We start from the raw sequence: 143,231 nt of genomic DNA, 5'->3' as shown, positions 1-143,231 counted from the left end.
GTATCCCCTAAGTGCAAGAACTGAAAAAAACTCGGTGGTAGGATTTCAGACATTAGCGATAGGTCATGGGCGGGGGGCACGGGGTTTGCTGCGAGAGGAGTCTTCCTATTCACTATCAAATCGTGCTTTGCAGGGAGGGAATTACCCAGATTGCCTTAGGAATGGTCCTTTGTTCCCGTCACCTGGCCCATCTCTTCAGGCTTCTCAAACTCAGAAACCAGCCTCGCATGCATTCAAAAGGGGGTCCTCGTGCAATATAGGCTCATGCGTGTTTGAGGTCTGGTAAAATTTGCAGTGTTTTTCCCATTTGTTGAAATCGGTGTATCACTGACTCTACCTTTTCAGTCCGATGCTCTCAGTCTGAACAGATTTCAGGTGAGAAAGAGAAAAGAAGCAGAAAAGCAGCACCATCCTATAAGCACTATAGTAACATTTTAATTTGAAGTTGAGTGAGAATTTTAGAGGAGTGTTCAACATAGACAAAAGGTTTGAAGTTGAGTGAGAAAGGGCTAGAAAACACCTTATAAGAATATAAGAATATATACAACACCTTATAAGAATATATACAAATGTTCCCTTGAATCTGGGCAAATTCTTAGATTTTTAATGAATCTGATTATTAGTTGGGGCTCACCTGTGAAGGCTAACACAGCTGCGAACAGAAAAACCGGGGATGGCCTGAATATGTGTTAATGTGCCTGACCACTTAGTGATAGAAATGCTGAGGGATCGCTAATCAGTAATTTTGACAACCGCTCTGCTCCTGTGTTATGCAGGAGAAAAATGGGATTTTGCCAAAGGATGACTTATGCTGCAAGATCCCCGAATGGTATGTGAATGTGGAACTCCAGCAGGCAGGCCCCACGGTGGTGGGAGGCCCAGCACCTGGATGCGACAGCTGCTGGCCAGTCCCCGCCTGGAACGGCTGCTCAGTCTGTGTAGTTTGGGGTTTGGGTGGCATTTATGATCTGAGGCTTAGAAAAGTCAGAGAATGCTGTGAAAGACGCCCAGCAGCCTGGAGACCAGCTTTAACCACAGGCACTGCCGCTGCCCAGACGCTGTGCTCTGTGTTTTCTGGGGCCATTCTTTATTTATTTACTTTAAAAAATATTTTGATTTCTTTATTTGACAGACAGTGCGAGAGAGAGAGAGACAGCAAAAGCAGGAAGTAGAGGGAGTAGGAGAGAGAGAAGCAGGCTTCCTCCAGAGCGGGCAGCCCGATGCGGGACTTGATCCTAGGACCCTGGGATCATGACCTCAGCCGAAGGCAGACACTTAACCAGCTGAGCCACCCAGGCATCCCATCCTGGGGCCATTGTTGGTGTTTGGGCTGGGATGTTAGACCCAGTTAGCATGTGGCTGAGTGTGCATATATGGAACCTTGCTTGGAACCAAATTCGAGGTCCACTACTTGCTACTTGGGCAAGTTGTTCAAGTGTTCTCATGGAGATTTTCTTACCTGTATGGTGAGGTAATGATGATGCTGTGAGACTTCAAGGCATTCATATCACTGAAAATCACATAAAATATCACTCATCGTTCAGCACATCGTAGGCACTAAACAAGCATTCACTTTCCATTAATTTTATTATTTAGAGAAAAATCTCAGCTAGAAATTGTATTGGACTGTTAGTAAAAGCCTGTAAGTAACTGTGGTTTAAACAAAATATGTTATATTATTACTTTTGTTGTACAAGAGATGTCCAGAGGTATGAAGCCCCAAACTGGCATGAGGGACCCATACCAGTTACTCTGTCCATCTGCTCTGTGTCAGCATCTCTAGGCTGCTCATGGTCTAACACAGCTGCTAAAGATCCAGCCATCATGTGTGTGTTTAGGCAGGAAGCAGGAGGAAGTGGAGAAACACAAGAAGAGAGGAGCAATCCCCAGCTGCCTGTCCCTCTAGAAAGAATTTTTCTGTGCATTGTTCCCCCCACCAACAACATCTACTCACATTTCCTTAGCTAAAATAATGTCACGTAGCCATAGTTTTTTGTTTGTTTGTTTGTTTTCATAGTTTTAAATAGTGATCAAAAGTGTAGTTACGGGGCGCCTGGGTGGCTCAGTGGGTTAAGCCGCTGCCTTTGGCTCAGGTCATGATCCCAGGGTCCTGGGATCGAGTCCCGCATCGGGCTCTCTGCTCAGCCGGGAGCCTGCTTCCCTCTCTCTCTCTCTGCCTGCCTCTCTATCTGCTTGTGATCTCTCTCTGTCAAATAAATAAATAAAATCTTAAAAAAAAAAAGTGTAGTTACGGGGTGCCTGGGTGGCTCAATAGGTTAAAGCCTCTGCCTCTGGCTCAGGTCATGAGCCCAGAGTCCTGGGATCAAGCCCGCATCAGGCTCTCTGCTGAGCAGGGAGCCTGCCTCTCCACCCCCCCCGCCTGTCTCTCTGCCTGCCTCTCTGCCTACTTGTGATCTCTCTCTGTCAAATAAATAAATAAAAATCTTAATAAATAATAAATAAATAAATGTTTTAAAAAAACAGTGTAGTTACTCCAAATAAAATTAGAGTTGTGTTACTCAGGAAGACGAGGAGAGTGGTACTAGCTGGGTAGGAAAACAGTGGTTGCTTCCTAGTCATATCCAAGAAAGGAGATTGTCCTTACAGACAGGCTTGATTTGGTTACTTTTATGTGTCGAGCATTTGGGAGGTGATAAGTGGGTGAAAAGTATCTGTAGATACACAAAGGCCACTGATGAAGCTGTGATCAGGTTTTGAATTTAATATGGCACATTATGAATATGAACACCTTTATGAATTTCTTTGATCATTGATCTGATCTAATCTGTTTGGTAAGCTTTAAAAATAATATCTAAGAAGAATTCTTTTTTTTTTTTGAAGATTTTATTTATTTGTCACAGAGAGAGAGCACAAGCAGACAGAGGCAAAGAAAGAAGCAGTCTTCCCGCTGAGCAAGGAACACAATGCAGGGCTTGATCCCAGGACTCTGGGATCATGACCAGAGCCAAAGGCAGCCACCTAACTGACTGAGCCACCCAGGAGTCTCATTAGCTGAGAAGAATTCTTTTTTTTTTTTTTTAAGATTTTATTTATTTATTTGACAGGCAGAGATCACAAGTAAGCTGAGAGGTGGGCAGAGAGAGAGAGGAAGGCAAGCAGGCTCCCTGCTAAGCAGAGAGCCTGATGTGGGGCTTGATCGCAAGATCCTGGGATCATGACCTGAGCTGAAGGCGGAGGCTTTAACCCACTGAGCCACCCAGACACCCCAGCTGAGAAGAATTCTTGATTAACAGCTTTTAGCACAGCATCTCTCATTTTCTTTCTTTCAAGATTTAATTATTTGAGAGAGAGAGAGAACACGAGAGCAGGGTGGGGGACACCTCAGGGAGAAGCGGACTCCTCACTGAGCAGGGAGTCCAGTTCAGGGCCTGATCCTGGGACTCCAGGATCATGACCTGAGCCGAAGGACAATGCTTAACCAACTGAGCCACCCAGGTGACCCAATCTCTCGATTTTTTTTTTAAGATTTTATTTATTTTTTGAGAGAAAGAGAGAAAGCATGAGTAGGGGGAGAAGCAGAAGGAGAGAGAGAAGCTCAGAGGCCGACGTGAGGCTTGATCCCAGGACCTGAGATCACTACCTGAGCTGAAATCAAAAGTCAGATGCTCAACCAACTGTGCCTCCCAGGTGCTCCAATCTCTCACTTATTTTAAATAAAGTATGTATGAAATCAGGGCAGGGAGTGGTGTGGGGAAACTTAAAACCACCCCCCAAAACTAAGTCTAATGGACAGCATAAACCCAGAATTTTAGAGGAATCCTCAACATAGACAAATGAAGGTTAAGACATCCCTTCCCCTCATTCAGATCATGAAAATGAACATACATGAAAAACACAAGACTCTTCAGACCTCGCCACTGTTTACCTCTTGATTCAAAGACCCAACCACCATTCTGCTGGGGGGTCCTGTGAGATAACCAAGGTTGATTCTCCTCCTCTTCCCTTGTCATCTCTGTGCATCTACTTAAAGACCACAAGTTCCCGGAGTTAATTAGGCAGTAAGTAGTGAGATGGTGTGTGTGTGTGTGTTGTGTGCATGCATGCGTATGTATGTTGAGAAACCCTGGGGTCGGGGCTGGCCGTAGTACCTACATCCTGGGAGTTAAATCCCTAGAAGTAAAAAGCTCTTGAAGTTGGCTTTGAGAGAAAGAGCTCTGTCGGAACCAGTGAGAACCGTAGCTTTTCAAGAATCCAATCGGTTCAGAGTCTCAGGTGCAGGGTTTAAATGCATGAACACCTACTGGAATCAGAACTGGGCTGAATGTTACGTACTCCAACCTGCCCTTCAACTGTGGAACTGAGAATGGAGTTTGACCTTCATACAAATAGAAACAGAGCCAGGGGAAATCTACACACCTTATCTGTTGTCAGAATACTGAGTTTAAGTAGGTTTTACCATTTAAGAATGATTTAAATATGACTGAGAGGCAGTATGGCATCAATACTATGGAGCCAGACTGTCTGGGTTCAAATCCTGACTCCACCAACTCTAGCTCCATGACCTTGGGCAAGTTACCTAACTTCGGTGTCTCAGCATTCACATCTATAAAATGAAGTTAATAATTCTTTCTTCATTGTTGTTGTGAGGGTTACATGAGTCAATACATGAGAAGTGTTTTAGGACAGTACACAGTAGCACTCCATAAATGTGATCTATAGTATGGTGATGAGAATTATGATTAAAGAGGAAAAGAATTTAATACAGAACCTATAAATAAATGACAGAAACAAGAGAAATAAAATAGGTGGAGGATTCGGAGACCAAATATATCTTCAGAAAAATGTACTATAGGCTCCAAAAGAAAATTTCAGGAAGACCCTTGGTATCTTCAGTAGAGTAGAAGAGATGGTCTTTAGGAAACAGGACAGAAACCCATGAAGAGATAAGCAAATGAGATAACAAAATTTAAACATGTACAGGGAGCCAATGAAGAACAGAACTGATAATATAGGAACAAAACAAGAGAGAAGCTTGATGAACCCTCTGCCCTTTAGACTGAGACCTCCAGGGATGCTTGTACCCTATGAGTAGGTTGAATCAGAAATAAACAGGCCTTTAGAGCGACAGCAACTCAGGTTTAATTATTCTTCCTCCAAAATTGGATTTACATCATCCCAGGTTACTAGCGCTTCTAGGCACATGGCAGAAGTAACATAAATTCACTCTGAAAAAAGATAAAATTAAAGGTTTAGTTCACTAGGAAGGTACAACATACCAAATAACTATGAACCTAATAGTATTATATAATATTTTGAGCTGAGTAATAATAAAAATACTGTATGTTCATAGCTGTGGCTAAATGCAGATAAAGCTGTGCCTGGGGGGAAATATATACACATACATATAAATATATATATAAATATATAAATAATATATACTAAATAATATGTGTGTATTTACATAAATTTATTATTTATTAAATAGCATATAAGTATTAATAGGAAATTAATTTATTTAATATATAAAATATTATGTTAACATTATGTCTATATAAATAAGGGTAATATGGAAGAAATAAGCTAACAGTATCAAGATTTGTTATAAAACTATAGCAACTAAGATTTTGTGGTATTGACTCCAGAATGGCCAAATTTATCAATGGATTAGAATAGTAAAACAGATGTATGGGCTCTTGATTATGTCAAAGGTGACGAAATAGAGCAGTGGAAAAAAGAGTCTTTTCAATGAATGTGCTGGGATATTTGAATACCCACTTGGAAAAAGATTAATACTAATTTCTGCCTCACACATAAACAAAAATAAAATTCAGCTAAACTATTCTTTTAAACAAAGACAAAACAATAAAGTTCCTAGAAAATAGTATAAATGTAGTATAAATATATACTATATTTAATATTATATATTATATATATTATTCTTTTTTTTTTATTTGACAGAGAGAAATCACAACTAGGCAGAGAGGCAGGCAGAGGCTTTAACCCACTGAGCCACCCAGGCGCCCCTATATATATTATTCTTAATATATAATATATATTACGTGTAGCATATAATATCTATAATATTATATATATATAATAAATAAATAAAAATAAAGTAGTATAAATGTAGAAAATAGTATAAATTATAAATAAATAAATCATGATCTCGGGATATGGAAAGACTTCTTAGAAGATTAAAAAGCACTAACTAGGGGCACCTGAGTGGCTCAGTGGGTTAAGCCTCTGTCTTCAGCTCAGGTCATGATCTCAGGGTCCTGGGATGGAGGCTCACGTCGGGCTTTCTGCTCAGCAGGGGACCTGCTTCCCCCAACAGCTTATGCCTGCCTCTCTGCCTACTTGTGTTCTTTATCTGTCAAATAAACAAATAAAATATAAAAAAAAATAAGCACTAACTATAAGGAATCTATCATCCATCTATATATCTCTATATCTACTAATACATTAAAATAAAAAGTTCTGTTAATCAAAAATAATATTAAGAAAATAAAAAAGGAAGCCAAAGAAGGGGAATATATTTAATACATATGACTAACAAAGGGCTTTTTTATATATACATATATATATATTCATATGTAAAGGTCACCTATTAAGATTCATGTATAAAGATCCAGGGTTAGCAGGATCTTAGGATGTGTATATCTTCAATTTAGTAGATACTGATAAACCTTTCTAAACGGGTTTTCCAAAATGAGTAGCAAATGGAACCTTAAAGTGTAGTAGCTGGAGCAAAAGTTGTTAGTAACAGAAATACACTGAAAGGCTAAGCTTAGTTAGAAATTCTGAGGGGTGCCTGGGTGGTTCAGTGGGTTAAAGCCTCTGCCTTTGGCTCAGGTCATGATCCTTGGGTCCTGGGATTGAGCCCCGAATTGGGCTCTCTGCTCAGCAGGGAGCCTGCTTCCCTTCCTCTCTCTCTGCCTGCCTCTCTGCCTACCTGTGATCTCTGTCTGTCAAATAAATAAATGATAAATAAATAAATAAATAAAATCTTAAAAAAAAAAAGAAATTCTGAGATCAGGGGCAAGCAACTAGAGAAGACATGGAAAACACCAAAGAAATGATTGTGGCAGAATGTAAGATAGGAATGAGGGAACTAAATATAGTGAAATGGAAATAAAAGTTAAAAAGGATTAAAGAGAAAACAGTAAATGTAAGAAACAGTCAAAAGAGATACAGCAGAGGCATAACTGATTTCCCTAAAAAAGAAAATCAAAATAATGTGAAAGAAAAAGAAATTTAAATATAATAGAAGAAAAGTAGGTGGTTTCTTTTTTCTTTTTTCTTTTTTTTAAAGATTATTTATTTATTTATTTGACAGACAGAGATCACAAGTAGGAAGAGAGGCAGGGAGAGAGAGAGGAGGAAGCAGGCTCCTAGCTGAGCAGAGAGTCTGATGCGGGGCTCAATCCCAGGACCCTGGGATCATGACCTGAGCTGAAGGCAGAGGCTTTAACCCACTGAGCTACCCAGTCACCCCAAGTAGGTGGTTTCTTAAAAAGTTAAATGTACACTTGCCATATGACCCAGCAGTCCTATCCACTCTTAGATAATAATAATCAAGATAATAAAAACAACTGCACCCCAATATTTATAGCAGCCATGTCCACAATAGCCAAAGTATAGAAAGAGCCCAGATGTCTATCAACAGATGAATGGATAAAGAAGATGTGTATGCAATGGAATACTATGCAGCCATCAAAAGAAATGAAATCTTGCCATTTGTGACGACGTGGATGAAACTAGAGCATTACTAAGCATAATACTACTAATAGTATTAGTATAATACTAATTAGTATAATACTACTAATAATAAAGTAATAATATTACTAAGCATAATACTTAGCGAAATAAGTCAATCAGAGAAAGACAACTGTCATATGATCTCCCTGATATGAGGAAGTGGAGATGCAACGTGGGGGGTTTGGGGGGTAGGAAAAGAATAAATGAAACAAGATGGGATTGGGAGGGAGACAAACCATAAGTGACTCTTAATTTCATAAAACAAACTGAGGGTTGCTGGGGGGAGGGGGACTGGGAGAGGGGGGTGGGATTATGGACATTGGGGAGGGTATGTGCTATGGTAAGTGCTGTGAAGTGTATAAACCTGGCGATTCACAGACCTGTACACCTGGGGATAAAAATACATTATATGTTTATAAAAAAAAATCAAAAAAATTTAATAAAAAAAATAAGGATCTTAAAAAAAAGAAGGTGTGTGTGTGTGTGTGTGTGTGTATGTATATGAATATATGAAACAGAATATTACTCAGGCATTAAAAATGAAATCTTGCCATTTGCAATGATGTGCATGGAGCTAGAGGGTATTATGCTAAGCAAAATAAGTCAATCAGAGAAAGATAATTATCATATGATCTCACTTTTATGTGGAATTTAAGAAACAAGGCAGAGGATCATAGAGGAAGAGAGGAAAAAATAAAAGAAGATGAAACCAGAGAGGGAGACAAATCATAAGAGACTAGTAATTGGGAAACAAACTGAGGATTGCTGGAGGGGAGGGGTTGGGGGTGGGGTAACTGGGTGATGGACATTAAGGAGACACAGGATGTAATGAGCACCAGGTGTTGTATAAGACTGATGAATCACTGAACTCCACCTCTGAAACCAATAATACATTATATGTTAATTAATTGAATTTAAATTTTAAAAAAGATAAATAAAAACATATGTCCACATAAGGACTTGTATATGAATGTTCATAACAGATGTAAGAATTTTACAAAATGATTCTGTACTTCATTCAGAAGAATGGACTTAAAGATGGTCAATAAGATTTTCACAGTGATAGCGGAAAAACTTTCACTCTCAGCACTTTAAACATATTTTAAAACTACATTTTTTAAAAAAAGTACGATACTGTTGTAGAAATAGGCAGCGGATTAGCGGAACAAAATAGACAGCTTGTGTGTGTGTGTGTGTGTGTGTGTGTGTGTATATCTAATAAGGGTGACAAATCAGTGCAAAAAAGCACTGATTATTTAATACAAAGAACTAGAATAAATATTAATGCCATATACCTGAAGTTGACAAAACTTCTCCTGTAAGGGCCAGATAATAAATATTTTAGCCTTTGTGAGCTATATCATCTCTGTCACAACTACTTAACTGCCACTGTAGTGTGAAAGCAGGCAAAGGGACAATACATAAACAAATGGATGTGGCTGTGTCCCAATAAAACTTTATTTACAAAGATAGGCAGCTGGCTGGATTTAGCCTGAGGGCTGTAGTTTGTTGTCCTATGTCATATACAAATGTAAATAAAACCACAAACACACTAGAAGAAAGTTAAATGGATAACTTCATTATCTTGGGATGAAGAAGACTATCATAAGGCAAAAATAAAAACCAGAAAACAAAGGAAAAAATGATAATCTAATCATTTAATAAATAAAAACTTTTCCACATTAAAAAAACTTAACAAACATAAATATCAGATGAAAAACTGGAGAAACATTTGTATATAGAAAGAACTTTTACCAATCAATAAGGAAAAGGTCCAATAATTGAGTAGAAAACTGAACATAAGCATTTTGTAAAAGAAAAAGTATAATTGACTTCAAATTCATTCTAACACCTTGGAAACAACAGAACACAGAGAACTGTATGAAACATTTGAAATTAATACAACTAACAAATACGACTGCTTGCTTTTATTCAACTGGCACCTGATAGTAGAATTAAATTGACCAAGAGAGATCACCCAAAACAGATTTTACCTGACAAGATTAATTAACTTGGGGTAGGGTTGGGGTCAGGTTTAAGACGTGAAGCAAAGAAACAGAAATTATGCTTTGGGCTGAGAATTTAAACACTGTATGAAAGAGACATTTTCAATTAGGATTCTAACAAATAGCAAATGGAAATTTTCTGAAAGAGCTTGTCTTTCAGACAAGCTGGCTGCCTGAAGGGCTGTTCCTTCACTGAACCATCACGAACAAGTATGTTGTGGTGAGGGGACAGGTTTCAGGGATCCAGGTATCAATCTCTGCTCTAAATAATTTAAGAGTAAGAATGCATGAAAATTGCTTTTGAGAGGAGCTGCTAAAGAAGTAACAGTTGGAAATCTGATTGTCCTTAATTATGAACTGTCAGCTTTATGTCAATAGCATGCTCTAATCACTAGGAAGAGCCAGTGAACACACTGGAGGAGGAAAAGAAAGACCAAGGGGAAGAGGAAGAAGAAGAAAAGAGAAACTTTGATATGGGTCAAAGCCAAGGAAACTTTTGGGCCATGGTGGTAAAATCAAGAAAGGATTAAAAGCTTTTCCCCATTAGTTCCTTTTTCCTGTTGATATTTCTTTAGGTTCTTTCTTTTGAGACCTCCTGGCTCTTGGCCCTTTTCCTCTACAGCAGCCAGATTAATGAACAACTCTGCCCTGGAGTGAGCCTTGGTTGGCTTTGCTCTAGAATTTTAGAGAAAAACACTCCTTCTTGGGTCAAGATTAAGTTCAGATCAGGAGTAAGTTTGGGTCTGGAGTTAGCCTGGGCTTTGGGGTAAGGTGTCTGAAAGATTCATGCATGGCCTTGCTGAGCTCACAAAATTTAGGAAATCCAAGTGGGGATTTAGGGCCAGACTTCCCTTGTGAATCACATGTTTGCTTATTTTGTCAAGAATTTGTGAAAGAGTTGAGCAGTTGAACATAAATTTGGCGATTTGGTTATAGGAATCTCTCTCTCACTTTCTGTAGGGGAAGAGTTACACTATATGACCATAATTGTTTTAATAGTTCAAATGTTTCTGGCTGACGGTTGTCTTCGATATTGCCAAAAACAGATGCAGAGAATTATTTGAGAGAAAGAATTAAGAAAATGGATCCTCTTGAAGAAATAGAAGAAAGTCAATCCACACTTGACATTTGAGAACACGCAAGTGAGTCTAGATTGTAGAAAAATATCATAACCTATATGAAAATACTTGATACATGGGCAAATAATGCTGTCATGCATGACTTTCTTTGGGAAGCTGGTGGACATGGTGTATATGATGGAAAACAGCTCTGGAAGCACAGAGAAGGTGAGGACCTATTGGAGAGAGAAAATCTTATCTGCTCTGGGGAAGGCAGAGTGTACAGAAAAGAAGGGACATCCAAGGAGTTCCTGTAATTATTCTTTCTCTCCTGAATAATCAGTTTCTCTTTCTCTTTCCATCCAGCAATTCTCCCAATGTTATATGAGCATGCCATAGGGTATCTCTCATCTTAAAAACAAACAATAGCAAAATCCTGTTCTAGTCACTATCACATTGGTGCATTTCTCAAAGTACTTGCTACTTAAGTGTTCTTATGTATATCATTGTTTACATATTGTTTGCCTCCCTGCTTTAGGAAATAATGTTTATGAGGACAGGGATCTTGTCTTTCTTGTTCACTGCTGGATTGTCAGGGTCCTAGGATAGTATTTGGCACATAGCTGGGGCCCAATAAATATGTCTTGACTGAATGTAAGAAGTTAAGTGGCTTGGAGATATGGGATACAATTACCCAGGTAAAAATAGATTTTTTTCAAAGGTAATTATAGGTTCCAGGAACAGAAACAATGGGCTGAACTATGACCCTAAAAATAATAGGAAAAGCAATTCCATAATCTTGTTGGTCACAGACCAAGGGTGACGAACACACGGCATACCTGTTGCCACTTCGCATTCTTTTTTTTTTTTTTAAGATTTTATTTATTTATTTGACAGACAGAAATCACAAGTAGGCAGGGAGGCAGGCAGAGAGAGAGGAGGAAGCAGGCTCCCCGCGGAGCAGAGAGCCCGATGTGGGGCTCGATCCCAGAACCCTGAGATCATGACCTGAGCCGAAGGCAGAGGCTTTAACCCACTGAGCCACCCAGGCGTCCCGCCACTTCTCATTCTGCTTGCAAGTCAGACATTACTAATCTGTCACAACTCATTTACCTACAGAGAGTGTTTACTGCCTCTTGGATGATGAATCCACAGTACAAGGGGAAGATGAGATTTTGCATAGAAAGACAGGTTTGGGGGAAGACCTCATCAGTATGAAAGGTCAAGTTCTTCTATAAGTAATGGTGCCTCACCATCAACTCTAGAGTGTGAATAAGGAAAAGAAGGGATAGTTGCATGTCTTAACTTTTTTCCTTCCTAAACAAACCAAACAGCACCACACTTTAATTACCCCATATACCCTGATCAAGGGGACCCATTGGAGAGCTCAGGATCTGGCTAAGGACAGATGCCAAAACCAAACCAGGAAAACCTGCCTGGTGACATCCAAAAGCACAAGACAGAGGTATTCCCCACTGGCCATGACTAGCAGCTGTAACTCATCTTCTTGGAGAGCAGCTGGCTCCAGAAAAATACCTGGATAGAAGAGAGAGAATGAAAGGAAAGCAAGGGTGAGACGAAGAATGGGGCAAGTCTTACCCAGTTTGTGAATATTTTTATTTAGGGAAGGATACAAATGGGGAGGTGACAGCAGCTGGGATGTTTTCTTTTATTAAAGTGTGCGTGAAGGTGCCTGGGCGGCTCAGTGGGTTAAGCCTCTGCCTTCCACCCAGGTCATGATCTCGGGATCCTGGGATCAAGTCCCGCGTCGGGCTCTTTGCTTGGAGGGGAGCCTGCTTCCTCTTCTCTCTCTCTGCCTGCCTCTCTACCCACTTGTGATCTCTCTCTGCCAAATAAATAAATAAAATCTTTAAAAAAAAATGATGTGTGCATGAAACCAACACTTGAACTTTAGAATTGGGGCTTCCTACGACAAGCAAGAAGAGATAGCAAGTATTTATAAAATCTACAGTGGCCTACTGGGGATAAATGCCAAAAAGCAGAGCGTCTTTCCCATGGTTCTACCTCCTCTCTCTACCATACACCTGAAGCACTCCTCTATATTTCACAACAGGCACGTGAGTTACCTCCAGAACATGAGAACACTGTTCATGGTCATTGCGGGAACTCTTTGGCTAAGAGACAAGCTTCTGCCTGATAGAAGTGATCAAAAGGAATTTTGCAGAAATCTCGTCAAGATAGTTAACATGCCAAGAAAACAAATGAATAAGCAAAACCGTAGACAGTAGAAGCAAACTTATTCTGCTGTTTGCTTAGACTTCCTGCTATTGTCCCTGCTCCTGACCTCACAAAACACTGATGGGGCCCTCGAGATGACTTGCCAAGAGAGACTAGGCCAAAGGGCTTAGTTAGATCTTGCCTAGACACTGCCATATCCGCCAGCGGGCTGTTCTGTGAGTGAATCATCTGAGGCAGGACCACAGGAGACCAAGAGAATGGTCTGTATGTCTCCTCTGGGAGTGGCCCTGGATACACAAAGGAGTTGAAGGATAGAAGTAGAGTGAGTATCAGGAGAGACCTATTTGCTTCGGGGATTCTGTATGGGAGATGAATCACTCCTTGGATGTGCAATGGCCTGGGAAGAACATCTTCCAGTTGTGTCTTCTGGCCTGGATCATTTCCCCCTTGTCCTCCAGCCTCACCTGCTGGGCCTTCCCGTCCCCTTCTCATCATTCCTCTGTGCCCTTTCATACTTCAGGTGTCCTTATTCTTCAAGAAGCCATCCCCTGTCCCCAATTTCTTCTCCATCCATCACATCATCCTTTCCACTTCCAAACGGCTTGGGCTACATTGTCTATACTGGCCACCTCTTTTGAACATCCAGATTTCCACGCAATTTATAGACATCCCTGTCTTTCATCCTCTCAAAAACCCAACCTCAACGAGTTAGCTATTATTTACTTCATGTCAGGAAGCTCAGAGATGTTAAGTAGCTTCAGCATAGTCTAAACTCGTTAGAGTTGGGATTCAAATCTAGAAGTGTCTGCTCTTAACCTGTATTCTGGTATTTTCCAAAGTGTGTCATTTCGAAGACAAATATTCAGCCAGATTTAAATAGGAGCACTGTGAAGGAATTTGAAAAATGTATGCTTTGAAAATAAACATTATGTGTTTGGTCTTGTTATTTTGGAAAAAATCTGCCTCCAAAAATGATGCGTCATATCTTGTACAACCAGTATTTCCCGAGGGGGGTGCTGTTGGCCTTCAGTCAGAGGATGTACAGTGTAGCAGGTTGGCGCCTCTGGTCCCCTCCAGGTAAATGCCAATGAGGACTTTGGTCAATGCACAGCCAGTAGTGTCCGCCTAGGTCCACATGTCCCTTGAGGATAGAAATGTTACGGCCTCCAGTTGAAGATAACTAATCCTAAAGTATACTGATCATGAGGTCAAGGCCTCTGTCTTCTTGCTCATCCCCAGATCCCCAGCATCTGGCTCAGAGCAGGCCTTTAATAGGTGACAGGGTCATCGAATGCACAGATGTGTGACAATGGATGGGCAGCATTTAAACGTCATGTAGGATGTTATCTAATCCTAATCTAATAATCTCAGTCATGCCCATGATAGTATTCAGTGTTTATTATGCACTAGACACATGAGTAAAATCTTTGTCGTTTCTTGCATTTATGTTATCTATTTTATTTTATTTTAAAGATTTTATTTATTTATTTGAGAGTGAGAGGGAGAGAGCCCTAGCAGGGGGAGGGGCAGAGGGAGAGGAAGAAGTAGACTCCCTGCTGAGTGGTGAGCCCAATAGGGGACTCGACCCCAGGGTCATGACCTGAGATGAAAAGAGATGCCCAACTGACTGAGCCACCCCAGAGCCCCTTTAGCTGACTATTCGAATCCTAGCATGAGGTTTTCTGTCATGTGAGCTGTTGCTGCCCCATCCTTACACTCTAAATTACAATATTTTTTGATTTTTAAATGTTTGGGTCCAGCCACTTTGTTCAATCCTGCCTGTTGACACTTGCCAATCAGCAAAAAGCATCCAGTCCCTCTCACCCTCACGATCCCGTCTCATGAACAGTTCTGAGATCCCCACTGTCCTCTTGCTCTTCTCTTTATTCCTAACTATGGTGCTTCCCCTGCTTGCTTCCTCAGATAGTCCGCCTTCTCAAGCTCTTCTTCTCGAATCTAAAGACACAACCTGAATGGAAACACGGGTATGGCTTAATAGTGGCCACTCAGGGGCCCCTGTGTCTCCCATGGTTCATTTTCAATTTTGAATGACGACATCCACCCACCCATGGCTGGAGTTTCCTCTGGCCATTTCTTTGCCTCCCGAGATTCTATTCTCCTGGTCTTTTCCTCTTCTCACCCTCTTACAGGAATAGGCATCTCTGGAGGAACAGGTGGGAAGAGTTTGCAGTACTAGCTCTAGAACTAGCCCGTGGGGAGGCACAGGCTTCGGGAGAACGGATTCAGCCAGCGAGGCTATAGCCGAGCGGCAGGCTGTCGGACAAGCTAGACCTGCAGCCGTCATCCAGGCAGGCTCTGTGCCAAAAGGGAGTCTGACAGAAGCTGAGGCTTCGGGATTGAGGAGCTGAGATGAAGGAACTTGGAAACACAGACATAAAGCCAGCCAGATTCCTAACTAGCAGAATCTGGGAAGGCTTTCAGAAGGAGCTGGGACTGGATTTGGGGAGAAGGGTAGGATTTCCAGAGTGGAGAAGGGGTATGACAAGCCACTTCCTGCGATGCATGAGGTGAGGTCACACATCACTGAGGGGGCATTTCCATGCTCTGATTGGCTGTACTCACCTGTGGGCTAATAGGCCTGCCCCCAGGCCCGGATGCTGACTCACCATGGCAGCTAAGGTAACTTCTGCAGGGATGTCACCTTCGACCTGATTTACATTTTACGGGGGATATAATGGTTCCTGTTTGTTCTAAATAAATTGACCAAATCCAGTTCAGCAAGGGAGATGGCCCCAAGCACAAAGTTTCTCTTTAAAAATAGTTGAAAGCACATGTATGCATATAGTGTGTACAAAGTGATAAGAATATTATACTTTAAACGAAGAGAGATTATGTCTGCATTCCATGGCCAAGTGTTAAATAAGAGGGGGATTTATTAGTCTGGAGCCATAAAAGCTATTGCCTATGGGAAGCCTGAGATCAGAGGTCACAGACCTAAGGAAGATATAACATAAATAATGAAACAAGACAACTGTGATGCAATAGGAAATGGGGAGAGTACAGCTAACCCGAGAGCACACACCCCATTTGGAGGACAGATGTTATTTTCTTTCATGCTCTGGGTCTGTGCAAGGAGAGCTCACTGTGGTTAGATTTTCTAATTTTTTAACAGAAGCCAGAAATGCTGACTTTTTGTAAGAAATATCCCAATCTAAGGAATATTGTACAGGCTGTCTTCCGCCATGGACCACCAGTTTTCAGTCTCCTCCCTAGAGGCCACCTGCTTACAAAAGTCACTCATACCTGTCCTCGCTCATCCTGCAACGAAGAGTAGGTACTTATAGGAAAAAGTCCTGTCCCTAGTCTGACGTGAAAGACCCTTGCCTGTTTCTCCAGACTTATCCTTCCCTGTGCTCCCCTCATACTTTATGCTTCAGCCCTGCTGAGCTAACTGTAACTGTCTCATGTACAAGGAACAGAGGGCCTATGTTAGCCTTAATCTAAATCCTTGAGGAAAATGGAGTTTCAATGAGCTGAGACTGTGTGGTAATTCCAACATATGTTGACAACCTTGTTCTATATTCCTTCCATTAGGTTGGGGGTTTGAAAATAGGGTGGGCTTTTGTGACACATTCAATCAAGAGAGAATATGGGAGTAACCCTAGGGGACTTCTGAGGCTAGGTCATAAAAGGTGATTCCGCTTCCGGAAATCTCCCTCTGGACTCCTTCGGTGGCCATGTAGACAGCTGGCTGCCCTGGAGTTGCCATGCTGTGGGGAAGCCTAGACTAGCTTGTGGGAGAGACACCATGGTAAATGTTCTGAGGGGGATATAGAGAGAGCTAGCAGCTCCCTGCTGTTCTACCTCTACTTGACCTGACTATGACTGCTGGAGACGGTTTGAGCCAGAACCACTTAGCAGAGCCCTTCCCAGATTCCTGACTCACGGAAATTGTGAGATAAAACCATGATGATTACAATAAGTCACTAGGTTGGGGGCTGGGTGATTTGTTACATGGAAGAGACCTGGAAGAAGACGTTACATGGACTCACGGAAATTGTGAGATAAAACCATGATGATTACAATAAGTCACTAGGTTGGGGGCTGGGTGATTTGTTACATGGAAGAGACCTGGAAGAAGACGTTACATGGAAGAAGACGTTAGCCCGCAGTGCCCAGTCTCATGTGGTGTCTTACTTTTCTGAACTTCACTCTGTTCGCTTACCGGCCAGATACTTGCGATTCTTCCTTTTGAAATTGCAAAGGGAGCCAGGGTGATTGGATAATTTAATTAATATCACCTATAGTGATTACCTCACAGGGCACTTGGACTAGCCCGATCCTTTGTGTTGGGTGCGTACCTGTCCGATCTTGTTTAAGACCAGCTGTCACAGTTTAGGGGCTTGTGGGCCTGGCACTTTCAGTCTGAAGAGGACGTTGGAGTGGCAGGTGTCTGTGGACCTGTGTGGCATCTGGACCTTCCTATCTTGCTGTACTGTGCTCCATGCTTTAGAATCACCTGCTCCTAGGACCCCCTACTCATCTTTTGAGTCTCAGCTCAGCATTCCTTTCCCCATGAAGTTTGGCCATTCTCCTTGAGGCCCCCTCTATGTCTTTGAGTTCCTGCCCCATTTGAGAGAACTCCCAGCTTCCCTGTCCATCTCTCTCGTGAGGCTAATTGCTCCTGGAAGACTGGTCTCAGGACTTGTATATCTGAGTATCCCAGCACTGGCCTCTGTTGCTGGCTCATAGCAGGGGCTGGTTGAATCGTTGTCCAATGAATAGATGCATTTAGTTAAGAGAAGGGAAAAGAAGCCATAATATTAGCCACTCTTGAACTTGGAATGCTTTTGATGTCTGAATTGAGAGGCCAGGTTCTGTGTCAGTGCCCCTTGTGGCACTTAGACACTGGCTCATTGATTATTGTATTGTTACCTGCGGAAGGAACAGGTTGTGTCCTAAGCGTGTGGTCTGGAACTTGAAGCACATTCTCTTTCACAGAAAGGATGTTGCAAGTCAGTGGTTTTCAAGTTAAAAATAGAACAAGCAAAAAAGTCATGAAGCTCTCTGCAAAAGAAATTGTTCCTCATTGCCTCCCTTGCTCACCACACCCATTTCCCCTACCTGTCCCCAGCAGATCCTCAGGGGACTCCTAGAAGCCCAGATTTGAATCATGGATGAGTGTTGGGCCCTAGTCTATCCTAGGAAGCACAGTGAGTGCCCAAAATAAAGGGCTGAGGCCACTTAAACTGCCCCAAACTTGTTGGAGGGAGAGGGGCCTCTGAAGTCCCTACTCTGCAGGGTTGATGGGAACGTGGCCAGAGGTGGCAAAAGGGGTCTGTGGGAATGGGGATCATGAAATGGATTTCCCATTTCTTAATACTCACTTCAGGCGCATTCCTTTGTTTAGTTCTCACAACAGCTCTAGAAATTAGAAATTAGAAATTAGAAATGCTATTTCTAATCCCCATTCTAGAGATAAGGAAACTGAGCTCAGAGAAGTTATGGGACACACCAGGGTCCTGCAGCCTGTGAATGGCAAAACCAGGACTCACACCTCAAAAACACTCATTTGCACCACACCGTGAGGCTGAGGTAATGCAGCGTGGCCGGGTGGAGATGGATGGCTCCAGTATAACTGTCCCATCACATGGTGGGACAGACGGGGTTGCGGGAGGTGGCCCCAGAGGGTCAATGTGGTATGTAGCGCACAGCTCCCTGGGTGGCCGGTGGTGCTGAAAGCCTAGGAGGGGGACCCCCAAGGCATGATGAGGTTTTCTGTGCACTTAACACTTTCTGAGCAATACTTTCTTCACCTATAAAATAAGGAAAATGATAAAAATCTACCTTGGAGGATGTTGGGGATTAGAGATAACAGCATGTAAAATGCTTGTGGTGTTGACCGTGTGGCTTTGTCCTCAGGTTGCCAAAACAGGGCCCTTAGCCTGGGAGGACTTTTCTCTGAATTGTCCTATGCTCATGGGGTTGAGGCCTCTTGCCAAAGAGCCGGTTCTGGGTGCCAGTGGTGGGGGGGTCCCATCTCTCAGTGGTCCTGTGCGAAGGACTGTCTATAAGGCATTTCTGAGTGGTCATGGGGGAAAGACAATTCAACATCTGCTCTAGTGGGGGATGGCCAAGTGGTCAGATGTTCCTCAGGAAGGTCTGTAGTGTGGGTGGGGTGAAGCACGGTAATGTAGGCGTCAAAACTCTTGGGTACAAATCTTGGCTTTTTAAATGACTGTCTGTGTGCATCAGTGTCCTCATCTGTTCAAAGCAGATGATGATGATGGTGGTGGAGATGGTGATGGTGGTGATGACTGTGCTGATACTCTTCTCGGCTTGATGGAAGATTAAATGAAGCCATGTGTATAAAAAAAGAGCACAGTGGAACCATCCACAAATGTTAGATGGTGTTGTCATGCTTTTCCCCTTTGCGTTTTCTGTAGCAAGTGATAGAAGCATCAAGCCCTCTCACAAGAGTGCCCCTTGCTCTTTTCCTTCTGTTTCTTAGCTGAAACGTGGAGAGCCAGGCTCTCCCGGCAGAGAGCCTGGGAAGGGGGCTGGCAGTGAGAACCCACATTAAAGAAAGCATTATTTTAAATGTCTCTGGACCACTTATAAAAAGAACTTTGGGTCATATACCTAATTTCCTTCTAAATTCTAAAACAGAAAATGCTTTTCTGTAGTTGCCACTTACCATATCCAGTTTGTGCAGACTTCAGCTCTCTGAAGTAGTGGTCTGTCATCTATCCACTTAGAGTGGTCCTTTGTGCATTAGGAAAGAATGGATCTGATTTTATTTTCAGAATTTTTAAAAAGATTTGAGAAAGAGAGAGCGAGAGCGAGCACACAGAGGGAGAAGGAGAGGCAGACTCCCCGCTGAGCAGAGAGTCTGATGTGGGGCTTGATCCCAGGACCCCGAGATTTTGACCTGAGCCAAAGGGAGATGCTTAACCAACTGAGCCACCCAGCCGCCCCCAGGTTTTTTTTTTAAAGAGTAAGTATTTTTGATGATATTTGGAATTTTATACTTGTAAAGAATTTGAATAAGGTGGGAGAAATTTTCTCTAGCTCTTTGAAAGTGTCTGGAGTCGCCTTGAATTTCTCCCATACTAGTGCCAAGATAAGGGACGAGTTTCTAGGATTTTGCTGTTCTAACTGTGTTTTAGACTCTGGGTGAAAAGGAATCATATCCCAGTTCCTGGGAGGTTTGCAGGATAAAGGAATGGCCCCAGGGATGTTCTTCAGGTCATTTCAGGGCAATGACAGAAGTCGTGGGAGAAGAGAGTTAAGTAAAAGTCGTTTGGATGTTCAAGGGGGGAGAATGCTGCTTGCTCAAACACTGCTGGCCAAATCTGGCTTCAGTCCTACACAGGGCTCTAGACTCGATTGTTCAAAATAAGTAGTGGTAGTAGTAAAGTATGGAAGACTTTAGAAAAGCAACAATCACCAGCTTGCAGCCTGAGAGTTCAAAAACGACATATGTCAGCTTGACCTTTTCTGTTCCTTTATATTATATCTATAATAGAATATCTATTAAGGAAATAGACAAGAGCGTAATCATAATAGGCACTTGATCCATATCTGTTGACAGAACAAATGGAGGCTTCTGCAAGGCTTTTGAGAAGGTCTTTCTGACCTGGTTGATAAAGGGCTAGCACAACGCAGACCGGAGGCCTGGGCTATCGGCTGTGTTAGAATAACCCAGAAAATGCTCTTCATTCCAGCCTGGAGGCAGAGTTCTCATCTGGGTCATCACCCCCGAGAACGCTGTCCATGACACGGATGCAACAGAGAGAACAAGCTCTTTGCCTGGTGCCGGGCAGGGCAACATACGTGCTGGGGGATGGAATCCAGAGCGGCAGACCACGTGTGGCCATTTTTGAAACCTCCCCTGCCACCATCCCATCCCCAAATATAAGCAATACCTGCTCGCTGTGGGCGATTCGAAAAATAGAAGAAAGGCTAAGGAAGAATGAACGAGGATTCGTGCTCTCCTGATCTCCTTAAATATAACCACTGCTAACACGTCAGTGTGATTCTTTGCAGTGCTCGTTCAGTGCCTATAGAAATTGAATCTAGATGAGTTAATTCTATATCATATACATATATTTATATATAAATATACCCTATCACATCTGTGTTGGCTCTGCATGTGTTTATTTGCTGAATGGAAACATATATTAGCAGAAAATATTAACATACTATTTTACTAAGGTCCAGGTACCATTCTTAGGACTTTAAATTTATAAGGCTTTTTAACCCTCAAAACAATTCTATGAGGTGGTATTATTACCCCTATTTTACAGATGAAGAAACTGAGGTATAGAGAGTTTGAATAAGTTGCCTCAAATTATGCAAATACTAAGTGGTGGGGACAGGAATTTCTCTCTCTTCTGAAGTCTGTTTTGGTAGATTACACTCACTAAATGGTATTAGAATAATTGAATAGCCAATCTAGAAAAAAAATGAGGTTGAGTTTTACTTCACACTTTACCTTATAAATTCCAGTTGAGGGGCCCCCGGGGGACTCAGTGAGTTAAGATCATGATCCCAGGGTCGGGGGATCGAGGCCCGCATCGGGCTATCAGCTCAATGGGAAGCCTGCTTCTCTGTCTCCCACTCCCCCTGCTTGTATTCCCTCTCTCACTCTGTCTCTCTCTCTGTGTGTCAAATAAACAAAATCTTTTTAAAAAATTCCAGATGAGTCAAAGACTTAAATATAAAATTATTTTTTTTTTTAAGGATTTTATTTATTTAACAGAGAGAGCATGTACAATCAGGGGAGTGCCAGGCGCACAGAGAGGGAGAAGCAGACTCCCTGCTGAGCAAGGGGCCTGGGTGGGGGGTGCTGGATCCCAGAATCCTGGGATTATGACCTGAGCTGAAGGCAGACCCTTAACCAACTGAGCCACCCAGGCACCCTAGACCTGAATTTTTAGAAGCTCCCCCGGTGGTTAGAATGTAGCCAGGGCTGACCAAAAGAAAAATGTAGAGATTAAAAAAAAAAAAGAATCTGGGAAAAGAGAAACTTCAAAGTTCTGAAAGAAAACAACGATAAATTCAATAGTGGGGAGTTAGATACTGTTTAATGGGTAGGGCGTTTCAGTTTGGGAAGATGCAAAGTTCTGGAGCTAAATGGTCGCACAATGTGAATGAGCTTGATGCCATTGAGCTGTATACTTTAACATGGTTAAAATAACAAATTTTATACTATATATGTTTTACCACAATAAGTTTCATCACAAAAAAAATAGGCACAATTAAAATATAAACCATAAATTGAAAAAAATTAGGTACCTTATCATAAAAAGGGATTTACATATAAAGAGTTTCTGCAAATCAATAACAAAAAGAGCAACCCACTATAAAAATGGGTCAAAGATATGAATAGTTTACAAGAAAGAAAATATAAATGGTTCTTAAACACGTGAAAAAAAAGACTATTTTCACTAACTAAAAGAAAATAAAATTAAAACTATACTAAAATATAATTATCACTTAGACTGTAAAAGACAAAAAAAAAAAAAAAGGTTGGATAACTCAATTGTCAGGCCCTTAGGAAAAAGTCCCTCTGAATCCCTGGTGGGAATAAGACATAATATAAAGTAGTATATTTACTGTGATGGGCCTGTTTTGCCCTATCAGTTGAATTTCCCAGTGTTCATGCAATTTGATCCAGTAATTCCAAACCTAGGAATTTATTCTATAGAAATATTCATATGTAGGGGCATGTGGGTGGCTCAGTCAGTTTAAGTGATTGCCTTCAGCTCTGATCATGATCCCAGGGTTCTTGGATTGGGCCCTACATCAGGGTCCCTGCTCAGCAGGGAGTCTGCTTCTCCCTCTCCCTTACCCTCTCCACTCGCCTCGTGCTCTGTCTGTCTCTCTCAAATAAATAATTAAATCTTTAAAAAAAGAGAAATATTCACATGCAAAATGATGTATGTACAAGATTATTAATTGTAATATTATTTGAAATGGCAGAAGGCAGAGCCAAACATCTGTCAATAGACAACTTGTCACATTTTAATGTGTCCATTATGTGTACTTTGAAGTACTCTGTGGCATGTTCAAAAAAAATAAGGCCAATCTATATATGTTAATATGGAACGGCTGTCCCCGTGTGGAAACAGCTAGTGTCAAACCAGAGAAGGGGTATGAAGCAAACCTCTTTCTGGGCCGGGAAGACGCCGGTCGGAAAGGTGGCCTCCGGGAAGAGGACCGGCATAGAAAGAAGACATTTTTCACTGTGTGCTTTTTAAATATTGATTTAGAAAAAAGCCCTGTGAATATTTAACCTCTCCAGAAGAATTCCTTCGTCTTTACATAAAGTTTCTTTTTCCTGGGGAGGGAAAGAGCAGATGTAAAATGGCAACAGGAAGGGTCAGAGGGTCAAGGATTTGTTGTTGTCTGCCCTGTGTTTTCACACAGCCAGCAGGGGCTTGTCGTGTCCCTGTGACCGGGCTGACTGTGGCAGAAAGGAAAGGCTGCTGGGGCCAGTTATCAAAGAAGTGAACGCGGGATCAGGACGGAGACCCCAGTTTTGGGCAGGAGCAAACACACCTCCTTCTTTGGGGACTGATGCGGTAAAGGGAGGACTGGTCCCTGAGAGACGTAACCTGGGGCCTGGGGTGGAGTGACAGAGCTCCAGCCTCAGGGCCTCTATATTCTCTGGAAAATGGGAGATAAGTTATCTGCTGCTCCTCAGGGAGCAGATGGTGGCCCAGCCACGGGAGGACTGGACGGGAGGACAGGACGGTGCTTAAAATTTAAAGTAGCTATTATGGGGAAAGCTGCGGGCTCCAGAGGCCATCCGTGGTGGTGGTCTGCTCAGCTGAGTCTTCCCCGGCAATTTTCAGCAACCCCGGACCCTGGCCATAGGGCCTGCAGCAAGTGAAGGAGAGAGGGCGCCAGCAGACTAGGGCTAGTGGATGAGGTCTGAGGTCACGTGGGGAAAGGGGGAGCAGTTACTGCCTGTGTGTCTCCCCATTTCAAGGGACCCTCTTCCACCTCACCCCCAACTCCTCCCAGGCAGGAGTCCCAGCCCAGCCCAGGCCTGCTGGGGGGAAGGGTGGCTAATCAGGGGACACACCCACGGAGTATTTCCTAAATTATTCATTGACTCCGCAGAAACCAAAACAAACAAAAAAATCCAAGTCTTTATCACTTTCTTAAAGCCCAAAGACATCTTTTATCCCCAAAAGGTCTTCTCCAGCTTGTTTACCTACCTGGTTTACCGGACTTGTTTGCTGTTGTCAAATAGGAAAACTACTCTCGAAGGAAGATATTTAAGATACGTGTTTTTAAATACAGCCCAGGCTGTGATTATGGTGGCGAATCATTTATTTGCACAACTCCAAGTCTTTCCTACCCTTTTCTAAAAACATTTTCATCACAATGGCTCGAAACTCCATTCTTCGTGATTCTCTGCCATACACCTTTCTCCCAAAGTGTGTGTGTGTGTGTGTGTGTGTGTGTGTGTGTCTTGGGGGGTTGGGGAGGTGGTATGCAAATAAAATTCAACAGAAAGAGGGGTTCGCAGGCACCTGGGATAGGTAACATTTGGTGACTATCTCCTTAGAACTGGTGGCTGGCAGCCTGGGGTGTGGGGGGGCAGCTGACACTCAGTGTGAAGAGGGGAGGCTCTTAGAAGCAACTTGGAGACCAGCATGTGCCCCGCATACCTGGGGAGGGCCTTTTTCCCCTCTATGCTCCGCTGCTTGTCCCGCTCTGGCTTTTCTAACCTCAACGATCAGAAGAGCTTCCCGAAGCCTCGAAGAAACTCTCATTGGTTGGGTCACTTAGCCAACAGTGTTTAAGCACCTGCTGCATGCCGAGACCTGTGGCAGGAGGAGGAATGTGAAGGTGTCCAAGTTCTGGACCTCTCCCTGGACAGTCTGCTGACACGTGCCTTCAGCTCCTACGGGTTCCAGGTCCCATAAATGCCTTGTATATTATTATCTGAATACCAGAATTAAAAACTCACTTTTGAACCCTGAGCAAGCCAGGGACAGCCGTGCCCTCCAGGAACCTGGCAGAGTGCACGTGCCGGATAGCACGTAGCTGTCAGGGCAGGGATGGAGGCGTTGCTATGGAAACTGCCCAGGCAGCCTTTCCACTCACAACTTCTAGGTTCCCTTTTCAGCGCTGTTCATTCTAAGGAGACACACACATAGCTGTCTCCTCTTTTTTCTTATCTCTAGGAAGCTACAGAGTTGAGGAGGGGTTGTTGGCAAATGCAGTGGGGAGAGGCTGAGCAGAGCCCATAGGAAAACAGCTGGTGGGTGATGGAGCTCCCCGCACACCTGTGGGGCCGTGGCTCCTGCAGGTGTTCCCAGCTCTGCACCAAGACTGGTGGCTGGTGAAGCCCCTCGTAGCTGATTGCATTACACCACACCCACGGCCCGCCCCTCTCCCTGCCCCTGCAGGCTGCCAGAGATTTAGGAGCAAGACTGGGAAGAGCAGCGCTGCTCAATTCAGCCTTGCTCAGTTTCCCTGAAGCCAGGAGCAATGAATGGTTTGGATACTCTGAGGCAGTGCACTAGCGTGGAGAGAGCACTGGAATTGGAGTCAGCGGTCCTGGATTCTGGCCCTAATTCTGGCATGGTATGACTGTAGGCAAGTCATTTTTACCCTTCTGGGGCTTGTTTGCTTATCTGGAAAATGAGAGGACTGGAATAGAGCAAAGATTTCGAAGTGCTGCATCAGACTTATCTGAGTTCTTTATTTAAAAATGCAGATTTCGGGGCACCTGGGTGGCTTAGTCAGTTAAACATCTGCCTTCGGCTCAGGTCATGATCCCAGGGTCCTAGTCAGGCTCCCTGCTCAGCAGGGGGGTCTGTTCCTCCTTCTCCCTCTCCCTTCCCTTGCTCATGTTCTCTCTTGCTCGCTCTCTCAAATAAATGGGTAAAATCTTTTTTAAAAAAGTAATAAAAATGCAGATTTCTAAGCCCAATCCACCGATCCCTATTAAATATGCCTGAGGTGGGCCCCGGGAATCTATATTAGGGTGAATGTAAATTCATTTCCTTTGGAGAGTCTGTTGATGTCCTCGAGGTAGTTATCAGCACCTCGAAAGCAGCCACACCAGGACTGTGCATCACTGAATTAGATGTAAATGTCAAGTACACTCAGATATTGCAGGGACTATCCTAAGAGTATGTTATTCGATTAGCCCCAGGCCTTTATGGCAGTGACGCCACTTAACCTCATATGTAGTGCCTTTTAGTACAAAAAGGAAAATGACCTTCACTGAAACCCTCTTAGGAAGCGTAACTTGAAGGGTGTACTTTTTAGCATCAGGAATGAACAGGCATTCATACAGCCTCTCTTGGGTGACTGTCACCTACCAATTGTCACACCAATGCTGCAAGAGGTGTGGGGGAAGCAAAGGATAGGATTCCTAATGCTTTCCTGAAACTTTCCTTCCTTTGCTTTAGTAAATCCATTCCCTTGGTCTTTCCTGACTCTTCAATTTTTCATTCATTTTTCCGACAAACATGGATCGAATGCATGTATACAGCCAGACTCTGTTACGCACTGGGACAACAAAAAAGGACAGGGTTTTCGGCCAACTACAGTGTGGAGTCATGAGTGCTAGGAGGGTGCTCTAGGAGTACCTGGAGGGTGGTTCTCTACCGAGGTGGGCTCCTACATCTTCTTGTCTTTCTCCTGCTTCTACGTATGCGCATTTCCAAATCTCAGTTATATGCAGACAGAACAGCGTTTACTAGAAAAAGGTTGGAGCAAAACAAGGTTGGCCATGACAGCAGACTGGATGGATTGAGGAAAAGAAGGTTTCGTTGGCAGGAATAATCTCTGTTAGTGATGAGATGTTCAGACTAGCATTCAATCAGCATCAAGAAGATAGGAATAGCTCAGACAAGATGACTATCCTGGCAGGCAGGTGAAAATTAAACAAGTAGGTGTGTATTCTGTGAATTTGGCAGTGGTTGTGTGAACTCACCCTTAGGGTTCTGAGGCATAACGAGGCATACCCAGGCATAACTAGGCATAACTAGAGATATAACTAGAGGGATAACTAGTGCCTTGTCCAGACAGGGTGGGAGACTGGGCAGGGCACCCAGGCATGGACAAAGACGTGGGACACGATGGCGGGGGAGGAAAAGGGGAGGTGGGTAATGAGAAATTGCCTAAAGAAATTATATTTGTGTGGCCATCTGAAGAATGAGTAAGAATTAAACACAGGAAGAGAGGAGGAGAGCATTTTAAAAAGAGGAAGCAGGGGCGCCTGGGTGGCTCAGAGGGTTAAAGGCTCTGCTTTCGGCTCAGGTCGTGATCCCAGGGTCCTTGGATTGAGCCCCACATCATGTCCTCTGCTTAGCAGGGAGCCTGCTTCCTCCTCTCTCTCTGCCTGCCTCTCTGCCTACTTACGATCTCTGTCTGTCAAATAAATAAATAAAATCTTAAAAAAAAAAAAAAAAGAGGAAGCAGAATGCAAAGACCCTACAGAAAAAAGACTATCAATGCCTGCAGACTGAATAGAATCGACAGCTTCCCCTTCTGTGGAGAATGAATAAGATCGAAAAGTAGATTAGAAATATTTCCCCACTTATTTACCACTTTTTATGCTCTTTGTAACTTTCTGTAGATTTAAATTTTCATACAGTACCACATCCCTTCAGCCTGAAGGGCTTCCTTTAATGTTCCTCATATGTAATTTACTGATGATAAATGCAGTTTTCATTTACCTGAAATATCCTTATTTCACTTCCAGTTTTAAAAAATATTTTCACTGGATATAGATTTCTAGTTTAACAGGGTTTTTCTTTCAACATTTTATGGCTATCACCCTATTGTCTTCTGGTCTCTTGTTTCTGGTGAGAAATTAGTTGTCATTCTTACCACTGCTCCTCTGTATGTAATGGTTCACCCCTTTTTGTGGCTTTTAAGATTTTCCCTTTCTTTTATTTTCTAAATTTAAACGAGAATGTCATTTTCTTTGTATTTTTCCTACTCAGGTGTTGTTGAATCTCTTAGGTCTATAAATTGATATTTTCAATAATATTTGGAAACAATTTTGGTCCATATTTCTTAAAAGAACATCCCTTCTGTTCAATTCTCTCTCTTGTCTCTTTCTGGGATTCCAGCCTGTGTGTTACACTTTTTACTACTTCAAAAGTCATAAGGTTATTTTCATTTCTTTCAGTGTTTTTTCTCTCTGTGATTCAGTTTGGATGATGTTATTGATCTATTATTAGAGTCACCCATCTTTTCTTCTACATTGTCTAATCTACTCTTAATCTTATTCAATACATTTTTAAAAGATTGAAAATATTAGAATTTTTAGTTTTTTAATCCCCACTTGGTTATTTTTTAGCATTTTTGTAGCTCTCCTGAAACTTCCTATCCTTTCATCCATTGTATCACTCCAGAGAGGCTTTAACATATTTATCGTAGTTATTTAAAAATTTTATCTGCTAATTACAACATATGGATTGCTACTGTTTTCTCATTTTCTCTTGATTATGGGATATAGTTTCCTGCTTTTTCATAAGTCTAATAGTTTTTTTAATTGTACAGTCTGTATTGTGGATGTTACATTGTGGAGACTCTGAGTTTGGTTATTTTACTCCAGAAAGGGTTGAGTTTTGTTCTAGATGGCAGTTAAATTGCTAATGGATCACTTAGAGACTTCATTCAGGCTCTGTTATATAGCTAGGTTGTTTTTCTCTTAATCCTAGAATTTATCTTTTATTCTTTGACAGAGGAGGTAGCAGATACAAAACTGATAAGAACAGATACTACACGTGATCTTAGCCAAAAGGCCTAGAAGTGATAGCTTTTCGTCTTGGGATGGAATTCTTACTACCAAGATATGGCTCTTCTGGGGTTTCATTAGAAAACTAGGGTTCTCTAAATTGGTGGTATTAAACTTCAGACTTTTTCTCCTCAGTATCAGGCAGCTGTTGAAATCTTCCTATGGACTTTCAGTCTTTTAAGTTGTTGCTTTCTGCTGGATTTCTTGGATTCTTTCCCTGAACATGCCCAGTTCAGAGTTGTCCAAGGGTTTGAAGGGAATTTTTACACAGATTTTGGGATTCCTTCTCTGTGACTCCCTCCTTTCCAAGATTTCCCCCCTTAAATGTCCAGCTGCTTTGGTGGCCCTAAATTCTGACCTCTCACTTAGCTAAGTCGGACTGATGCTTTCTGTTTGAGCTCTGTTTCCATTCACCACAACACATCATTCTTAAGGAGAAGATTGGGTAAATACAAATCTAATCTAGTGTGTTATCCTTCTTTTAAAGGTCAAATCCCCTCCATTCTGTCCCAAACTGATCTACAGTGTCTTCAAACAGTTGTTTAATTTTTTTGGTCTAGGATCTTTAATTAGCAACAGGAGGATTAATCTAATATCCCATCATATCACTGGGATAGGGATTGATGGGAGGTGAGTTCATTCTTGGCATCTGACTTAAAAAGTTGTGAATCCAGGGACACCTGGGTGGCTCGGTCATTAAGCATCTGCCTTCAGCTCAGGTCATGATCTCAGAGTTCTGACATCGAGCCCCACATCGGGCTCCCTCATTGGCAGGGAGCCTGCTTCTCCCTTTCCCACTCCCCACATTTGTGTTCCTGCTCTTGCTGTGTCTCTCTTTGTCAAATAAATAAATAAAATCTTTTTTTAAAAAGTTGTGAATCCAAAGAAGAAATGATCAGAATGACTCAAATGTCTTATTTGGATCTAAGGGGAGTTTAAGAGCCAAATATGACCTTTTCATGGAGCCTAGAGTCAGCACTCAGGATTATGCCAGTAGAGACCAGTTAGAAGGCTGAGATTTAAAAAAAATATATATATTTTATTTATTTATTTGACAGAGAGAGAGCACAAGCGAGGAGAATGGCAGGCAGAAGGGGAGGGAGAAACAGACTCCCTGCCAAGCAGGGAGCCCGATGTGGGACTTGATTCCAGGACTCTGGGATCATCACCTGAGCTGAAGGCAGATGCTTAACCAATTGAGCCACCCAGGGGTCCTGAAGGCTGAGATTTTTATGCAGGCATGCCTTGAAGGCTCATTTTATAGCAGTGGCAATGGAAATAAGAGTGGAGTTGGAAGATTTAGCTGGACAAGGGGACAGACTTAGGGTCTGATTGAATAAGGAGGACAAAAGAGTAAGAAGAGGCAGAAACAACTCCTCAGTGTTGAACTTGGAGATAAAAGAATGGCACTGGTCTTAAGAAAGGTAAGGAAGTTGGATGGTTTATTATAGATGACAATACCTGCGAATAGTTCACCTGCAAGAGACATTGTTGGGGTTAATTAGCGTGGAGTGGTGGTTCTTTGAGGGAGAAGTTGTAGAGAGAGACAAATGGAGATCCAGGGACTGGTCCTTGGCAAACACTGGCATTTAGAGGATGAGAAGAGAGAGTGGAATCTTCAAGAGATCCAGGGGAGGGAATCAAGAGAAATGGAAGGAGATGAGAACCAGTTAAGAAGGGAAGTTTAAGACTAAAAAAAAAAAGAATACAAACTAAAGAAAAAGAATAAGGGAGCTTAGAAAGTGGTAAAAGCTCCGGAGCCCAAGTTGGAGTGAGGCAAGAAAGTGTATCATAAGCAAACTGGTAATCCGTGGTAACATGGTAAGGGTAGTTTCTGGAGACTAGTGAAGACCAAAGACATTATGGGAAGTTAAGGAGAAGTGAACTTAATTACTTAACGATGAAAAAGTTCTCTGCCTTTAATACAATTGGATTTAAAGACCAATCCCAGGTCAGGCCCTTAGTTGCCTTTGGTCTTCCCATAGGTGGTTGCAGCTGTTCCCAGCTGGTTTTTAGTGGCAGTTTCAGCCCTTTGAGGATTGAGCATCCAGAACAGGACTTGACTCTGAGGACAGAGGGATGAGGACACAAGATGAGCAGTCTACCTTTCTCTTGTTTGGAAGATAAATGCATCCCATCCCAGAATTTTAATTTGGGCTTTCCAAACATTTAGCGAAGATGTTAGATAACACCTAATTGTACACCTGTCGTCTTTAAAGCATTTGAACAAGTTTCTCCTAGGATCCAGATTGGCTGGAGATAAGGCAGAAGGGAACCTTTGTTCCTTAAGCACCATTTTCCTTTTTCCAATCTTGGCACCAGCTTTTGGACCTTGTCTCGGTGAGGGGGGTTGTTGGCCTAGAGCTGGATGTGAGCACGGCAGGCTCTGGGGGCTGATTAGTGAACCCCTCTTAAATAGACTAAAAAATGGATTAATTGTGGAGAGAAGATGGGGTAGACAAGGGTCAGGAGGAGGTGAGAATGCTCTCTGGGGTCTGGTTTGATGAATGAAGAGTCTGTTAAGCAAGATGGAGAATATGGGAGAAAAAATGTATTTGGGGAAGATTTTGACCTCAGTTCTGAACTGTTTGTTTAGAGTCCTATGAGATATCCAGGTGCTGTCCAATACTCAGCAAACTCTGTAAGTCTAGAGTTCAGAAGAGAGTTCAAGGGTGGGGGTAAAGAGTGAAGAGCAGGGGCGCCTGGGTGGCTCAGTGGGTTAAGCCTCTGCCTTCAGCTCAGGTCACGATCTCAGGGTCCTGGGATTGAGCCCCACATCGGGCTCTCTGCTTAGCAGGGAGCCTGCTTTCCCCTATATCTCTGCCTGCCTCTCTGCCTACCTGTGATCTCTTTCTAAAAAAAAAAAAAAAGAGTGAAGAGCAACTGGGGGTATGGGCCTTTGGGCTTGGCACCACTGGACGCTTGGTGGATTTGCTCTAGTCTTTCCAAAGTTCTTCCCACAGATTAAGGAATGCCCAAAGAGACCTAGGTGGAGAACTACTCAGAACAAAGCTTCCCAGCTGAGAATCAGGATACTTGGCTCAATTTCAGTTCAACTGTAACTCACTGGGTGAGGCAAAGAGCTTGTCATTTCTGGGACCGAGTTTTCTCAGTATGAACTGAGGGGCTGTCGTTCTCCTTCACTGGCCCCTGTGTTTCCATAACAGTGTCTTATAGTGGTCCTCCAGATGCGGTAGGTTAGGAGGAATGGGGGCAACTTGCCAAGATAGAGTCAGGCCTCAGAGTTTTAGAAGGAAACTTGGACGGCCTCTTTGAGGTCCATGTGGGGGACTAATCATTTTTACCAATTCACCAGGCCAGAGAAAACACCATGCTTCCCTCAGGTTGCTTCACCCTCACAGCCACCCCCACTCCCATTTTCAAATGAGAAGCTGAAGCCTTGAGAGGCGAGACACTTCCCTGAGCTCTTACAGCTTACAGAGCAAAGGAATCAGAACCCAAATCCGGGGCTCTCTCATTCCATATCAATGCCCACCAGCTATAGGTATGATTGAATGCGAGGCTAAGAAGGGCAGTGGGGCAAAGGGGGAATTTGAAATAAAAACTTTTCTTTTACTCTGAGTTCTGTAATCATGTTTTGATGTTGTACAAGTAAGTAGTGATAACAGAAACAAGATTTTAAAAAAGTCTTCTCAAAGAAGTTCTCTGTAAATACTTAAAAACCTTTCTTTAAAAAATTCCAGTCTTTTTTCAGTTACAGGAAAGGATCATTTGACTTAATTCCAGTGTAATGACAGCTTCCAACTTCCAGCCAATAGGGGTCCTGCCCCAATCCCTCTCCTCCCTCCTAGCCAAGCGCAAGACAGCACAGAAATTAGGATGAGTCTGAGCTGGTCCTGGGCAGGAAGGTGGTTAAGTGCCCCAGTGGTGGACTGTGGAGGCTGGCTAAAGCATGACAGGGACTGTGGAGGCTGGCTAAAGCATGACAGGGTGAGGTAGGTGTGTTTGGGGTATTATCATTAATCATGACAGATATTACTGAGTGGGAAACCAGGCAGGTCCTTGTAGAAACAAACGCAAGATTTAGCATGTAGTACACACTTAATAAATGGTAGTTATTATTACTATTTGCACATTATTGTTTTTCAAAGTATTCTGCAGCCTGGAAATCCCCGACAATGAAAAGGCCAATGGATATGAGACTGCAAATGGGTCTAGGATAGAAGGGACCCCATCCATGGTGGCAGGGTGGGGGAGGGGAAGGGAGGGTACCATCACTGCCATTTTGTGCCTCAGTTTCTTTATCTGAAAAAGAAGAGATGATTATAAAACTAAATCCTTCAGATAGTTGTGGTGAGGCTTAGGTGAGTTAGTCTCTGGAATGTGTCTAGAACATTCTCCGGCACCTAGGGAGAACTAGATGGTGATTTGCTACTATCGCTTTGAGAAGCATTTGTATTTTTTTTTAAGATTTTTTAAAAAATTTATTTGAGAGAGAGAGAGAGAGACAGAGAGAACCAGGAGGGTGAGTGGCAGAGGGAGAGGGAGATGCAGACTCGCTGCTGAGCAGGGAGCCCACAACAAGGCTCTATCCCAGGACTCTGGGATCCTGACCTGAGCCGAAGGCAGATGCTTAATTGACTGAGCCACCCAGGAACCTGAGAAGCATTTGTATTTTTTTAAAAAGGTTTTATTTATTTACTTGACAGAGAGAGAGAGATCACAAGTAGTCAGAGAGGCGGGCAGAGAGAGAGCAAGCTCCCTGCTGAGTAGAGAGTGGATGTGGGGCTCGATTCCAGGACCCTGAGACCATGACTGGAGCCGAAGGCAGAGGCTTAACCCACTGAGCCACCCAGGCGCCCCCGCATTTGTATTTTTAAAAGACTCCAAAAGCAGATGTATTTAAGATTGCCTATAGCCCCAAAGAATGAATCATTAATGACCGAATTCCAACATTTCTCAAAATCTATAAGAAAGGCAGTGTTATATTTAAGACCCTGTTCAGGATCTCTTTTGCTGGCTCTGACAGGAGATCTATAAATACTGCATCAACAGGGTGGTTTTTGGTCTGAAGCAGCAATCGAAATCACTAACCTCTGTCTCCTGAGAGAAGGACCTTGGGGGCTGGCCACACCACCTCTCTGGGGAGGAAGGAAGAAGGATGTGGCTCAAAGTGGCGCAGAGCCCACCCGCCTGTAATATAGCCTGCATCTTGCTGTTGGGCCAAGGCTTGAGAACTTTTCATGGCACCAGAAACTTGCACGAATAGAGATATTTCTTCCTCAGGTGGGAATCTAGAAATGAGGACAATTTCACTTACTAAGAATATCGTGGGCAGCCAATATCAGAAGTTAGGAGGTCTGGTAGAGAAGTGTTCTTTACTATAAACTCTACTTGCAGTGAAACATTTTCCATCATTTGTACTGGTCCGAGCTCAGTCAGGGAAGTTGAACACGAGAAACTTCATAGAGCAAGGAGCTTGGAGGAAGTAGACTGGTTCACGGTTGTGGGAGAGACTGGAAGAGCACAGGCCTGAGAAGGAGATCTGAAGGCTCACAGAACAGTCACTAACCAGCACTACCTAGTGCTGGTAGATGAGCTGAAACTTGCAGGGAAATCCAGAGGCTGGGCACACCTTGCCACTGGACTTACCCCGCCAAGGGGGCTGGTGTGGAAGTCTATGGAAGGTTGGGGGGTTCTGCATGGCATTGCTGAGCCGGTTTGAAGCAAGATGTCTGGTGGTGGGGGGTGGCATCACTACTGGTCCGTGGGGCTGGTGATAGGGGCGGAGAGCTGGACAAGAAGCTAGTTGAGGAGTGGAAGACTGCCTGTGCCTCTGTGGGCAGCTCTCCCCTCTTCGAAGAGAGGAGGTGATGGCTGCTGAGACCCATGACCGGATAGGCAGTCAAGGAGATTTTGTGAGACAGAGTTCCCAGCACAGCCAAGGCAATGACAGAACATCTGAGTACATTTGTCACCAAATATTATTCTTTATGGTTCCTTTTTCTTTCAGGCATTCAAATGTGTGAAAACCATTCTCAGCTTGTGGGCTCCAGCTATAGGAACGTAGGCAGCGGACTGGAACTGGCCCACGTGCCATAGTTTGCTGCCTCCTGCTTTCGAGGATCCTCCTCCATAAAGAGTAATTTTTATCACCGATTAAGAAAGCAGGAAGTGAAGGGTTTGAGGTGTGTTTGGAGACGACTGGCAGTAACTGCTGTATTACTACTATTATTACTATAACACACAAACTTCGACGTCTCAGTGGTTTACCACAAGGGTAGTTCTGCTACCACGCAATCCAAGCAGGTGTTCCTAGGGAGTGGGTGTCTCTCCTCCAAAGGGTGACCCAGGGACCTGAGCTCTAGCCTCCTGGTGGCTCCACTCCCCATCAGTGGATGTGGAAGACGAGGGGACTGTGTGATTGCTTCTCAACTGCATCAGCCCAGAGGGGGCACACATAGTGGGACCACATTTAGACATCAAGGGGGGTGTGGGGAGCACTGATAGAGACCGTAGGTGCTCTGTTGTGGAAGAGAGTCCAAGGGCGTTGGGTTCTCGACAGCCCCTGCCACATGGGTGGGCAAGAACTTGGGTGCGGATAGGAACGTTGATTAAGGATGACTCTGTGAACCCAACTGAGGACAGAGAGGACATTCTTCTATGAAAGTTAAAGCTACTAATCAGGCCATATGCCCGGCACACAGGGAGGGCCAAGATTTCCCTCGGAAAAGTACCCTGTGGATACCAAGTGGAAGTTTCATGTGTAGGTCGGGAAGGCCTCAATGTTCTTCACACAAAGGCAGGACTGTAAAATATTTTATGTGGAAGAGCTTTAAAGAATTTTGACTAATTGCCCGCCTGACATACCATTAAAAAACCATGCACTATAATATTAAGTAATGTAACCTCCTGTTGAAACTTCCAAAATATAATCATCTTAAAATATATTTCCAGGTGACTCAAGGATTTTCAACTCTGGCACTCTTTACACTTTGGGCCAGATAATTCTGTTGTGGGGGCTGTCCTGGGCATTCTGGTTGTTAGTAGCTTTCCTGGTCTCTCCATACTAGATGCCAGTGGCGTCCTCTACCCACCTTTGCAGTTGTGACAATGAAAAATGTCTCTGGACATTGCCAAGTGTCTCCTGGGCAAAACTGCCCTGGGATGAGAATCACTGAGTAACTGAATGAAAGAACTTACTGAGTATGACTATTGACAATGAGCCAGCTAAATGTAGGAACCAACATAAAGGACAATGTTGATCCTAGAAGGGTAGGTCTTGCTTCTGACAACAGTCGGGCTGATCTGTTAAGATCTCTCGGTAAAAGATGACACTTGTTCAGCAACATAGACAAGAATAGCTGCCTTCAATATGTTCCCTTTAATTCCCAGGAGCGGGATGCGGGGGCATTCAACTACACATTCCAAAGTGGTTTCAGGTCAATAATTTAAAGCAAATAAAATATAAGGTATGGGATTGGGGCTAAAATATGCTAAAATATGCCAGAAGTAACCTGCTTGAAACTATTCTCCAATCACTGAATTTGTTCTTACCAACTCTGAGCCTGGAGGTAGCTTGAAATCACAGGTTCCAAATATACGAAGGTCCCAGTGCTCTCGACCTTTACTGTTCTCTGGCTGCAACCTCAAACGCCACGATATGTTGACTAAAGGCAGAAAGCTGAATCCATTTCCGAGTGCATGCTCTACAGAAGGATGGAGAATGCACTCAGCCTCACAACTGAAAGGAACAAACAAAAATGGCTGGTTATCTTTGTCATTATTGTTACTGTCATTATTGTGATAGCAACAGGCAATTGCAGAGTGGCTTTGCTGAAAGCTATGCAAGCTGGACATGTAGAATCTCTCCCTCATCTTGTCCTGCTCTTGCCCTGGCTCGTGGAACTCCACCCCTTGGGCTTTTAAATGTTCCCTCATCTCTGTTGATTTGGCTTCAGGAGGTCCGAGGTGGGTCCAGGAACAGGTACTTTGTTAAGTGCCCCCACCACCAACTGGTTCTGACAGGGCCAACAGATTTGCAGTTCGTTGCCATGAGTTAGGCTTGCCTCACACCTCACCTGGCTCCAAATCCCGGCAGTTGCCAAAGGAGGTAAAAAGCAGGTGTTCTTTGAAGGCAGGACTTCCTGTCCACAGACGGGGAGGCTGGCATTTAGTAGTAACACGGGTTAAGACGGGACTTGCTGGAGTGAGGAGGGGACAGAAGGGACAAGCCCAGGAAAGGCAGAGCCTAGCAGGCAAAGTGAAAAATGCAGTTAGGGCCCAGGTCATCCAGCTCCTAATTGTGAACTCAAGGCACCAGCTCAGAACCAGACTCTGCGAGGGAGGAGTGGAACCTCATGGCGGGGAGTGGTAAGTTTACTTAAGGTAAACTTTTTCCTGTTGTCAAAACACCTGATAGGGTTGTTGCAGGGATTAAAGAGAGTTAATAAATGCGAGGATCTTAGAACTGTGCTTGACACACAGTCAACTCTTCATGTGTGTCTTTTGGATTAAAATCCTTTGCCCCGTTGGATCCCCTCTTTCCTCCTGGTGTCACTGGTTCCCATCACAAACTCTCTTCCAATTCTCTTTGTGGATTGCTTCCATCTTTCCCCCTGCTTCTCCTACCCCAGACCCTTCAGCCTTTGCTCGCACTGGGCACTGGGAAGACGCTGTCCCATCAGGCTCCTTCCAGCCTCCCACTGCTTTAGTGCGGATGGGGTGGAACCCGCTGCTGTTCTGAGACTAGTGGACTTCGTACTTGCTCTGGGGCCTTCTTGGGCATGCCGAGGAAAGCTCAGGTGGGAGTCTAAGGTGGGATGGGGGAAACCCATTCTGGAGAGACAATGATGAAAGGTGCGCTGAGCTGGAAATATAGCAGACACTTAGTCACTGCTGCAAGGAGGGACTTGGTCCTGGCTTGCCCCTGATCTGGACCCTTGTACCACAGTGTGGTCCTGGGATTGGCACCTGGGAGGTTGTCAGCAGAGCTGGAGCTCAGGCCCTGCTCAGACCTGTGGAATCAGAAACTCTGGGGTGGGGCCCAGGAGCCTGTTGGAACACACTCTCCAGTGATTCTGACGCTGCCTGTGTCTGAGCGCTTCTTAAACTGCAATGAGCTGTAGAGAGATGAGGAACCGTCCTTTGACCTCCTGATTCTTTTTTTTTTTTTTTTTTTAAGATTTTATTTATTTATTTGACAGATAGAGATCACAAGTAGGGAGAGAGGCAGGCAGAGAGAGAGAGAGGAGAAAGCAGGCTCCCTGCCAAGCAGAGAGCCCGATGCGGGGCTCGATCCCAGGACCCTGGGATCATGACCTGAGCGAAAGGCAGAGGCTTTAACCCACTGAGCCACCCAGGCGCCCCGACCTCCTGATTCTTAACTGATGCTTGCTGATAGCAAAATACAGAAAGCTCAGTCCGGGAAGTGAATGAGCTGCCGAACAAAAATTACTGTATTATTTATTCCTTTATTTAACAGATAGTTATTGGGTCGGGCATTGTTTTAGCGTGGTGGAAATAACTGAACAAAAGAGACAAGAATTCTTGCCCTGATAGAGCTACCATTCTTGCGGGGGGGGGGGGGGGCAATCTTAGTAATTAAGATGAGATATAAATTGTGTAGTATTTAAAAGGTGAAACATGCTAAGCAGAAAAGGAGAGCAGGGGTGGGAAACGGACAATGTAAGGGTGGGTGGGGGGAGGCAGCGAGAGCATTTGCCGGTTCAGACCAAGTGGCCAGAGAAGGCGGAAGCGCAAGGGAGCAGTGGAATGAAGTGCAGCAAGTGAGCAAGGAGCCCTGTGCACATCTAGTGGAAGGTCGGTTCTGGCAGCAGGTACCGCGCGTGCACACAAGAGCTACCAGCCGGGTGACCGTCGGCAGGGAGGACGCTGCGGGAAGCAGGTGGGGACAGCTTTTTTTTTTTTTTTTTTAAGATTTTATTTATTTATTTGACCGACAGAGATCACAAGTAGGCAGAGAGTCAGGCAGAGAGAGAGAGGAGGAAGCAGGCTTCCCGCTGAGCAGAGAGCCGGATGCGGGGCTCGATCCCAGGACCCTGAGATCATGACCTGAGCTGAAGGTAGCACCCAGGCGCCCCCCGGGTGAGGGACATCTTACAAGTAGAACAAGGAGAAGAGCTGATGGAGGTTGTGATCGCTGTCAGATCACCTGGGCCCAAATGGCCTTGGGAGTGCTCAGGGTTTGCTGATAATCATTTATCTTTGGCTCTAACTACCTTTGCCACCATTTTTCCCCCTATGACTCCAAAGCCTCTTCCCTGTCCCAAGCTCATCTCTTCTCCTTGGGCTGTGACAATATTAATGAGAGTTGTTTAAACCTATTGCACACTTCCTCAGTGCCACACCCTTACTATCCATCCACATCTTACAGATAAAGAAACAGGTTTCTTGTCCCACATCACCCAGTGAATGGGGGAGACGGCTTCTGGCCTCCAGCTCCAGGGTCCCCCAGGGCTGGATGGCGCCCACACTTCCCCACTACCCCTCACCATCTGGTCTTCTGTGACCACCTGTCCGGTGAGGAGGAAAATGGTGGGAAGGAGAGGAGGACTGGCAACAGGGCACAGAGGTGACAAGAAGAGAATGCCTTGAAGGTGAGGATTTTGAACTCCCTGCATTTTCTGTCCCAAGGTATTTGGCAGGACAGAGTGGGAGAGGGTACACATCTACTAGAGAAAAAGCTGCTAGAAATGGCAGACAGTTGACTGTTATTGTCAAGTGACCACTTCAGGAAATGGTCAACCATGCTGTGGTCACAACTGTGAGGCCGTGTCACCATGTGGGAACAGTAGATTCTGGAGCCAGAAGATCAGAATCTCAGTCTTAACTTGTGTTTTTTAAACCTTGAGCAGGGTTAAAATTGATGCCTGGGTGGTTCAGTTGGTTAAGGAGCTACCTTCAGCTCAGGTCATGTTCCCAGAGTCCTGGGCTCTAGCCCCACCTTAGGCTCTTTGCTCAGCAGGGAGTCTGCTTCTCCCTCTGCCTCTGACCCTCCTCCCTGCATGTCCTCCCCATCTCTGACAAATAAATAAATAAATAAATAAATAAATAAATAAAATGTCACTCAAGAACAATATATTATTGCAGAAGTTGACCAACCTTCATTAGAAGGTCAGTTGTGATGTGAGAGAATGTTGCGTGCTACTTTTACTGAGGCAATGGCGCGGCTGCTTTATCCTTGAGCGCTTACAAGTGGGTATTTGAGAGATTTATTTGCAAAGTTTGCTCCAGAGTAACTTGCTGGCAACTCAATTTTTCCTACCAGGCATACCCAAACATCCATGGCAGCTATCTCTGGAGAGCAGAATTAGAGTCGATTCTTACTTTATTTTTATATGGTTCTGCATTAAAAAAAAAATAAGGCACAGACATTTGAGTGAGGAGAGTTTGGGTAACCACAAGAGGCCGGGTGTGGTTGGAAGGTAGGGTGTGTGGGGAGGTCGCAGATGGGGCAGGAGAGATTCTGTTTGTGGGGTCATTTTTTCAAAGGCTCTATAATGCTCTGTCCCAGCTTAAAGCAGTCGGTCTCAGTGTGTGCTCCCAGACCAGCAGCGCTGGCCTCACTTAGAAACTTTCTAGAAATACGAATTCTGGGGCGCCTGGTTGGCTCAGTCAGTTAAGCATTTGCGTTGGGCTCAGATCATGATCTCAGGGTCCTGGGATCAAGCCCCGCATTGGGCTCCCTTCTCAGTAGGGAGTCTGCTTCTCCCTCTCCCTCTGCCCCTCCCTGCTGCTGTGTGTGGGCTCTCTCTCTCTGACAATTAAATAAAGTCTTAAAAAAAAGAAAAAGAAAAGCTCCATCACAAACATATTGCATCAAACTCTGGGGATAGAGCCCAGCTCTGTTTTAATAGAGCACCAGGTGATTTTGGTGCATGTTGAAGCCTGAAAACCCCTGGTGTAAAGTATTCCCAAGTTGGGACAAGGGTCTCTGGCCCCAGTGAGCTAGCAAAAAAGAACCAGTTGCCTTCATTTTCTATTAGCCTCTTGTGCGGGTCCCCTGGTTTGGCTCTTCCAGCTGTAGAGATGTCCTTTTCCTTTCCCTAACAGCAGTGAGGTGAGGACGTGCCTCTGAATCACTAGTTGGGGTTTTACTTACTGGCAGAGAAGCGTCTGGGAGGGACAGACTTCCAGTGCTTTCTCAAATGAGTTGCTTCTCTCTTTGAGTTAAAAAGATCCAGAAGTAATCCAAAAGAGGTCCTCAGAAGACGCTGGGTCCTCTAGTCCTGAGGTGTTACAATGTGTTCTCTGATGGTTCTCTAGACCATGTGGATGCTCCCTGATTGTTCCCATTATCCGAGGACAGAGCCTCCCACCTGACCTCCCACAGAACAAGGAGGTCAGAGGGACACTGAATCGCTGTGAATCCTTCAGGGACAGCCTAAAACTTCCGACTCTCAGATGCCTCACCTAGAAGCCATCTCCGCTTCATCTCTACGTACTCTGCTCCCCAAATACCTGGTATTATAACCATCTCTGTATGTCTTGTCTTCCTTAGAGTCTAACGTGCTTAGCAAATAGCAAAGAACTCAGTTAATAATAGTTACAGTTATTGTTGTTGTTATTATTATTCTGTATTAAACAGGAGAAGAGGGGAAGGGCACCCCAGGTAGAGAGAACAGTGGGGTCGGTGACATAATTTTGGGGTCCTGGAGCAAAGTGAGAATGTGAAGTGTGGCTAGGGAGCTGGGAAATCAGTCCCCCTTCCTGTCAGTTCACTGCTCCAACCCATATGTGATGGTGACCCCCAGGAGATTGCAGTCTCTACACAGGGACATGTTCGGATCCTGGATCAAAGGTGGGGGAGAGGCCCCCACTGAGTTACCTGCCAAAACACATCACCAGGGCACGGCCAGCCGAGGGGGCAGGGATGGCTGTGACCATGGCCGGCAGGGCTTAGGCCCAAACCTGACCCTCCCCACTCATACCCCTGGGCCCCAGCTCAGGCTGGAGGGCAATGGAGGACTGACTCAGTTGTCACCCAGGCAGAGGGTAGCAGATGTCGCAGAATGGGAAGGGAGATATTGGGCTGTAGGGGCAGGGAGCAGGTGGCCAAGAGGTGGGACCACATACGAGCAGAGGCTCTAAGTGCCTGGCATATCTGTCATTGCCCCACTGGACTTCACTTAGAAATTCAAAGAGACAATTGAGAATTTCAAGAGAGCCCTTACGGAGCATTCTACTCCAAGCACGGAGCCCTGTGAACGTGGAGACTTGTGTGACTGCGCTGGCGGCGTGCTGGTGAAGACAGTACTGGGGGGTAGAGTATGTAAAGACGTGGCATGTTAGGGGAACTGCAAAGTGACACATTGGAAGAAAAAAGTTTCTTTTTCAAAATTTTATTTAAATTCTAGTTAGTTAACATGAAGTGTAATATTGGTTTCAGGAGTACAATTTATATATACAACTCTCAGTGCTCATCATGACAAGTGTCCTCCATAATGCCCGTCACCCATTTAGCCCACCCCCCACCTCCCTCCACCAGCCCTCAGTTTGTTCTCTGTCCTTAAGAGTCTCCTATGGTTTGCTTCCCCATCTCTAAGAAAAGAGTGAGAGTTCATGCTGAGCTGAGGAGGAGCGGGAGGTAAGGATAGGCAGATATGAACATAATATTTAACAGGTAGGCAAAAGGAGAGCCATAAAACTTTCATTTTCAAGTTAAAATATATAGTAATGTAGAATTGATACAGAAAAATTTGAAGCATAGGACTATATAAGTTTCCCAGGGTTGCTGTTACAAATGACCACAAACTGGGTAGCCTAAAGCAATAGAAAATTATTCTCTGTACTTCAGGAAGCCAGAAATCCCAAATCAAGGTGTTGGCAGGTTTGGCTTTTTCTGGAGTCTCTGAGGAAAAAATAGACTGATGTGTCTCTCCGATGTTCCAATATGTAGGGTTTGCTGAAAGGAATTTTCAGGCAAGAAAGGTGATCTGCTGAGGGACAGTGGTGTGTTGGAATGGATCATCCTGGCTCCCAGGAAAAGACTATGCCCGTCTCATCTCAATTTCCTGTTCAGTATCCTCCTGTCAGTAGCTTGCAGTCAGCCGTGGTGGGAGTACTTATACCACAGTACCTCAGCGAAGGCTACAAATCTGGGCTTCTTTATTTATTTTTAGGAGAGCCAATTTACTAGCACACCTGTGGATTCTTACCTGGCAGAGGAGAGAGAAGAACATTCTAGGCAGAAATTATAAGAGACCAGGCAGGTAGGTATGGAGGCACTGGCGTGTTTGGGAACGCCAGCCAGAAGAGGCTGACTGTCCCAGAAGGAGCTGACTGGGCAGTGGTAGGCACTGAGGCTGGATGGAGGATGGGCAGCCGTGCTGGGATGGGCCTTGTGAGCCGTGTGAAGTACTGGGGATTGTGTTTTAGGAAGACGATAACTGGTAGCAAAGTTGTTGGTGGATGAGTGTGCAGTGGGACTGGTGGCAGGGAGACTGGTTAGGAGGCACCTATAAGAGGAGAGGGGACAACCATGACAGTCAACAGAGCATCACCAAGTCTCTCCTTGCATGGGTCAAGGCAAGTCCAGCAGCAAGATTTCTTTCTGGACTCGAGCCCAGCCAGTTCAACCAAGCCTCCGATGTCTCTTATACTCAGAGTTCAAGTCCCATTCCTACATGTCTCTGGAACCCTTCTTATGATAAACAAATCCCCTTATAGCCTGAATCTCTTTAAAAACAAACAAACAAACAAACAAACAAACAAAACCCTCCCTTGCTTGCCTGATACCTGATTCTTTCTGGAGAGCCTGGGATGTTCATTGACTAACTCCCATGGAGAGGGTGGAGGCAGGGTATCAGAATTCTCCTAGCATTTTGTTGCTCCTCCTCAAACATTTTCCTCCACCTTTCTAAAACTCTCCGCCCTTTGAGGCAGTACCAGCCTATATTGTCAGTGTGCTTTGTGGATCTTCTTCCTAGTCCTTGAGGTCCTAGGGACCCAGGTCACAGTGTTTTTACCCAAGTTCTGTGTCGTCCTGGAAAATTTTAACCATGCGGTTGATCCCCCCCTATATCTGGACTCTAAGTTCCCTGATCTTATTATGAGACTGACTCAGGACCTTCCTGATCTTATTATTGATTTAACTGATCTATGTTAAATTTTCTATCTTACGGAGAATATACTGTATTTTCTGGCATTCCTGGGATATTTACCAGGAAGCAGAAGTTACCACTGTTCTCCAAACTCTTTCCTAATATACCACTCTTCCAGTCTCCTTTTTTTCAGAAGCCAACTACTTACCTATTTATTTATTTTTATTTAAAAGAATGTTTTTAACAAATCTCTACACCTAAAGTGGGGCTTGAACTCATGATCCCAAGATCAAGAGTCACATTCTCTGCTGACTGAGCCAGGCAGATGCTCCAGAAACCAACTCGTTTGAGGACCATGCCATTTGACTCTGCCCCTTCTTCTTGTCATGGACATGGGTGGTCCCAGGGTTCCACACTCAGAAGGGTCCCACACTTGGTTTAATGTTCCCCTGTTGCCATCTTGAAGGGTTTTGTTGTTGTTTGTTGTTGTTAAGTAGGCTCTACACCCAATGTGGTTCTTGAATTCCCTGACTAAGCTAACAAGGCGCCCTGTCTTGGAGTTCTTAATAATTTTGCCTTTGAACTTGTCTTTAGCAAGTGAAATCCAGTAGGACAATGGCTTGTGAACGTGGGGATACGTGCAGCGTGTGGGTCTTCCATTCCTTGCTGTCCCATGTGTATTGCATTCACGATGCCCCACAAGAAAGGAATCGTGGTGGACCCATGATGTGTGAGAGTTCAGGGAGACCTAAAATGAATACTAGGTAAGTGTGTTATTTATGACTGAATAAGTGGGACTTTTATAGCCCCAGAGGCCACACTTCCTGTTTCAACCAGAACTTCAAATGCTTCAAATGCAGGAAGAAGGCACTTTAAGAAACAAAAAATCAAGGAACCCTATCATATCCTTCTAATTGTATCATAAGCCAACCACTTACTCTGCAAATGATGACGCAGAAGGAAAGGGAAAGACTGGGAGACCCACAGTTCCTTCCTTAGTCATTGGTAAGCCTAAGGTAGAGAGTGTTTGTAGACTGGTATGTACATCAAGAAATAAAAGAAAAACAGGTGAGTGAATTTTATTCTGGTAAGAATGACACACACAGGCACGTGCCAGCTATAAAATACAAACTCTGTAATTGCAGTTATTCTGCATATGAGTCAGGTGTTCCTGTGTTTGCATTTGAAATTGGCATTGCACGATGTATAAAGAGGAACAGTAAAATTCATGCTAATAATTTAAAATTTTAATTTCTATTGAGAACAACATTAAACAGCAAGTGAAAAACACGATGACAAGAGAAAGAAGGTGGAAGAAAGAAAAAAATGTCTTACCAGTTCATGTTTATGGCCACACGCTTCCTCTCCACCCTAAAAGCTTGCATCATGCTCTGCAATTGCCGCATTCACTTGGTTGATCTGCTGTCCAGAAATACATAGTTTGGAAAAGGCAGTGTGTGGTCATAAGATACAAAGTTGCATATACAAGAAATATTTACAAAAACTGATGCTACTTTATTTTTTTTTAAAGATTTTATTTATTTGACAGAGATCACAAGTAGGCAGAGAGGCAGGCAGAGAAAGAGGAGGAAGCAGGCTCCCTGCCGAGCAGAGAGCGCGATGCGATGCGGGGCTTGATCATGACCCGAGCTGGAGGAAGAGACTTTAACCCACTGAGCCACCCAGGCACCCCAAACTGATGCTACTTTAGACAAGGGTGTTTATTCCAATACTTCTTACAACAGTAAAATTAGAAACAATACATGTGGAATATAATGGAATGCAATATCAACTCCTCCCCAGGCCTCCAGTCTCTTTGCCCTGCAGATTGTGGACTTGGCATCCCTCACCACTGTGTGAGCCAATTTCTTAAAATAAACTCCTCTCTCAATACATACATGTCCTATTGGTTCTACTTCTCCGGAGTCTAATACAAGGTCCTTTCTATATTTTTCTTCCCTTGTCCATTTCTTTAACCATATCTGGACTGTGCCATGATCAGAGCCTGCATCACCTCTGAAATCGTACCCTCACAAGGAACGTCAGAGGCCACTCTCTGACTCTTACACCTGTGTCTAAATCTGTTTCTGTGGTCTCATTTGGTCTGGTCATCCTCCTGTTTCTTCATCATCCACCAGCCCTCTTCTGGATGACTCCTTTGTCCTGACCCAGCTTCCGCTTCCACATCCCATTATCTCAGTCACTCTCCTCCCCCAAACTTCTACTCCCTTCTCTTGGTCCTTCTGCTCCAGCTGTCCTTCCAGTTTCCAACTCTGGATCAGGCTTGCCAGCTGCTGCCTTCACTTCTATACCCACATGATTGATACACTAGTAAAGCATTCTTCCGAGAGGCAGAATTCCTTCTTCATCTGGGGATGTCATTATTTGTTCTCTTAAGGACCTCAATTAACTGGATGGTTATGGAACATAATCTGCTTTACTTGAAGTTTACTCTGCATTATGAAGAGTAATTTGATTTATTAAAAGTCCACTGATTTCAATGGAATTATGTCTAAAAAAGAATCTGACTGAACATCTGGAGATCATAGCCTAATCCAGTTGATGCATAAAATGAACTATCACAGTGAGGAGCTGGAAGAACTCACATTTTCATTTAGCATATATTTATTGAGCACATAGAATGTTCTATGGTTGAGAACATAAAGATGGATAAGACCCAATCATTTTCCCCTCAAGGAGCTCATCATCTCTTGGAGTGAGGTGGACATAGAAGCAGATATTTATAATATACGGTGATGAGTACTAGGATGGAAGGGGTACTAGAGGTAAGCAAGGGGTTATCTGCTTGTAGGATACAAAGTTTGACCTGGTTCTATTAAATAAACCATGAGATCAAGGAACTTTGAATCCATAGAATAAATCAGCCTCATGGTTGAAGTTGTACAGGTTGACCCAGGACTTGGGCTAGACAAAGAGGTGACAACGGAACTGTATCTTCAAGAATATGTAGGAACTGGGGTGCCTGGGAGGCTCAGTGGGTTAAAGCCTCTGCCTTCGGCTCAGGTCATGATCTCAGGGTCCTGGGATTGAGTCCCGCATCGGACTCTCTGCTCAGCAGGGAGCCTGCTTCCTCCTCTCTCTCTGCCTGCCTCCCTCCTACTTGTGATCTTTGTGTGTCAAATAAATAAATAAAATCTTTTTTTAAAAAAAGAATACATAGGAATTGAGTAGGTGAGGAAGGAAGAAAAGAACAGGGCGTTTCAAGTTGGATTGTGGGGTGATAGCATGACATACAGCACAAGGCAGGAATCAGAGGCAATATTGTAAATCAGAAATTTGTGTTACTCAAGTGGAAAGATGGGGAAAACCAGAAGGAAAGATCCTTGAGTTCAATGAAGCAAGGTGTATTCACTGGGAGTCAACTTTTGCCAGATACTAAGCATGTATATGAGTGTTGGGGGAGAGAGGATACTGGGGTGGAGTGAGGTGTTCCAGATGTCAGAGTTAACAGGTTGGGGACACACACATACACTCCCTCACATACACACTGGGGTACTCCATGGGCTGGAGTGATCATAGATGGCTTTGTCCATTGTGGTTCTATGTGTCTTGTGTTTGCAGTGCTGGAGGATGGGGAACCGAGGGGTGGAGGGACAGATAGCAGAAAGAAAAGGTGCCATCATAATGTAAAGAGACATTCAAAGAAGTCTCCTAGGAACCCAGTTTCCACTGTATTAGGAAGAGACCAAACTTGCTGGTGGGGAGAGTTTGTTTCAGGAAAGACACAGCAGAACAGGGAGAGAGATGAATACAAACTTAAGTAGTTTGGACCTGACCTTGTGGGCTTGATCAAAACAGCAGTATGGTCAAAACAAAACAAGAAATAAAAATATAGGTGATATGGATATAGGAAAAGTGGCTCAAATGAGGGCTTCTGAGGATGGGGAGAGGATAGGGGTGGAGCACTAGCAGGAAGGGCTTTGAGTGATAGGCTGAAGGTTTGAAGTGTTATCTTTCATGCTAGCATTTTTTTTTCAAAATGTTGTAAAATAGTCCAATATATCAAGCAGACACAAGCAACACCAGGTTTGCCTGGCTTGAAAGCCCCTGCGGAAGGTGATGGGAAGCTAAGGAAGCTGAAACTGTGATGGTTGCGTGGGATCCAGAGTGGAATGGGGGAAGGTGGAAGCTGGGGTCAGGGTGAGAAAGAGATGATGAAGGTGGTTTACGGAGGAAGCAGCAGAGATGAAGGGAACAAGGTGACCTTGAAGAAGTTAGCATAGAGAAGCAACAGGCAGGGGAGGGAAGAACCCAACCTCAGGCAGGAGGGAGGAAGGAGAGCTTCTGGTGTGGTCATGAGTGAGGCTCTTGGCTGCCACCAGGGAGGAAAATGTAGAAAACACCTGGTCCAGATGTGCGGTCACTGTCACAGATGGTCATTCCTGCCTGCCTGCCTTTGACCCGTGCTGGGGCTTTTTTGAAGAACTTCTGGAATAAGCTTTCAGATTTAGAGTCTCAAGGAAATTGTAATACTGTGCACTCATTCATGCAGTCTGCCAATCTTCAGAAGGGAAAGAATCCCTCCAATTGGGCTGTCAAGGGAATTTTGTTTGGAAGATTAAACACTGGCCTTGAGGATGTGTGGGTGGCTCAGTGGGTTGGGCCTCTGCCTTCGGCTCAGGTAGTGATCTCAGGGTCTTGGGATCAAGTCCTGCATTGGGCTCTCTGCTTGGTGAGGAGCCTGCTTCTTCCTCTCTCTCTCTGCCTGCCTCTCTGCCTACTTGTGTTCTCTATCTGTCAAATAAATAAACAAAAATCTTAAAAAAAAAATAAAATAAACACCAGCCTTGAGTTCCAGGCCAGGATTACATAGATAGGTGCCTGACTGTCAATAATTATGAGGGGTTTGAGATTTTACCTTACCTGCAAGCTAGTAAGCCTGCTCACAGGTGCAGGCAGAAAACATGAGATTCCTGGGTCAGAGATAAAGCACAGGCTATTACTTACAGCAATAGCAGTAACTCAGGTAACATCACTTTGGTGTTTGTTCCTCAAACCTCAATTTCCACAGGGTAATACATGAAAGGGCCGGGTAATGCTTGCACAAGGAGGGGGCTACATCAGAAGAGAGAAACCCCAAGTTTGGGGAACTTGAATCTTTTATAATGGACAGTAAGCCTACTTGAACTTTGCCCTGGAGGGAGACACTATCTTTATTATACCAAACAGTAAATAAACTTGCCAATGCTCTGGAAGGAGACCTTATCTCTGTCTTCCAAGGCTATTTGCTAGACCAATATCCTTGAGAAGACAGTTTCACCATCAGGTAGTCCTGTGACGCCAGGACATTCAGAAATGCCAGGAAACTGTGAGAGCTGTGTCCTAAAATGAGAAGGCTTTGAAAATGGTGTCCTGGAGGGTTGACAAAACCCCTTCGGTCCCTATCCCTTTCCTCCACTGGATCCATAACACATAGGTGACTTTTTTCTGGTTGACCTCAAAGGTGGGTACTTCTATTACCTGGGTACTCTTTAAAATGTCTCAACGATCTGACCATCTATAACCGAAGTTCAACCCTAAAGGGAAGTTCAACTTGTCTGTACATGGTTAGTTTAATGACCCTTCACTGCTTGGGTCTTCAAGCTACCTTGATTGCTTTGCCTCAAAGCTCCCCAGTTCCTGACTAGATTGAAATTTTGTGAAACTGGATCAGTCTTATTTACTTGGACCCAAAGGCCAAGCCCATAATTAAGAGGTGTTTGAGGAATGTTCAGAAACTTTCCTACAGAGTTTTCTCAAGTTTGAGAGAAAGAAAATGCATGTAGAACTTGGCAGATAGGAATTGTAAAATAGAGCAAGCACATACCCCAGGGAAAGAGTTTATGAGGCTGTTGAAGGTCCTTGTAAACACCAGTCTTGGTGTTGCAGGATTTTTTTCTCCGTCATTGCCTGTGGTTCTTGGTCACGCTGCTTGAAGAATGAAGAGATAGACCACACAGGGTGGTGGGCAGCAACACAAGGTTTATTAACGATAGCAAAGTGATAGTACAAAGCTCCCGGGGAGGGTGGGGACTTGAAGGGGTTGCCCCTCGAGTATCTATGGCTAGGGGGTTTTAATCAACTTTTAATTTGATTAACCCTCCCTGCGCCCATCATTCTATCAAATTTTTGTTACCTGTCTGTCATATGGGAAAGGGTGAAGGGCTTCTTTCAGGGCAGGGTAAAATCCTTTTAAGGGTGGTTTTCCTCTTGTGGGGCGGGGTGGGTCTTGTCCCTGCCTGCCTGCCTTCCAATGATCCTTCCTCATGTCACTTTATAACCTTACCAGACTGAAGGTTCACACGTCGGCACCTTCAGATGAGGAAGAATTGGTAGCAACAGCTGTGACTTTGGGACCGGGAACCGTAGTTACTTTAAGCCAATTCTCTAAAAGGGTTTGTATCCCCAGCCCCTTCAGAGGCCAGCGGGCTCAAATAGAGGCTGTATTTGTTGCAGGGGTCCAAGCCTGCACCAGGAGTGCGACGACCCTCATTTCCATTACCGTGACTGCCTGAAATGGGGATCATCACCCATACTAAAGGAAACTGGTATAGATTGGACATGATGGAGCTCAACCCATGGGAGGCGGCTGGGAGAAAAACTTAACTCAGTGCAGGGGACCCACGTTGGCTGGGACAATAAGCCTAAACAAATCCTCTCTATTGAAGAGTACAAACGTCAGAGCTGAAGAGAGATGCTGGCATACCCTTAGTAAGCAAAGCTCTGGGTGTTTCAGTTCTCCCAGAGGCCGGCTGGGCATCCCAGTCCAGGATCCATTGGAACCTGGGAGAAATAGTTAAGGATGAACAGATCCTGCATGCCGTACACTCCCTTGTACCCTCATTGCTGTTTCCAATCCATGCTTGAAACTTTGCACTGTGACATCATTGTGTCCTAAGACAATTAAGAGGCCTTTTAATTAATGTGTGACTAGACCCAGAATCAGAGGTAGAGAATAAATGAAGGATTCCCACATGTGAATGAGCAGAGATGCTGGGAAGTGAGGCATTGTGCTCTAGCTGTCTGCACTGCTGAAGGCAGAGGTGAAGAACTGTTCTCAGCTGCTCCCAAAAAACTTTATAGGGTATGGTCTGCAATGTATGGGAGACCCTGAAAGACTTTCTAACACGTTAGAAAATAAGGCTTTTTTTTTTTTAAGATTTTATTTATTATTTGACAGAGATCACAAGTAGGCAGAAAGGCAGGCAGAGAGAGAGAGAGAGGAAGGGAAGCAGGCTCCCCGCTGAGCAGAGAGCCCGATGTGGGGCTCAATCCCAGGACCCTGAAATCATGACCTGAGCCGAAGGCAGAGGCTTTAACCCACTGAGCCACCCAGGTGCCCCAGAAAACAAGGCTTCTTTGTGCACACTCCCTCACTAGAGGATCCAAACTTTCACAAGGCTTTGGATACAAACTTACTCTGCCCATATTGGGTCTCCAATCAGATCTCTGATATGAACACAAGCTCATAAAGTCTGTCTCCTTTGTTACTGTAAGCATTTCAGCTTATGGAACTCTGGATCTACTCACTAACCCATTCTTCCCCATGTTCCCCTGTCTCAATAAATGGAACTACCCATTTGCTGAAGCTAGAAACCTGGAGTCATTCACCCTTCCAGCAAGTGTTCTGTCTTCCATCTCTAGAACTTTTTCGACTCCATCCCCTGGTCTCTCTCTTTCTGCAGCTGTCATCTCTTGCCAAACCACCTTCATTTCTGGCCCGGTTGACTCAGTGGCCTCCAAACTGGTTACCACTTCTTCTCCTGCTCTTTCCCAGCCCATGTCCCAGAGGGAAGCCCGAGTGGCTTGTAAGCATTTATACCTTGGACCATGTCACTCACCTGCTTAGTGCTCTCTAGAGTCTTCCCACTCAGCTTAGAATGAAAATCCCACTTTCCTCTCATGGTCTCCTATATTCCTCATGAATCTGGGCTTCATCTCATGCTTCCCTTCCTCTATGCTGCCTCTCCTTTGTACTTCTTGAAGTGGCTTGTCCTTGCCCAAATATTTCCTATTCTGGTGCCTGTGAGCATGCCTTTCCCTCTCCTGGAAGGCTCCTTGGCCCCTCTGCCTGGCTGACCTCCCGGCATGCCGTGCACACTGTGTTTTCCACAGGCAATGTCCCCTAGAGCTATGCATCGAGGCAGCCCTCTTTCCTGACCACACGATCTAAACTGGGCTGCCAGCTTCTCACTCTCAGAATACATTTTCTTTTTTGCTCATAGCACGTGTTATAATTTGTATTACACACTTATTTGGGTTTAGCTTTTCAACTGTCTGTTTCCTCCCTAAACTGTAAGCTCGGTGGAGGTTTGTCATGTAAACCACTGTGTTTCTGGCCTTGGTACAGTGTTGGTGTTGTAGGTCCGATTGAATGAATGACTGCAAGTCTATAGGGTAAGGGAAGCAGGGTGATAGAGGGCTGGGTAAAGACGACCTGAGCAGCAACACGGTACCAGTACCCAGAGAAGCTTGAAGCTTGAGGGCATGGTACACTTGGTGCTGCTCTTAGAGGCCCATCTGTGAAAGCTCTTAGAACTGTGTGTTGATCGGTTTCCAAGTGGGGCTAAATATTAACCCACTGTCATTATCCTGAATGTGAGATCAGGCCCTGCAGCGCTAGCGGAAGGCCTTATCTCCCAACTTGACCATCACACACAGAAAATGAAGAGAGATCTGGAGTCCCAGCCTCAGCTGCATTGAACCCCTGCCTCTCCCCCAGTCCTTACGTCCCCACTCCAAACCCTGCTATTCTTTGCTTTTCCAAGCCCCTGGCTTCTGCCTCTGCTATTCATTTATCACTTTATTTCTTTTGTGCTCCCTTCTCCACGCCCAGAAGGCTTCCATTTCTTTTTGGTCAATGGTGTTCCAGAGGGGTCCCAGGCATTCTGGCCCTTGACTTGTTACTGAATCAGCAGCTTGTGGGCTCCTGTCTCTCCTGTTGGTCTAGAGAGCCCCTGCTGCCTGCCTGTCCCCACCAGTCAGCACCAGCTCTCCTCGATCAGTCTGTCAGGTTCACAACCTGGTGCCCACTCTCTGTGTCCGTGGGCACCCTCCTCTTGAGAGGGAGGGAGGGAGGGAGAGCTGCTTCTCCTGCTCCCGGTTTGAGAAAGCAGGCATTACTTCATCACCAAATACCTAGAAAACCCAAACTGCAGAATAAAAACAGACCCTCTCCAGAGAGTTTCTTTCTACTTCCTTTTTTAAGCTTCCTTTTTTTTGGTTTGTTTGTTTATACAGTCCACAAAAATGAGAACCAAAACTCAGTGGGCACCAAGGTTTCTGCTGGAAAAACCGGTAGCGTTTGGGATATTTACTATTACTTAAATTTTACATTACATTTCATAATGGTGCCCATGCTATGAAACTCAATTCGTACGAAAGGCAAACATGAAACGTGAAGTTTCGCTCCCATGCCAGCTGCTCCCTCTTCCCCTCAAAGTTGCTTTCATCACCTCTCGAAGATCTTCCTTGCACTTGCAAGTAGGCCTGTGTTTTCACTCTCCTCTCCCCCCTACTCGACGTAGTTCTGTATCTTGCTCTTTTCTCTAAATGACGTGTTCCGCGTTAGTAATCCAAAAGCTTCACAACTTTTTATAGCTGTATGGTTTTCCATTACTTGGACAAATCATAATTTATGGTAATAAAATGACACATGTAATTCACACATATTCAAGTATGTTTGTGAATACATTCCTAAAAGTCAAAGGTTATGTTCATATTTAATATTTTTTAAAGAATTATTTATTTGACAGAGAGAGAGAGCACGCACCCGGGGTGGGAGAGGGAGGGCGGGGCAGAGGAGGGGAAGAGAGAATCCCAAGCAGACTCCCTGCTGAATGAGGAGCTGGAGCGGGGTTCGCTCTCACAACTCTGAGATCATGACCTGAGCCGAAACCAAGAGTGGGGTGCTTAACCAACTCGGCCACCCAGGTGTCCTCATTTTTACTTTGATAGATATTGTCAAATTATCCTCTGGAGAAATTTATGAGAGTGCCTATTTTCACACATCTTTGTCAGTGTGGTTTCTAAATCTTTCAATGTTGTCAAACTGTGAGCTGAAAAATACATTTTTATTGTAATTTTTATTAGCCTTTTTCATTTTATAAGTGTTCTGAAGTATTTTTTAGGTTAGTTTTTTTGTTGTTGTTGTTGTTTATGATGGAGAGAGAGCACAAGCAGGCAGAGTAGCAGGCAGAGGGAGAGGGAGAAGCAGGCTCCCTGCTGAGGAAGGAACTTGACACAGGGCTGGATGCCAGGATGCTGGGATCATGACCTGAGCCGAAGGCAGTTGCTTAACCAACTGAGCCACCCAGGTGCCCCTATCTCAAGTATTTTTTCATATACTTAGAGCATTTATATATGTTTTTCTATGAACTCTTCATATTCCTGCCCCCCCCCACTTTTTCTTCAAATGGGACAATGGTCTTTCTCTTATTGATCTATATAGGCTACTTATGTTTTAAGGACATTTGTTTATGGTGGATTTATCTTGAGGAATTACAAAATTTTAATGTACCTAAATTCATCTTTCTTTTGAGGTATCTGGGTTTTTGTGTGATGCTTAGAAAAGCTTTAATTGGAGATTATTTTAAAACTTCTCTAATAATTTAATTTTTTTTTAAAGATTTTATTTATTTATTTGACAGGTAGAGATCACAAGTAGGGAGAGAGGCAGGCAGAGAGAAAGAGGAGGAAGCAGGCTCCCTGTGGAGCAGAGAGCCAGATGCGGGGCTCGATCCCAGGACCCTGGGATCATGACCTGAGTGAAAGGCAGAGGCTTTAACCCACTGAGCCACCCAGGCGCCCCTCTAATAATTTAATTTTTAATAATTTTTTTCTAATAATTTAATTTTTTAACATATTATTCTCTACTTCATCTGGAATTTATTTTATTATAAGCAGTAAGATAAGAATCCAAGTTAATTCTTATTAACAAATTAACAAAGTTAATTTGTCTTCCCAGATGGCCACCCTGATGTTCCAACGTTTACGAGTTAATCCATCTTTTCCTTGCTGATTTGAAAAACCACCTTTAGCGTAAACTAAACCCTTATATGTCTCTGGGTCTGTTTCTGGACTTTTTACTTTGCCTACTGGCTTGTCTGTCTAATCAAGCCTGGCCGCGTGTTTTAAACCTTTTTACTTCTATCTTTATGTCAAAGGGTTGCAGTAATATTTTAGGCTAGTGTTAGGGGTGCTCTTGGTATCTGGCAGGGCTGACTGGGCCATATGGAGACTGAATCCTTAATCCTGGCCTAAATCACTCTTCATTCAGCCCTTTGCCAACTACAACAAAAGAGGATCCAATGTTAAGGATCCATGGGTCTGGGAAGTCCAGACAGCACATCCTGTTCTCAGTTAAGCCTCACAACCACCTCCACGAAGCAGAGTGTTCCTTAGGTCATTTTGGTTGCAAGAGACAGACTTGACAGGGCTGGTTCAAATAATAAGGGGTGCATTGTTTTCTTGTATAAGTAAGGGGGACATAAATGTCAGCCACCTCATCAGGAAGAGCCATACAACAAGACCGCATACAGAAGGTCTCTTATGTTTTTTTTTCTTTTTAAATTGCTCGTCATTTACCCAATTTAAAAGCGTAAACATATAAAACTCATTTTACAAGGTTGAATGCAGGCATATTTAAGGACCTATATCAAACATATTAGTGTGCTGACCTATGACAAGGGCTGGGGAGGAAAGAGGTATGGGTATCAGGGTTGAAGGGTTGCAAAAAATGAAAAGAAATAAACCATAAGTGGAGGGACATTTCATGGGCTGATGAGAGTGTGCTATGCAGTGAAGATCAGTGAACCATTTGCATCAGGGATCCTTAAAAAAATTAAAAGTCAAGTGGAAGACTCCAGATAGAGCTCACCATTTGGTGTGGACTCCTTGAGACAGGTCTCCTGTTGCTGGGTGGGTTCCATGGGGACTGATGACAGCTCGAAGCGGCGGTGGCCGGCTCTTTCCAAGGAAGACTGGGAAGCACAGGACAGCCCCATCTCAGGGATATTTCACTCCCTGCAACTAAAAGTGGGATCTCGAGGCATGGCCATCACCTGGAAGCTGGTTAGAAGTGCAGACACTCGGGTCTCACACCAGATCTGCTTCAGTAGAGTCTGACTTTTAACCAGATCCCCAGGTGATTAGAATAAATCATTAAAATTTGAGAACCTCTGCTCTAGGACATGGTTTGGCAAGTGGAAGTTTGCTTAGTGTCCAGTGCAGCTCAACCTACTGAGCCAACTCATTGTCCCTCCACGGCGGGTCATCACAGCTTCAATGGTTAAAGGGAAGCAGTTCTGAGTGGAGACAGGATTTATGATGTAACCTCAGAGAATGTGCCCAGAGCACAAACAAGGCAGAGACTACCGCACTTGGAAAAGTCAGGAAGCTACAAGGTTAGGGTGTTTGGTAGTTGTCCATCGGCTAACTGACGCCTCCCAGGATTCTGCAGGACTTGGAGAAGAGAGGAGAACTCTGATCCAAGTGCCCAAGAGGGCAGTGGAAGAGGAGTGACCAGGATGTCCGTCAAATGTGAAAGGGCCTGGGGTGACCCAGCTGGAGGCCAGGAGTCCTAAAAGGAGTAGAACTTTTACTCAAGGGTAAAAGCAGTGTTGGCACTGGGACCACCAATATCACCTCCCAACCCTCAGGTCTGAGATGCGAGAGAGGAGAAGCCTCTAGAGGAGAGCCAGGGTCAGGTAAGGCCCAAAGGTGAAACACATTCTCTGGAGAAACCAAGGATGCAAGGGAATTTGTTTGGTGCAAAATTGGGGCTCCAGAAGACACACTGTGTTTGGATGTGAAAAGAGAAGGAGAAGATCAGACTGGAGAAATACAGGGAGGAGGTGGGGGGCACAAAAGACGGGAGGTGAGTTAGCATTTTGGGAACTGTGTCAGTCAGGATATAACAGTCTCTACTATTGCAACAGATGACCCCAAATCTAAGTGACTTAAATGGTGGTTTCTTGCTTATACTACTTGTCCATTACAGGTTGGTGTGGACCCTGCTCCATGTCCTCCTTACCTATGGATCTAGGATGATGGAGACTGTCTCTCTATGCTTCCATGATAGCCAGAGCTCAATTTTTATTTTTTTCAGAGCTCAATTTTTAAAAAATATTCTATTTATTTATTTAAGAGAGAGAGAGCGAGGGAGCATGCACAAGCAGGGGGTGGGGTAGAGAGAGAGGGAGAAGGAGGCTCCCCACTGAGCAGGGAGCCCGATGCCATGCGGGGCTCCATCCCAGGACCTTGGGATCATGACCCAAGCCAAAGGCAGACACTTAACCAACTGAGTCACCCAGGAACCCCGAAAGCTCAATTTTTTTGTGTGCACTTCCTGGAGTTTTCATTAAACAAAGCAATTCACGTGACCACCTCTAAAGTTAAAGGGACAGGATGTGCAATCCTACCACGATCCTGAGGGAAAACAAGAAATATTTGGTGACTAGAAGAAATGATTTCCATAGGTAGTGACTAACTTATAGGGATGTGAGTGAATGAACCTGACTTTAAGTTTCAGAAGAGAACTCTGGGACAGTTCTGTTGGCATGAAAGCCTGCTGCCATCCACTGGAGGGTGGCTGAGTCTTGATACACCAGGAATCTGTGCCTATTCCATGGGCATGAGTTAGTTCTCAAGTTTTCCAGAGGTGTAGGAATCAGAAATCTACGCAGACATATGCAGTTGTTGGGATGGCATGTTAACCCTGCTCTTTGCTCTGAAAAGTTGGTCTTTGTAATGAATGGTTTTGTTTTCAGGCCAGAGAGATATTGGGTAAATAACTGTCTCAGCAAAAAACAAAGAACAGGGATATATTGTTCTGGGTATTTCAGCTGATACTTTAATCTTGACTCCCTGAACTCCCATGTCTCCTTGAGATACCAGCCAATGTTGCAAGCAGAAGCAGCCAACCTCACATTTTCCCTAATTGCTAAAATTCTACCAATAGTAAAGTCATACCTCCCTCTCTGAAAAGATTTAGAGAGCACTTTTGTAATGCTCTTCGACTGACCAGTGAGCAAATGTCCTGTGGCCATCTTAAGTGCCTAGCCTTCTAGTTCTGCAGAAATATGCACATTAAATCAAGAATGTTAGGGGGTATGGAAGTGGGTGAAATGGGTGAAGGAAGTCAAAAGGTACAAACTTCCAATTATAAAATAAATATCATGGGATGTAATATACAGCATGGTGAGTATAGCTAATAATATTGTATATTTGAAGGTTGCTAAGAGAGTAGATATTAAAAGTTCTCATCACAAGGGAAAAATTCTGTGGCGATGGATATTAACTAGACTTATTGGGTTGATCATTTTTTTGATGTACACAAATATTGGATCATTATGTTGTACACCTGAAACTAATATAATGTTTTATGTCAGTTATATCTCAATAGAAACATTTTAAAAAGAATATTACCCTCATTGGGTTCTAGAACTGTAGATCCATATAATCTATTGTGATCAGACCACTGATTTTGAAATTCTCCATTTGGATTACTCCACAGGAAATTGGTACAGGAGCCCAATACCTATGATGTAGGGAAGATTGGTCAGTTCTTCTCTGCGTAAAAACCCTGCTCTTTTAGCCATCACATGACTAAGGGAAGGTGACCCTGTCCTCAGCTGTAGGGTGGGCCCTGATTAGTCTCAGGCAGGGTGTCTCAATCTTGACACTCTTGATGTTGAGCCTGGGGAATTCTACGTTGTCAGGCTGTTGTGTGTAGGGCAGGATGTTGAGCTGCATTTCTGCCAGTAGAACCCCAACTACCGTTGAAACAAGCCAAAATGTCTCCAGATATTGTCAAATGTCTCATGGGAGGAAAAGTACACCCCTCCAAGCCGTGGGTGTAAGCCAACCGTGATAATCCATTCTTCTTTCTAGATTGCTGGCAGAAGAATGGGTATGTGATTATTTGGCTAATGAGATTAGGGGGAAGAAAAACTGCAGGAGGGTTTGAGGAAATGTTTTCTTCCTTATCAAAAAGAGACCCAGGGGGCACCTGGATGGCTCAGCTGGGTAAGTGGCTGTCTTCTGCTCCGGTCAGCAGGCCAGGGTCCTGGGATAGAGCCCCATGTGGAACCCCCACTCCCGTCTGGGCTCCCCGCTCAGCAGGGAGTCTGCTTCTCCCACTTTCTCTGCCCCTCCCCTGGCTCATGCGTGTGCTCTCTTCTCTCTCAAATAAATAAAATAATCCTTTAAAGAGAATGAGAGAGAGACAGAGAGACCCGGGAGGAAGCAGTTCCTTTTTCTTCCTCTGGATTTTGCAGTTTGTAGCTGAAACGCAGGCAATGTTGTATCCGTCTTAACTACCAGTATGAAGATGAAGCCAACTCAGGAAGCCCAGAGCCCCTCAGAGGAGGGGCAGAGCCCTGACGCTCCCAGGAAGCTCAGCCCACCATTGGGTGCCTTTTTATTTGAAACAACAATACCTTTTTGTTGGAGCTTGAGTGTTCTGTTCCTTGCACCTGAAACCATCAAACTGGCAGAGAGAGAGGCAGCGTCCTTGCCCACTCAGACCGGGACAGGTGCCCTCTTAATTAAAATTAATACATTTCTCATCATCAAAGTGACAGGAGGTCAGGAATTTACCTGGGTTCTTGGCAAGTTGATAAGAAAACTGAGCACCTACTGCCTAGAGGGGAAGAATGAGGCAGCTAAGAAGAGAAGGACTAGATAGCCCTGACCAGGAATAGATACAAAAGATCAGAGAAGTGAGTGCAAAGGGATAGGGCTTAGTGAGTGGAGGAGTCAGACTTAGATGCAAATTTACCCCGAGCACCAAGACCAAGAACCCAGAGTCATGCTACAGCCATGGTCTTTAATGTTGGCTGCACAGTGGAATCACCTCGGGAGCTTTAAAAATACCGATGCCTGGGCCCTACCCCCGCACATCCTGGTATAATTGGACTGGGGTGTGACCTGGGCATCCTTTTTTTTTCTTTTAACTTAAGATTTTAAATTTTTTTTGGTGGATTCAGGTGTCCCCTGTCCTTTTTACTCTATTGTGTTGCCTTTGCAGCAGGCTAGCTGGGTTGGAGCACCCGGGCGGGGGAGGGGAGGACGGTGTGCCCGCAGCCCCAGCCAAGAGGGGTCAGGTTATGGCTTCATGCAGGATAGAAATCAAACTTGAGCCAAGAGGGAGTGAGAGCAGAGTTTACTGAGATACAGAGAAAGCAGATACAGACAGAGTATCCGGGATACTCAGAAAGGAAAGAAGAGCGTGTCTGGTGTTTGCTTGGGGTCTGGGTTTTTTTTTGTTTGTTTGTTTTTAAGATTTTATTTATTTATTTGACACAAAGAGAGAGAGATCACAAGTAGGCAGAGAGGCAGGCAGAGAGAGAAGGAAACAGGTTCCTCACTGAGCAGAGAGCCCGATGTGGGGCTCCATCCCAGGACCCTGAGATCATGACCAGAGCCAAGGCAGAGGCTTTAACCCACTGAGCCACCCAGGCACCCTGGGTCTGGGGTTTTTATGGAGGATTGTAGTTTGGTGCAGATGCCTTCTCAGGTGTCCAGGAACGTAGACGAGCATTGAGGTGTTATGTCACTTCTGCCCCGGAACCAGGGGTCTTGGTGAGTCAGTGGTCTTAGAAAATGTTCCTGATGGCCCCACCTGGTCACCCCTTAGATGTGCTGTCTTGTGCTGGAAATTCCAAAGAAATCATTAACTCCTTAACCTGTACAAGGAGGACCCACATTACCGCTTCATGAGGCGTGTGTATGGCGGGGGAGGGGAGGGGTGTAGGTCCTAGCAAGAACAGAATCAGGAAAAGGAGCAGAAAAGTAGTTTTTCATGGGGTCCCTTTAGTTTCGTTTCCTCCCCTACCTTTACACCAGTAGATTCTTCTTAACTTCATCCTGTTTTTTTGTGAATAGACAATACTCATTGTACCTGGTACAGGTACCTGTCTTCCTGTCATTCAGTTCCTCCACCTAGAGGATAGTTTATAACTCTGTGTGGGTATATGTTTATTTTATTTTCAGTTCCTTTTTATTTGGACTTTGTATGCATACTTTCTACATCTAACACTTTTGACTTCACTCTACCTTACAGATTGTTCTATGTTTATACTTTGAGAGCATCTTCTTCTTTTTTATATGCAGCCGAGTTATTCTATGGTATTGGATATGCCTTACTCTACCTAACCATTCCCCAAATGATAGGATTTAAGTTAACCCCAGCCTTGCTTTGACAATGGATGCCCCAGGGAATCACCTCACACAGCATGTGTAGGCTTACCTGTAAGAAAAATGGGCACTCGGTGTCAATGGGCCCATGTGCTTGGGATTGATGGAGAGTGTCATGCAGATCTTATGGAGGCCATGTTTCTTCATCCACAATATGCTAGGAGGGGGCGCCTGGGTGGCTCTGCCGGTTAAGTGTCTGCCATTGGCACAGGTCATGATCCCAGAGTCCCTGGGATCAAGCCCACATCGGGCTCCTCACTCAGCAGGGAGTCTGCTTCTCCCTCTCCCCCTGTGCTTGCGCTCTCTCAAGGAAATAAATACAGTGTTTTAAAAAAAAACCAATATGCTGGGAGAAAGAGCACCTTCGTTCTTCATGGTAAGGTGTATTATTATCATTGTTTGATTTGTGCCAACCTGATGTGTGAGAAATGGTCTATCAGTATATTTTATAGGTGCATTTTCACCATTCTGAGTAACGTTAATAATTTTTTCATATATCAAATAGCCATTTGTTCCCTTCCTGTGAACTCTCTGTGTTCTTTACCCAAGGATTTTTTATTTCCTTTTCTTACTAATTTGAAGAAGTTCTTTATATAGTAGAAAAATGAGCCTTTTATGTCTGATCTGTATTTTTGTCTAGGTTGACTTTTGATTTTACATAATGGATACTCTTTTAAGGGTCTTCTCTCTCTCTCTTTTAAAGATTTTATTTATTTATTAGAGAGAGAGAGAGAGTGCACGCCCGAGGGGAGGAGGGGCAGAGGGAGAAGCAGACTCCCTGCTGAGCAGGGACGTGGGTCTCTTAGGACATTGAGATTTTCGTCTCTCTCGGAAAAGATTTCACCGCTCTGACGTTAGAAAAAGCAAATGAACAAGCTTCTTCCTGTGGTTTCCAGAATTTGGGAGGAAAGTCTTGTTTATGTTTCCATATGAATGTTACAATCAGCCTGTTTATTTAAAAAAATCCATTATTTTCAGTTGGATCGTATTTAAAGTTTACAAGTTTACATTAGACAAAATGAAGTTCCGGGAAGCTATGGTGCACCTCCCTACTTGTACTAGTCGGCATCCCGAGTTCCTTGTCTGTTTATTTAAATTCCTAGACATTTTGTCTTTTCGTTCACTATTACAACGGAAGAAAAGATGCCATTAACATGTTGATTGTTTATATGGCATCAGGATTTGTAAAAGTTCTCTAAATGATTCCTCTTTTTTTTTTTTTTAAGATTTTATTTATCTGTCACAGAGAGAGATCACAAACAGGGGGAGCAGCAGAGGAGGAGCGAGAGGCAGGCTCCCTGCTCCGCGGGGATGTCAGGCTGGATCCCAGGACCCCGGGATCATGACTTGAGCTGAAGACAGACCCTTAACCAACTGAGCCACCCAGGTGCCTTTTCCAGATGATTCTAATAGAGCGACTACAGCAGGGAGGGAAGTGGGCATGCAGAGAGGCCCCTGAGCTGTAATCCAGGAAAGCATACTTTGTCAAGGCCATTGTTTAGAATTGCCAGCCCATGATGATAATAAAAACCCAAACTGACGAAAGGTTTTACTATTATTTATGCATTCGCTATGGCAAGGTACCCCTTGTTGTCTGTACCCAGGGCCAAGGGCCTCCACGCCTCAACACACCGCTCTTCCGAAGAGCTGCCAAGGGTGAGAATCACCGGCTTAGTCTTTCCTGCCCTCACCCCTCCCATTTCATCATCTCTCATGTTCTGTTTGAGCTGCCTCTTACCTTTCTCACTTCTTTCACTTCTCTGACCTTTTGCCATAAACCTTGTAGAATCTTCCCCCCGCATCTTTCCCCAGGACTCTAGTCTTACTCCCCACCAATCTGTCCTCCACGTTGCTTCTACCCCAGGTGCAGATGGGATGCTAATACTTCCCTTTTTGCTGAACCCTCTTGCCTACCTGCCCAACCTTCCTTCTGCCATTCCCCCCAGACTGTGGCGCTCTAGACCAGAGCACTGCATGTCATTTGGAACACACCAATCTCTCCCACGTCCCTGAGACTCTGCATTCACTATTTCTGACATCTGGAATTTTTAAAGATCATCGAGTTCTTACTGCATAGAAAGCTTGATATTATGAGTGACGAGTTTAGGAAACTGGTATTTGGGATCTACTATATACTGTGTCCTGAACTAGATTTCATCTCGTGATTTCCACTTTGCAGATGAGGAAACTGGAGCTCACGGAGGCTGAAGACAACATGGTGTCCCCATGTGAGCCTCAGCGTGCCACCATGCTTTTTAATGCTTTTGATATACTTTGGATTTTTAGGAAGCCAATTTGTCGAAGGGCCCTTTAAACTTCACGATGTAGCCTATTCAGTGACTGCTGGGTGTGGTGGATGTTTGTCAAGCTTTGGGCTCCTGTAGCCCAGTTTTCCAAGTTACGACTCCTGACTCCTGGGGTTGCTTTCCCAGCTTCCCTTGCGGTTAGGGCATGGGCACATGCCTAAGCTCCAGCAACCAGCTGCAAGATGTCAGTTTGGATGCGAACACCATAAAGGGGGTGCTGTGCAGAATTCCTTCTAGCAAGGACGCTGAGAGATATCCGATTGTCAGAGGTGGCTGTGGCTTGTCCTGGCTAATCTTGCGTCCAGCATCAGCAATGTGGGCATGACACCTGAGCCCAGTGGCCCGAGCAACGGCATTTCCACTGGCAGAGTCTGATGGCGTCACTTGGCCGTCACTCTTGAGTGGCAAGCCTGTCAGCCTGATTCTCTGGCCCTCCTGAAGATCTTGAAAGAGACTAAATAGTCCTCTGTTAACTCTTTCTCTGCTTAAACTAGCTTGAATAGCTTCTTTTTGCAAACCTGACAGATAAAATGAGGTTGTGCATCTTGTGGCTTCCATTTGTCTATTTTAACTACTTTCAATACCACCTCCCCCCAGTCTCCCAAATTCACACATTGTGATTGAAATATGAGAGATCATGGAGGTCTTTAGGGCCCAGTGTTAAAGATAACACAGTGTCGGGAGTCTTAAGTATTTGCATTCAGGGAAGGCCCACCCTCCCTCTTAAAATCTACGTAATCCCATCACTTATAACTTGCTTCAAACTTAAGAAATCCTAATTAGAGAAAGGAATATTTGGGAGACCGAGGCCTTCTGCCATGTCTCTTCCCCAGGACAGCTGCCTAAAAGCTGATGGCCAGGTTCGGGTCAGTCCTGTGTAAGGCCAGAGCCAGCCTGTGTAAAAGTTGGCATTTGTATCCATCAGACCACCCTTGGCCGACTCTGGCCTGCGGCTCTGTCTCTTCCTCTGAAACTCCATCACGTCGAAACACACACAGGTTTGACTCTCAGTGATAGACTTTTCCATTCTGCCTTAATTGTTTTATGTGTTGGCTTTGTACCTCTGATTAAACAATTAATCCCTCAGGGGGACAAGAACCACATCTTGTGTTTCTTTTATAATTTTTACAGCACTGAACAGATTGTCCTGAACATTGTAAGGGTTTGCTTAATAAATATTCACTGATTAATTTCTCTCTTGGGGCTGTGAGGGTAAATGACATGGGTGTCTCATTATTCTTAAATGTGTTGTGTGTGTGTAAGAGATAGAGAGAGAGATCTGAGAGTCAAGAAGTCATACACTCCAGGCATGGCATTTAGAGCTAGAAAAGTCGAAGACCCAAGACACAAGTCTCAGCTTTGTGAGTAACCTAGCCTTAGTTTGTCATGTATAAATTGGAGCTTATAACAATATCTACCCTACTTCCTGGAACTGGGGCCTGCAGAAGACATTATGTGTACTTAAGTCACTTTGTGATTGTTATGGGGTCCATATGAAATGGGACCAGAGAGGGGAGTGGGGAAGAGGCTCTAAAGTCAGTGTACAGAAAAGGGATCATAGCCGACATGACCCATGGGGTTTGGTCCCACCCTCCTAGGGCCAACAGGACTTTTTTTTCCCTTAAGATTTTATTTATTTGTCAGAGAGAGAGAGAAAGAGAGAGAGAAGAAGAGAATGCATATAAGCGGGGCGGGGCGGGGCGGGGCGGGGGGGGGGGGGGGGAGCAGGCAGAGGGAGAAGCAGGCTTCCTGCTGAGCGGGGAGCCCAGAATAGGACTTGATCCCACGACCCTGATATCATGACTTGATACTAAGCCTTGGGGCCAACAGGTTTTATAGCGCTGGACTTCCAAGTATTTCCAGGTAGGAGGCATCCTCCTCTTGACAGGCCACTCCTGTCCACTCCAGGGGGTCAAAAGCCTGACACCTTGTCTCACCCCCACCTTGGTTCAGGCCTTGGTCCTACCTTACAGCTCAGGCCTCTTTCTGTCTCTGGTCTCTAATCCCCCCACCCCCACCCTGGAGCTCAGCTATTGACCTAAAAAAACAAATCTGATCACATCCCTTCTCTAAGAAGCTCTGTTGGATATCTAAACCTATATATCTATGGTGTTTATCTAAAGAGGGAAGTCCAGCTATGAGGCTGTTTTCAGTCAGGTGAGAACTAGGAAAGATCTAGAGGTGGAAAAGATTAGATAAATAATATATGAAACTATGAACTCTTTCTGTGTGTGTATGTGTGTGTATCATTATACAAAACATGAACAATAGTTATTTCTTTTTTTTTTTTTTAAAGATTTTTATTTATTTGTTAGAGAGAGAGAGAAAGCACAAGCAGCAGGAGCAGCAGGCAGAGGGAGAAGCAGACTCCCCACTGAGTGAGGAACCCGATGCAGGACTTAGTCCCAGGCCCCTGGGATCAATGACCTGAGCCAAAGGCAGAGGCTTAACCAATCGAGTCACTCAGGCATCCCAAACCATGGTTATTTCTAAAATTTCTCCTACTCATTTAGATATTCAACAAATATTTATTGTGTGCCCACTGTTTGCTGGGCATCATTCTAAGCACTGCATGTATGAGGGAACAAAACAGATACAGATCTTGCCTTCTCACAGCTCACAGTCTAGCAAGGAGAGAAAGAACAATAGGAAAGTCAGTAGGAAGTCAATCAGGGTCACATGAGAGTGACTAGGGGAACCACTTGAGATTAAACTGATCAGAAGAAAGTCCTCTGAAGAAGAGTTGATACTTAAGCCGAGTCAGCGGGACACAGATCTGGAGAAGGATATTCTAGACAGAAGAAAAACAAAGAATAAAGGCCCTTGGATGGGAAACAAGTTTGGCATTTTTGAGGACAGCATGCCCATGTGAATGCCAAGCAGGGTACTGGGGAAAGCAGTATGGGATGGGATGAATGCGAGCAAAAGGCTATAGCATATCACTGTCAGGATTTTGAATTTTATTCTAGGATTAGAAACCATTAGATAGATGGCTTGGAGTGAGGGAGGGAGAGAAGGCATGAATGGAACCAGGGGCAAGGTAGGCTGATGTGGTATTGGCTCTGGCTGAGTTGTTGGCAGCTTGTGTCCAAGCCGTCCAAGGACATGGAGAGAAGTGGTCACTTACAGGGTTTATTTTATGGGTCAGATAGACGGCTTGCTGATGGACTGACTGGTAATGAGGGTGAGTGGCAGGAAGGAATTAAGGATGACTTAGGGTGGGTGGTGATGTTATTTGCTGAGACAACTGGGAAAGAGATAGATTAGGGAAGAAAAGTTGCATTTGGCTTTGGACATGTTGAGTGTGAGACGCTAGTCATTCAGTGGCGATGACAAATGGTTGCTGGAGAATTGAGTCTGGAGCTCCTAGAGAGGTGCTTGCTGTAGATTTCCATCTGTGCATTACCAGCACGGAGTCATGAGGCTGGGAGGGATCACCCTGGGAGAGAGCATAACCAGATCCGAGGGTGGAGGACAGCCCTGGTGTACTCCTGCATTTGCAGGTGGAGAAAACAGGGTCTGAGGAGCCTAGGGACACCAGAAGGGTGGAGCTTCCCCAGTTTTCCCTGAGGAAGGTGTGTCCAGACGCAGGATGTGGTCAACTGTGTGTGGGCATCACCAGAAGTGGAGTAAGACAAGGGTGGAAAGGGGATAAGAACACGGGATTTGGCCACAGGTTAAGACATTATGGTGAGTGTGACAAACGCAGTTTGGGACGCAGGCCTGACTGGAGTACGCGGAAAGAGAGGCGTGAATGTATAGTTGGCAAGGGTACGTAGCTTTCAAGAAGTTTTGCCAAGAGGCTGATCATGGATGTTTTTTATTTCTGTCTGTATATTCCAGCCATGAACATTTATTACTTACATAATACTATAATAATGTATACAGTGCAGATAGTACCCGACTGTTTATGAGAGGAGAAGCTCCTCAGTAGGACACAAAGCCCTTCATCTTCCCTCCCCTGCGACCTCTCCAGCCCCAGGCTTGCTCCTTTCCACAAGCACCAGTCCCCTGCCTGCATAAGTCTGTATTTCATTCTTGCCAGCTGCCACCCATATACCAACTCAGAGTCTGGTGCCAGGCATTAGTTGTGGCCGGACCTCCCCCTCCTCTCAGCATCTGTAAACCACCCCACCCCACAAACGTCCAGGATCATTCAGGTACACACTTATCACCCAGCCCGTCTCACGCACGCATCTGTCCCACAGATGCGGATTAACCTCCTTTCCTGCCCTTTACTTCCCACGGCTCTTAGAGCGGTAGAATAGGAAAATAGGGGAAAAGAATTGGGCCTCAAAGTCAGACGGGTGTGGGTTCCTTCCCCCATCTGCCACATAGCTGTGGGACTCTGGGCAAGTCTCTTAACGGCCGGTGCCTCAAGCTCCTCATCTGTAAAACGAGGTTAGTAAAACCCACACCCTATCCGTTTTTGTGATGCCTGGTATAGAGCAAGCAGCAGCTACGGTGACGCCTCAATTTTGCTTCAGCGCTGCGCCCCACTGAGCCACGACAGGTGGGGACTAAGATGTTTCAGAAATGTGACCCAGCATTGGGGGTCCCCACATGACCCCGAGATACCAGACGGTGTCCCTGTCCCCGCACAAGGCACGTGCCGGTCGGGTGACCCGTCTTTCCAGTCGTCCCACACGCCGGGTCTGTGATCACGCGCCCCCGACCCATAGCTAAGCCTGACGCGGCGGTGGCTCATGCGCCTTTCCGCCCCAGCCTCTAGCCACGGACCACACGTCCCATCCCTGCCGCCCGGCCCCGCCCCCTGCCCCGGGCGCGCCCCTCCAGTTTCCCGGCTCGGGTGTCGGAGGGGCCGCGCCCGCGGGCCGTGCGCACGGATTGGCTGCGCCGCGGCGGCGGGCGGCCCGTGGGCACACACACCCTCCCCGTGCAGCCAATGGGCGTGCGCGCGTCACTGACCGGGAGGCCCGCGAGCCGGCAGCCCCTCAATAAGCCACATTGTTGCACGAAACTCCGGAGCAGGAGTCACCGGCCGCCGCTAGCGCCGCCGTGTCATCAAGCGGAGAAGCTCCGTGGGCAAGAGCAGCGCGCGTGTGAGCCGTAGAGGTCCGCTCGCCCAAGTGAGACCGGACCGAGATTCTTCCCAAGTTGAGCCTTTACTGATCCTGTGGCGAAGTTAGCCTTGGCGCTAGCCTTGGCGGTGGGGCAACCCGACACGTCTCCAGCAGTGATTTTTGGGCGCCTTCTAGCAACCGGGACTCCCCAAACCTGTTTACAGAGACCCTAGACTCTCTAGCTGGGCGTGCCATCGCCTTCTTTTTGTGCCGTCCGGATTCACTGCTCCCGGCCGGGCCCCCAAGCCCAGATACAAAGCGGTCGGACCGCGCTGTCCTCCTCCCCCGCACGCGCTCCAACCTCGGTTTCCCAACTCGGCGCCGTCGGGCCGCGGCAGGATGATCGCTTCGCATCTGCTCGCCTACTTCTTCACGGAGCTCAACCATGATCAGGTGCAGAAGGTAAGTAAGCGCATGCCGGGGCGGCTGGCTCGCCTTTGACAAAGTTGTGTGGTCCCCGGCCCTCACTCTGGGGTCCCGGCCGGCCGGGACTCTCCTCCTTGACCCTGCGGGGAACCACTTCCTCTCTATTCGGGGTCGAGGACGCGGAAAAAGTCAGGGCTGCCGGGAAACTCCTGGGCGCGAGGAGCCACGTCCGCTAGGCACGGGCAGGCGTGTGCGCGCGTGTGAGGCGCCTGGGCTCGCGCACCGCGCGGCTCTCTGCCTTCCTGCCACCCTGCGCGCGCTCGCGCCCCCCCCCCGGAGGGGCGGGTCTCCCGGCACGTAGTCTGAGACTGCGGGGCCCACGTGGGAGGAACCCCTCTCTCGCTGCGGAGTTCCGGCGAGAGCACGTGGGGGGGGAGAATCGTGGCTGGTCGGGGAGGCTCTGCTGCCACGTGGGACTGCGCGGGGTCTCCTGTGCCAAAGGATCGCGTTCTGGGGACGTGCGGTTCCCCTCGGCGTTCCTCAGGGCCTCGCGGAGGTGCGCTTGGGGAGAGGCCGATCGGGGAAGGAGCTGGGACAGCGGCCGAGAAACTCCGCCCGCCTCGCCCCCTCCCCGGAACTGAGGCGCCCGGAACTGAGGCCCCGCGAGGGGCGAACATTTACCCACAGACGTGCCTCGGGGCGGCCGGGCCCTGAATACCCGGCGCCCGCCTCCAAGTAGGGGGCGAACTTTGGTTAATCCTTCTGGTGCTCCTAAAAGTTACACGAAGGATCCCCCAGTCTACCCCCCGTTCCCGCTTTGCTGTCTTCTTTGAAAGGTTTTCGTTAGGCAGACGAGCTTTTTCCTGTCCGAGACTCCAACAGGTCTGCCCACCTCGCGGTCGGCAGCCCCCCGGCCCCGCCAGTGCTCGCGGGCGAGTCATTTACATGAGAAAGAGCTTCTGGCCGGCCGGGAGCCAAGCTCTAGGTGCCTCCGGGTATGGGGTGGGGGTGGGGCTGGGCCCGAGGCGCTATCACTCTGCCGAGCACTGGGTTTCTGAAATACCCGGGATTTCAGGGTTGGCACCTGACCCTGGACCTCAGCTAGGGCTTGAGAAGACGGGAGGGGCTGGGGGGGGGTGTCCAGAGCTGTGAGGCAGTGGCAGCGTTGCTTAATTACATACTTGAAATTTCTGTGTCTTAGAGGGAACACATTTGGGATAGTGTCTTGACATAATTGTTGGGTGCTGCGACCTGCTCGTACTCCCCTTCTGGGGATTCTGAGAGCAAAGGAGAGGATGGTGGGTTACCTTCGTGGTGTTTTTTCAGAGCCGTAATAGAGGAACCTTCAAATAAAACACGGCAGTACTTAGCCTCAGACTGTTGGAGGGAGGAGAGGGCCGCTGGTTTTGAGTTCATTTACTCTGCGTATAAAACGACTGTTACTCTCTCATTGCTGGGATGTGGCTCGGCTCTGCACTTGAATTCAGTTTAAGAATGTGTCTGTGAGCCGGCAGGATCTTGGCAACTTCTTTGGACTTCTCTGCCCAAGAAGTGAGTTAACCCTTGGGGAAGAGTCATCCCTTAGCAAATCCTAAAGTAGGAAGCTGGAGGATTATTAATCCAGGGGAGGTCTTGATTGTGTATCACTCCAGGACATTTTAATTCCTGTATCAATTTACTCTCCCCTAATCCAGAGGAAGGAGGCTAAGACTTGGACTGTCTCGGTATGGTTGGGAGTCATCACTTTGGTCCCAGGGTGGAGGGAGCATAAGCCAGGGTATCTGGAAAAGAGTTCTAATCTGTTTCGTGATTTATTAACCACAGGACCCTGAACAAGTCAGTTTGCCTGTTTGGACTGTTGGTTTCTTATAAAACAGGAGTGACAGCAGCAGCCTTGTCCACTTTAGGGAGTTCTTTTTTTTTTTTTTTTTTTTTTCACTTTAGGGAGTTCTGATGATAAAGCACGGTAATGTAGCCTTGTCTTTTTTGTAGGCGTCTCTTACCTACACTGACAGCTTCATTTTAGCCTGTGAAGGTCTGGGTGGACGCTGGGTGTATTTCCTCTAAATCACCGATGGGGGCAGAATAGAGTCAGACCTTTAATTTACCTGGAGTCAGAACCTGGGACTTGGCCTCCAGGCTTAGGTGAGCAAAGGGGTTTGATTCCAGCTACCAATGTGTAGCAAGTAGGAAGAGAATAAGAGAATATTTTGGAAGTATCTTTTCTTCTTTTTAAGTAGACTCCACTGCACACCTAGTGTGAAACCCAGTGTGGGGTTTGAACTCATGACCCTTACATGAAGACACTTAACTGATTGAGATATCCCAGTATCCCTTGAAGCTTCTTTTCCAGTTCCTGCTACAAGGATGAATTAGAGAAGGTTGAAGTTTGAGTTTAATTTTAGAGAGTCTTTTGAAAAGGTCTGGATTTGGACTCTTCTGAAATCCCCATTATCTTGCATATTCTGGGTTGTAGTCTGAGGCATGGAAAACTTAGATGCACTTAGCCACAACGAGCCCCCCACTCCTCCCAACTTGTCTCCTGATGGACAAGTCCAGTTTTTGTACCATTAGCAGGAGAGTAAGAGTTATTTGCTCATATTTGCCGATTGACACTTTGAAACTTGAGAGCAAACACATCCGCATTTACTGTGTACCAGGCCCTGGTTTAAGTTCTTTATGTTTGTTAGCTTATGTTCGCAACAGTTTCACAAAGCAGAAGCAGTTATTATCAGCATCGCTGTCTTACTGATAGGAACAAAGGCACAGTAACTTGTCCAAGGTCACTGGCTTTTGTTGGAAGAGCTGGGAATTAAAGTCATGCCATCGGGCTGCAGAGCCCCATGCTCTTGACCATGCTCACCTGCTTCTGGGAACAGAAGTGGACGCCATCCTGGCCCCTGTCTGCATTCACTCCGGGATGCTGGCAGCACCATCACCCAGCATGCCCAGAAATGCAACTAACTCTTCTCTTGCTCACATTAATGGCACCAGTACCCTCTGGCTATTGTGGCTGGGAGCTCTGGACTCATTTCATTGACTTTCCATTCTGATCGCTACACATTTGTCAACCTGTCTCTGGCTTAATTCAGAGGCCTCCTAGGGTTTCTCTGTTTCCAATCTCTTTCTGGAGCGAGACTGGAACATTTCAGAACCCTTTTTTAACACTGGATACTGAAGGCCCCTTGACCCTCCATATTCTCTACCTCATTCCCCGAGGACTTGATCACCATTCCTTTAAATGCCATGCTCTTCACACAAATTGCCTTTGCCCTATCATGGCATTTTTTTTAATGGGAGTTCTCATGACCAATTTTTTTTTTTTTTGTTTTTTTTGTTTTTCAACATTTATTTGAGAGAAACAATAGCACAGGTGGGGGGAGGGGAAGAGGCAGAGGGAGAAGCAGACTCCCCACTGAGCAGGGAACCCCACTTAGGGCTTGATCCCAGGACCCTGGGACCGTGATCTGAGCCAAAGGCAGGTGCTTAACTGACTGAGCCACCCAGGTGCCCTATCATGGCATTTTTGTAGTCCCACCATGCATCAGACCTGGTAGTTTTCAGTTCTGGTTCCTTCCTTGGGGCAGGGAGAGTCCTGGCTGCTCACCTTTGTAGCCACAGTTTCTGGCCACCGATGAGGTGCTCAGTGACTGTGAGGATGAGGTAGGAATCCTTCCTGGCTGCAGGAAGGGGGGAGGAGAGTGAAAGGCACATTGGGGGGGATGGCTAGGACAGGGCTGAAGGGGATGGGTGGATAGGGGGACGTTAAGAAAGGCCTTAGACTCTTCTTTCATAAAGGCGTGAAGCTGATCCTGATCCTGAGGCTGATTCTGAGGAGCAAGGTAGGGAGGGTGAGGGAGTTTCCTGTCTTCCAACGATCAAGGCTGGCTGTCCTCTGGGTGAAGAAGTAGTGGGTTCTTTTTTATTAATCAAGGTGTAACATTCAAGAGACAGGATTTTGCCACTTAAGAAGCAAAATCTTTTCTAATCATAAAAGTGAAAATGAGGTATGCATGCCTTCCTTTAGCCATTGGCCAAATTTTTTTTAACATGCATGGACAGTTGACATATTCTCACTCCGATTATGGAACAGAGATAGCTTGCTTGGGCTCGTCACTGTGAGTAAGGGGTGGATTTCAACTCTGGACTTGGGAGGGGGCAGGGAGTATCTTAGAAGCCAAAAATTCAGCAAAACCCCAAGAGTCAAGAAAGACAAGAGTTTTAATGTGTTTTTGAGAGCTTAGTGTGGGTACCAGGTCCTCTGGCTATGATGTGGGAAACTGAAATGAAGACACCTTTCAGTTGTCTGGTGAGATAAGAGATAAGGCAGTAAGTAGTCAAGAGACAGTGAGGAGTGGCAGACCTCAAGGGAGCCTTGCTTGGTGTGCCTTGAGTACCCATGATATGCTGTGAATCTTCTGATAAGGGTTAAAGTACTAAGAGTCAACTACTTATCACAACCTTACTAAGATTAATTTTGACCGACTTAGTGGACATGGACAGGTACAGTTTCTCATTTTTCAATGTGTACATAATACCTAGCATCCTAATAGTGTCTCTTCCCTGCCCAGAAGCAGCTGATGGTAGTAGGAATATTTTGTAGCTTTTGTTAACCATCCCTTCTTTTTGGTATCACCAAATTTTGATTTCAGAGAGTGCTAGGGAAGTACTTTTCTTTACCATTGAATTAATTAAAATTCCCTCTGAGGCTCCTCAGAGCCAACTTTCTTTTCTTTCTTTCTTTCTTTAAAACATCACTTTTCAAAGATGAAGGTTTCCAGCACCCTGAGGAGTTTGAGGGCAGTTAGGGGCCCTTTTCCAGGGGAAATCAAAACAACACAAACCACAACCGTTTTCTCAAAACCTGGCAGTCAGACTAAGGAGATCTGATACACTGAAAGACCTCAGGAACCCCAGAAAACTGACTTCCGTTGTTCCTTTGTTCAGATATTTCTTTCAAAGACGACTCCTGATAACGGCTCCTCATTATCATTGTTGAGTTGTGAAGTCAGCAAGTTTGGTTTGTTTTCCAGCACTGTGTTGTCTGGCTTTCCCTTTGGGGGGGGGGCGCTGGGGGGGTGAAGGGGGGTGGAGAGCAGATTAGATCCCAGAATTCATTGCTTGCGTCTTAATATCGCAGGTCATGGGTCATAGGCCTTGCTTCCTTGTGCTGGAGGGACTGTTGCCGCTCACTCCTAAAGCAGGTCTTCCAACCCCAGTGCTCTTGGCATCTTGGGCCCCCGATCCTTTGTGAGGGGCTGTCTGTAGCCCAACCCTATAATAAAGAGCCAGAATTCCCACCCTACCTGAGTCTGTAGGGGCAAAACCTGTATTCTGTTTGTTTTGTTTTGTTTGTTTTGGTTACTACTACTTTTGAGCTGTAGTTTTCAGCTGCTAGCAATTTTGCCCTCCAGTGAGATTTGGTAATGTCTGGAGAACTTTGTCTGTCACCAGTTGGGTGGGTGTGGATGTTAGGTTGCTGCCTCAAGTAGGTAGAGGCAAAGGAGATACGCCATCTTACAGTGCCCAGGACAGCCACCGTGCAGCAAAGACTTTTTTGGCCCCAAGTATCTGTAGGCTGAGAAACTGCGTTAGAAGAAAGAACACAGTTCATCCCGCCCTTCAGTTTTATGGTGCATTGTTCCTGCTCACCCAGCTAGTTAATAGTAGCTGTAACAAGGACCTTGGCTCTCAGCTCACAGCGTGCCAGGTCCTGGGACAGTCACGGTAGCAAGTGTTCTTTAACAAAAGATGCATTTGAGATGAAGTCGCAGACTACAGCAGTCAGCAGATGTCTGTGCCCCCTGGCCAAAGGGTGGGGTACCTGGGTTACCAGGGCAGGCAGTGAGTGGGAGAGAAGTTGGCTCAGCTGTCCCCAGGAGAATCTTCTCCTGGTTATTGCTGGGATTGCCACGGAGGCCAGGCCTTCATCAGACTTCTGAACAAAACAGGCGGAGCTGGCAGAATGTGAGTCCAGGAGCTAGGGGGCAGAGGACGGGGGCCAGTGAGCCTCACTGAGGGCCAGTCCAGCGGTCACATTGGGAGAGGCTGTAGAGTGAGTGAGAGAGCCAGTCTCCTGGGGTTGAATCCTGGCTTATATAACCAGCTTTGTGAACTTGGGTCAGTTAATTTAGCCTTTCTAGGCCTTGGAGAGTTTTTGGATAACACCTTAATAGGGTTACTGTAGGGATTAAAGAGAGTAAATATATGTGAAGCTCTTACAGCGGTGCCTGACACGTAGTCAACTCTTTACGTATTAAATATTAGTACATGGAGAACTACATCCATATAGTAACAACACTCCTAGATGAAAGGGGCCTTGCTTTTCCCCTAAGGGCTTGTAGGACATAATGGGTTCTGGAGCATTGTCTCCATCTGTCTGATGTCGCATTAGAGGAGAAGACAGGGAGGGCAGAAGGATGGAAAGTTCTTGAAGCTGAGGAGTAAAGCATCCTCACTGTCCTCTCTGCCTTCTGAAACTTTCTTTCCTAGGCTTGGGAGGGCCGTCCTTGAGTTCTTTCTCTGACTTGCTTTCCTTTGGGTCCCGTGGGAAGTAGCCTCCCCACTGGAGGTGGGAGGGGTGGATGTCTCTGGGATGCCACGATCATTGTACCAGAGGCTGAAGCATCCTCCGTGGAAGGCGTGACTGATCACAGCAGTAGTTCTGCCCTTTTCACTGTGGAAACCTAGTCCCCCCTCCTCTTCAGTCCCTCTCCCACAGGCCAAAGGCACCCAGGGCACGTGCTGAGGCCACTTATGCTACAGTTGGCCAGTGAGATGCTTGCTTAGCCTTCCTCACATCTACCCCAGATTCTGGCTTTCCACTGGGGCAACTGCTGGGGGTGGGGAGTATCCTGGGCTGTTGAGTCCTAGGACCAGGTCATGGTAGGTTTTGGTCTCACTGACCCCTGGAGTTTGACTGAAGGAAACCATAATTCTCACAGTTTTCGGCAGATCAGAAGAAGGGGCCCTGGCTGTCTTGGGTATCAGCAGAGAGCTCTTTGCCCCTCATACAGACTCCGGGCTGTCCAGTGTGGCCCCTACTGACACTTCCCTCCCCCATCCCTGTATAGGCTTTGCCTTGTCCAAACCCAGTTGGGAGGCCTTGTTTCCCTGAGATGCAGCCCTCTGTTTGGGTGGCCATACTTTTTGCACTTTGTCTGTGGGTCTCTAAGCAATAGCCTGACGTTCCTTACTGGGAGAGACCTTGGTGAAAACCTCGGACTTAACTAAGAGTGAGTCAGGGCCGAGAATCTGGCCCTTGGTGCTCCCCCAGCCAGCCTCCTGACTCTCCTCCCCTTAGCTCAGTGGTTCTACCCCAGAGGTGTGGTCGGTCCCTGTTGTTCTTGAAAGCCCATACTCCTAGACTCTTCCTTCTGGCGTCTCCGTACTGTCTGATAAAGGAACGGAGCCAGATAGGCCATCAGAGTTAAATGAGGGCACACAAAGCTGCCACTTTTCCTTTTTCCCATTTGAGAGACTTCCTTCTCCTGCTTCCTGCTTCCTTCCACATTTTTCTGTCTCAGCCCCTTGCCATGAAGCCTTCTAGCCATGTCTCATCAGTTCCATCCCCCATCCCGCAATTTCTCAAGCTCTTAAAATAACCAGCACTACTAAGTGCTGGGCTCTGTGTATACACTCTAACTCGGGCCATCCTTCAGCAGCCCTCCTTGGAAGACACTATTATTAGCTGTTATTCAGATGAAGACATATTATTCAGATGAAGGTGCAGAAAGGGACAGTACCTTGGTAAAAGGCAAGCCTGAATTCAGCATGGGGCTACCTGGAACAACTGGAGACAGGCCACTTGTATTTCATTTTCATGGGGCTGTGAGTCAGGTGTCAGTTGGGAAGGGACCTTTGGATTATCTAATTCCAGTCCTTCTGTTTTATAGATGAGGAAACCTGGTGCTATGTACTAAGTGACCAGCCCAGGTTTATATAGGGCAAGCCCCAGAGCAGGAACCCAGTTTCTTGGTCCCTATTTCCCTTTTGGCACCAACTGTACGGCCATGAGCTCTTCTCATCAGTCAGGTGTGGGCTCCCTAAGAACAAAGGCAGGATTTACTTTGTGGCCTGCACCTAGAGTAACCCTATAATTTGTCCAAACTGGGCCACTTTTTTGAGAAGAAAAGGGGACACTGTTAATACTTGGGCTGCTACCTCAGCATAAACTGAGATGGTTCCTGGGCAAATGGGGATGTATGGGCTGTCCTGCTTCTGGTGGGTGGGGCCGACTGGGAAGGTCAGGGGCTGATTGGGGCAGAGGGCCAGATGTGCAGGGGGTTTGGTGTGGCAGGTGGACGCTTGGCAGCAGGCGGGAGTGGGGAGTTCAGCTATCCCTGTGGAGCAGGAGGCTCAGGGGGTAGACTCTGGTCCCCTGGCATGGGGCTGTTCGGGGAGGCAGAGTCAGACCCTTAGGGGACCTGGGGGACCAAACAGGACAGTCAGATAGCTGGAGAGAAAACCCTGTTGTGCCAAGGTCATGTGCAATGAGGGCTCAGGCCTGAAGAACAGGGTCAGGCTCTGAGCTCCTGGGCATTCTGGAATGGCCAGCTCTCCCCTTCACCCAGGTTACTCTCCCACCCCTTTGGCACACCCATAGCCCCTTGTAAGTGACCATGACCTAGGCCTTGAGCACCTACTCTCATTACTGAGATAGCTGCTGACATCACAGACGTGAATTTGGGAGCACGTAGTTGGTGCTTTTAGTCCTCTGGGACCAGCGAGGGCAGGAGACAGAGGTGTTAAAAGTATGTTGGCAGCTGGCAATTTGGGGAGAGGCCATTTGTGCTGGGCCCTGAAGGGCAAAGTGGGAGTTTGTTAGGCCAGAGGATGGTAACATTGTAGGTGTGGGGTCAGCATACACACACATGCAACCTTTCTGAGACACTCCTGGGAATTGTATTGATGCCTGCATGATTTCAGTGATTATAAATCTGTATTTTATTACTGTGAAAGAAACTGCCTCTCTGCCCTTCCCCTCAGTTGGTAATTACTTGCTGACGTATTTGCCTCCTACCAGTAGACTGTCCCCTTTGCAGGCAAAGACTGGGCTCTCCTTTCCCCTGGTGCCCTCAGCCCCTGGCCGGGGCCCACTCCGTTTAGCACTCAAGTCCATTTTGGGTCACTGAACTGTGTCAGGGTCATGTACGTTTGAGACATAGGATTGCAGAGCTGCCCCGCAGCCGGCCCAGAATGTCTGAGTATAAGAGGCTCCCAAGACCCATGTCCCATCTCCTGGACCCCTGGCCGGTGCTGCTGCTTGAGGTCGGTCTGGCTGCAACTCCAGGCAGCTGAGGCAAGAACTGGAAGAACTGGAAAGCCTGTGACTCACCAAGGTGCAACAGGATCCTGGGGGAGTGGCCTGTCGGCCTCCTAGGTCAGCTTCACACTTCCCCAGGCGCCCCAGGCTGGTGAGCGCATGGTGCGTCAGCTCGAATCTCCCTGAGGTAGCCTGGTGGCCCCGACCGGCTCCTTCCTCCCTGGTCCCATCTGAGGAGAGTGTTGTGGCAGATCTGTTACTTTTGGGCAGCTGCCTATCAGAGGAAGGAGCCTTACAGAATTGAGGATCTGCTGTGTCTTGCCCTCCTCAGTTTATCTTTTTCTTTTCCTTTTTTTTTTTTTTTTTTAAATCAGAGACATCTGGTCTTGGCTTGGCACCATGACAGGATAAACTTGCTGCTCTTTGCTCAGCCTTGGTCCTCCCAGAAGTCTATGAGGGCGGTATTATTAATGAGGTCACCAATAGTAGTTACCTGGCTTTCCCAGTTAGGGCACACCTGTGCCCCAGGTTTGGGCACTCAGCTGACCCCCAGATGTGGGGGGTCATGCCGGGGACTTGGCCTGTGGTTTGGGGAAGCTTCTCCAAGGCTTGGTGTCCTCGTCAAAGATTGGAGGTGACGCTGGCAAAGGAATAATGCAAAAATAAGAAATTCTTCTGAAAACGAAGTTGTCAGCCCGTGTCATCGGATAGAGTCACCGGAAGGCTGCGTGTGGCTGCATTTATTTAGATTATGGGTTTTCCCTCTGGTTTGACCTCTTACACAGTTCTTTGAGCTTCTTGGCCCCTCTGACCATGTGGAAGTGGGTAGACCGGGGTCTAGTTAGGGCTTTGCCCTTTTTCCTTCCTGTGTTTTAAAGTGGAAGTATAATCTACACAGGAAACTGAAAACACCAGGTAACCACCGCCCAGATCCAGTAACAGAACATTAGCAGCCCAAAGTGTAATCACTATCCCACCTTCTGTCAGCAGGGGTCTGTTTCTGTACGTCATATGAACGGATTCGTAAGATACATCTCCTCTTGTGTCTGGCTGCTTTTGCCTAGCTTTATATTGTGAGATTCATCTGTTGTATGTGGCTGTATGTGATTGTAGGTGGTGCCCTTTTTTTTTTTTTTTTTATAAAGATTTTATTTGTGTGTGTGTGTGTGAGAGAGAGAGAACAAGCTGGGGGAGCAGCAAGCAGAGGGAGAAGCAGGATCCCTGCTGAGCTGGGAGCCCAATGCGGGACTCGATCCCAGAACCCCCCGGGATCATGACCTGAGCAGAAGGCGGACGCTCAACTGACGCTCAACTGACTGAGTCACCCAGGCGCCCCTAGGTGGTGTCTTCCTAATTGATGTGGTAGAGTATCCCTGCCCCCCACCCTCCCCTGTTTTGACGGGTTGGTGTAAAGCACACACAGACCAGTGAAAGCCCTGCAAGAGGGTGTGGTCTTTCCTAAATTTCTTAGGAGGAAGTTAGGTTGGAGCCCTGGAGCCTTTGTCTCCTGTCTGTATACATGACCTGATTATATCTTTGGGACAGGACCCGTGTGCTAGGGAAGCTGAAATTCAGACGGTCTTCGCGGGGTCAGGAAGAAGCTAAAAGGTAGGAATTAGCTGCTGTGCATCCAGTACCTTCTGGAGAGAAGGTTCTAGGTCTTCTGTGAGAAATACACAAAGTGTGGGGAGAAAATCCAGCAGCACTTCAGGGTGTCCCTGTGACCTTGGCCCTGATGCTTATGTGCTTGTGGCATTGCTTTTTTAGCCGTTTGTTCGCTGGAATTCCATCTTCTGTTGAAGAGGGTGTGTACTGTAGAGGATGACTGATGGGCAGTTGCTTGATCCTGTATTAGTTCTTTCGTCACCCTTCTAAAAGGATTAGGTGATGGAGCTCAGCTTTCCGTAAAAGAGACTGGCAGGAGTGACAGCCAATGCACTTAGACTAGGGATAGGTCACTGGAGCTGAGAGCTGAGCTCTGAGCTCCCTGACAGTCCAGGCAAAAAGGACAGCTCTCCTGGAGTCAGGGGTTTGAATTTCTTTGGCCGGTAGCAGGAAGCAGTGACTCTGGGCGGTCAGACTCTTCTTCTCTCCTGATGCCAAACCCTACAGGGAATTAACTGGTCGGTAAACAGCACAGTGACTTTACATAGTGAGGTGATCTTCATGCTCCTTCCTTCCCATGATCCCGTGATGAAAAATGGTCGGTTGAAATCAGACTCATGCGAGGACATTGCAGTCTTCTGAATTCTGGTCCTGGAATTCATAATACCCTTTCAGGATCTTGGCCCACATCTTCTGAGCCCTTTCACATGATACCCCTACTCTCTAGCTGACATTTACGTTGGATATGTATGTTCTTAGCCCAGAGCACTGTCTCCCCTGCCTGCTGGTCTCATGGGCCCCGTACACCTGTAATGTAACACTTCCATGGACCCCCTCGCAGTGTGTTTGCCTTTGTTATCTACTGAGATCCAACCCTCCAATTCAGAGACATTCAGGGGGTCCATAATACGAGTTGAGTTCTGTGCTGCCTGGTAAGTCCTAGAGAACAGGAATCTCAAGTTCTTAAAAACATTATTTCTGTGTGTGTGTGTGTTTGTGTGTATAATGTACAGTTCAATGGCATTAAGTACATTTACACTGTATACAACATCATTACTATCCATCCATTTCTAGAAGTGATTTATTTATTTATTTGAGAGCAAGAGAGAGCAAGAGCAAAGGCAAAGCACGAACGGAAGGGAGGGAGGGGCAGAGGGAGAGACAGACTTTTTAATTTTTTTTTTTTTTTTTTTTTTTTTTTTTTTTTTAAGATTTTATTTATTTGTCAGAGAGAGAGAGGAGCGAGAGTGAGCACAAGCAGACAGAGTGGCAGGCAGAGGCAGAGGGAGAAGCAGGCTCCCCGCCAAGCAAGGAGCCCAACGTGGGACTCGATCCCAGGACGCTGGGATCATGACCTGAGCCGAAGGCAGCTGCTCAACCAACTGAGCCACCCAGGCGTCCCGAGAGACAGACTTTTAAGCAGGGTCCATGCTCAGCATGGAGCCAGACTGGGGGCTTGATCTCAGGACCCTGAGATCATGACCTGAGCCCAAATCAGGATTTAAGCGCTTAACCGACTGGGCCCCCAGAATTGATTTCTTTTAAAATCCTGTTCTGTACACTGTAGGGTTGCAGCAATGGCCAAAGATACTGGGGTTGAATGCTACAAATCTTACAGGTGTTGAAATTTGAGGTTTCTTCTACCCTTTTCTTTGAAGCCTTTTAAGGTATTCAAGGTGGGATTTGTTGTACTTTATATAACCAACTGTCACAATTGGAATATTGTTCTCTTCTGGATCAGAATAGCTCCATCAGGACCAGTTTCCCTCTGGGACCAGACAGGGTGGTGGCCTTAGGATCTTGGTGGTGGCCACAGGCATTCAGTTGGGATTGGCCTGTAAGATGACAATGGGTCCTTGTGGACCAGCAGGAGGACTGTCCTTTCTTGTTTTTGACAATACAGCAAGGTGTCTGGGGGATCCAGATTGTAACCTCAACTGTGTGACCTTGGTTTAGGCTGCCTCCAGGCCTCTTGTTTTTCTGAGGTCCCTTTCCAGTTACTTCCAGGCCTTTCTTTTCAGGGTCTTCCCATCCATATGTGGCCAGGCTGTGTCTTCCCCACCCAAGCCACTGCACACTTTTAAGTAGATCTGTGTGAGGGTGAGCTGCTCTCTCCATTCTTCTTTTTTTTTTTTTTTTTAATTTATTTGACAGAAATCACAACTAGGCAGAGAGAGAGGAGGACGCAGGCTCCCCGAGGAGCAGAGAGCCCGATTTGGGGCTCGATCCCAGGACCCTGGGATCATGACCTGAGCCAAAGGCAGAGGCTTTAACCCACTGAGCCACCCAGGTGCCCCTGCTCTCTCCATTCTTTGCATAATTTCCCCTCCTTCTAGTGCCAGTCTGGGGGAAAATGTGGACACTTAAGTGTGGACACAGACTTCTCATTTCGGGTGCTATTTTATTTCATAAAGAGGATGGGGTTAATTCCTCTTTCGAACTTCTCCCACCTCTACTCAAGTTCTCTAGAGGAAACGGGCGTGTTGGGCTGGTGTGTTATATGGGAAGAAAGACCAAAATTGCCCAATGAGGAAGTTCTAATCTCAAGATTGCTAAAGAGCTGTCATTTAAAACTGCTATCTCTTTCTCTTTCACACACATGCTTCTCCAGGCAGGCATGTGGCCTTGCTTCCAGCCTGCCTCTGTGTCCCCAGCTTGGAAAGCCCCTCCCATTCGCTGCTTCTCCCTGATAGGATTATTATTATTATTATTATTATTTTCTTTGTTAGGAATTTAAAGAGAAACAGCTGAGTGTCTTCGGCCGCACACCCACCCCAGAAAGAGAAGGAACAATTTGGGGAAACAGGGAATGATTTGGGGAAACAGGGTTTTCTTAACCCTGGATGTGACTGAAATAGGGTAAGAAATGGCATTGACCCTTTGAGGGTGCCACTTGCCAGGGAAGGAGTCTAGGAGAAAAAGAGAAGGAGTAGATGGAGCTCTGTGTTCCCCATTTATGTCAGTGACAGCTGTGTGGGGCCGTTCATCCCATTTTACAGGGAAGAGACTGGATCTCCGTCAGAGTGACTGGTGCAGTATTACACACCTGTCCAGATGCCACAGCCAGGACTAGGACACTGGTTTTCCTGATGGCCCAGCCTGCACTTGACTAATGCTAGCTGTGAAATGAGGGCTGACCTGACTGATTCTGCTTTGATAGTTTCCAGTGACCTAAGTGTTTCCAGCAAGGACAGGGTTTACTCTTTCCAATTCGCAGCCTCCCCCCCCCCCCCCCTCAACACAGGATTATTTCACACTTAGCCTCCTGTCTTCACTGCTGATTTCAAAGACCTGGGTAGAAAAGTGGTAAAAATGACCTTAGGCCATGTTTGGGCAGAGCCCAGCCCACCATTATCATGTGATTGGCCTGGGGGCTATGAGCTCCAGGACAGGCGAAGGTATTTGAGCACCCAGGGCCAAAGGTCAGTCCAGAATGGATCTTTGGGCTTCTTTATGTTTCTAAAAAGGTCCTCTCGTCAATAATGCTGGCGGGCAGGCAGGTTTGGGAACTCTTACCCAAATGGCAGAATGGAGACTAGACAGAAGGTACCAGAAAACAGACTCATCTTAGAGGACAAATTTTCTAACAACTAGAGCTGACCAGTAGTAGTAGCTAACCACTTAGGAGTACTGAGTGTGTCATGCTTAGATGTGTTTAGACCAAGGCCTGATGGGCCATTGGGGTGAGAGAGGCAAACTACACATACTCCAATGCTCTCTGCAGTGGGACTCTTTGAACCTGACGTTCCAAGGGCATTTTTAAAGGTGAGTATTTATTAGTTGTGGTTGCATTACCCTTGCCTATATTTGCTATCTCTTGAATGACTTTGTCCCATGACTTTGGGCCTGGTGCTCCCTCCCTCTGGCTGCATGGTGGGTGAACGTTGGCAGGGTTCTGCAAAGTATATTCACTTCCTTCCCAATCAATCTAGGAAAATTGTCTTTGTATGGAGACTACTGCTTGTTTCTGGCTTCTGCTTCCTTTGGCCACCCTTCATGCAACACAGCAGTGCCCGCCAAGGCTGGGTGGACCCCATGGTATGTGGTTAAGGAAGCTGTGACATTCTGCGATTAAGCAGCCCTTTCCTAATAAACTCAGGGCGGTCACATCATCATGCTGTGAAAGAAGGGAAGTTTGGGCTAAGGTGCTCTGGTTGGCATTTTTCAAAGCTGTCCCATATCCTTTCTCTTAGTCTCATGTGTTAGAGAGGAAATCAAGGCCTGGCATCCCTCAAGAAATCCATAAGGCAGAGAGTGCCCCCCCACACCAGGAGGGCCCATGAGACAGGTGAAGGGAAGATGGTGGTCCCAAGCATCTGAATCCTAGCTCTGCCCCTCCCCATGGAGTGGCTTGTAAAGCAGGGATATAGAAATTTTATGAAAGGACAATGGAGGTGAAGTCAGTAAAGTCACAGGATGGTGTCTGGCAGGTAAGAAATACTCGGTACATGTTTAGCTACTGTAACAATCATCATTATTGTTTTCATCTGTCACTGAACACTGTGCTCTGCCATTGGCCCTTCCTGTTGACCCCGGGGGATGACTGGAATAGAACCTGGCTTTTTCGTGGGGATGGCCAGCCTGAATGCACCGCGGTGCCCTTTGGCCTGTGGAGACCTGGCTGTTGGCCAGCGGAAAGGGGCATTGATCTAGCAGAGTGGACAAGCCAGGCTGCCCAGTCCAGTCCCAGCTTGCCCCTTTGCATCTCTGACTGGGCATGTCACCTCCCCCCCTCAGTAGAATGGAGATAACACTACTTGCCTCTCCCAGGGTGGTTGTGAGGATGTGATGAATTAATGGCTATAAGACCTTGAGAACAGTGTCCGTGCCACGTAAGGGTTTACTGTTACTACTGTTGCCCACCATGGCTGGTATCCACACAGTCCTGAGAGGTTGCGGCAGATGGTGGTGTGCTCAAGGCAAGTGAGCTGCGGGAGGCGCGAGGTCAGGAAACAAAGGATGATTGGGTTCTTCCTGATTTAGACTGATGGACTTGGGCAGTCTGGTTTTCAGTAAATGCTGGCAACAGACGAGTTCTGGGAATTCCTCATTTCTGCAAACTTGAAACCCCGCATGACAAACCTGGTCCTTCTGTTGGCTGGAGGGGTTGGGCGGCAGACAGGAGAAGTGGCTGAAGGCCTATACCATTCTCCACGCCTGCCCTGTTCTTTCTCACTGTGCATGCGAGGGTCGCGTCTCAGTGTGGTATTTTAACCACGTGGTAGTTGCGGAGCAGGCTGGGCTGACTCACCAGGGAGTCCTTCGACTCGCTTACAGCTCTTTTCAACATTTTACTCCAGACTCCGATCTTTGAGCTTTTGGGATTTTATTTTATTTTATTTTATTTTTTAAAGATTTTATTTATTTATTTGAGAGAGAGAGATCACAAGTAGATAGTGAGGCAGGCAGAGACAGAGAGAGGGAAGCAGGCTCCCTGCCTAGCAGAGAGCCCGACGCGGGACTCGATCCCAGGACCCCGAGATCACGACCCGAGCCGAAGGCAGCGGCTTAACCCACTGAGCCACCCAGGCGCCCAGCTTTTGGGATTTTAGAAGAATGATCAAAGATGAGTCCTGAGTGGGGTATTTGAAATGACCCAAGAGGGGCTGATCTCCTTATTCCACTGGGGCAGAAAGAGGCCCAAAGAGAAGGATGTACCCTCGATTGCATAGGGAGTTAGGATACAGCCTGGAACAGAGGAAGATGTAAGGGGACTCTCTGTTGACCAAACTGGTTGGTTCTTTTCTTAAAGGATTAAGCACCATGTGCCCTTCCTCTGGAAATCTTAGGCTGCAGGTTTGGTTTAAAAAAGAAAGAAAGAAAGAAATGTAAGAAGTCTTGACCAGAAAGGCTGGAAAATAGAATAGGCTGTACTGCTAACAAGCACATCTGTCTGGGAACTCTTAATTATAAAAAATGTGTGCATTTTTGTCAAAGTTGAGCAAGGGCAGGGAGCAGGCAGGAAATTCCTTCTTTCCTACAGCAGTAACGGGCAGTGGTCCTCAGCCAGCTTGGCCCCTGGGGAGAGCAGGGTTGCTTGAAGTCACACAGTTTGCTGATGAAGCTGGGAGGACTGTGACCTCAGCCTTGAGGGGATAGCTGGGGCCTGGCCCGAGGTTCCTGATTGTTGACCCCTACCCTGCCGTGGCCAGCAGCATCACCTGTCCCTGACAGCACTGCGGAGAGCGGGTGTTGTGGAAACTTGTGCGCCTCCTGGGAGGGATTCTGTCAGACCTCTTCCTGATAGGAAAAGACTGGGAATGTCCATGGCCAAGGCAGATGGGAGCTTCCAAGAAGGAAACTGTGTGAGAGGGACTCCTGGTGCTTCTTTGGTGGGTGGTGGTAAATCTGGGGAAAGTTCATGTAAATTTATGTTGGAAAGATCAGTGAACTAAGTAGGGGAATGGTTCGAGTCTGGCTGAGGGTGGAAAGTGGATGGGAGAGGTAAAGGCAGACTTGAGGATTGTGTAAGTGAGGCAAGAGGAGCTGGCTGTTGGGCCCAAGGTGGGGATAATAGGATTGCCATGACTGGTCTCGAAGTATGTGCAGGACAAGGAGGGTCAGATGAATGCCGGTTCCCAGAACATTGTCAGAGACCCTTAAACTCAGCTTTTCTGGGAAGAACTCTCCCTCTTCCCTAATGTGCCTTTCCCCTCATCTTTACCACTCTTCAGAAGAAAAGTTAAACCTATTTTTCTCATTTTATCTTTCATTTTAGTTCTTTATTTTTAAAGATACCTTGTCAAATAGATTCCAATTAAGTGGTGTTTAATAATAACCTTCTGTGCATAACAGGTTTTATTCTTTTGAAGGGCTGAGTGATGTTCCATGACGTAGATGCATACCACACTGAGTGAGCCTCCCAATTTCTAACTCCTGTCTCCCCTCCCCCCAACCTTTGCAGGTTGACCAGTATCTCTACCACATGCGTCTTTCGGATGAGAACCTTCTGGAGATCTCTAAGCGGTTCCGCAAGGAGATGGAGAAAGGGCTTGGAGCCACCACCCACCCCACGGCTTCGGTGAAAATGCTGCCTACCTTTGTGAGGTCTACTCCAGATGGGACAGGTGCTGCCCCTGGGGGGATGGCTTTGGGTGCTCCATTGCCTGGGGGGGATTTGGGTGGCTTTTCTTCAGGGACCGAAAGAAAGATATATCAGCAAAGGTTCTTTGGTTTCATATCTCAGAAACCAGCCCTGGCTAGTTGAAGCATACAGGAAATTTAATGAAGTTGATGGGGAGGGGTAATCAGGAAAACTGGAAAGCAGGCAGCTGTGGCAGTCAGGGTAGAAGTAAGTTTTTGTCAGCCCTGCTGAGACATTGCTGCCACCCATTTTTCTCCTGTCCCTGTGCTGAGACAGGCTGATTGGCTCAGTTTGGGAGCTCACAGTCCCACTGAGATTGCACAGTCCTGGTGAGGAAGATCAGGCATGTCTGAGGTGGTCACAGCCAGAGGCCAGGGCAGTCATTCTATGTGGCACATTCCACAGCCTTGCTGGAAAAACAGTATGGTACAGATTGTCCTCCATGTGTTTCTGGAACTCTGTGGGAAAAAAAAAAAAAAGTACTTGAAGCCCACATACGCTTGGGAGAATGTGAAGAGCCACAGTGCCTCTCTGGGTATTAAAGGCTCTGAGGGTGTGCACGAGAACCTGTCACGCTTGGTTTCATCCCATTCTCTGGATGCAGACCCTGTATTTTGTGGTGGGCCACCTAGCTGGTGGTTTAATCAAACCAGAGTAAAGGGGGTGGTGGAGCTGAAAGTGGGCCAGAGAGCCTTGCACGCACACCTAGAACAGTGGGTCTTTCTTCAGTCAGCACAGGGGAGTAACAGTGTTCAAGGGGTGTGGGCAGAACTGTCTGGGTAAGGCACTTCAGCGGCAGCATCTGCCGTGTGCGACGGAGTGACGGGGCTGCTGGCAGAGACAGGGCGAGGCCTTAGGGATGTGCTTGAGCGGGTGCTAGGATGCTGAGCCCTGCTGTCCAGAGGCGGCTGCATCCTCCGACAAGGGACAGAAGGGGACCCTGTCAGCGCCCGTTCACTGGTACATGTGAGGTACCTCAGGGGGCCCGAGGAGGGAGCAGTGTGGGACAGCCACCCGCATGGTGACTATGCGGAAAGAGCCCGAGAGGAGGAGCCAGCAGGCACGGGCTCCTTGATGCTAACCTGCCTGAGAGCCTCTGGGGACCTGGTTTGTCTAATGAGACTTTGGCCCTTCCAACAATTTGGAAAATACATACGTTTGCCTTGGGACTCAGCCTGGACCCAGCGCTGCGGGGGTGGCCGGGTTCGGGATTGCTCCGAGTGTGTGTGTATGTCAGCCCCGCAGTGAGTTCCCTGAGGTGAGTGGCCAGCCCCGATCCCTGGGTATCCCTCATATGCCCTCCAGATCCTCACTGTTGTCTCTACGTGCCGCTCCCTCTGACTGGCAGCCACACCCGCTTCTATTGTTTTTATTTGACATTCTAATAAATTTACTGGCTCCTTAGGGCCAGGGACATTGTTTTATTTCAGGCACCACCACTAGGCAAGTACCTCAAGTGTCTACTACATTTTGACGGTCTAAGAACTTTCCTGAGCACCTACGTGTGGTAACTCATTTCCTTTTTGTAAAACCCTGTAAGAGAGGGACACATTTCATCTGTATTTTTTAAGAGGAGGAATTTGAAGCTTGGATGGTCAGATACTTGCCTAAGGTCGCACAGCTAATGAGAGGCTGAGTCAGGATTCAGACTCATATATGCCAAAGGTCGGGCATCAGGCCTGCAGCCAGTCCATTATGTGTGTGCGTGCACGCGTGAGGCTGTGCGCTCAGCACCAGTCACACGGCCGGAGTGCAGCTGAAAGTGTTTGAAATGTGGGGCCAGATGTCTGGCTTCAGCAGGTGAATACATTTGTGAATGCAAATATAAATACAAACCTTCTCACTGCTTTCCTGAGATTAGAGACCTGGACACTTACTGGCCTGTGCCTCTTAGAGTTTGCACTGATTCCTGTGCTGTGTGGTCATCGAGTCTTCTTCGGTGACCTCAGGCTGGAGTCCTGGGATCCTGTCTGCATGCCAGGGTGGAGACGAAAGTGGCATTTAGCCTCTGTGCGCATGAGCCGCCGGGACTGAGGTGGGAGCCAGAAGCTGACCCTTGCAGCGTTCTGGGGCACAAGGGTCTGGGGCAAGACTTTCTGCTGGACCCCCACAGGGAGATTTTACCTGACTTTGGTGATGCAGAGTAGCTCTTGCTAATGTGGAATTTGACAGGGTAAATGGGGATGGTGTGTGAAAGGAATAACGTGTACTGGGATGCTTTATTCCCAAGTGTAGGAACCCCAGCACTCAGCCCTGTCGTTTCTTTCCTGCTGGGGTCCTTGGGCCAGCTCCTCACCCTGGCTCTGTGGGACTCAGCGTTTACTCCTCCGTACGATGAAGAGGTGGGTCTGGCAGTCCCAGTCTGCCGTACGTGGGTACTGGAACCAGTGTGCTGTTCACTTACGCACCAAAAAAATTGTGTGACATTTTGTGATGAGGGCAAAGCCCTTAATGTCCATCAGCTTGGCACTGGTCAGTTTGTGCAGAAAGGAATACAAAGTCTGAAGGACACACACCTGAACTATTAGTTGCAGTTTTCCTGGTCTGTGAGGTTGGCAGTAACTAGTAAAGTGGAAGCTGTACGTATATGGCAACTCAGGAATGCTGTATCCAGCTGTATTGTAACTTGAACAGATTCCCTTATGAACCTATGAGGCATATTTTAAGAACGTTCAAAAGGAACATGGCCTGGGGTGGGGGAGGAGTGGTCTTTGCTCAAGTGATACCTTTTCCACGCCTTATAACATTGTTGCTTATAATGACAGCTTATTGGAGACAGTTTATGGACTATCCCTGTGGAGGGATACAATGCAGCAGTGTTACATAGATGTGTGTATATTAATATGGATACACCTGAGAAGAAGGACTGGTGCCTCCTAGTAGCTGGATGTAACTTCAGATCCCTCAAATGATGCAGGGCATTGCTTATGGACACACACACATCATAAAATTACTGGGATCTCAATTGGAATATATATCCAACATGAATGATAGGAATTGCCCTTGGAAAATCAAGAAAGTAGACTAAACATGGGGAGGGGAACATGAGAGGACATAATTTCGAATGGTCAACGTCAAGGCTTTCAGTTCTGTATTTTGTGAGTTGTCGCTCTGAGTTACGGACTGTGGCGATAAGGATCTGACCCTTCAGTAGATAAAGCCGATCTGAAATGAGATTCGGCTTTGTTATTGGCACTGTGGTAGAGTGCCAAGAAGAGAGACCGTTAGTCAGTCATGTATAGGGATCTCTGCCTCTCCCCAGACAGTCTGTGGTGTATCGGCTTCCCCGCCCAGGCCACAGCCCGGGTTCTGTTGCTGCTACTGGTGGTGATGTGTGTCTCCCACTGAAGGCTGGGGAAGGAGGGGTCTTTGCTCAAGTGATGCCTTTTCCACAACGGCCTTCCTCAGTGCATTCCTTTCCAGCGTTCCCTTTTTGAATCTGGGAAGTTAAAATTCCGATCTAAATCTCTGATCTAGAGGGACCTAATCTTTAAATCAGTGGCTTTCTAGCTTTTCTGGACTGTGCGATTACACCAAGCAGCACCTGTGTGTAAATATTTATACAGAGCTGAAACAAGTTGCAGGAACCAATGTCTATTCTTATATGTGGTGCAGTCGGATATTGCCGTCTGTTCCTTTAAAAAAGATGCTGGTCAGGAGCCCCTGAGGTTTTTTTTTTTTTTTTTCTCAGCGTGCCCTGTGAACAGTGCTGCCTTAAAAGCTTCTCCCTCAGTTTTGTCCTAGGTGGGCATTTGTAAAATTGGCTTCCTTTGGGGGTGAGGGTCGGGGAGGTGGTTCCAGGGCAGTGTCGAGACGGTTGAGGATCAGAATTCTATGTTAAATGGGGTTGAAGTCAAGCTGTGGGCCTTTAAGCAGTTCATGTATGCCCGGATCCTCAGTTTCCTCATTTGTACCCTTAGGGGACTGGAGGGCCAAGAATTAAGGGAAAAGCAAATATGTGACCTTCCCATGTGTTCTGTAAATGAAGTCCTGTGCAGCCATCACTCACCTCTGCAAGAGCCATGGCCAGCACCAAGTTCACTGAGGCAGGGTGGGTAAGCCTTCTAGGTCCTTCCTTTTGGAGGGTTCATCCCCATCACCAGAGCCCCTGCATTTGGGAGTGAGGACCAGGTTCCAACTCTTATTTCTATGGGTCCCAGCTGGCCAATGGTAATGAAAATCCTGGTGGAAAGTGTGGGAGAGACTTCAGGAAGCTTTAGGCTGGCCATTGATGATGAAGGTCTCCATTCTACTGAAGGGAAATGAACCTCCATGTCGTGGTTTGAGGTCTGTGGGAGAAGGAAGGGAACGAAAGTGGACACCAAGCCCATAGGAGCTGATTCTAAAATAGCCACACTTCATAGATTGTGTGGACCATCTTTGTACAGAAATGTCGTTGGCACAGAGAAAAATGAAATACATGTAGATGGGCCAAGGATACCTCATTCAGATGGCGGTCAGGGTATATAAAAAAATCCTCCCCCTTCCTCTGCCTCCCCCACCCCCCAGTTTTAAAAAGTTGAAAGAATTCTATAACGGACATCCATATACAGACCATCTAGATTCTCTTACATTGATATTTTACCAAATTTACCGTTCTCATCCATGCTTCTACCCATCAGTCCATCTTGTTTTATTTGATGCATTTGCAGAGTACATTACAGAAATCGCACACAATTTCAGTGTGCACTTCACTCACTAGATGTCACTATTTTTTCTTTTTAATATAAAATTTACATAGTGAGATGACAAATTGTAAGTATCATCCAGTGAGCTGACAGATACGTACAGTTTTAATAACAGTGTATATATTTAATACAACCCCCATCAAGAGAGAGGACATTACCACCAGCCTAGAAAGTTCTCTTGTGCCCCTTCCCCAGGCAGTCCCGACCCTGACTGCCAGAAGCAATCACTTTAAAATTTTCCACGTGTATGAGTTTTGCCTGTTGAACAGCTTTCCATAAATCTAGTCATCTGGTATTTACTCTTTATGCAAGTCTTCATCTACCTATGATACTGTGGGCTTTATCTAGGTTGTGTCTATCAGTAGTTCCCTTTGGTTGCTGATTTCATGGTATGTTTGAAAGCCTGTATAGGGTGCATATTGAGGGACACCCAGGCTCTTTCCAGTTTGGCCCATTAGGACTAAAGCTGCCATAGCTATTTTTGCACAAGCCTCTTTGTGGACTCATGCCTTCATTTTCTTGGGTAAACAACTAGGAGTGGACTTTCTGGCTCATAAAGTTTGGTGGGTATTTTATTACAAGAAACTGCCTGACTTTTCCCAAGGTGATCAAACCATTCTGTTTTTTTTTTTTTTTTAATTTATTTATTTGACAGACAGAGATGATGAATAGGCAGAGAGGCAGGCAGAGAGAGAGGGGGAAGCAGGCTCCCCGCCGAGCATGTAGCCCAATGTGGGGCTCAATCCCAGGACCATGGGATCATGACCCGAGCTGAAGGCAGAGGCTTTAACCCACTGAGCCACCCAGGCGCCCCAAACCATTCTGTTTCATATTTTATGCTCCCACCAACAGTGCGAGACTGCCACTTGCCCCTTATCCTCACCAGTATTTGTTGTCTGTACCCTTCCTCTATCTTCTCTTGTTTTTTTGTTTTTTGTTTTTTTTTTGTGTGTTCCCAGTGCAGAGTTGAATAAAGAAAGCATGTGTTTGTATCTGCCAGGAACCCCGCCATCTCTGGGCTCTCCATAGGCAGCCCTGCCCTAAGCCTTAGCTGGGTGTGTGATCGTGGTGCCAGCCCCAGTCCTGTCAGCAGGCTTACCACATGCATCTCAGGGACCCGTCCGACTTTCGGAGAACAGAACTGTTCTAGCTGCAGAGTAAAAACTTGGGAATAATTGATACCATTTAATGAGCACCCACAGTGTCTGCTAGGCGATTTACATAATCTGTTTTAGTCCCCCTGCAAACTCTCCAAGAGAGACGTTCTGATTTAAAAATAAGACAACCAAGGCCAGAGGCAGTGGGTGACTGCCAAGGTCATGCATGGCCAGTGAATGGCAGAGGTGAAGAGGTGAAGAGTTTAGGCCTTAAGCAGGGGGAGGCCTGACTCCGTGGCCATAAGATTCATAATTTACATCCACTCCTGTTGCTGAACAACAGTTTCCAGAGCAAATCGGGTTATCGTCTTTTAAAATGCATCACAGATAGGGGTTGGCTTGGTACCATTAAAATAAGAAGCTCAAGTACAACCCAGCTGAGAATCTGCTCATATCCCAGATGCAAGTTCCACTTCAGAAGTAAAGTGTCTTTGTGTGGTCTTTGTCATCCTCTTGTCCCACCAAGATTGTTTCGCTATAAAGCGAAAGGCCCAGTGAGTTGAAGGCTTTGCCATATCGATCATTTGATCCTTCCCACTTCCCTGAATTGGGAGGTATTTTCTCAGGTGAGTATATCATCCAGCGAGACGGAACTGCCGAGAGAGCAGCGGGCGATGAAATGGAGGTGACAATGACAGGCTGTCGGCTTACCAAATGGCCAGCTGCCATGCTGAGCACTGACTTGGAGCAAGTCATTAATTTGGATTGTGACCCAGTGGTAGGCACTAGGAACCCCATTTTATAGAAAAACTAGATTTGTTTGATGAGGCAACTTGCTCAGAGTCACATGGTGAGCTAATGGAAGTGTTTGATTTTAAGCCCACCCACCATGTGTCAATGCCCAGGTGCTTAGCTACACCACTAGCCATATGTTTTATTCTTCTTTGCCCTCTGCCCCCCATCCCCTCACCCCCTGCTGCCCGCTAGCACAATGCATGCATTCTTCGGCCAGTAACTCAGGCCTGTCTCCATCATAGAGTCCCCACCCACCGAGGCTGGTCCTTTGGGGCAGCAGTATGCTGAAACTGCCTTGTACCCCACCTTCAAAGAGTGAAAATTGTTCTTGGGGAGATAAGGCTTCCACAGTTCCAATGATGACAGAATGGTACCCAGTCATATAATGTAAGCACACAATGTGATAGAGAGAGACGAAGCTGCCGGGAAGTTGAACGGAGGCAAGTATACCCGAAAGGAACCCTTATCTTGGTTGCTCAGCGTTATATCAACGGGCGTGCAGTGGGGACTGATCAGTAACCAGCACACAAACAAGTTAGTGGATTTATATGGCGCCGACAGTATAAACCAAAGATTGTATCGGTAAGTGGCTTCCATAGAGCAGTAGCTGGAGTTTATTAAATATTTACATGTACCAGGCATTGTGCCAAACACCTTACATACTCATATTCCATTGACTCTTGGCCAAACACACACATGCACGTTTGCGTCCCTGTGCAGAGGGGAGTGGAGTGGAGGGGAGGTACTGGCTAGAGAGGTCATTACTATTTCCTCTAAACAGATGATGAAACCCGACATTTCTAGTAATTTACTTGACATTGTATGGCTAATACATCCTGAAACAGGACTTGAACTCCTGGCGGGTCTGCCTGAAAATCTGAACACACCCAGCGGATTGAAACATGTTTTGAAGAGTGGTTTCGCATCTGTGGGGGGAATGTAACACTTCTGTGACTGGAGTGTGTTTTGAGCTTAAGGATCACTTCAGTATCAGAACCCCAGGGTGGGGCTTTCCGATGGTGTGTGTGCTGGGAGCTTTGGGGGTACATAATGTGTTAGTTGTGTTCCCGCTCCCTTCTTTCGATTGGAGCAGCTCTGTTTTTCTCTAGTTTTCCATTTTGGCATTTGGTATCTTAACGCTTAAGATGATTAGGAGACCAACGTCGTAGAAGATCGTAGAAGAGCCAGTTACCCTGTTCTTCGACTATACTAGACACCTGCATTTACTGTGATTTGATACCTTTAATGACATGGAGTGACTTTATTTCTGAGCTACTGAGTGGAGACCTGCTTGCTTTATCTTCTAATGGAGTAGCTGGGATCCTAGAGCTTAAAAAGAGGCCACCAGGGGCGCCTGGGTGGCTCAGTGTGTTAAGCCTCTGCCTTCGGCTCCAGTCATGGTCTCAGGGTCCTGGGATCCAGCCTCACATGGGACTCTGCTCAACGGGGAGCCGGGGAGCCTGCTTCCCCCTCTCTCTCTGCCTGCCTCTCTGCCTACTTGTGATCACTCTCTCCATCAAATAAATAAATAAAAATCTTAAAAAAAAAAAAAAAAAGAGGCCACCAGGTGTGGTAGTAGCTGTTGTGGTTCCAGGTACATGGGAAATATGGGCCTCAAAACCTGGGGCTGCCAAAGGTAGTTTTGCTGGCTTACCTATCCAGGACCTGCAGATTGCTCTTTTGAGTCCTCTTAATTGGAGTCCGTGCCATACAGTCTTAGAGCAGTCTCTAAGGCTGCGTGCTAGCCTAGCAGGCACTTGAAAAGCAGAACATAAACAAGCTCTCCAACCCAGAACTAAGGCGGGGAAGATTGGAATATTCAGTGGAGTCATCTGGGGTCCCTGGAAATGTTCCTGCTGTGGCACAGGAGGCAGGAGCTAGTCCCTTCAGGGGCATTGAATTGTTAAAGGGCCACTTAGGAACTGGATGTGACAGTATAGGACGTGGGTCTTTGACCTACCTCAAAGTTCAAGGCTGCATGCCTCTGGCATTAGGTGGTAAGAGGCGATGTCCTTTATGGCTGGAGCTAGCAAGGTCCTGGGGTAACCAGCCATCCTAGTATGCCTGGGGTCCTCTCAGTTTTAGCACTGGAAGCCGCATGTCAGTCTTGAGCAGACTGGGGTGACTGACCACTGTACATGGCCCCAGAACCCAGGGCTTCGTCACTGCTTGGCCTGACTATCTCGCAACATCCTCCTCACTGGTGTCCCTAGTTCTAGACCCATGGTCAGCAGGGCTACCAAAGCCCTCTTGAAAACAAAGCTGACCCTGTGCTTAAAATCCAGAGTCCTCAGCATTGGTATTTGCTACATGTGGTAGGAGCCCTACACGGCAGCCACTCCCGACGCGCCATTCCCTGGACACTCCGTGAACTTCACACCCTTACCTGTGTGCCCTTTTCCCTGCCCAGCAACTTTATCCCATCATTCGGGCCTGGCTAGAACTTGTCCTAGCAGAGCAAGTCATTCCTTCTGTCATGGGCTTGCCATAGTACATCTAACTGCTCCCTTTCTCACCACCTGGTCAGGGACTGGGTTTGCGTACAGCACCCGATAGCAGAGAAGCTTTTAGTACTGTGTTCAGTGCTCACTGTTGAAATAGCTGATTGCAGAATGGGAAGTATTTTGTTGGCAGGTCCTAGAATAGATTCTGGGTCTGACTCTTAAAATAGTGACTTTTAAAACTTTTTTTTTTTTTTAACCCAATTCCCAACTGTAAACAAAATGAAATCTTATATGGAACCCCATATCTAAGACAATAACAGTAAGGGAAGAATACAAACTTGGAAGTGTGGAGGTGGGAGGGGAGGTTGGGCCTTAACTGGCCTTCCTTAACCCGCAAAGATCAGACCTTGCCACCTGCACTGGTCCCCAGAACCCTGGGAACACTGTCTAAAAGCCTCTTGTTCATCTGAAAAAGCTCTGGCTCCAACCTTGGACGGGCAGGGTGCTGCCCCTTCTGAACATAGTTGCCTTTGACAAAGGACACTGCTGCTTCAAAATACAAAACCAGACCCAACCTCTTGCAAGTCCAGCCCTGGTAGACATAGTGCTCCAAGGGCCTGATGGGAGGAACAGGTGGTGAGCTATTTTAATTAGTGACAAGTACCTAATGATGTAAAATAGATCCTGTTGGAAAATCCAGCTGGCCCTCGCCTCTCCTTCCTCAAAAATTGTGCAGACCTTGCCAGGTGCAGGCCACTTACTTCTGTTACTAACAATGCTGAAGTTAGTGGCCTGCTGGCGACCCATTCCTGAGGTCTCATCCATGAACATGACGGTGACTGTCCTGTTCAGGTGGCCAGTCTGATGCATTTCTAGTCCTCCACAGCCTCCCCTCCACCCCCCACCCAGACAGGTGAGTTCCCAGGGGAAACTGAAACCCTTTTATCTTGCTGACCTTAAGTGTTTGATAAGAGCCTCACCGAAAGTGGGCAGGATGGTAGTTCAGGATGGGAAATGAGTCAGCGCACACACTCCGCCAGATGGAACAACTTGGATCTTGACTGTTGGGCAATTGGATGGAGGGTGGCACGACCTCCTGTTGCCAGTTCTCTTCACCGTGGGCTGGCAGTGCTGGCTCGAGTCCTTGCTTTCTTGTGGAAGAGTGTCGGTACCCCTTCTCTTACCTGGTTTTGGTGGGGGGATGCTTTTAATGAGGAGGACCTTTGCCAGAGAGGGCTTGGTGGGAACAGAGGTCCCATGTGATTGTGAGAGATGGCAGCGATTTGTGGCCACCAGTCAAGACTGTACCAACAAGCTTTAGAAGGTCCTGAGGGACGGGAGGATGTCACTTCCACCCAGCGGGTGTGTGTCCACCACCACCCACTCATGTCGGAAAGCCCTTCACCATCCAGTAGGCCTGGGGGAGGGAGGGACGAACTGCAGTTACTGATGAAGATTAGGGTGTCTTTGCTTCCTTTTCACCAGTTTATTGCTTATGTGCCTCATTCTGTGCCAGGCCCTCCTCAGCTTCCAGGAACAAGAGAGATGGGTGTGGTGCGGTGGGACAGGTACGGGCTTTGGGGTCAGATGGACGTGTGTTCATGAAACCCAGCAGTCACTTACCCCTTTGTGACCTTAAACCAAATGACTGAACTTTAAATCACAGTGTCACTTCCTTGGCCACCCAGGCCAGCTTGGAGGCTGCTGGTGACCTCTGGGCTTTATGCTCTTGGAGTTATTTATGAAGAATTCCTTATTTGAGGATTTACAATTTTTCCCATGAGGAGCCTCTTTGCTTGTCAAGGAGAAGACTTTGCTGGAGAACCAGACCTGAACTTGAATCTTGGTTTCAGTTACTTGACCTGAGTCTTGGTTTTCTCATCTGGAAAATGGCTGTTATGATGCCCCGAAGGATTGCTGAAGATCAATGAGATAAAGCTTATAAACAAAATGACTATCACTTAACAAATTCTTCCGTTAAAAACCCCTACATGTGGGGCGTCTGGGTGGCTCAGTGGTTAAAGCCTCTGCCTTCAGCTCACGTCATGATCTCAGGGTCCTGGGATCGAGCTCCACATTGGACTCTCTGCTCAGCGGGGAGCCTGCTTCCTCCTCTCTCTCTGCCTGCCTGTCTGCCTACTTGTGATCTCTGTCAAATAAATAAATAAATAAATCTTAAAAACAACCCCTACATGTTGGGCCCTCAAAAACTAAACCTCCCCCACACCTGCCTCTGTCTTTCCATTGTTTTATTACCACAGTAATCCAGATGCCAGTGATGGTGTCTGAGCTCTGTTCCAGGGATGAGAGAGATGAAGACAGGGTGCTGGACTTTGTTTTCCCAAAAAGTCCCATTAAAAAGTAGAAAATGGGAGCTGGTAGAGTATTTGCTTGGCATTTGAGAGGTAGCCGGACCAATGCCTGCATTCTCTGCAGCTGAATTTTATGAAGGGTGCCTGCCGCCCATCTGGGTCAATTTACCCAAAATGGTGGCTGTGCAGTGAGCAGCTGGGTGTCCCTAGTGGGGTACCTTCCCCAAGGGAGAGGCAGGGCGGGAGTGGGGGCTTAAACAACAAAAAAATTAGAAGATGAATTTGGGCTTTCCAGTACACTTTGAAACTTTGTTTCCTTCACTTTAGGAGTGGTGGTAGCTACATTCGGGAGGAACTGGGGAGAGTTAGGAAAGATGACAAACTCATGTAATCTTTAGAATTTAGTCAGATTTAACCCACTGAGCCACCCAGGCGCCCCAGAATTTTGTCAGATTTAATATAAAATTCAGAAACCATAAATATTTTGACAACATAAAAATTAAGTGTTTCTCTGCATGGCAAAAATACCACAAATAAAGTGAAAAGACAGACATTGGACTGGAAAAAATATTGTAATTATACCACCAATAAAACTATTTTCTTTAATATGCAGAGTTCTTTTAGGTTATTAAGAAAATAACGAATTTTTTTTAAAAGATTTTATTTATTTGTCAGAGCAGAAACAGGGGGGAGCAGCAGGCAGAAGAAGGCGGCTCCCCACTGAGCCTAAGGCACACGCTGAACCAGCTGAGCCACCCAGGTGTCCCTGAATGTATTTTTTAAAAAGGCAAAAGATGTGAATAGGAAATTTCACAGAACAAGGAATTCAAAAGGCCACTCAACAACAGGTAATTCAAAATGTATAACCTTACACAATAGAAGGAAACCCACTTTAAAAAATGAGATACCACTTTGACCAAGGAGGTTGGCCAAGATTAATTGCCACATAACATGAGACCTTGGTGAGAACAAAACTCAGATGTTGGTTTGTGTGGAAATTGTTGAGAACTTTTATACATCCTAAGACCAGCAATTCCAATCCCCTTTCTCTGAAGGTGTCTATTAACAACAGCTTCTGTGTCTTTATAAAATAAATGTACCTAAGGACACCTGAGAAACATTAATAATGATTACTTTTGGGGTATGGAGAAGAGAAGGGATATTTGCTTTTAATTTTCCCCACTTTTGCATTGTTTGAGCTTCTTAAGAAATCAGATGTTTGTATTTTACTACTTTTAGAAAGTTAAATTGCTTTGCAGACATGCTCAACAGTGAAGGAGAACTTGCCTCTGGCCTGATGGTCTCATGTTATAAATCAGTTGGTACTCATTTTGCTTAACAAATGAACCATCAGTGAGCAAATGCAATAAGAGATGTTTTCTTAATGTGTTGCCTCAGATAGCAGCCATCATTCAGCAGAATGATCTCTTTGGATCTTCCTGGGTCCTCATGGCCATGTCACATGGCCTGTGCACTTTCTTAAGAAACCTACCATAAGCACGTTTTTCTGCTCCAGAGCCTTGCTCCCACCTGTCCAGTTTGATAGTCCCAGCCCCATAGATGTGATGTTCCTTCATGCCCCATCACACACTCCCATGCTGTCTGCCCTGGGATTCTGGAATGTTCTGGAAAGTTCACAGTAGATGTGGGACTTGTGCCACGAGGAAGTGTAAGTGGGGATTGGAGGGGCTGAGGAGAACTACACGATCAACCGAAGGGGCCGAGGAAGAGTGATGACAGCAGCCGTTTACTGACGGCTTACTGTGAGCCTTCATATTCACACATAGCATGTTCTGTATTTTGTGTCAGCCTCATGACCCCTGGGAGAAGTCAGTATTATGGGCCCTCTTCTACAGGGGAGGTGACGTGCTCCGAGGCCGTGTAAGTAGTGAAGCAGCTGAGCTGGAATTCAGATCAAAGCCTGTCTGCCTGTTGCTGAAGGCCCAGCTCTTCACCCTGGCTCTGCAGGGACCTCTCAGGCACGGTGTGGGGCTGGGCACTAGAAGGATCTGTCCAGTGTCCAGGGGTGGGGGGAGGAGGTCACCTTCGTATTTAGCTCTAGAAGTCATGGTGCTGGGTCTGCCTCAGAGATATTAGACCTGGAAGGAATCCAGCCCTGGGCTGTGGTAATCGTGATCGTGTGTGTGTGCAGAACGGGGGTGCCGGGGAGAAGGGATGCTGAGAGGAATGTCTGTTCCGGCAGAGTGTGAAAAGAAAGCAAGGGATGACATTCCTTCCTGGGAACGGAGGCTGGGCTGGCCTTGAGTCATGACCCCCGTGGCCGCCGATTCAGCGCATCGCCGGCGTCCTAGGCCCCAGAGTGCTGATGCAGGCAGTTCGTCTTTGATTTTCCTTTTTATCCCCCATGACAACCACCACATAGCTTTTCCTGCAGTCTGGCTGGGTTCCCACCACCAGGGGAGGCTTGGAACTGGAGTGCCTGGAAAAGTCACCCATAGCCACGAGAAGGGCAGAATCACCCCCGGAGGGGTGGAGGGTCCCCCGGCTGTCAAGCACAGTGGGGTTGGGAGACTCTCCAGATGCCAGGGAGGGGACAGGAAATTAGTGCCCCTGAGGGGGAAATGCTGCAGTCAAGGGTGGGGGGCAGATGCCAATGGCTTTTCTTAGGTCCCTTTAGTCCCCGCTGGTGAGGGTGATGTTGCTTTTCAGCCCGAGAGGCAGCCCTAACCGAGAGCCCAGAGGACTCCAGTGTGGGCACTGGGCCGTGTGTGGATGCCTGGATGGAACGTTTCTAGAAGCTACAGAGTATGCCCTAAGTTCTCGGGACTGCGTTGGGTGGTTGGGGCACATTCTCTAGCTTTTTCCCTCACAACAACCACTTGAGTCATGAATGCCCCCACTTCAGAGGTGAGGTGGCCGAGCCTCGGGAACTTGCCACAGCCAGAACGTGGCCGGGTAGCTGACAAGGTAACGTGGGCTCCAGACCCAGGCTGTACCTGTTGATCCTGCTAGCCGGCACGTGTGTAGAGGCAAGTCCCACGGAATCTTGGTTGAATGACATCCCTCTCCCCCAGGCTGCCCCTTCGGACTGTAGAGGCTGTGGGTAGTGCCGTCGGAGCTGGGTGGGAGTATTTTTTTATCAGGGCTAAGCAGTTCCTGCTCCTCCCAGGGCCTGGGTGCAGAATGGACCCCTGTTGGCTCATTTGGTCAGAGTGCGCCGCTGCCCCGCCAGCCCATGCTGCCTCACTTCGGTGGCCGGTCACCCGGTGGGCGATAGGCTGAGTGTTGGCAAACATACCTGTAAGTGAACTCCCCAGAGAGTAACCCTGTATCCTTCAAGAAGTTGTGCATCAGGGCGGTGGAAGAGGGTGGAGCTGTTGCTGGCAGAGGGAGGCTGCCGAGATGGTGTGCCCACCCCCCCCCCCCCCCCGAGCCGTGGCTGGCCCCTGCGCCTCTTCAGCATTTCTATTCTATGCCATACAGCGCAGCACTCCCTGCAGCCAGCTGTGTTATTGTCTAGAATCTGGACATTTCGTGTCTGCACTGCTTGTTTCCTGGGGAGAAGGGACTGTGCCTTCCTGGTGGACACGTGAAGATCCTGACCCACTTGCGTTTGTGGAGTCTCCCTGTACCCCCTGCACCCCAGCTCTGGGGCCTGAGTGGAACAGCTGAGTGGCCTGACTCTTGCATACTTTGGGGTCAGCATTCTCTCACATTCTAATAAGCCTGGGATCTTTTGGGGGGCACCTAGTTGGCTGGTTTGCTAGACCTCCTAACTTACAGCTCTTTGGACCCCATTCACGTTATCACATGACCCTCTTATCCTGCCACAGGACATTGCAATCACTGTATGCAGACATTAAAAAGTAAATTTTGGGAGTGCCTGGGTGGCTTAGTTGTTAAGCGTCTGCCTTTGGCTTAGGTCATGATCCCAGGATCCTGGATTGAGCTCCCCATCAGGCTCCCCACTCTGCAGGAAGCCTGGTTCTCTCCTTCTCCCACTCCCTTTGCTTGTGTTCTCTCTCTCCCTGTGTCTCTCTCTCTGTCAAACAAATAAAATCTTAAAAAAAAAATAAATTTTGTATGGGGACCTCGATTTGGCTGAAAGCCCAGAGGCCCACAGGCCTATAACAGTGTGCTGGGTGTCCTGGGAGCATGAAGAACAAAGCTGAGGTGTGACCTCCTGGGATAGGGCCTGGTGGGCCTCTTGAGCTTGATGGGGACTTGGTTGAAAGCCCCTGAAATAGTAGTTTTGTGAGAGGCTGGGCATCCCATACTTGGGTGTAAGACTGTGTCATTGTTGTGTGAATTCTAAAAGTAATATAAAAGTGCGTAGCATGAAGAAAAAGGATGTCTGTGATAAAAGACATAATAATATAATAATAAAAAGACATGATAAATGTCTGTGATAAAAAGTAAGACCCACTGGCTGCCTGTTGCTGGGAGATGACCGGTGTTTATGGAGGGACTCATGGGTTTTTAGTCTTGGGTTCTGTGAGGATCTTATCTTTCCTGAACTCACAGTGGTCCCTCGTCTCTGCAGAACACGGAGAGTTCCTGGCTCTGGACCTCGGAGGGACAAACTTCCGTGTGCTTCGGGTAAGAGTAACAGACAATGGGCTCCAGAAGGTTGAGATGGAGAACCAGATCTATGCCATTCCCGAGGACCTCATGCGAGGCAGCGGCACCCAGGTAGGACCCTACCCCGAGAGTGGCTGCTTGGGCTCTGGGCCCCACAGGCACAGACGCTGCTCTTCCTCTGGTTTAGAGGGAGGAGACCCTGACTGAGGCCCAGATTCACTGTCCTCTCTCTGCCTGGTGATCTCTTTCTGTGCCTGGAGGCGGAGTGAGGCATCTGCATCAGGAGAGGTGCACACGGATGGGCCGTAGTGGGTGGTGTTTTGATTTGCCATGACTTTGGAGGTCTGCTTGCACAGGCTAGTAATTGATGAAAGCCTGCTGTCGGGAGGCCCGATGCACCCTACTGGACACTTGTGGTTGTTATCGGTGCCATCGAGTGGCGAGGCAGAACACACACAGTCAGGTCTGCCCTGTGGTCATTCTGTGGCCCTCTTGGTCTCACACTTGTTACCATCCCATCACAGAGCAATGGAACTTGGCCCTTTATCTTTATGGTTATTTGCTCTCTCTTCTTGCCTGTCTACAACAAAAGAGGTTTTACGCACAGGATGGAAGCCTCTTGGGAAAACATCAAAATCTGGCTTTGGGGTATCTGTCCCAGCTGGTACTGGAGTGGGCACTGCATGCTTCCACATTGCTCCGAATCGTGTTTAGTCATCCCCTTGTCTCCGTGGCTTCTAGAGCATCTAAGCAGTGAAAGGAGTGGATAGAGAAGAAATGTGAAATCCACATACTGAGAATCCTCTCAGTAATAGCAGGAGAAAAAGGAGAAAGGATGGAATTGGACTGTGATAATCTCCAAACATGTATTGAGCTTCTCCTGTGCGTGGGGCAGTGACCCTTGCTGGGAATCAAAGTCCCCCGGCCTTTCCCCTCCTGGGCTTACAGCAGGGTTGGACTGCAGGGGACACAGCCCACCCTGCGCAGAAAGTAATACACGCATTGGAGTGGATGAGGGACCATCAGGAACTGACCTGTGATGACCCGTTGTGTGACAGGCTGTGTTCATTTCTTCTTTTTATCCTCACCTGGCCCCTATGAGGCTGAGTGCCTCTGTTATCACACTTTATAGATGTCAAATTGGGTTTTAAAACCCTGAGTGAATGACTTGGCCTTAGATCATAGGGGTGGGAAGGGCAGAGTCACAACACAAAGCCACACTGAGATTTTTTTCCCAATTCTCCGGGGCTCCGTCCTGTTGGTGGTATGTGGTCCACGTGAGTGGTACTTCTGGACTTACGCAGTATGGGGGTCCTGAATCCCCCCTGCTGATTTTCTTTCTAGCATGTACTCAATGGAAGAGTGAATAGAGAACATGAAATCCAGTAAGATGCCCTCCCAGGGTGGTCACCTTTTAGGCCTTAGGGTGTAGAAGGAGCGAACCTTCTTATTCCTGGTCTACTGTTCTTCCCACTCTACTGGACCCCCGTTTCAGAAGGGAATTTCAGACGATGAGGAGAATTTGTTGAGGGAGAAACTGCTGTTAGACTCTTTATTTGTCCCAGGGGACAGCTCTGAGGGGAAACCTGCTTTCTTGTTCTCATGCTGGGGCTGGACAAATTTTAGCTCTATGCGGTTGGTCACTTAGGTCCAGTATCCGCAAACAATGCTTTAGTACAAATTAAAAAAAAAAAAAAAAGACCCACTTGGAGGAAACTAAAGCTATTGTGATGGTTTAAAGACTTTGAATAAATGGAAAAATGCTATATAAAAATGAAACATAAAACTAGAAGAAAATACAGGTTTTATTTCACTCTAAAGAAGTGAAAGCACACTCTGCTTAAAAGCAGAAGACAGTCAAAAAACTGGAAGAAATTCATAGTGGCCATTTTATTTTATTTTTTTAAGATTTTATTTATAAGAGAGAGCATGAGCGGGGTGTAGGGGCAGGGGGAGAGGGAGAAGCAGACTCTGTGTTGAGCAGGGAGCCTGACCTGAGCGGAAGGCAGATGATCTACTGACAGCCTATCAGGCATCCCTATGGTGGTGGTTTTAATGGTGGAATTACTGGTGCTCCCCCCCCCCCCCCCCCATATTTTCCTTTTCTTTCAGATCATAGGTATCAATCTTTTAATTGGTGGAAAACAAATGGATTTTAAACATAACATTTAGTTAAGACCAAGACCAAATCACCAAGCCCTAAACTTGCAGAGATTTCTGAAGATCTGTGAACTTGGGCAGTGTGGGTCCCTGGATAGAATCTGTCTTCTAGCAAACAACTTCCGCTTGAGAGCAGTGAATTTCAAATTGTAACAGCAGCCCCTTAGGATGTTTAAAGTGTATCTTTTGTGGGAAAGGGAGTGAGCATTCTCAGACCAATAAGGAAAAGGAAACCTTTTCCAACCTTCTGAAATGGTGCCCTTTGAGCCTTTTTATGGCAGGAAGGTGTTAGCTCTTTGTCCTGGTATCTTATCCTTAGATCATCAGCTAGTACAGAAGCAGATAGTCTTCCAGTTAAGGGAGCAGATGGTCACCTCTTCCCTGCCTTTAAAGAGCTGTAGGTTCTTCTAACTGAGCACTGTCCCAGAGAACTTTTCACAGTGTATCTTCCCCTTGCTAATGTTAGCCACTAGCTAGACAGTGGAGGCATTGAGCCCTTGAAATATGGCCGGTGTTGTGACTGAGGAAGTGACTCTTAGATTTTTAAGATTCTGAGTGATTAAGATCACCACAGGTGGCTAGTGGCTACTGTATAAGTTGGTGGTACTTCACTGCCTCTCTTTGTTGGAAGCACGGTTGGAAAGGGAGCAGTGCATTGGGGCTGGAGGAGGGAAACCATTTTGCCTTTCCCCCTTCTTAGCCTCCTCCTCCCTTCATCTCTGATGATTGGCCTCCTCTCTTTGCAGAGCTTCTGCAACTTCCTATTTTTACTACTTCTTCCTATTTTTACTATTTTACACTCTTTTTACTAAAGATCATTTTCCCCCCCTAAAGATCATTTTGACATGACTACCAGGAAGGAGGTGCAGGGAATTGGGTTGTATTGTAAATTTTGTCTCTGGTCTGCTTCCCAACAGACAGACAGAACTTGCTGAGTATCTATCTAGAAACCTTCTGTACATATTAAAATACTTGGCTTCTGATCAGGGTAGTTGGCCCTTACGCATTGGTGATCCTGTTGGTGAGAAGAACCTTTTCGTTGCCCCAGTCTTTGCTCTTGAGAATGTTTCGGTTCAGAGATGGAGAGTTTCAGCATCTTCTGAGGTTAATTTTGCACGTGACCGGACAGGGATAGGATCAGTGCAGGAAGATGTTAGAGCTGGCCCCCTTCTAGATGGGGCTGGCCTTGTCTTCCTGGATTGCTCCCAGGAAGCATATCTCAGACATCTGGGGAGCCAGTGGGCCTCTCAGTCTACTCTACCACCCCCAGCCTCTCAGTTCCTTTGTAAATGCAAATACTTTCATAGTGCAGTGGCTCTCAAAGCACTGCTTCAGGATCACCCGGAGGGCCACACCCTACAGCTTCTGATTCAGCGGGTTTGGGTTTGGCCCTAGAATTTACATTTGTAACATGATGGTGATGATGTTGCCCCTGAGAACCCCTGGTTTAGCGGAATCTTCTTGCTTCTGTCTGGAGAGGAAAAGGTATGTTCTCATCCCCCTCCACCCCCTCCTTCGCGTTTACATTTTGCCAACTGGTCAACCTGGCTCTTGGAATCTACTTGGTCTCTTTGGCCTCTGCTTACTTTTTGTAGCAGAATGCCCTTTGCCTCACCCTGTAAGCATCTGGAGGGGGGTCATTGCCTCTCTTTGAGAATGCTGAGTAGGCAAGAAGGAAGCCATGGGACTGGGGGCCTTGGGACTGATTGAAAGGCTGGATAATTGTAAATACAGCTTTTTCTTAGGAGCTGTGGGTCCTGCTTGGCATGGTCACAGTTGTAAGGCTGCCCATCCACAAAATCCTGTTTATTCTTAGTGCTCTTCAGGGACTCACTTGATGTTTCATTTTGAAGTTAGAAATAAAAAGATAACTTCTTTGAAATGTTCGTGGGAAATTACTTTTCTAGCATGGAGGAAAAATATAAGAGTTACTTATAAGTTCATTCATAGAACGCTAACAGGGCTGCTGGAATCCTCCTTGGCAGTGAGATGGGCTGCCCACAGTCAGCAGTGCACTCATGTCAAGGGGGATTCTGTTCCAGGGTATGTGATGACTTCTGATCAGCTTTACCTACGATTTCCCCTGCCTCTCACAGAGTTATTTTGACAGTGGTTTGGATAAATGGTTTGAGTGGAAGACAGTATTTAATAAGCACTAACTAGTGTTAAGCCCTTCTATGTATTGACTCCTTTAATCCTTTGGTAACTCTGCAGGCAGGTGCAGTGATCCACCCCCATTTTGCAGATGAGCAAATTAAGACTTCAGAGGAGTAAATATCTTGTATACATTCAACTAGTTTCTTTCTGAGCTTAAAGTCTAGGTATGCTCTTAATCTCCATGCTGTTCTCCCTTCTCACTCATTTTCCTGTGTCGTGTGCTTTTAGCTGTTTGACCACATTGCGGAATGCCTGGCTAACTTCATGGATAAGCTACAAATCAAAGACAAGAAGCTCCCCTTGGGTTTTACTTTCTCATTCCCCTGCATCCAAACGAAACTAGATGAGGTAAGATTGAGTTCTTCAGACGCTTCAGTTGCTTCATTGTCTGGGCTGGGAGGTCTGGGATGAACTTTGAGCCAGCTGCTGCTGTGGTTTTTAGAGGCGACTCTGATGGTTGCATGGACAGGGTCTGAATATTGAGAGTTGTGTCTTGTGGGTAAGTGTGTGTAGGTGTGGGGGGCATGGTGAAGAAGTATTGGGGAGGGTCTTTATCACCCGTCCTCAAAGGACAATATGTACGCTATCCTCATCCCTTGTAGGGGACGGTGAGTGGGAAAGTAGGAACTCCTTTGTTGGAGAATATCATGATACAGCTCCTTGGAAGAGAGATGACTGGGGAGTTAATGATGAGAGTCTTTTACTTTGGCATTTCTAAATAAAGCCTGTTCTTCTCATCACTTCTTGGGGGCAGTAGATCATGAAGGAATATTTCATTTAATCTTTCTGGGGTTTTGATGGGGCCCCAATTTCTCTTTCCTAGGCTAGTCAGGAAGCAGTATGAATTTTTAAAAAAAAATTTTTAAAAAAGATTTTATTTATTTATTTATTTATTTTATTTGTCAGAGAAAGCGAGAGAGAGTACAAGCAGGCAGAGTGGCAGGCAGAGGCAGAGAGAGGGGGAAGCAGGCTCCTTGGCTCCCTGCTGAGCAAGGAGCCTAATGTGGAACTTGGATCCCAGCACTCTGGGATCATGACCTGAGCTGAAGGCAGCAGCTTAACCAACTGAGCCATCCGGGCATCCCGCAGTATGAATATTTTTAAAGCACGGTTGTAGTTTAGCTGAGCTCCGTGACTGAGGTTTCCACTTACTAATGGTTGTTTGAGTTGTATGGTCAGAGTTTTGTGAGGAATCAGTGTTCATCCCTTGGTCCTTTTTTCAGAGTTTCCTGGTCTCCTGGACCAAGGGGTTCAAGTCCAGTGGTGTAGAAGGCAAAGACGTGGTTACTCTGATCCGGAAGGCCATCCAGAGGAGAGGGGTGAGTAGGGGAGGGCAGGGATGGGGAGGCAGAAGCATGGAGTCTGGAGGCACTTTATATTCTTTTGGGTCTACTCTGAAATCTTTCCCAGTCTGTCCTCAATTGAACATGAAAACTTTTTTATAGTTGTTAAGGAGAGATTTTCTTTTCCTTCCCTGCTAGGTTTACCCAATAATATTAAAATTTTTCCAGTTTTATTGAGATATAGTTGACATATGGCTAAATTTAAGGCATGCCTCATATTGACTGGGCATCCAGACACTGTGAAATGATTGCCACACTGCTAATCTTAACATGTAAGGAGATGCCTCTGGGGTCTTCAGATTATCATGATGGATAATAATAACCAGTTGCCTTTTGCCTTTGGGGTCTTCAGATTAGTGTGGTGGATAAATAATCTTAGCCTTGGTACAAGCAAAAAACCCTTCAGTTTTAAACCTGGAGAAGACATGATTATCATTTTCAAGTAAGAATGTTGGCATAATGTTAGCATCAGGATGGAGGCAGAGATCATGGTCTGGTCACAGGGAAGGAGGGAGAGAAAAGAAGAAGAAGAGAAAGAGGGAGAAGGGGACAGCAGTGGCAAGAAGGGCTCTTGTGAATGCAGTGATGTCTATAAACTTGACCGCAGGGCCGGTGGCCTCCATGGTGAGGACAGGCAGGGGGGAGAGTGAGTCGCTGCTGTCAGACTGGGATCTGGACCCGATTCCCAGCTCTAACCTTCTTTGGTGCCAAGTAGGGTTAGGAAGGAGTAGCCCTGAGGCACCTGAGCTGTGTGTCTTGCTGCTCTTTTCTCTCCGTCTTCACAACTGTGACCTTTCTGTGATGGTGGAGACCAGAGCCCCTCTTGCATCCCTGCAGGACTTTGATATTGACATCGTGGCCGTGGTGAACGATACAGTTGGGACCATGATGACCTGTGGTTACGATGACCAGAATTGTGAGATTGGTCTCATTGTAGGTGAGTGAGCACACTGGGTCTGGGGGCTGGTGCTGCCTGATGGATGGGGATGTGGGCTGGAAAGGGAGGAGGGCTCCATGGACTGCATAATTCTTTGTACTTCATGTTAGAAGATGATGGTACAGTCACTGTGGAGGGCTGAGCCAGAACCTGTGGGTGGGAGTGCTTGTGGATGGGATCATGTTGGGATGCCCCAGGAACCTGCATTGAGGAATCCCAGCCTCTCAAGGCAGGCTCAGGATGCTGGAGTAAGAGGGAGATGGGGGCTGGGGAGAGGCCGGTGCAGGTGGGTGCTTAGCAGTCCCTTGTCTCGGCCAGGCACGGGCAGCAATGCCTGCTACATGGAAGAGATGCGCCACATTGACATGGTGGAGGGCGACGAGGGGCGGATGTGTATCAACATGGAATGGGGGGCCTTTGGGGACGACGGCGCACTTGATGACTTCCGCACTGAGTTTGATCAGGAGATCGACATGGGCTCCCTGAACCCCGGGAAGCAACTGTGAGCAGCAACCCCTGTGTGCCGTGGGCTCGTGGGGGTGGGCTCAGGAACCGAACGGGGAGGCTGGACCCCGGGGGGGGGGGGGGGGGCGGATGTGGCTATCACTATTGCTTTATAGTTTTATGTCCCGGAAAGATTGCCAGGACACCCCCTGGTTATGGGAGTGGCGTTCCTCACATGGGTCGTCACTGTAAATTGCCGAGAGGGCTCTAAAATCCAGTAAACAAGTGGGCAAACCAGATTATAGGTAATAATTTGGGTCTGTCCTTCAGAGCCATCATTTTAGAAGGTCATTTCCTGAGTGTTGGCCCTGCTCTGTCCTCCACCCTCAGTGTGTGAGCTGTCTCTAGAAATAGTTTGTGAGACACAGAAGAGAAGTCATCTTGGGATGGCCCAGCTTAGGGTCCTGGAAAGCTGTCTCCGTAGCTGCCGCCCCTCCCCCTGCGCAGGACTAGGCTGTGACACTTGGCCTCGTCCGCATGAGCTGTGGCTCTGGCTCTAGAAGAGCCGCCTGTGAGCTGAGCTGGACCCAGCCGCAGGCAGACCCAAGGCCTCTGGAAAAGCCGGTTGAGGAGCCTCCTTGGCTGCTTCCCTGGACCTGTGGCCCAGCCAGGGTTCCTGGGCGGACTGAACCAGGAGGGCCTCCATCGTTTTGCACACTCTTCAGCCTGGCTAGACTTGACTTTACGTACTTCTGATGGTTACAAAACATTATCTTGCTGTCATTATTACACACCAACGTTGGCCCAATGTCCCTATCAAAGATCTTGAAACACGGATTGCTGTAAGCTCCGAATTACAAAATGTTTTGAGCAATTCAGGCCCCTTCTGGTCTTTTCATTGCTATGACTATTGCAGGAAAGCTTCTGGCGTTGATCTCTGCTCGGAGAGGAAACCCAACTCTGTACGTAAGCCAGCTCAGCAATGGCTCTTTTTCTTTACAGGAAGAGAGTCCTTGCTTCTTCCAGGCATGGTTTATTTAAGTCACCAGCTTTTCCCACATGCTGAAGCACAAGTCCCCTTACTTGTAACTTTCAGAGAATACATTGGCTGTGTCTGCCATGGCTGGTGAAAATTTATGGGCTGAAAAGTCATTCACTCAATATCTGCCTCCAAGGAGGCACACCCAAGCCATTCAGAGGAGCTGTATGCCCTTCGAGGTGTCTGCAGACAGAATTGCCAGCCCAGCCTTGGCAACACACCGCTGGCTCAGCCTGAGGCAGATCAAGGACTGGGAGGACATAGACCATGACGTGTCAGTCGTGGTAGCCCTGGAGTCAATGTTGGGCTCCAGGAGAAACTTTTACCCCACTCTTGATGTATTTCTAGATAAATATTTTCCTAAATGGAGACCGAAACAAAGTTTTGGTTAAGAAACTGGAATAGAGGGGCACCTGGGTGGCTCAGTGGGTTAAAGCCTCTGCCTTCAGCTCACGTCATGATCCCAGGGTCCTGGGATCAAGCCCTACATCAGGCTCTCTGCTCAGCGGGGAGCCTGCTTCTCCCTCTGCCTCTCTGCCTGCCTCTCTGCCTACTGTGATCTCTGTCTGTCAAATAAATGGATAAAGTCATTAGAAAAAAAAAAAACAACTGGAATAGAAGCTTTTATAATCACCTGCACTTCCAAGCCACACGGGACCCATCCCCTGGCTGTTTTGGAGAAGGTGGAGAGGAGAGGCAGACACATGAGTTGCTTATTGGGTAAAGCCTGGTGGCCTCCCACACCGCCTGCCTGTGCTGGTGCTTGGACATTTTACACGTACCCTCTGCTCAGGCAAGTTGGCCAGCTCTGCCCTGAGCTCCAGTCCTGCCATACCTGGCCTTAGGTCTCAAGCGAGTCTCTTCTGGAGGGCTTGGCTTCCTCTCTTGTAGATTGTACCGGCTGACATCATAATTCCTTTACCCCATCCCCCCGGGTTTCTTTGCTGAAGCCCAGCCTAGGTAGTGTCCATTGGCCCTGGGGGAGCCTCCTCTCTAGGCCCCAGATCCTTAGGTACCAAGAAAGGGCCCTCTTGGTCACAAAGAATGGTGAAGATTCTGTTTCTCAGATCACACCCTTTGAGCCAGAAAGACTGACTTCTAAAGAAAACAGCATCACCTAGTGTTGAAAAAATAAATTAAATTAACTGATAGCTCTCAGCTTGAGGACAGCCTTTCTAGAACATGCCTTTCTCTTGTCACCTGCCTGCTCAGAAACTGCCAACATGTCCCACTCCCAGATTCCCACGACCATCTGAGGTTCAGAGCTTCTTCTCGTCTGTCCCAGCCTGCCCTTCTAATGTTGCCCATCATCCCACCCTGGGTCTTTTGCACCTGCTTTTCTAGAAATCCACAAATGACCTTGAAAGGGAGGCCAGTGTGAGATGTTGGCTGGGCCCATACTGCTAATTGGACCATATTGGCCCTTTTCTCTTGTATATAAATACTGAGGCTCCTGGCAATGCCACCCAAGTTAGCACTGCGCTGTGCACCAGCTTCCCGTGCATGCCTCCATGGGGAAGTTGGGAGTTTGCTGACAGCAAGGACTATTCCTTATTGTTTGGTCTGTATCCCTGCAGATTTGAGAAGATGATCAGTGGGATGTACATGGGGGAACTGGTGAGGCTCATCCTGGTGAAGATGGCCAAGGAAGAACTGCTTTTCGGGGGGAAGCTCAGCCCAGGGCTTCTTGCCACTGGCCAGTTTGAGACCAAAGACGTTTCAGATATTGAAGGGTAAGCTTCTGGGTCCCTCTCTGTTTGCTGGGTCTCTGGAAGAGCGGATGGGCCGTTGGGGAATGAGGAACAGGAACCAGCCCTTGACCCTTCAGATTTGGATCGCAAGAGAGTCTTGCACAACGTGGGTCATGGCAGGCCTCTGGCTTGACTTAAACTTTTCAGACAGTCTCTACCCTTGTCCGCTACCCAAGTGGCTCCTGGTGCTGCATGGGTGGGGCTTGGCTTGATGCCAGAGGCTCCCAGCGGGCCCCTCGATGACTCACACATCTACTTTCTTGCCCTTCTGAAGCTCTGACATTTCTTTCTCTGTTGGTGATTCTCCAAAAGGGCTCTGTCCTGACCCCTCCTTCTCTAACAGAAGAATAGGTCTTTGGAGGGCCCTAAGATCTACCCATTTAGTTCCAGTAGGTATAGCAGAGGCCTGCATTTCACAGAGTGGCATGGGTGGGAGTAAGGATAGCCTTGAATCCTGTTTCTCAGTTAATAGCATCCAAAGAGTTGGGTCTGGTTTCCTGTTCTTGAGAGTTCCACTCTTTGCTTGAGGAGGCCTCCTTGTTTCAGGGACCAGATGGTGGAGAGGAGGGGACTTCGGTGCTAAAGAGAGCAGTGAAACTGTTCCAGCGACCTCAAGTGGAAACTCTTGAGGGAATTGTGCCTGCTTACTAAACCCCGATGGGATGGAACAGGGCCTACTTGTGAGGCATTTAGCTCTCCTGAGAAGACTGCGGAGTTCCTGGCAGCAGACACTAGCACAGCCTCTAGCGTAGGTTAAAGCAGTGCCTGCTCTGTGGGGAGAGGCGGTGAGCTGACTGCTTCATAGTGAGACAATGGGGTGGGCTCCCCAGTGGCGTGGCTGGTCAGGGACAGTGTTTGCTCTGTCCCTAGACGACCTAACATAGCTCATTCTCCATGTCTTTCTCTTTTTTTTCTCTCTCTCTCTCTCAACACAACACACATACACACGCACACAGCTTGGTGTGTGAAGCCATAAGAACAGCGCCTTGTCCTTACATAGTATATGCATAAAAAATACTGCTTTTCCCATTGGGAAAAAGAAGCTCCTAAGCACTGTGTGTGTGTGTGTGTGTGTGTGTGTGTGTGTGTGTGTGGGAGGAGAGCCTCCTGTTGGTTCTGTTGGATGGGCAGAGCCATGAAGGGAATGTCTCTCCTCAGTGGGCGGTGGTGTTTGCTGGAGCTGAGCGGTTTCCTTGTCGGCTCATAGACCCCCTCCCGCTGGCCCCAGTGGGTTGGACTTGTGCCCATGCACTATCCTTTTTTTTCCCAGGGAGAAGGATGGCACCCGGAAGGCCCGTGAGGTGCTGGTGCGGCTGGGCATAGACCCGACACAGGAGGACTGTGTGGCCACTCACCGGGTCTGCCAGATCGTGTCCACGCGCTCGGCCAGCCTGTGTGCCGCGACCCTGGCGGCCGTGCTGCGGCGCATCAAGGAGAACAAGGGCGAGGAGCGGCTGCGCTCCACCATTGGGGTGGATGGCTCCGTCTACAAGAAGCACCCACAGTGAGTCAGCGTGCCCGGGCCCCAGAGCACACCGGGACCCCAATAGGCCTGCGAGAGACCCTAGTGACTCCATGGCCAGCTCCATTTGGCCTTTTGGGGCCGTGGAGATGGGCCTTGGCACTGAGGGGCTTTCCAGAATGAGCTCTCAGTTGGCTGTGTGGGGTTGAGAGGGTGGTATCCTGGGCAGGGGTGATTTCTGAGGGCTCCTGATGACTGGCACTCTAGCCAGGGCTCTTCTGGCCATGGGGCTCTGTCTGCCACCCACTTGCTGAAGAGCTCAGGTTTCTCTTGTTTTCTTAACTCTTCATCTTTCTGGATGGTCAGTTCAAGTGCTGTGTCCTTTGCCAGAGGGCACCCTAGCTAAGCTTCTCTGGCTGACCTGGGTATTGCTCAGATGTCTCTTTTGTGCTCACTTACCTCTTTTTTACCGGCTATGAGCACCAGTTCGTGTTTCTGCATTATTTGAATCGGTTGATGCCAAAGGTCTCAGCCCTGGTCTTCTAGTCCAGGGCTTCAGAAACTTGAATGTGTACATGAATCACCTGGGGCTCTTGTCAAGAGGCAGGTTCTGATTCAGGAGGGTCCAGCCTGGAACCCTGTATCTGGGCCTGTAGGGGCTGCTGCTGCCCACAGACCACACTGGGAATGTGAGGCCGCGGAGACCATGGCTCAGCACAGCCATGACCTGAGAATTTCTTGCTGGACACACCTGTTGTCTTGAGCTGTTCAGACACCTTGGGGATAGTTGGCAGAGACTGCCCAACGAGACCAAAGTCTCTTTTCTCCTTTTTCTGTTTTGGGATTCTCCCAGGCAGCATCTAATGAAAGGAGCATTGCAGCACGAATCGTAGCTGGTCTTGGAATCCCCTGATTCGGAGGCTGATGTGTTGGGTGGAGGGGCCATGGTGTGTGGGAAGGGAGGTCTTCATGTGACTGTGTGCACTGGGCTGTTCCCTTCCCTCAGCCGCAAGTGGCCCCATATGACTATCTGAGCTTGAGCGGTGTTGAGTGTGAACTTGGGCAAGTGTGGGGAGAGGATATTCAGGGCCACGTCTGCTTCTGTGGGTGCCTCCCGGCCTTGCAGCGGAGACGGTGAGCCCTTCGTACCCTTGACCCTCACCTTGGAACCCCCCCCCCAATTTCTTCCCTTCAGCTTCGCCAAGCGTCTTCACAAGGCAGTGCGGCGCCTGGTGCCAGACTGTGATGTCCGCTTCCTGCGTTCAGAGGATGGCAGCGGCAAGGGGGCAGCCATGGTGACGGCAGTGGCCTACCGGCTGGCTGACCAGCACCGAGCCCGCCAGAAAACACTGGAGGCTCTGAAGCTGAGCCGTGAGCAGCTGCTGGAGGTCAAGAGGAGGATGAACGTGGAAATGGAGCGTGGTCTGAGCAAGGAGACGCATGCCCTTGCTCCCGTCAAGATGCTGCCTACGTACGTGTGTGCCACGCCTGACGGCACAGGTAGGTTACGGGGCTGCCACCCAGCCCACTGCGGTGGCCTTCATCCTGGTTGGTGTTGATGCCCAGGGAGGGCTCCCTTTGCCGTGGCACTGGGTATTGGGACCAGAATATGTTTCTTTAGCTGCAGTACTAGAAAATTCTAGTGTTCAAGAACTTCAGCCCAGGCATTCCTCTGCTACAAATTGAAAAATAATTAATAATGATAAATACTTACTGAGTGCCTACAGTGGGTCAAACGCTTCTGTAAGCATTTTACACATACGTAATTATTTCATCTTTAACTGTTAGCAGATTCGTAATTAATTTTTGTTAACAAACTAATATGTTTGTCATAAAACTGAGGTACAGAGAAATGAAGAAACCTGCCCACGTTCCCATGGCTGGAAAACGGCAGAGCTGAGATTTGAACCCAGGAATTTTGGTTCCAGGGTCAGTTGGCCCATGAGCTCAATCGGGCCCACTGCCAGTTTTTTGTTTTTTTGTTTTTGTTTTTTTTTAAAGATTTTATTTATTTAGTTATTTATTTGACAGATAGAGATCACAAGTAGGGAGAGAGGCAGGCAGAGAGAGAGAGAGGAGGAAGCAGGCTCCCTGCCAAACAGAGAGCCCGATGCGGGGCTCGATCCCAGGACCCTGGGATCATGACCTGAGCTGAAGGCAGAGGCTTTAACCCACTGAGCCACCCAGGCGCCCCCAGTTTTTTTTTTTTTTTAAATAGAGTTTGACCAATATACAGCCGTGCTGGTTTGTTCACATACTGTTATGGCCGCTCTATGCTACTGTGACAACGTGTGGTTACAGCAGGGACTGTGTCTCACGAGACTTGAAAGGTTTATGGCCCAACACTTCACAGGAAAAGATTGCTGACCCATGGTCTGGGTCTGTAATTAAGAAATGGTGGTCTTTTCCCAGTGTAGCGAGAGCTAACATTGAGCAGGCCAGCGTCATACAGCTGGTGCAGGTGACAGGCAGACACCAGGCCACGATGCCTGCTCCACCCTCTCCTCACCCCGTGGGCTTGAGGGAGTGACTCAGCCTAGCTCAGCCAGGTCTGCCTCCTCCTCAGGGCTGCCTCAGGGCTGCCTCCCTTCTATTTCCTTCGAAGAGTTGACCTCTGCTGTTTCTTCTCTATTCTAGAAGCTAAGAGAAGGTGACCTTTGATTTAGCATGAATGACACATTTAGATTTTTTTTTCAAGGTTATTAGAGCGAGCGAGCGTGTGCATGAGAGAGAACACGGGCAGGGAGGAGGGGCTGAGAGAGAAGGAGAAGCAGACTCCGTGAGCAGGGAGCTCAATGTGGGGCTTGATCTCAGGACCCTGGGATCATGACCTGAGCCGAAGGCAGACACTTATTAACCAACTGAGCCACCAGGCGCCCCTAGATACATTTTTGAGTGTATTGTATCATGGATCACAATCTCCAGTGTCTGCGGAACTCACCGTGACTTCTGGGGCCACCTGACCTCATCTGAGGACCACTATGGAGGCAGCAGGATGTGGTCCCAGGGATCTTATTTTCTTTCTGTTTGGTGGAACACACAGTCCATCTCCCCTGAGGGGTTTGGGGCTGACAGGAGAGGTCTCTGTTAGGGGAAAGGGCTTTAGACCATCACTCTGTGGTTCTGACATGTTGACGCTCCAGCCCGTCACCCTCCTGGGTTTGTTAATTTTTCAGAGAAAGGTGACTTCCTGGCCTTGGACCTTGGAGGCACCAATTTCCGGGTCCTGCTGGTGCGCGTGAGGAATGGAAAGCGGCGTGGCGTGGAGATGCACAACAAGATCTACGCTATCCCGCAGGAGGTCATGCACGGCACAGGGGACGAGGTGAGGCGAGGCGTGTGGCACCTCTGGGAGGGGACCCCAGTGGATACCCATTCTCGCCCGGGAGGATGGTGCTTCCTCTGCTCAGCCATGGTCCTAGGGAAGGCCGGGGGGCCTGGGGCTCTGACCTGGTCTTCCCCCCCAGGTTTGTGCCTGAGTGTGCGTTGGTCCCAAGTGGAGCCCTTGGGCTCGTGACCAGGCCCTACATGGGGGGGGGCCGGCCTGCCCTGGCTCGGGGCCCCTCCTTCACTGCCTCACTTCTCCCTGCAGCTCTTCGACCACATTGTCCAGTGCATCGCCGACTTCCTGGAGTACATGGGCATGAAGGGCGTGTCCTTGCCTCTGGGTTTCACCTTCTCCTTCCCCTGCCAGCAGAACAGCCTGGATGAGGTAACAGAGTCTCCCGGGGCGCCGGCCTCTGGGCTTTATTGACCCTACCCCAGCCTGGGTTTGGAACTGGGGAGAAGGTTGAGTTGAGAGGAGGCAAAGAAGGGCATGAGTAAGCAGTCATGAGTCTCATGATGGGCTTGGAGGTTACTTAGGGCACAATCTTTGGGAAATGACGATAGTGCTTACCAAAATACGAAGGACAAACGTTTTTACAGCATTTGACATCAGGCATGGTGCTAGGCTTCCTGTGTATGTCACCTCATTTAACCCTCATGGCAACCGTATAAGGTAGGTAGGTGTTTGCATGCCCGTCTTGCAGGAAGGGAAACAGTCTACAGAGATGCCAGGTGTCTTGCTCCAGATCAGAAGGCTTGGGAGTGGTCAAGCCAGGATCTCAGTTCCGGTTCCTGATCCCTGAGCCCGTGTTCTCAGGGAAGCTCACCAGCTCCTGCAGGATATTTTCATTCACCTCCTGGTGTTCAGATGCCCCGGTGCTTCTCTTGTAGCTTTGCTTTGCATTCCTTTTCTGCCAGCCTTACGTGAGTGAAGCAGGCTGAGAGCTGTGCGCTCTGCCGTTCTGGTCACGGTGTGTTGAGAAGGGAGGAGAGCTGAGTACTGTGCTGAGGCTTGTTCTGGGCTGACAGTCGGCGTACGAGATGTTAGGATTCTGTTGTCTAAGCAGTTGTTCCTCTGTCTCGATCAGTCCTGTAGAACAGGAGCATGCACACGTGTTTACAGATGGACAGAGTGGCCAGGGTCCACAAGGCGGGGTCCCTGCTTTAGGGGCTGAGGCACGAACTGTGCTGATGGCAAGTGAGCATGGGCGGGAAACCATGAGCTGCCGGTGGGAACAGGGCAGCGATGGGGTGCCAGAGCTGCGAGGACATGCAGTTGTGATATTAACCTGAGCACATACCCGGTGAGCATGAAGGAGACATGGATCGTCTTCCAAGTCCAAAGGAGTGGATGGGGAAGAAAGGCAGGTAGACCTGGCCATGTGCAGGAGAGCACAGAGGTGGGAAATGTCCCAGGTACAGGGAGCTTGGTCCAGTGGGGAAGAAAGGCCAGCATTTGGCATAGGGTTCCAGAATAGGGCCTCCCTCCATGTCGCTCAGCTGAGTTTTGTAAGTGCTTCCTCCTCTTCCCCTCAGAGCTGAATTCATCATGTGTCCCAGTCCGCTGAAGGCTTTGGGGGTGTCCTGCAATGAAAAACATTGCCTAATGCAGTCTTTCCCAACACCTGTGTCACCGTGTGTCCGCTGTCCCTAGGGCAGTGTTGGTTTTCACTCTTTTGTTCTTTACCAGTTTTATTGAGCTGGTAACGTGCACACCGTATAAGTTTAAAGAGTTCAGCACCGTGATTTCATTTTGTATATTGTAAATTGATCGTCGCAAGAAGTTTAGTTAGCATCTGTCATCTCCTATAGAGACAAAACAAGAAAAAAAAAGGATTAAAAAGTGGGGTTTTTTTTCTTGTAAGAACTTTTAGGATCTGCTCTTTCACAATTTTCAAATATACTGTACAGGAATGTCTCCGTTTGCCTCAGTTTACCAAAGGGAACATGCAGATACATACTTAAGTGATGCTTAGCGAAACATTGTTTATTATAATGAAAACATTAGGAACGAACCCAGTTGCTCAACACTTGGGAAATAATTAAATTCCGAGCCATCCGCTACCTCATATCAATAACTAGTTTGTTTTTTTTGTTTTTTTGGCAGAAATTTCAATGATGGGGAAAAAACTAGTGGTAAGACACACATTTTTAAAGAAAAAGATAGTCTCTACAATATAGAAACCTGCCAAAACTGCAATTCATAAGGCTTTTCCTACTGAAATATTTTTAAATAAACATACCTTCCTTTTCATGCCAACATATATATATCTTGAAGTATTTATCAAGTGACCCAAGAACACCTTCTCTGTTACTGAAATGATAAGATTCCGGGGGAGCATGTATATAGTTCAACATTATAAAAATTAAGAGCAGATAAAGTGGGAGCTGGGTTCTCTCTGTCATTCCATCTGTCTGTAAGCTGGGTTCTGCTCTGCTGAGATAGATACCTTGTTGAGCGGGAAATCAGCAGGTGCCACGGCCCAGAGACCTCAAGCTGCCTCAACCACCTGGTGGCCTGGGGCATGTCTCCCCATGGCAGAGGCCTCTGTGTGTGTGTTATTATAAAGGACCACCTAACATCATGTCATTGGATCATTCTGTAAACTTGAAAGGGCCAAATACAAAATTTCATTAGGGACACAGAGCTAACCTGTGGGCAAGATAAGTCAGGTGGAGATGAGCACACCATTACTAGGGTGTAGGTATGCAAAGCCGGACATGGCTGGGATGATAGCTTGTTTCTCCAAAAGTCCTGGGATCTGAGCACAGTGTGACACAGCCAGGTTGACTTGTGGTTCCAAGCTCACCTGGTCCATAAAATGCCACGGTCGTGTTCAGGCCAGGCAAGGCCTGGAGAAACCCAGATGTGGGTAGATAGTGAGCATCCAGCCTGTTTATGGATTCTGGCCTTGCAGGAAGGGCCCCAGGAGCTCCGGGCGCCTGTTTACTGGTGGGCTGCAGCAGCAGAGAGGGACCAGGGGACAATCCACGAATCAGTTCTCCCGCATGTAAAACCACCACGTATGCATCTGTTCCCTAGAGGGCCCCGCGACACAGCAGACGGCCACATTAAAGACGAGCGGCTTACAGTGGTCTGTGAGGAGAGGAGAGCACGTCCCTCCCTGGGGTGGTGTGAAGCCTGGCTGTCACTCAGCTGGAACGAGTGTCAGGGCACTTGTTCATGCCCAGGGAGTTTCACAGTTAAGAGAGATATTCTGACTTCTGATGTAAATATAGGACAATGACAGACCAAACTGCTTTTCCAGTGAAAGAAATGTGTATGGCGCTTGGCTCCATGGCTGGGGCAGTGGTGTGGTGCTTGGGGGCCCATGGAATTGGGGTGCCTGGGCCTTACTCCTGGCTTCGGACCTTGGGCAGGTTACCCCAGAGCTGTAGTTGCCTAGAAAAGGGGCCTTACGATGACATTTCACCACTTTGCTGTGAGGAGTAAATGATGGAATGCGTGCCTGGCAGGTGCGCTGTTGCGTGTGGGAGAGACTGTTGGTCACTGAGGGGATGGTACCGTATAACTTGGTGGTGAGGCTGGGAACCGGGGACACAGCCAGGCTGTGGGGAAGGCACACATATCCTCTGATATCCTCCTCTATGGTCCTGTGTGATTTTCTTTTTTTTTTTTTAGAGCATCCTCCTCAAGTGGACTAAAGGCTTCAAGGCATCCGGCTGTGAGGGTGAGGACGTGGTCACGCTGCTGAAGGAGGCCATCCACCGGCGAGAGGTGGGACAGGCGCGGGAGGAGGCCCAGAATGACCTTGTTCAGAAAGTGGGGAGACGCTGGGAGCAGGCCTGTGGGTTAGGGGGAGAATGAACGTGATCCTTCAGTGATGATTGAGTGTCCCCTGCGTGTCAGGCCTTGCTTTTGCCACTGGGGACTCAGGAATGACCACAACAAACTCTTGAGCTATAAACAAACCCATGAGCTAATGTCAGGTGCTGTCGCGCCGGGACAAGAAAGGAAGTCGGGTGAGGACAGGGTGAGTGGGCTGGAGAAGGGCAGTCTTAATAGCACAACCAGGGAACCTCCCTGAGGAGGTGGTACTTGAGCCCCAAGGGCCATGAATGAAAAGAGAGAACGAGCCATGCTGTATAAAGTACACTTTATATGCACACAAATTTCCCTTGCAAGTGTCTGAAGGAAAATGTTGGGGTTCATTTGCCCCCTCAGGAGTTTGACCTGGACGTGGTTGCTGTGGTGAATGACACGGTTGGGACGATGATGACCTGTGGCTATGAAGACCCTCACTGCGAAGTCGGCCTCATCGTAGGTAAGGACCCGGCTCGGGACCCACAGGCTGGCGTGGAGGGAGGACGGTGCCGGTTGAGGGGCTGACGTGTTTGTGTGATTGGCAGGCACGGGCAGCAACGCCTGCTACATGGAGGAGATGCGGAACGTGGAGCTGGTGGAGGGGGAGGAGGGCCGCATGTGTGTCAACATGGAGTGGGGGGCCTTCGGGGACAACGGATGCCTCGACGACTTCCGCACGGAATTTGATGTGGCCGTGGATGAGCTCTCCCTCAACCCCGGCAGACAGAGGTAGGTGCCTCAGTGCGCGTGGGTCCTGGTACATGTCGGTGAGGGGCTGGGAGTAAGCACTGGAAGGTAATGAGCCCAGAAGATGGGAATGATCCCAGGGAACCCCACGGACTTCAGGCAGGCACTGTGGTCAGTGTTGCCAAAGGCCATGGGTCAGTGTGTGCAGACAGCAGCCGTCCTGTCCAAGCTGCCCTCTCCTTGCTAATATCCAGGGCGTCTCAGACTTTCCCTCCATAACCTCCCGGCATTGCAGGTTCGAGAAGATGATCAGCGGCATGTACCTGGGTGAGATCGTCCGAAACATCCTCATCGATTTCACCAAACGTGGGCTGCTCTTCCGTGGCCGCATCTCAGAGCGGCTCAAGACAAGAGGGATCTTTGAGACCAAGTTCCTGTCTCAGATTGAGAGGTGAGAATTAGGGTCCGGGATCGGGACCTCTGTCCTCCCTTTCATGGGACAGCAAGCCGAAGGGTTTCCAGACCCCAAGTAAGACCGGGGTATGGCTTCTATTACAGGTCAGTTTGGTTGCAGAGACAGTCATATCTGTACTGTTTATTGAATAACTTATGGCTAGTTGGCATTTTAAGCATGAAAAACCCTGCTGAGTTGCCAGGGGTCCTTGCAAAGTAACATTGTTGGGTTTTAGGCCAACTCTCAAAGGTGGGAAGATAACCTGTGCACAGGCAATAAATTGGGAACGCACAGAGGATGTGGTCTGTTAAAGCATTCGTGCCTGGCAGGAGGGCGCTTCTGACCACAGCCGCGGTGATGGGAGAAGCAGGGTTGAGTGAGGGCTGGCGTGCCAGGTGGTCAGAAATCCGGCCGTGCGGTGGCTTGTTAGAGCACAGCCTCTCTCCTCGCTGCTGCAAATTAGAAAAGGGCCTGTCGGAGCCCTTCACGAATGACTGCTGTGCAGCACTCTCCGGTGTGTGGGAAAGCAGGAGGCAGGCGGGCAGCCAGGTTGGGGGCCACAGAGCTGCTGCACCAGTGAAGAGAAGGCATATGTTCGTGTCTGCGTGTCCATTTGCGTGCAGGAGGCCGATTCCTAAGACAGTTCCTTGATACAATAACAAGTATATTCTTCTTACAATTCGATTCATGTCGTGTTTCATGAAGATGTGTGTGGGAGTCGCCATCAGTCCCCCCTGGGAGGGGGAGTAGAGCTAGAACGAGGATCTGTGCTGGGAGGTAGGGGGTGCCCACTGTCCTCTTGACCCAGGAACAACGTGGAGGAAATGGGTAGGAAAGAGCTTTGCAGCTGAAAATGCCAGCTGCAGGCATCCACACTGCCTTTATTCTCACTGAATGAGTGGAACACTAGACGGTGACTTTCCCTAGACTGTTCTCTTGAATACCAGCCGTAGAGAGTGGTGCCGCGCCTCACGTGGGCCAGGTGGAAACAGGAGCTGTGCCTTGGCATTGCTGTCACACCCGGGGGGTTCCCGGGGGATCCAGTGGGATGAGCATTGGTTTCTGGACTGAGTTCAAGAACAGGAGGCACCTGGTGGGGGCCGCTGCCAGGCCAGACCCCTGGCGTGTGGGCTGCCAGCCGCTCATGTATGTGACTGACCGCTCGCTGTCCCCCTGCAGTGACTGCCTGGCGCTGCTGCAGGTCCGTGCCATCCTGCGTCACCTGGGGCTCGAGAGCACCTGTGACGACAGCATCATCGTCAAGGAGGTGTGCATCGTGGTGGCGCGGCGGGCAGCCCAGCTCTGTGGCGCAGGCATGGCCGCCGTGGTGGACAAGATACGAGAAAACCGGGGGCTGGACACCCTCAAAGTGACCGTGGGCGTGGATGGGACCCTGTACAAGCTGCATCCCCAGTGAGTACCAGACTTTGCTCTTCCGTCCATCTCTCTCTCCGTCCAGCTCTTTCCTTCCCCCCCACCCCCTTTTCACAGCAAACCGCCTAGTGTTACAAGTGAGTGTTCGTAGCACAGATGCTTGAGTTTAAAGGTTCATGACAGAAGTAGGCCTGTGTCTGACCACCCAGCTTGTAGGACCTCGGTATCACACCCCTGACCCCTGCCGGTGACTTGGTCCCTAGCTGCCTTTCCCTGTGTGTCTGTGTTTGCACCGTACTATTTGGTTTTCCCTAAATTTGAACCAGTTGTGAGGGGAATCCCCCCTGGGCATCTCTCCTTTCGGGACTGGCTTCTCGGACACAGAATGTATAGTTTTGAGATGCATCCACCTGGAAGTGTGGGATTGGAGTTTGTGAATTTTCCAGGCTGTGGAGCATACCTTTGAATGAGTATACTCTAGTTTTATTGTACTGCTAGTGGATATTGGGTTATTTCTAGATTGTATCCGTTACAAACAGTGCTCCTGAGAACATTCTGGGAAGGTATGCTGGAGCTCCAGAGTGGGGTATTTTCTGCAGTCTGGCATGGGGGCTGGCCGACTAGACCCATGACACTTTTTGTAAATAAAGTTTTATTGGAATGCGGCCCTGCCCACTCACATATGTGTTGTCTCTGGCTGCTTTCACACCATGGTGACAGAGTAGTAACCCACAAGGCTGAAAGTATCTACTGTCTGGCTCTTGATAGAAAGTGTGTCGCTCGAATCTCCCCAACCACAGTGTGGAAGCACTGAATTCCCTTTTCTTTCTATACTTTTCCCTATCTCTCCATCTCTCTTTTTCTCCCATCAACTGTTGTTCTCTCCCTTCTTCACTCATTTGCATATGTTTTGAGTAAATCATCCTGAATTCAGGAATTGCCCCAACCCCTTCCTCCTGGAAGCATCCCTGCTCAAAGTTAAAAGAATAGAGCTGTTAACCCTGGTCTGGGCAGTAGGTGGGAAAGAGTGAGGACAGAGAGACTCCTTGATGGAAATGTTGCCTCAGAGAGAAGCTTAAGCTTGCCTTTCCAAGCCCATTCTCTTGAGGATCAGTGCCTCCTAAGTGGGAATCTTGGTCCCAGATGAGAGTGGGGAGGGGGACAGAAGTCAAGCTCCTGATGCTGGGTGTGTTCCATAGATGACGAGGGCATCGCTGTAACCAATATCCATTAGCTTTACAATAAAACTGCAGTATAGTCATTCAAAGATATGCTCCACAGCCTGGAAAATTCATGAACTGCAATCCCATACTTCCATGCGGATACATCTCAAAACTTACATGCTGTGTGGGAGAAGCCAGTCCTGAAAGGAGAGATGGCAGGAATTCTCCTCGTGACAGGTTCAAATTGAAATAAAACCGAACAGTATGGCACCCTGCTGTGTTGGGGGTCATGGTGACTATCTCTTTCTCTAATCCCATACTGAAAGCTCGATGAGCACCATAATGTGCCTGCAGCAAGCCCCCGTGCCTGCTCCTTTCATCTTTAATGGTATTTTGGATTAGATGTGGGTCTGCGTGAGTCCATACCCCTGGAAAATAAAGTATTACATGCATGGGGCTTGGTCTTCCAGAGTTCATGGACAGGCTATGTACTTCTGGAGGGCACACCTGTGGTGCCCATGACCCTTGACCCTGTCTGCCACTGGTGATTTTAAGAACACAAGCCCAGAATCTCAGACAGTTGCCTCCCAGTGGCTCTCTGCTCCCACTTGGCCCGCTGTGACATAGACTTGGGGCATGTTGCCAGCCGCTCGAAGCTGTGGTTTTCTGATACACACAGTACATAGTGAGTGTTTAATACATGATAGCTGTCATCCTTTGCTCACCTCAGTAATTCCAGGATCACTTCCTAGGATCTCACCTTGGGGGACATAAATCAATCATGACTGAGTTGTTCTTTTTTCCCCGTGTCTTCCTCCCAATGTTTGCAGCTTTGCCCAAGTGATGCACGAGACAGTAAAGGACCTGGCTCCGAAATGTGACGTGTCCTTCCTGGAGTCAGAGGACGGCAGCGGGAAGGGGGCAGCGCTCATCACTGCTGTGGCCTGTCGCATCCGCGATGCTGGCCAGCGGTAGAGTCCCTGATTCGGAAGGGACTTCCTCTGGTTCCCCGTCTTCCCTGCTTTAAATTATAAAATGTCATCCCCTGTGTCATAGATGGGCCCCTGGGCTTTTCCTTGGCAGAGAGGGGACTGGGTGTGGTCTCTCTGGATACTCACTGTTGAGTTTAGTGCCCAAGCCTTGGCCTCCCGAGATCCATATGTTTTGAAATAAGGACTTGTTCATACTTGTCACTATTCCTACTGGTTCTTTGAAAACTCAAGACGGATTTTAACCTTTAGTCCTCCCCCTGGCCAAACTCCATGTCCCTGCTTAATCCTGCAGGTTGGGGACACTAATGAGAAGATAGAGTGGCTTCCCCATGGACTCTGAGCACGGTCTTTCTAGGTGAAGAGCAGTCCCCGCTCAGAGGCCGATAATGTTTCTCCTCTGAGATCTGGAGGGACCGCCACTCACTTGAGCCTGATTGTCCCACAGGCAGAAGGGCCAGGGGTGGGAGAAGACCAGCAGTGGGGGGATCCATGGATAGCCACGTGGCACCCCCTCTTTAACCTCCTTTATGTGCCTGGTGGGTTCCAGCAGAGGCTCATCTCTGGAATTACAGCATCCTGAATCCGAGTAAGCAACACCAAGGCCACACATGGGTTCCCGAGTCATCCATGAGCAATGGACCTTTGGGGGCAGGGGAGACTTTTTGGTCTATTTTTAAAATTTTTCCTGAAGAAGTGGAAGCAGTTCTTACTTTCATTTTAATTTATGTTTGAAATGTATTTAGTTCATGAAGTACGTCCGTTCCTTTACCTTGACACTGTATGTAATGATTGGTTGTATGTAATGTATTTATATGTCAGTGTGTTATGTACATAAACACACAGAGTCTTTCCAGACTTGGCCTCTGTAGTAGACGAGCGTCACTAGAGGATGGAAGGTGAAGATACTGACAGGTTACTAGAAATACCTCATTCGCCTGTGGGAAGAGAAGGGAAGCCCCTTCAGGGTGAGTGAATGGCCAAGTAGCTCCTTCCCGGCTCCTTTTTAACCTGCAGACCGGAAACCGTGGAAGGCAGGGCACAGCGAGGGAAGCTAGGTCTATGGATGGAAGAAACCGCAGCAACTGGCTGCTCCCTGTAGACCTTCCTGGGGCACCAGCACACGGGCTCTTAACCAAAGCAGACAGGAATCCTTTCCAAGAGACTTGCTTAAGAATTGTTTATTCTTAGGACAGTCAGTATTTTTAAGTTCTCTGAGAAGATAAAGGAAGCCACCAAGAGCATTTCTTTAAAAATTCTGTCTCCCTGTTAATAGCAAACCAAAACCAAACAATGAAACGATCAAATGAAGAAAACCTCAGGGACAACACTTTTAAAGGCGGATTTGTGCCCTCCCGGCAAAACTGATGTGTTTTGTAAATGTTTTCTAAGAAGCGTTGTCTGAGGGCTTCTGGAGGCTGAGCTGTTTTTGTACACAGTATTTATTTCCAACTGTTGATGGGGGTAAGGGGAGTGGGGTGGCCTGAGAACTTCCACGCTCTACCTTTCAGGGGTGCCGTTAATTCTGTACCTGAAGGCCACTTCCTCCCTAAAATATGCACACCCTCACACTGCAACTACACGGTAAAGAGGGAATGACCCTAGAACACTATTGAGTAGGAATCAAGGATCACAACAAGGAAGCAAAAACAGGGCTGAGTAGCACCCGACTTTGCACATTTATCATACTTGTACTAAGAACGTCTAGATCCAAGTATCACTAAAGAACGCCCAAGAAGTAGAGATGAATTTTAACTTTTAAACTTGAAAATTAGGCTCTGTCTGTGAGCTGTGTGTGTGTGTGTGCATGTGGTTATTCAAAATATGTTGTTGGTTTCCAAAATGGAAAATGCATTTTGAACATCTGTGTTCCCACAGTTAGGTGACCGTTCCTTGCTGATGCTGCTTTGCCTAGTGTAAACACAGTCTCAGTCTTCAGCTGGGATGTGTTGAATCTCAAATCTTTGAGCACTCAGTCTAGTAAACGTGTTGTCATGTATAATAAAGAGCTAGTTGAATTAACTATGTGATGTTAACTATTAATAAATTTTAACATTTTTCAAAATACCCAGCGTGTGATTCATGAGGATTTTTTTTTTTTTTTTTTTTTTTTTTTTTTTTTAAGAGTGTGGGCACATTAGTACTCCCTGCCTGGTCTGAACGATTGATGACTGTCTTGATAATGGTAATAGGCTTGTTTGATAGGCATGTGGCGGAGACTTGTCCTGACCCCAGATACTTCTCTTCCCAGAAACTCAGTTCCAATGGAACTGGAGGATAGATGACCTTTCCTAGGCCATTTTTGAGCCCCTAGTTTTCAAGCATCAGGAAGAAGTGTGGCAGGCACAGGAGACTACCCTTGAAGGAGTTTGGCTGAGCCGTTAGCAGTGGCCTCTGGGGCTCTGGCTGGTCTCTGTAGGTACGTGACTCAAATTCAGGATGGAAAGCCACTACTTAGAACCTCTGAAAAGCATGTGCCTCTATCCTCTCCTTGCCTTTCCCCTCTCTCCAATAAGCATGATACAAACCTGGGCAATCCCTTCCTCATGAGACCCTACTGACCCCCACGGACACGGCCCCATTTGACAATGAGATTATGGAAGTATTGCCTACACTGTTGGGGTGCAAGCTGGTACAACCATTTAGATGGGGAAAAAAGAGGCAACGTGCATCAAAAGCATGTTTTGTGTAATTTTCTAGAAATGTGTACAGAGGAAACGGAGATAATCAGCTTTGAGGGTATTGACTATTAATGTGCTTTATAATAACAGAAAAGGAGCACCCCATCCAGTGGGTCTAACTGTCCTGTGTCAGAGTCCGGTCAGGAAGGCATTCCATGCCTGTTATTTCAGATTGTAGTGCAGGGGCTTGGTTACAGAGGTGATGAAAGAGCTGAGAAGCCAGAGAGTAACAACACCGAAAAACAGTCTTTCTATCCCAGTGGCTGGGCCAGAGGCCAAAAGCTGGGGAGAGGGTGGAACCACAGAGCAGGGAAAAAGGGTGGTTAGAAATAACCCTCCCACCTAGTTTTCTGCAGTGTCTCTATTGGCCAAACCTGGCAGGGAACCAGCTGGAAAGGGAGACTGAGCAGAGCAGAGGAGGTGAGCCCTGGCTGCGAACAGTAAGTAACTTGCATGGACCCCTTAAAACCATGACAATGTTCTAGAAGAACATTTAATTTGGGAGTGTTGACAGCATGCTGTTTCATGCTGAAAGTACGTATACAACACATTATCATCCTGGTTTTGTTAAGAGATTATATGGATTGTGAGGATTATCATGTTTCCCTGAATGTCCCTCTGCCTCACTGGACAGCGGGCTCGAATGAGGCCTCCATCTGTGGTAATGGCCGCAGCACCCGCTCAGCTGACACCCCGTCCCTCTGGCATTCGAGCACCGCCATGCGAGACTCTCCGCGTTGAACCCCTGCACTCACTGGTTCCCCTTCCTTGGGCTCTGCCCAGCTTCCCGAAGCCTCTTCCTGAGTGGGGGTGTGTGGGGGAGAGGGGGCTCGCCACTAGGAAAACCATTTCCTTCACGCAATTGGACGGTCTCTACCCAAGTTCCTTGGAGCTGGGAAATAGCTTTTCCAGCTTCCGTCAAGCCCATTGCACCTTTTTTTCTGTTACTTTGTTTTCTTTAGGCCCCAGGTGCAAGAGCTGAATTACTCACCCTCCTCAGTTCAGCGCATTTTTTAAAAAAATTTTATTTATTTGACAGAAATCACAACTAGGCAGAGAGGCAGGCAGAGAGAGAGGAGGAAGCAGGTTCCCTGCGGAGCAGAGAGCCCGATGTGGGGCTCGATCCCAGGACCCTAGGATCATGACCTGAGCCGAAGACAGAGGCTTTAACCCACTGAGCCACCCAGGCGCCCCTTAGCACATTTATTTTTTAATCTTTGCAAGGACCCTTCTTGCTTTTTTTATCTTATTGTCCTTTATCCTCCTTTCTCTTTCCCCTTCTCCACTCAAGATCAGCGATCACGTTACTGCGTTGATGTGATGTGCCACTTATTTGTGTGTCTGAAGCATATATTGCTTTGTGGGCATGCTTTTTAATTTACAAATGTTACTGGCTGAAAGTCTTTTTTTCTCCTCAAGTTAAGCATGACGCTTTTAAAGACCCACAGCTGCGGCTGTGCGGTCCTCTAACCCATTCCTTCCCATTACAGCGCAACCTCCCATGTGCGCATGCGCCATGTTCCCACCCACGCTCCCAGTGATGAGCGGACGTTGTGGCTCGGCCCGCTCTGGCTGAACAAGCATCCGTGCGGCAAATGTCTTTGCACATGTCCCCTTAATCATCTTTGGATGATCTCTCAGGGCATGTACGCGGAGCGGGAGAGCGGGATCACAGATCGTTCATTTCCTTCATCTGACCCCTGTTGCCAGGCTCTTCTGAAAGGCTGCCCTCAAGCACCAACGGCGAATCTCTGGCACCTCTGGGCATTATCCATATCCATTATCCATTAAAAAAATATTAATTTTTATTAATATGCTGAGCGTAAAGTGAGATTGCATGGTTGTTCCAATTGACATTTCTCTACAAGAAGCGTGAACATCTCTTTGGATGTTTCTTAGCTTTTAAGGTCTTCAGTTCACTGCTTGTCCGACATTCTTTGCTGACTTTGTAACCAGGATTCTTTTTCCTTGCTGCTTGACCAGAGTCCCTTGTTGGACGCAGGACTCAGTCTGTTGTTGCCTTAGGTATGACAGCTTCTCCTAGTCTGTTACTCGTGCCATGGGCATCCTTTCTTGACTAGGAGTCCTTTCTTTTGGTGTAAGCAAATCCACTCACATGGCTTGACCTTTCTCATCCTTAGCCCACTGACCTTGTCTTGTTGCTGTTGTTACTTTTTTTTTTTTATAGTGTTACTTTTCACTTAAAAGGGGTAATGTAAACCCTGTGCGTGTGCACCTTCCATATAATGGGTAAGGTTCAGTTTTGTTTGGGTTTGGTTTTTCATGTGGTCGGCTGAGTTAGTCTGCCCTTCCCCATTGTTTTGTAGCAGCGTTTCGGAAACATACGGAGTTTGCCAGGGTCTGGCTCTGCTTTTTTCTGCCCTGATCTCCCTTGTTTGTTCTTGAGCCAGTAACTGACTTTCTAACACCACGACTTTCTAGGGTGCCTGAGTGTCTAGCAAAGCAAGTCTCTCCTCTTTCTTTTTCAGACTCGACTGAGTCATGGTCCATTATTACTCGGTATAAATTTTAGAAAAAGTCTACCAAGTCTCTGAAGAAAAATCAGCTTCAAGTTTGATTAGAGTTACAATGACTGTAGCGATTTTCAGAGTTGAATGACATTTTGCATGTTCACAAGAGCATAGAACGTCTCTGTGTATTCATGTAATCTTTTCTGCCTTTTCTCAGAGTTTCAACGTTTTCTCTATAGAGATTTTGTGAATTCTTTTATTAAATTAATCCCCAGACAGTTTATACTTGCTGTGCAGGGTCCTTGATTTTTATTATATTTTCTGGTTGGTTTTCCCAGAGTGTTTCAGCCTCAATGCGACTGACATTTAGGGCTGGCTGATCCTTTGTTGTGAGGGCTGTCGTGTGCCCTGTGGGATATTCGTAGCACCCCTGGCTTATACCCATCAGCCACCATAGCATCCCTTCCCCCAGTTGTGACAAAATGGCTTCGGACATTGCCAAATGTCCTCCAGGGGTGGAGTTGTCCCATAAAATACTGATCTAGTATTTTATCCCCAATATTCTGTGGGACATGTTTGACCACATACTATTTGTTGCTTATCTGAAATTCAGATTTAATGGATGGTCCTTTTAAATTTTGTTAAGTTTATCAACCTTACCTGGGAGGTATAGTCGGTCCTAGTTGAGAACCACTGGTGTAGAGAAACATTATTAATTATGATAGGCTTTATTCTGTTTTTTTTTTCTTTTAAGATTTTTATTTACTTATTTGATAGAGAAAGAGCACAAATAGGCAGAGTGGCCAGCAAAGGGAGAGGGAGGAACAGAAATCCCCACCGAGCAGGGAGCCCCATGCGGATGGAGCTCGACCCCAGGACCCTGGGGATCATGACCTGAGCCGAAGGCAGGCACTTAACCGACTGAGCTATCCAGGTGCCTCTGTGTAGTCTCCACTCTTGATCAGATATACATTTGATATTTTTAAAAAAAGATTTTGTTTAATTAAAGAGACAGCTTGAGTGAGGGAAAGGGTAGAGGGAGAGAGAGAGAGACCCTCAAGTAGATTTCTTGCTGAATGCAGAGCCCAGTGAGGGGCTCAATTTCATGATCCTGGGATCATGAGCCGAAATCAAGAGTCAGGCTCTTAACTGACTGAGTCTCCCAGGTGCCCTGCACATTTGCTATTTTAAATTTTTTTTTAAAGATTTTTTATTTATTTATTTGACAGACAGAGATCACAGGTAGGCAGAGAGGCAGGCAGAGAGAGAGGAGGAAGCAGGCTCCCCGCTGAGCAGAGAGCCCGATGCGGGGCTCGATCCCAGGACCCTGAGATCATGACCTGAGCCGAAGGCAGCGGCTTAATCCACTGAGCCACCCAGGCGCCCCCACATTTGCTATTTTAGCAAGACTACTTCAAAGGGGTCCTTACATTATTTACATATTGTGTTGTGTCTGTGCTTGGTCCTCCCCTTCATTGTATATTTGTATATTTCAGTGTATCATTTCTCTTTCTCATCCCTTTTCTTGATCAGTCTTGCCAGAATTTTATTTCATTAAAGAATTAGCTTATGAGTTCTATTAATTTTTGTTCTTTTTTCTTCTCCCCTTCATTAATGTTTGCCCTTGTATGTTTCTTCCTTTCTTGTTTCTTGACCTTGCTTTGCTGCGCCTGTTCCAACTTTTTCAGTGAGTTGTTTGGCTTGTCTTTGAAATTATGTTTCCCTCTATCTACTATGTTAAGTTACGTACATTTTGAAACACCGCATTGGAATTCTAAGTAATTAGTAATTTGGCAAAAGTTTTCTTTTTTTTCCCTTTTTAAAATTCAATATTAGTTTCCAGTAGTATGTTTTTGACACTATCACTCTATTACTCGTTTCTGATTTTGGGGGGATGATGGTCTGAGAATCTGGTCTGTTTGATAATGAATCTTCAGAATGATTAAGTCATCCTTTGTGACATACTACATGGGCAGTGCTATATGTGCCTGAAAAGTCTGTCTTCTCTGGTGTTGGACACAAAACTGGACAGAGAGAGATGGAAAGATAAACACTGAGCCAGAGTGGACATATTCTACAGCTTTTCTGAGCTATTGGCAGTGGAAGCCCAGGTGACCTTTATTTTCTTCTTCTTGGACAACAGTTGCTTTTGTTTGTGTTTCCAAATGTTCTTGAAACTGCTGTCAGAGGTTTAACACGCACTCCTCCCCTCTCCGGTGGATAAGGGCACTGCTCTGGCCAGAAGGTGACATCTGCCACCACAGATCAGGTGGATGACTCACTCCTCCTTCCTGGCCCACCATCTTGTTCTGTGAAATGAGGGGATTTAAGCTCCGGCCCAGCTCGAACGTTTATGTGCTGTTATTTGTAAGTTCCATCTGCTGTTGGCGTGGTTAGCTGACAATCCTGGCACCATGGGCCAGGCTCCGATGCCAGCATGGCTGGAAGCCTCACAAACCTGGGCCCTCCAGGGTAAGCATGCTCCCACCCACACATGGGGGATGAGGCCTTCCTTACTGCAATATCAGGGGATGATGTGGCCTTTCCCCTTCTTCTACTTAGTGATAAACATATTGCTTTCTGCGTCATGTTCTCCGTTTTCCAGGCTGGGAGCCCATTTCCAGGGAGAGCAGACATGAAGGGCGCTGCTTGGAATGCTGAAATAAACAGGTATCCATATCCTTGGCAGGCCCAGGACTTCAGGCCTGCTGAGGGACAAACGCGTGCTCTCTGTTTTATTAAATGTTTTCCTTTTTAATAAACAGTGGGAAATGCCAGAACGGTCCGCGGCCGTCTGCGGATGCTGGGGACTGGGGAGGGTGTACTGGTAGGCATCTGAGCTGCTGTTTTCCTGTTCTACTCAGCCATGCCCAGAATGCCCTCACCTTGGGATTCCTCACCTTAGTCCCATGGGACCAGTTTCTCCTTCTTCCGGCAAAACCAAGCGACCCTCTCTTGGGCCAGTTTCTACACATCTCAAAGCCCCAGGTGCTGCCCCCAGTCCATTTGCCCATGCTCCAGAGAGTGGAGGTGCTGGGGGAGGGGGGGGGGGAGGCGAGTGCATGCGTGTGTATTATCCAGTTTATATACATTATACATGAAGCAAGTATGAATTTGCTTCCTGATGCTCGAATGCAAGAAATGGTACAGCACCGAAGTTAGCTCTGAACTCTCCCTCACCGAGAGGATGATATGGCCAATATCGGGTATTATTGGGGTGCCCTTCCCCTCCCCAATCCCTGGGGACAACACAGTCCCACAAGCACCTGAGAAAGGGTCTTCAGTTCTGAGCACACAGGGGACTCCAGCTTTTCAAGCCCAGGTGACCTGTTGGAGAAGCACTGGTGCCTGCCAGCCTGCCAGGGCCCCTGAGCAAGTACCCATCTCACTCCGCAGCAGACGCTGGTCCAGACCCTGCTTTGGCGCCCCTGAGGCGGCACCTATATCCCATTGGGCAAATGCCCCGCCCTGTGCTGTCAGCAGCTCCGACTGAGAGGCGCCCTCGTGTGGTCACGTATGGGAACGGCGACACCCTTCACCCCCAAAGGGCCCAAGGGCCCGCCCCAGCGTTTGGGTCCTTGTTCTCCTGGTCCCCAAACCCCGCTTTGGGTCTGCGATCCACCTTAAAGACTGGAAAAGACTGGAGGCTGCTCCCGCCTCAGACACTGGATGGGTATTTTTCGTTTAGATCCCCCCCCCAGCAGATTATTTTAAAATAGTGTGTGCTTTCTTTGTTTCCTTATCGATAATATTTCAAAGGAGGAGGGGAAGGAAAAGGGAAGAGAAGGAAGAGATTGCTAAGAAGGCTTGAGCATTCCAGAGAATGGTGGGGAAGGCAGGGATGAGGGTAGTGAGCTGTAGGGAGGATTGGCAGAGGGCTTTGTCTGGTGTGAGCATTCAGGGCTCTGTCCATCTCCAACTTGATCCACCATTACCCCAGTACCCCTGGGTCCCCATCCCGCAGGTCCTCCCCCTGCAGAGGTAGCCTCAGAAGAGAGATGGCCGTCTTAAAGAGACAGTCAGACTTCCCAAGGCAAGTGGTCAACCCTGGACAGTCTAAGAGTCAGTTCTTTACTGTAAATCAATAATTTAATAAATCAAAACTCAGTTAAGTTTCTTGTAAGTCAATACTTTAAATTTCCCACCTGAAGGCTGTGGTGGGAGCAGAGAGCAGGCTGGCTGTGGAGAAATGCACTCGGAGAAATTCGCATCCGCGTGGGCCTGGGCCTCTCGCTGGGTTGCTTCCAAGGGCCCAGCCAGCTCTGTTTGACCTGTCGCCAACAGTTTTCTGGGTTCTCTTGCTCTCTTGTGTTAATGGAAACTGGGGAGTGCTTATTTTTCTCTGGCTCACACTGTTTCTTTTGTCTTTCTAATACCGTTTCTTCCAGTTCTCTGGGATAAATTTTCTTGCTTAGGGCTCAGGGCTGAATTGTGACTTGTCTGGAGGTCGAATGAGGGATACTTTTGTGGAAGACCAGGAAGGGCTGCTTTAATTAGAGAGTCTGGGACAGCCGAGAGCTGTGTTTTCTTTCTCACTAGCAACACCTCACCAGGCAGAGTGCGGGCAGGGATGACGCCCCTGCCACCAAAGGCTAAAGGAGAGGTACCCCAGGCCCTTCCCTGCACAAGCTCACGCGGCTGGGCAGAGACCACTGCAGACAGGCCAGATTTTCTGCCCATTAGCTCCAGCATCTTCTCTGCTGAGGGTCAGTGGGAAAGTGCCCCTCACAGGACATCCCAGATTTCATCCGTCACGGCTGCTGCTAGTTTTCTCTCCTTGGAGGCTTTCCCTCTCCAGCAGCTCCAGCAGGTTTGCGGGTTCTTTCTCTGGTCGAACCCTTCATTCCTTCCACCTCTCAACCCTTCTCCTAGATCCCTGGAACTCCACACCAGCCAGTTACCTCAGAGGCTCCACCTTGCTGGCACGGATGTTCCCTCCTCTCCCTTGCCTTAATTCACTCATTCATCCAGTACTGGTTGAGCTATGACGAGGACCATTGTTTTGATGCTGAGGAGACAACGGTGGACAAAATAAATCAACTCCTACCTTCCATCCTTGTAGCGAGAGAGCGAGCACCTAACATCTATGATGTCACACGGGGTTAGTGCTGTGAAGAAAAATACAGCAGGGTTAGGGGAGACAGAATGATGGTGTGGGGGCAGTGTGGCTATTCTACATAGAGAAGGAAAAAAAGTGCTTCAAATAGAGGGGAGTCACGTGCTTCTGTGGAGGAAGGGCTACGGGGTAGCCACAGAGGGGCCGGTGTGACCAGTGGGGTGCACGAGGGGTGAGTGGGAGGGGGGAGGTAGGAAGGCATTTGGAGGCGTTGAGTATGGGAGCCTGAAGTTCAGCAGAGTGTTAAGGTTGGAAACCAAAATCAAGGAGTCCTAAATTTATATGTGTATTAAAATCACAGAACTAGGTAAGATCACCTTATAAGTCAATATAAATAAGGGAAAAGAGATGTTACAGACTAAATCTTGAGGATTTCCAAAACTGAGCGGTCTGGATGCTGAGGCAGAAAAGCAGGTGTGGCTGCTGATCGTGGCATTTGGCCTAGGGAGGCCACCCCTGACCTGGACCAGAGCAGCTGGGGGGAGGGTGGGGAGGATGGGGAGGATTCCAGAAGAAAGAGGACACCAGAGGCAGTGAACATGCTTGAATCTTTAGAAGAGTTTTGCAAGGGAGCAGCGGACAGTTGAGTTTTCAAGGCAGGAGGAATTTCGGCATGTTTCTGTTCTAATGGGAATCATGCAGGAGAGAGACGGGGAATCAGTAATAATGGGGGGAGAGGGGCGATTACCAGCAGGATGCTCCGGGTCACCCCTGAGCAGGCTGACTAGGATGCCTTGGGTGTTAGGACACACACATTCCACAGTTCGAAGACTGAGTATCAGCCCGCGGCCTTCCCAGGGGCTCTGCGAAAAGTGCTAATGTAGCCCTGATGCTCACCCAGCCAATCTGGAGCTGAATCCACAGTGAGGGCATGAGGATGCGGCTCCCTGCCCTGCCCACCTCTCCCAACCCTCCCACCAAGCGTAGGGCTCACGGATCAGCGCAGAGCGTTCTGTGAGGCACTGCATCAGCCCAGGTTGGGTGCATCTGGGGATATGTTCTTGGGTAGCGTGTACGTATTCTTAGCCAAGTTCTCTCCTTGCATGAACTGGGTGGCCCCGCAAAACACTTACTTCTGAGTCCGACATGAGCGTGTGTGCACGGTTCCCAGCAGCAGCCAGATGAATCTGGCTGTGCCCCTGCAATGTGGCTCCTTGTCGTTGTCTGTGGTGGGGGACACCGGGATGAGACCTGGCTAGACCCCGTGCTGCAGGAGGAGCCAGGAGAGCCGGGCTGTGCGCATGCAGGAGGTCCACATGCTGTTTCTGGGGCTAAGGAGGAGGCCAGAGGGAAGGCTGGGGTTGGAGCTGGGACCAGAGCAGGTGCTGGGGATGAGGACACTGAAGGAACTCTGGCCCTTATTGGTTCTTGTATTAAGTCTCCTTTTATTTCCATTATGTGAATAATAATAGGTCTGGTAGACCCTTAGGAGCCAATCATGAATGTTCTATCACCGCTGGTTGAGTCTGCCTTCCTGGGTGTCCGAATTTGGCTCCCTAAATAAAAGACTCACCACAAAGTGATGGAGCAGAGCGGCCTCCCCCAGCCTCCGCTCACACCCGCTTCCCGCTGGGAGGGGCTCTCCATGCTCAGTGAGATTTCCCACGCCCTGGTCTGGCTTCTGATTCAGGTAAAGCAGCTCTTCATTTCCCCGGGCAATTTGGGCCCAACTATGGCTTTTCAAGATGCTTCGTGGTATATTGGGAAGAGCTGTGGATAGAAGGTCTGGAGAGTGACCGTTTATTTCAAGCTCTGCGGTGACCAGCTTTGGGCCCCGCGTCCTCAAGTTCAACACGTTTTATGTTTCAGGCACTGGAGACGCAGCGGTGATAAAACAGAATTGTTGCTTGCATAAAACATATATTCTAGTTGGGGAGACAGATGTTAAGCAGATTAAACCAAATACATAGCACGCCAGACAGTGACAAGTTCTTTGAACAGAAATAAAGCAGCGTTGGGGTGGGGCGTGGGGAGTGTTGCTGGTGTATGTGTGTGTTTGTGTGTGTGGTTGTGATTTTAAGTGTGATCAGGGAAGGCCTCTATGAATAGGAGACATTTGAGTAGAGATCTGAAGGAGAAAGATTTGGCGAGAGCATTTTAGGTGCAAGGAGCAAGCAGGTGTGAAGGTCTTAAGGATGAGCTTGGTCGGTATCCCAGAAGCCCCCGGGCCCAACGGGGCCGAAGAGGAATCAAAGGAGGAGGCTGTAGGAGATTAGGTTTGAGAAGTGGGAACAGGGCGGGCAGCTTACATAGCTTCATGACTCATGGTAAGGACTCTGTTACCCTCCCTCAGATGGGAAACATTGGAAGGGTCTGAGAAGAGGGGTGACATGGTTAAAAGAATCACTGAGGTGCTATGTGGAGAATCAGCCAAGGGGGCCAAGGGCAGAAGCAGAAAGTCCAGTAAAGAAGCTATTGCAATAACCCAAGTGAAAGATGGGGCGGGGAAGGAGAGGGGTCGAGGATGGTGGGAGCTCTGCATGAGATTTCAGTTGTTTTCTTTCTTTTTTGGGGGGCACATAGTAGGTTTGCATTTTCCACCCTCCTTTAAGTTAGGAGTGGCCATACTTGCTTTGGACAACAGAATATGAGCAGAGGAATGTGTGTGGCATGTAAGTGTGAGAACAAGACCTTGCAACATGCCTTCTCCTGCTTCAAATCATGTGGAGCTATTTGGTCGGGTCCCTAAGTGATCATGATAGGTAGAGCTCCTACCAGCTCAGGCTGGACATGAACAACAAAATAAACATCTGTGTGTGATGCCTCTGAGATCTGGGGCTTCTGTGTCACTGCAGCACAATCTAATTTATCCTGACAATTCAGATAACAGGAGGGAAGGGTTTGTTCTGAGCAACTGGAATATTGGGCTTTTCATTTCTTGAGACGGGAGGGAGTGTGGGAGGAATGGATTTGGGGGGGAAGGATTTGGAGCTTGTTTTTGGACACACTAAGTTTGAGATTCGTATCAGGCATCAGGCATCCAAGTGCAGATGTTAAGTCAGCAGCTGGATACGTGGGTCTGATTTCCAGGAAGAAGTCAGGCTGGAAATACACACATGAGGGTTGTAAGCGGGAGGCCAGGTCAGATCCCTGGGAAGTGGGTGCAGGTAGAGAAAAGCGTAGACAGCTTGAAGGCACCGAGTAAAGACATACAGCGGTGTTGAATGCTGCTGACAGTTCGCCAAGATGAGAACTCTCCACTGACTTGAGAGTGCGCCGTGGAGAGATTAGTGACCTCTGCGAGAGCAATTTGGGGGACATTACAGGAATGAAACTGATTGAAGTGGGTTCAAGAAAGACTTAAGACGAGAGAAAGTGTAGTCGGAGGATAATTAACTCCTTTGAAGAGGATTGATGTAATAGAATGGTGGCAGTGGGAGAGATCTGAGGTCAATGGGATTTTTAAAATTAAAAGAACATTTTAGATGGAAGACATTACAGTACCTCTGCATGTTTTGGGAACACGTGCATGTTTCCTTCATTAGAAAGAAAGATTAAAAAAAAATTGTTTGGGGCACCTGGGTGGCTCAGTCAGTTAAGCAACCAGTTCTTGATTTTGGCTCAGGTCATGACCTCAAGGTGGGACCGAGCCCCCAACTGGTTCCACGCTGAGTGCCCCCCCTCACATGCAGATGCTCGTTCACTCGCTCGCTCTCAAAAAAAAAAAAAAAAAGTGTTCATGTAGTTGAGAGGGGCCATTGGATGAAGTAGACACAAGGCTGAGACCCAGCAGAGGCCTGCACTTGGGAACCTGCAGGGCTTGTGCTTTCTGAGGGACACGACTCGGGGGTGGGAGGCAGAGATCTGGTATGGACTTGTGGGGCTTGAATCTGGGCCCAAACTGGCGGCAGAACAGGGTTGTTCTGGATGAGCCATAAGGTTTTTTTTCAGGTCTGACAACGGATCATCTCAAAAGTGAACTTTTCCTAACAATCTGGTTCACATCGCTTTCCTCTTCTCCATCTTGCAAATCATTTCGTACTGCTGATGGTCCCCATGAAGCGGGTCTTGGCTCTGGTCCTCGCCCCACTGGCGTGGCTGGCCCTGCTGTCCACAGAGTTGCCGAGGTCTGCAGCTGGCCCAGGAGTTTGAACCCAGCTTCACTGTAGCCGGTGCTCAATGGCTGCCCGTTTTTTCCATTGGTTAAATCGGAATGTTAGTACTGAGCCCACAGGCTCATGTAGAGGGTGCTAACTAAGAGCTCAGCTTGTCTCCGACACCCAGAAGTTTGAGCTGTTAGTATTCTCATCTGCCCTCACTTCTGCATCTTGGGGCAAGTGGAGGTCTCTGTTGTGGATGCTGGGAGACTCCCTGCTGTCCTTCAGATCTGGTCTAGATTTCTTCACTCGTCAAACAGAGTCCTTCACCATCTGACTCCAAACTCCTTCTCCAGCCTGGTGTCCCAGCTTCCATGTTCCTTGTATTTCAGACACAGAACTTGCCACTCTCCAACTTATGTCTTTTTTTTCCCCTTCCATTATTTCACAAAAGATACCCCGCCCCTACCTACCAACCTGGAGAAATCCTGCCCGTTCTTTAAAATTCAACTTAAGTAATAGGTTTTCCTAGAGAATGTCCCTGACCTCCCTCTGGACACCTCTGATCCCGGGCTGGCTCATTCTTAATTCTGTCCCCTCCCTCTAAGTTTGCCTGGCTGTCCTACTTGTGATGAGCTCCTCAAGAGTAGGAGCTGTTTTGTTACTTTCTTTATTTTTCGTGCCTTTAAAGGCACCTAGTACCAATAAATGTCTTGGGTGATTGATTACTCCCCCCCCCCCTTTTTTTTTTGAGAGCGACATTGACAGACCCTGAGCAGGGAAAGGGGGAGCAGAGAGAAAATCTTAAGCAGACTGCACCTCCAGTGTGAAGCCCTACCTTGGTGCTTGATCCCAGGACCCTGAAATCAAACCTGAGTGGAAATCAAGAGTCCCGCTTCACGGACTGAGTCACCCAAGCGCTCTGGTTATTCCCTCCTTTGTATTCATTTCTTTCCCAGCCCTAGCTTTCCACAATGAATTATTTATCAAGGATCTGTCGTCTCCATCAATCCATAAATGTCATGGAAGACCAGACGTTAGCTTTATTTCTACCCGTGTCACCGTAGCCTAACACGCAGGAGTGGCTTAATAAAGGATAAAATAGAATGAAAGGATTTCCCCACGTTCTCAAGTGCCCGCGACTTCCCCGCAGATCACGAGGTGGCCTCCAGGTGGCGCCCGCAGCCCAAAGGTGGTGACGCTTAGGGTGCGGTTGGGGGGCGGGGTAGTCGCGGCTGCGCCAGGCCAGGTGCCCTTGGCCGAGTGGACGCGCCACTTCTTTTTCTGAGTCAGGGGTGCGTTGCCTGCCTACGCAGTTGGACCTCGCAGATATTTTAGAAACGTTAACTAGGGAGGGATGAGGAGGGCTGCTGCCTTCCGGTGCCTCTTGAGTGATGTTTAAGTCTCTGGTGCTGGCAGGCGAAGGAGTCCCATCTCTGCTGGCGACTGCCAGCTGCGACACGCACACACACAAAATGTTATTTATCAGTCATAATGGTGATAAAAGCAAGTGCATGACTTGTCCAGCACACTTACTAGGTGTCAAGCACTGTTCTAAGTGTTTTACATATATTAATTCAAAGGCACATTATAAGAAAAAATAAAATCGACATTTTACAGCAAGGAAACTCAGGTGCTGAGGTTAAAGAACTCAGCCAAGAATTGCTCACTTAACGAGTAGTAGAGATAGGGATAGAACCCAGGCCGTCTGGTGCCAGGATGTGCAGGCTTTCCACTCTGCAACACGGCTTCCCTCTGACTGCTGAGCTGTGTGGCCAACTGCCCAACCAGCTAGCGCCCAGCCAACCAGACTACATTCATTTAGCACCTGCCATATGCCAAGTACCTGCCCTTGCCTTGGGGATAAGCAGGTGAAAGAGAGAAAGCATCTGCCTTTCAGGAGCCTCAGGTTGTCAAGGGAGACCAAATGTTGGGGTGTGTGTGTGTGCCAACTAGATGCCCAGGACAGGAGTGGCGGGAATGGAGATGCCAGCCTTCTCACTGTCTTCCCAGGCAGTCCACCTGGCTTTTTTCTGGTGTCCCATTCCCGATATTGGTCTTCCTCTTTTTTTTTTTTTTTTTGGTCCATCAATCTTGGTGCTGGAAGCCTGTTGGAGCTCAGGTAGCCCCCTCTCCAGTTTCATCCTGGAGACCTTGCAGAGGGCTGGGACCTCACTGCCTCCGTTGTCCCCACATTTTCCCATCGCCATCCTGACTCCATCACCTACAGCTGCAGCTTGCCCGTCCTCCGCTAAGCTCTGCTTTCCAAGGCCCCAGCCCAGCCACTCCAGGAGCTCCACCTGTGAAATCCTCATGCCCCAGCTTGAGAGCTGGCTAGTTTTTATTATCAGTAAATAATAAAATCACTTGTTGTGGCTCAATCACACTTCTACTTCCACCCCAACTAGTGTTGCCTGTAAGACCTGCAGACTCTAGTCTCTCGTTTTCTTTGAATGCATCAGTCCGCTGCTTGCCCATCCTAGACACCACAGGTGGTCACTGGAACCATGTGATGGTCCTTCAACTTTTCTGTCTCCGTGTAAACGCCTGCTCTCGAAGTCCACCAGGCTGCCTCAGCCGGGATCGGCTTTCTCTGCCTCACTGGGGAGCTGCAGGAATCCACACAGTTGGCAGGTTGGTGCCCGGTAGGGCTGGCTGCATGATTTGCGGGACCCACTGCAAAATGAAGATGTGGGGTCCTTTTTAAAAATTCTAACAAGTTCAAGATGGTGACAGCAAGGCATTAAATGAAGTGCAAGCCCTTCCAAGCATGGGACTCTGTGAGACTGCATGAGTCACACAGTCTTGGAGCCCTGATGCTAGGTCATAAAAATGACTCCCCCTTCACAGAGCTTCCAGGGCTGACTGGTCCCCCCCACCCCCCGCCCCCGGTGTCTCAGAGCTGCTATCTGTCCTGCCCTCTCCATCGGCCGGCTACTGCTGCCGTCCTCAGCTATCCCATAATGTTTCAGTCCCAGACATCCTCTCTCCCGCCTCACTTGCATTCTGGAAGGCTTTCTTGAGTGGAGGAGAAAGACTGGGGTTCCCACCTGGGTGAGAGCCATTTGGACCGCATGGCATGGGAGACGAAGACTGAAAATCTCTGTCACAGTGAGCCCTCTCAGAGCCTGGTCTCCTCGGCTGCCCGTGTGACCGAATCCAGACGTCAAGGGAAGAAAGAAGCTGGGAAAGAACCAAGCAACTGGGCTCTCTCTGGCTAAGTGTTGATGAGTGAGACATTTCACATGTGTTCCTGTATCTATCCCTTTAGGG

The 143,231-nt window shown here is 47.3% G+C and overlaps 1 protein-coding gene and 1 non-coding gene across 2 annotated transcripts; one reads left to right on the top strand and one right to left on the bottom strand.

Annotated features, from left to right (window-relative positions):
* Window positions 1–28,551: 28,551 nt before the first annotated feature.
* On the bottom strand, window positions 28,552–28,746 carry LOC123926285. The gene has a single exon (XR_006815210.1). It is a non-coding gene; the product is annotated as a U2 spliceosomal RNA (small nuclear RNA).
* A 39,501-nt stretch (window positions 28,747–68,247) lies between these two features.
* Window positions 68,248–127,707, top strand: HK2 (hexokinase 2). The gene is made up of 18 exons (XM_045979838.1): window positions 68,248–68,744; window positions 86,483–86,645; window positions 102,503–102,651; window positions 107,086–107,205; window positions 108,081–108,176; window positions 109,038–109,137; window positions 109,456–109,639; window positions 112,198–112,353; window positions 113,642–113,875; window positions 115,029–115,333; window positions 117,010–117,158; window positions 117,426–117,545; window positions 120,804–120,899; window positions 121,347–121,446; window positions 121,532–121,715; window positions 121,969–122,124; window positions 123,307–123,540; window positions 125,495–127,707. The coding sequence occupies exons 1-18, from the start codon at window positions 68,682–68,684 to the stop codon at window positions 125,637–125,639; spliced, it is 2,754 nt and encodes a 917-aa protein (XP_045835794.1). The 5' UTR covers window positions 68,248–68,681; the 3' UTR covers window positions 125,640–127,707.
* The last annotated feature ends 15,524 nt before the right edge of the window (window positions 127,708–143,231 follow it).

Source organism: Meles meles, chromosome 15 (genome assembly GCF_922984935.1).
Source record: "Meles meles chromosome 15, mMelMel3.1 paternal haplotype, whole genome shotgun sequence".
NCBI lineage: Eukaryota > Metazoa > Chordata > Mammalia > Carnivora > Mustelidae > Meles > Meles meles.
This window is presented reverse-complemented; position numbering and strand designations above follow the sequence as displayed.

Excerpts from the sequence above, each read along its gene's own strand:
- HK2 (XM_045979838.1), top strand. The coding sequence starts at position 68,682 with ATGATCGCTTCGCATCTGCTCGCCTACTTCTTCACGGAGCTCAACCAT. Across the intron at positions 121,716-121,968 it reads CTCAACCCCGGCAGACAGAG|GTTCGAGAAGATGATCAGCG; the intron begins GTAGGTGCCTCA and ends CCGGCATTGCAG. Across the intron at positions 123,541-125,494 it reads CTGTACAAGCTGCATCCCCA|CTTTGCCCAAGTGATGCACG; the intron begins GTGAGTACCAGA and ends CAATGTTTGCAG.